This window comes from Papilio machaon, chromosome 19, assembly GCF_912999745.1.
Source record: "Papilio machaon chromosome 19, ilPapMach1.1, whole genome shotgun sequence".
Lineage (NCBI taxonomy): Eukaryota > Metazoa > Arthropoda > Insecta > Lepidoptera > Papilionidae > Papilio > Papilio machaon.
This window is the reverse complement of record NC_060004.1, coordinates 822809-954598: the sequence shown is the minus strand read 5'-3', so window position 1 is coordinate 954598 and position 131790 is coordinate 822809. Positions and strand designations below refer to the sequence as shown.

The window sequence follows — 131790 nt, the reverse complement described above, 5'->3', positions numbered from 1 at the left end:
TATAGACTAAATTCTTACTGTAATTGTAGCTTTTTTTAAGTATAGAAGTATTCAATAATACTGAATCGTCTGAGAATCGAATCTTTATTGTTAAAATACGCGTCTGACTTCTAACTACTGAGCCGTTGATTACTTGTTTATCGCGACGTGTTGATATTAGCAAGCGGTATTCCAAACGATATTCATCCGAATGAGTGCTAAGATGGAATGTATATGCATTACTAATAGGTTCGATTTCAATGCGCACAACGTCTACTGATGTCACATTCAAGCTCAGTTCATTTCAGTGACGCATTCTCTGTTATTCTCTGATAGTAATATTGTTGGAATTTGTCCAATCCTTTGTTGAAGATTACGTAATGTTAAAATAGTTCATTTAAAGTCTAGATATTGGCTGTAGATTTGTGTGCATTTTTGGAACGAAGTTCCTTATCGCGCGTTGTGAAAGGGGGCTAGACGGAAAAAATTCTTACGAAAAGTTGTCACGACACTTTTTGCTATAGTAACCATGGCAACGACGTGACAATATATAACGAAAATTCATAGGAACTTCGTTCCATCCGGGTGTCCCTTGACACCTCTCAAGTATTTTATTTTGCTATTTTTATACCTTGTTAAGAAAAAAAAATTAACTTAATTCCATGTGAGATATGGAATTACACTTTATGTTATATATCTTGGACATCATTTATTGTAATATAAAACATTTTTGGGTATATAAGAAGTCCTTTCTCTATGTAATAAGCCTTTTATTCCAGTTTCTTATTAAAGTACTAAGTTGTTAAAGAGTAACAAACAAACTTGTATTACAATTTTATATAGTTTTTTAACATTGTTATGATTTGTATTAGAAAACGATGTTTATGACGACGTCCGGTAAGTCGATGACGATACATGTTTGTCATTAAATGCGTAAGTAAGCTTTCATTTCACCTTCACGAATTTCCGAAATGAATCGACAATGAAGCCAAGGTCGTGGTTATTGCAAATTAGATCACTGGCTATGTGATGTTGGTCACATATTTTTGTTATAAAAAATGGAGTAATGAATATATCTATATGTGTATGTGTTTACTATGTTATATCATTAATTATTTATCATTAACTCGGATTTATAACATAGTAGCTGTCGCCCGCGGCTCTGTCCGCGCGAAATTAAATGTGTTCATCCAGACTATGATCTACATTCCGCCAAATTTCAACGAGATCCGTTGAGCCGTTCTGGAGATACCTTCTAACAAACATAACATGTATTAGTAAGATAAAACAAACACAAAAAAAATATACATATATCTACACTAGCTGTCGACCGCGAATCCGTCCGCGCGCGGGTAAAAAATACTTACTAGAGTAATAATAGGATATGAAAAATAGATAATTGCCGATTTACAGACTTACTGAATATTTCGGAGGAGTATGGACTAACATTGTGACAAGAGAATTTTATATACCTACATAAGATTAACGAGAAGCGAAAACGTACGTTTACATGTTACGTACTCCTTTTTAAGGAAGTGCGAAATAATGTACCTTTTAATTTTTACTAATATTATAAATGCGAATGTTTAGATGGATGGGGATGGATGTTTGTCTGGAAGAACACATAGGCTACTTATTACTTTTTTTTAATTCCGCGCGGACACAGGTGACAGCTAGTAAACAATAAATAACAGATAAATGTGAGTTAGTCACAGATGATGTAGAGAAATGAATGCTATAAATTTGATAATTTTGATCAAAATTCGACAAATGAATGACCACAAGTTTACACAAAACATTTTATACATATATACAAAGCCGGCCAAAAGTGTATACATATATATCATTAGCACCGTAAAACAATGAAGAGCTTTATTTCACAATATTAACCTAAAACACTTTTCTTTCCAGATGTTTATTCAAAAATAAATTCAAAACAAACCAGGATGCGGTTAAATTGAGAATATCCGGGATGTAATGCACCTGGCTCCGGCATTGCCTACAGAAATAAATTCATCGAATTAACAACAAAATAACATAAAACGACAGTAATGTGAGCAAATTAAATGTGCCAGTTATTTTTTATTGTTATGTTTCGCCATTTTTTTACTACACTATAATTATATGTATACTTTTTTATGAGCTGTTTTTACTTTCGATTAATAATTTTGTTTGGTGTAAAGAAAAATGTTAATGATGAGTTGACGAGTTGAAAATGATAACATTTTGTTTAAACCTTCATTATTTTTAGGTTAGGTTAGGCTTTTTTCTACCTTTATCTATAAATATATAAATCTATGATGTTGGATTTAACAGTGATAGATGCCAGCATAACATCTGTTGCATGAATGAGCTGGCTCGCCTGGTGCAATACCACGATTACGCAGAAGACATGCCTCAAATGGAAGCAATTCCGCACTTTGTCTGATGACTGTGGTGCCGGTAGATTAACTTAAGTTTTGTTTCCTTTCCCACACTTTTTTATTAAGGAAAGGATGGGATAGGATGGCTTTAACGATGGAGGGGAAGCATAAGAAGGACAAACATACATTTTCTGTGCGTATTCTCCTTCGTCGATTAAAGGTAAGCAACGTATGTGCAATGCGGATGTCTATGGGGAGGGGTCTCTTCGCTATTTTGACGAATCCATATGACCGCTTGCATTTTCCACCTATATTATAAAAAAGGATTGTGATCTCGTAATTATTAAATTTAGCTTGTCAATTTTTTTATGGATTATGTCATAATTTCTTACACCACACATTTTTCGTATCAAATAACAAAGTAAACAGTACTCTATTAGGTAAATGTAAAATATTTGCTTAATTAAAGACGGAGTTTCCTAACACCGATTATTTCAATAGCATAATTATATATTCGTAGTTGAAATTTGTGTATTTAGCAGGCGGTTGGTCTCACATATGTCAGCCCGAGCGTCCACATCCACATTTCCTTCATTTTAATTGAGGCAACTTTAGCACAAACTGAAAACAGTTTTTTTTTTCGTTTTAATAAAGTATAAATGATGGTTCGTTGTTTTTGTGCGTGTTATTCTGTCACGCCTACATGTGCAGTGACTTTCCTACTGACGTTAGCTCTGCTGCCGATGAGGATTTGTGGGAAGAGAGTATTTGTTAAAAATTGTTTCGAGTAATTGGTTAGTGGTGAGTGGCTATCATCAGTAAAAAATGCACCACGAAATCCCTCCTTAAAGCCAGCTACACACTTTCATTTTTTTTATTGGAACGAAGTTCCTTATCGCGCGTTGTGAAAGGGGGCTAGACGGAAAAAATTCTTACGAAAAGTTGTCACGACACTTTTTGCTATAGTATGTTAACGACGAATGAGCGCTACTTCACCATGGCAACGACGTGACAATATATAACGAAAATTCATAGAAATAAAATGTACTTCTTGTGAAGACTTAAGTTTTTTATTCATAGAATAAACATTGGTTCCTTCACTAATTAATTGAAAGGAACTTCGTTCCATCCGGGTGTCCCTTGACACCTCTCAAGTTTTTTTTAATTTTACACTCGAAATATATAGTTAAAACTGAATGTGTGTAGCGGGCTTAAAGTATCATCGTAATTCCGACGAGGCCAAAACCACGGCGTTGACACCGGCTCGCCTTGCGATGCGTCTGCATTTTTGTCTGCAGGCCTTGTTGTAAACGATGCTATTGATTTCCCATTATAAAAACCTAGAACATTTGAAACTTTTATCTTTATTTATACTGTGTATATATTTTTAATATTTTCTTTTAACACCAGATGGAGTTTTGTTTTATTCGATCAAATTACGAGTAAAACGCAACAGACGCGTATTTTACGAATAAAACTCGGATATTATCATATTTTTCTAAGACACTATAAAATCTGATGTTTGTTTGTTTTTTTGGCGTTCATTTTATATGGATTTATACATAGATATCTATATATATAAAAGAAAGTCGTGTTAGTTACACTATTTATATCTCAAGAACGGCTGAATCGATTTGACTGAAAATTGGTGGGCAGGTAGCTTAGAACCAGGAAACGGACATAGGATAATTTTTATCCCGTTTTCTATTTTTTTTCCGCGCGGACGGAGTCGCGGGAAAAAGCTTGTAATATATAAAAGAAAGTCGTGTTAGTTGCACTATTTATAACTCAAGATCGGTCGAACTGATTTCGCTGAAAATTGATGGGGAGGTAGCTTAGAACTAGGAGACGGACATAGGAACTTTTTTTTATCTTGTGTGCATTTTTTTGTTCCGCGCGGACGAAGTCGCGGGTAAAAGCTAGTTGTTTATAAAGGACAACATTATCTATCATTTTCCCAACCGGACATACAAACACGAAGCGAGATGACTATATCCAATTAGGTCCATTTATCTCAAGATGTGAGGAATAACGCATTGAGTTATGAAATTGCATATTTATGATAATTTAAAACAGTTTATATTGGCATATGAGAAATTACCTAGTATTATATCTAGACTAATGTACTAAAAAATATATATTTTTTCTTGACGTAATTTCTAATAATTCGGGATAAAGGTGTAGTAAAGATGTGTAAAGTAGCTTTAAAACAATTAAATGTTATCGTTTTGGTTCATCTTAGTAATATAATAAAGAAGAAAGATTTGATTGCTTGTTTGTTTGCATTGAATAGGTTCCGAAACTATTGGACCGATTTTAAAAATTCTTTCGTGGTTGGGAAGATACTATTCCCGGGTGATATAGGATATGTTTTTACTATATTTTTTTATTTCGCGCAGACAAAGTCTAGCATCTACTAGTTAATAATATACTAAAGTTTCATAGATATTTTTACTATCCATCCATACATTCATTCAGCCTCGTAACGCCCACTGCTGGACATAGGCCTCCCCCAAAGATCACCACATTGATCGGTCCTGTGCAACCCGCATCCAGGATACTCCCGCAACCTTGACCAGATCATCGGTCCATTTTGTGGGAGGCCTGCCTGTTTTTACTATATATAGCTTTAATTCTTGAATGAAGCTGTGCGTGCCAACAATCGAAACACTTGTTTAAAAAATATATAGCCATCTGTTTCGTATTCTTTGTAAAACATAGAGATAAACATGTGATTCCATACAGGTTGTTATGATAAATGGAAACCATACTGGCATAGCAACAACGCAACAATGTTTAGAAAATATGTTTTTACTAGCTGTAGCCCGCGATTCCGTCCTAATGGTAGACTATGTGTTCTTCCAGACTATGTTTTAAATCTGTGACAATTTTCAGCGAGATCCATTAAGCCGTTCTGGAAATAACTTCTAACAAACATCCATACATACATTTAAACATTCGCATTTATAATATTAAGTAAGATTAATTTAAAATTCGCAATCTGGTGACACAGGCTGTATTGTAATAAACTAATAAAGAACCAGTTTGATATGAAAACGTAACCTAACAAAATCATTTTGGGTCAGCAACATCTCGTTCTATTGCTTCAATAATTTATTCTTTATTTAAAGATTTCTTTTATTATACCTAAAAATAATCATTAATTAAGTAAAATTAGCAGTATATTTATCATGAGAGAAGTCAAAGGTCATCAACCTTTCTTACGCCGCCCCGGGGGGGGGGGGAACGATGTAGTGATGTGGGATTCTCTTCGGGATGGGAAGCATACCCACTAAACCACTCTGTTCCTCCTACGCTTGGTGGCGAGGACACAGGCACACTAGCGCTATCGTCCGCGAAAAGATCATCAACCTGACCTTATCCCTATGGAGGGTCGGCACAGTATGTACTCCTCCATACATCTCTATCAGCCGTCATATCCAAATTCACTCTCTCAAAAGAAATCACGAAAACATATTGATCTCCTTTTTTTTCAAAGAGAGTGAGCGGGATAACAAACGTACGTAATTAATCTTACTTATATTATAAATGCGAATCTTTGGATGGATGAATGTTTGTTCGATGCTATCTCTATAACGGCTGCATGGATCTTGCTGAAAGATATAGATGTAGAACACAGTTTGAAAGAACACATAGGCTATTAATTAAGTTTTTTTTTAATCTAAGGCGGTGTCTCTGGCGACCGCTATTATTAATAATTTCTATAATCTTATTGACGAATAGCATATCTAGTCCATCTTAAATACGAAATCAATTTATGAAATAGTTCACCTTAAATAACCTTTGCGACAGTATGATAGGTCGTGATTCAAACATTAGTAATACAACACCTTGACTTATTGCACAGATTAAAAAGTTATCGATGAGAAAGTAACAGTCTATACAGATTTAAAAGACCATAGACATAGACTAGTGACTCACATATAAATTGTCAATTTTTTATCCTAAAATGTTTTTGTCACAAAACCTTGCAAAATTCACGCAATTAAATAATTCACTAAACTTGTTTTGTATTGTAATTTAATGCAAAATTAAATAGTATTTGTTTTTTTTAAAGTAATTTAATAAAAATCATTTAGCAGCTAATTAACATTTTAAAAATATTTTTAGTCTGCACATGTAATCATTACACTACATTGAGTACTTCATTTTGTAAAACTGTTCTATAAAACGAGATCCCCACACCAAGAGAGTTATCATTTACAATGGTAATCTTACAATTTATATTGGCAGTTAACAATATTTTATTATAAAGTTTTTCAGACGTAATGGTAATAACAAACAATTTGACAGCTATTTCAAAATGGCGACTGAAATGAGTCACTGATTCGCTTTCGTTTACATAAATATACGCAACAACTCTACAAATATTAAACTTCCAAATTACACAATATTCTCTTATTTCATGACACATTATTTTTGAATCGCTACGTATTTTAATATGAAATGTTTGTTTTTGACATACTTTATAAATTGTCTGTTGTCTTTGACATATGAGGTGAGATGCAATGCAAAAAACAATCCTTTACTTATTAACTTACATATTTACAGATTTTTTTAAGCGATGTTTATGGCTGATTATTTATTAATAATTTATTAAATAAGATCAAGTGAGTAGAATTGATTAATTTTTAAAGTAAATAAGATATTTTTCTTTTAAAACGTATAAAAAATTGAAACACGCTGTATAATAACCGAAAAATACGTTTAACAAATGAATCATAAACCCTCCTTGAACCAGACATTATACGAGTACATATCTGTTTAAAAAAGATGGCGGACATTGATAACAACAAATATGATGGCGCCAAGAACGTGCGCTCCATTTAGGCAGATGTATCTGTGGGTAGAAGGTACCCTTTAACTGAATTGATTCGTCACATGACCTTTCGAAGCCGTAACGATATTCAAGTACTTTAAACTAACTTAATACTTCAGCTTTGTTCAAGTTAAATTGAACACTACTGACAAAAGTAAGAATTTCACTCCTAGGAACGTACGTAATAGATCCTTTATTGTAAACCAGCTTAAAGGTTTTGATCCATTTTAAAGTGCCTAATTTTTTTTTGTTGGGAATTTTCATATCGATGAAAATAATCAAGAATTTAAATTAACTATTTTTCTTGATTATAATTCAATTTTAAATTGGAAATTGGAAAATTTAAAAAAACACACGTAAGCCTGCGTTTATGTTTAAAATAAATGTATTTTTAAATGACAATAATAAATGTACAGACAGAAGATTAAGATATATTGAAATATGCAGTCATTTTGACGTACGACCCACTCTGCCGGGACCTTGGCATGCGTTAGGTAAATCATTCGGCCCAGTCTGAACGACCCAGTATTTTTCCTTTCCTTTGTCATCCAGTAATTTCCTTTGTCTTTTTATTACAATGATTTCGTATAAATTCTGAATCACAAATTCACTTTCCAGTTAAGATACTAGTCGCTTTTTATATCCATCATCATTAGCTAACTAATGTGCCCACTGCGGGGCTCGGAGCCTAACCTAAGTTAGAGGTGACTAGGCCATAGTCAACCACGCTGATCCAGTGCGGGTTGGCTGACTTCACAGATATGTGCAAGTTGTATCACGATGTTTTTCTTCACCGAAGTAAGAACGTCAGATAAATGTACATATGTAAATCGAAATTCGAACAATACATGGCAGGATTTGAACCTAGGATTGCAGATTACAAGTCAAGTACTTAGCTCTTGAGCCACTGATGCTCTATTTCTATTTGCTATTTCTAATTCGCAATTAAGAATTTCTACTAGCGCTTCGTGACGTCAGATCAGGGGAGAAAATTTCTTAGAAAGAAGGCAATAGTCCAGGATATGGTATCTGTGACGCGCAGTATCAAATTATCATATATCTTACTGTGCGTCTCCACACTCAAAAAACTTATACAGAAACATATTGTTTGACAACAATAGCAACTTGATTTGAAACAAGTTTCCACAGAACAACAGTAGTGGAAATTCACAGGAATAATATAGAATTAATCCCATGAATTCTTCTAGAACAGATCCGAAACAATTTAACCTTTACATGCAGCAAGCTATATGAGTTTTATCTTTACTAATATTATAAATGCGATTGTTTGGATGGATGTTTGTTAGAAGGTATCTCCGGAGCGGCTCAAGGGATCTGGATTAAATTTGGCATGGATATAGACCATAGTCTGGAAGAACACATAGGCATAGACATAGGATTAAGTTTTTTTTTTAAATCCGCGCGGATGGAGCCGCGGTTAACAGCGATTATTATTATATATGTTACTCATCACATTCTTGTATATGTACATTCTTAACATATATCAGATGTAGTTTTGTATCCGGGTCCTCATGTGAAGCTTCGGGAAATTACGTTTAATTGATTAATTAATGTTATTATCCGCATAGTTAATAAGGGCGCGGTTCTTTAGAAGGCAAAAAATCCTGGTGGAATTTATACAATTTATAGCTTTTACTCAGGACTTCGTCTGCACAGAAATTAAAAATAAAACATGTAAAGCATCTCATATGTTTCTCGATACTATATCTATGCCAAATTTCAGTAAGATGTGATGATATAATTGTTTCTTTTGTGTTGGACACACAAAGTTATTCCTGGATCATAGGTAGCCTAGCCTATATGTTCTTTGACTGTGACTGAGACTGTGTTTTACATCTATACTAAACTTCATCGTGATCCATGCAGCCGTTCTGGAGACATCTTGTCACAAAAATCCCTCCATTCATACATATAAACATTCGCATTTATATTATTATGTCAGGCTCAATTGCAATTATCGTTATAAAATTGTAGGTGGTGACACCTACAATAGTATCATTGTTGCATATAAAAAAGTCATACCTATCTTTCGTTTTTATATTAACAGAAAGGATTTTAGCCTTCATAGTACAGTTTATTTAATTTGATTACAACATCGGACCTGCTGATTTTTAATCTACATATTTTGTATATCCTTTAAACATTTGTCGAATTATGAGTAGAAAAAAGTTTCTATATAACACAATTACAAAACTCTTTATGTATTTTATTTTCCTATCTCTACTTTTTAAAATTAAAACAATGCCACGTGTGATGAGTGCAACACGTCTGATGAGTGTGGTACCGGAGGCCTAATTTTAGTCCTCTTTCCCTTCCAGCCCTTTTCTTGTTAGGAATGGATGGGAAGGGGAAGTGGATTTGGCGGAAGAGGGGACGCATAGGAAGGAAAAATATCCTCTTTCTGTGCGTCCCCTTCTCCGTTGATTAAAGATATGCAACACATCTGCATTTGCGGATGTCTATGGGCAACGGTCGCCTCGCTATTGCGGCGAATCCAGGTGGCCGTTTGCTCGTTTGCCACCTTATGATATAAAAAAAAAACGCGTCTGTAACTAATTTGCTTCTTTCGAATTTTTACAAGTAAGTAGATTTGAGAAACTTAGAAAACGTAAGATTAAGTAACCTCGTTTATCTTTTTAAAAATTCCCTATTTCTTAAATTATTAAATCTGATAGAGTATTTTAATAACTAAAATTGAAGGTTAGCCCATCCATAATTGATTAGGCTAATTATTTCACGCCTACATTTTAACATTTGTTCTGGCTTGTGATTCATATTTAAATACAAATGACACACAGACAGACAAGGTTGAAATATACCAAATGAAGGTCGAAAAGTGAAATTTTCCAAATAAAAATCACATTTCAGAGAAGCTTCTGTATATTCATAAATAACATACTACGACCCTGAGGATTCATAAAGTAGTGCGAAGTTATGCAATGTTTGATTTAATAATTATATTTTATACGAAATTTACTTTATATATTTGATATAACGGTGACATCAAACAGAAATAGACATATAAATGAATGAACTAATATAAGTTTAGTTGGAATGTCATTGACTTGAAAAAAAAACATTGAAACCCGTATTTATAAAGCACAAATGATGAAGTATTTTCGTTAAAATTATATATTTTCACCATTCTACCATCGGACGGACATACGGCTGGAATCCATCCTTATGTAGTAGACGTGCCACGCGTTCGAACGAAAAGGTTTGAATCATCGTTCCTTGTGCGTACTGCAAAGGATTGGAATAAGTTGCCGGCGTCAGTTTATCCGTACAAGTACGATGTGGGGGCCTTCAAGAGTAGAGTGAATAGGCATTTACAAAGCTAGCGCGTACCATCTTTAGACCACATCATCACTTCATCGGGTGAGATAGTGGTCAAGCGCTAGATTTTTCAATATATAAAAAAAATATCCCAATTTTTGCCCTCTTTATTCATTACTTTAGAGAATGAAAAAACATCTTTTTTCCTTAAATATTTATTGACAGCTTGTCCAAAACACCGATTATTTTTGCGAGTATTTTAGAGCAAGATTAGAATAAACTATTTGTTTTATTTTCACTATAAGTCTTTTTTATATCTTGGGAGCTCTTAAAATCTCGCAAATCGCTGGGAACACAAAAGTGTAGCGGGGCGTACCAGGATGTGGGGGAGTACATTTCTCAGCGCACACATGAGCTTAGTCCGCCAAGATATTAGCAAAGAATAATACCATAAAATCTTTAACAATGGTAGACGCCAGCAACAACAACATCTGTGGCACCAATAGGCCGGTTCGCCCAGTGCAATACCACGACCACACAGAATACAAGCGTGAAGTGGAAGTAAGCCGCCTGTTCTTTTGCCACCTTATAATATTAAAAAAACTATGTAAAATATAATTTATAGTTTCTTGACTTTAGTTTGATAAATATTTAGTTTGTCAAGCTATTAACTGTTAACTGTCTTATTATATATTAAGTGTCGGAAGTTGTTATACTCTTATTAAAATAGCAACACTGAATTAAAGCCCTTAGCCTAAGAAATTACATAAATTATATATCCTACAGATTGTAGCAATAACAATTAGTAATTATAAAGTAATTTAAGTAGTTATTAAGACGATTAAATGTTAAACAATGGCAGCGAATGGTACAGTTTCGTAATATATTCAATTGTAAGACTTCAAACATATACAATGTCATCCTGGTAAATGTCGTTACAATCATTAATGACTCACTGCAACTCACAGTTATGTCGTTATAAGGAACATCCTTAGTTTAGATTTAATACGTGATATGTTCACTAATTTATTCTAACACTAGCTGTCTTTAAAAAAAAAACCTAATAAGTAGCCTCGTTGTTCTTCCAGACTATGTTCTACATCTGTGCCTAATTTTATCAAGATCCGTTGAACTGTTCCGGAGATATATTTGCAATTAAATCTTTCCTCTTATTTTATTAATATTATAAATGCGAAATATAAATGGAAGGATGGATGGATGTTTGTTTGAAGATATCTCCGAAACAGCTCAACGGATATTCATGAAATTTAGCATAGAGGTAGAGCATAGTCTGGAAGAATAGACTACTAATAAAGTTTTTTTAACACCGCGCGGACGGAGTCGCGGGCGACAGCTATTATACTATAAAATCTCTATATCTACTAGATTTGTTTATTCCGGTTAGATCAAAAGATTAGAATGTAACTAAAGAGATTCAAATATATTAGCTATAGAGCGGACATTCGAAATGTTTCTTTACAAAAACTTTTATAATAATAATCAGGTATGTCATACTAAATTACCCAGAATTAACATGTTAATAACGTTAAATGTGTTTAGTAAACAATAGAAAGCCTACAAAATAGATTACGTAGGATGCGAAGTAATTCAATTTAATTTAGATGGAATAAAAGCATTTTCAAAACTCATTTAAGACTTCACCTTGAAAATGTACGTGAACTTTCGCATTGTATGAATCACAAGAACGCCTTAGATAACAATAATAAAGGTAACCACGCATTTTGAGTCATTAGCAATAACAGGAAAATGACGAGAAGTTAGAACGATTAGTTTTTTTATCGAGAGATAAAACTAGCTTTGGTTTTAATTTATATTAAATTTAAAGTCGAGAATTTAAAAAAAAAAAAAAAGTAGAAATATGATATTATTTCTTAAGACTAATTTCTACGAAATGTAAGCAAAGATCCATGCGGTAAAAACACACTTTTTCGGTTAATAACCGCAACCAGTTTTATTTTAATTGGCATATCATGTTTCTTAGTTGATAATAATAATTTATTCCAATCAGTTATAATAATGAAAAACTTGAGAGGTGTCATTAATTAGTGAATGAACCAATGTTTATTCTATGAATAAAAAACTTAACTCTTCACAAGAAGTACATTTTATTTCTATGAATTTTCGATATATATGTTCACGTCGTTGCCATGGTGAAGTAGCGCTCATTCGTCGTTAACATACTTACTATAGCAAAAAGTGTCGTGACAACTTTTCGTAAGAATTTTTTCCGTCTAGCCCCCTTACACAACGCGCGATAAGGAACTTCGTTCCAATAAGCATTAAAAGATGACATGTAAATGTCATTTTAACAGTGGTAGATGCCAGCATTGTACGAATGGGTCGGCTCGACCAATGAAATACCATGACCACACAGAAGACGCACAACTGGAAGCAAATTCGTGTTTCACCTGATGAATGTGCGTGCTGGAGGTCTAATTTTACTCATCATTCCCTTCCCAATCTTCTCTTACAAGGAAAGGAAAGGAAGGATTTTGACAGAGCAGTGGACGTCCTCCGTGTTAGTAATCATGGTAACTGCAAAATGTGTACAATCTCTAGTCATAAATTCAGAAATATTTGGATGTTGGATATAAATTTTAATGAAAAAAACACATCTTATTTTCACTAAGTTCAGAGATAAGTAAAATGTTGTGAAATAAAATAAATGCTCTTATAAAAGGATTAACTACGGTAACGGATTTAATTCAATAAAGTTTGCGTATTGCGTTATGATGAATTGAAAGCTTTCAAGCATTTCACAAGATTGTATTTTATCTGAACATATTTTTAAGTAGTCAGATTTGAGTTACTGTAAAAAGCGTAGGTAAAAGGTTAATGGAGGATAATACTTTATGAGAGGGTATAAAATATAGTCTGTTTTACATAAAAGAGATTGTAATATAGTATGTACTCATAATAATCTCTATAAATGAATAGGCAATTGCTTGGAAATGTCAGCTTTTGCTTCGTTCCGATTTAAACGTTCATGTTGATGTTACGTGATAATTAATTCTATCTATATTATTAGTTCGAATTCACAGCACCGCTACAAACCGCTACCATCAGCGCAAAAATGGCGGAAACCAAATAGGCATAAAACACTACGTCTTATAGCCAGTCCATTTATAGAGACCAGAGACTTATAGAGAGGATATAAGGCCTACTTTATTAAAGCACTTATCAACTTAATTAGTTTAAAAAAATATTAACAAATAGATGACTTATAATAGTATAATGTCTTAAAAATATTATGGGATCGGAAATACATTATTTGGATAGAATATAACTTTCTGTTAAGACGTTGATAACATCGATAATAATTATTTCTACATGTGGCTTGTTTATGTATAATAGATATTTGTATTTTATTTTACTTTATAACGCTATTTAAGAAAGTTAATTAAAGTTTTGTGTAATGTTTTATTAGATGTGAATCTTGAGAACAGTGGGCTTAGTACGAATTAATGTAACAATCGACGTTGTACCGTCCTAAATAGAATTTGTATTAAAATTTGTGCATCGCCCCCTATCGCGTGTAAAGTACACCAAAAATCTCATACTAATTTTGATCAAAATTGACGATAATACGAAGGAGATTGTAACAATTATTCGTGCTCCGACCACAGATAGAATCAGGACTGAGATAGAACCAGCGGAAAAGTTTAGGTCACGATGTGAGGTCTCTATATTTTTAAATGTCTTTGAAAATCAAACACCACATGATAAGATTTTAAAAATATTCGTCACTATACGTCCCCACTGAGGGGCTCGGAGCCTACACAAAGTTAGGGGTGACTAGACCATAGTCAACCATGCTGGCCCAGTGCGGGTTGACTTCACACATATCTTTTGAATTTCTTCTCAGATATGTGCAGGTTGCATCACGATGTTTTCCTTCACAGTAAGAACGTCGGATAAATGTACATATGAAAATCGAAAATTGCAAGTCAAGTGCTTAACCCCAGAGTCACCGACGCTCTAATATTAAAAATATTTATATGGTCTTAATTTAGACTACTGGAACAACAACACTTAGCTATGTAGCCGTTACAGATTTACTAAATAGCAGTTCTTGGACATAGAAAACCATAACGATTACTTTAAATTTTAAAAACAGATTTAGGTAACTAATATTTCAATGTTGTAACAAATCGCGTCTTAATGCATCATTAGTTCAAACCATCTACCAATCAATCTGTTGAAGCATTGGGTGTCATAAATCAAGTTACATTATGCGATGGCCTCATTACATTGTTTAATAATCTTAACTAACTGTGATCTCATCTCAAACATATGAATGGCTTACAATCGAACTCAATAATCGATCTTAAATTGTTTTTACTTATCTAAGGTATTTTAATTATATTTTACTAACTGTCGCCTGCAACTCCGTTCGCGCGGAATTAAAAAAAACTTAAGTAACCTATGTGTTCTTCCAGAATATGTTCTACCTTTATGCCTAAATTCATAGTGATCCATCCAACCCTTCCGGATATACCCTCAAACAAACATCCATCCATCCATCTATCTAAACATTCGCATTTATAATATTAGTACGAGTAGATTGTCTAAATAACCCTTCCGATAGGATTATTAGGTTGTGTTGTAAATCGACTCTAGCAAAAATTTAAACTCACAACTATCTAGATTATGTTATCTTTGTAATAGTTGTTATTATTTTGTTGTAATTAGTTGTAATTCATAATTACATTCAAACTTTTTAAATGTGTGTAAAACTTTACGGATGACCTTTAACAATTCAAGGTCAATTTAAATCTTTTAAATCCAGAGACAAAGTAGATGACAGTTTTATTGAATTAAACTGTTGAAAAATTATGTTTACTTCGCTACGTTAATTTGTCTTCATTTATCATTGTTTATCATTATTTATGAACGCTTATTATCAAACCGTCGTTATTTATTTAAAAGTGCATTCATTTGTAACTAGCTGTCGCCTGCCAATCCGTGCGCGATTTATTGAAAAAAAAAAGTTAGCGTTATTCCAGATTATGTTTTACGTCTATGTCAAATTTCATCAATATCCGTTGAGCCGTTCCGGTTCCCATCCCATGATTGGAGAAACATCCCATACATACAACTAAACATTCGCATTTATAATATTAGTAAGATTGATATTTTTATAGTTTTGTTTTTGTTCTGTGACTTTGTTTTATAAATATGCTAGATAGATGTCGCTAGCAACTTTTCCCAAAAAAAGCTTTCAAATGCTGCAATGATGGTTGATATTTTTTATAACAACTTTATAACATTGCGCTAAATCTTTGAATGTCAAATTAGTATTTAAAAATATCTATGGATGGTAACCTTATACGAATAAAATTTAACAGGAATTAATTACGAGTTCTTAAAACTAATTAAGTTATTTAATAAGAGTAGGGGAAAAAAATCTTTTATCTACATTTGTATGGTGTTTATCAAGTGTTCAGTCGTGCGTAAAATATTTCTTTTATTCGCAACAATTGAATAGAACACACATCTTTTTATATACGATAAATAGATAGAAAATTATATTTATTCAATAACATTCGTTATCCTATAAAAATAACTGGACAAAACACATTATAAATTGTAAACAAAAAAATTACAATCATTATACGTGTTAGTTTTACAAAAAGCCGGAACACGATTGAATTCTTTTTAATCATCGTTCATCTCAATTATCACTATTCGATTATTTTCCGAAAATTTGATTGTATGAATTTGAGATTAAGGTATATTAGATTTCTTTTTTCAATTAAAGAAATATGTGTAGTTACTAAGTAATGTTTGGTAACCGTTGTTGTGGTAAATAAACAGCAACTAACAAATTTCAACTTTTATTAAAGAACAGCTGATGTATTGGACAGACAGAAATTGGTAATAAAGCAGACAAGAAGAATATAAGTACTTAGATCGTTAATAAAAGACACTAATTTAGACAGAATACGCTGTCGGAAACCGCGAATAGCCAATTATTTTGCTATGAATACGTGAATTTGTCACAATTTTTTTACCCGCGAATTTGGAATCCGTGGACAACGGAATCGCGATTAAAGAATACACTAATCAGAAGTACTACATCGTTTTTGATTTTATCAATCAAAATTGGCGATGCTTAGAATTTGTGAATGTTATTTCTGTATCCGTGTACGATGAATTGCAACTTATATCAACAACTCCAATACCGAGTTCCAATTCAAAACAAAAATCCGTAGACAAAGTGCACATTACATTAAGATACGCAAAATTCCAAATGTTTCTTGTGAAACATGTTTTCTTAAATAACACTAGCGGTTGTCACTTCGTCAACGCAGAATATCCGCATGCATGAGCTACCTTCCTTATAAAGTTCCATCAAAAACGGCCCAGCAGTTTCGGCAATTAGCTGGAACAAACGCAGATTTGCGGACAGACGGACTTTAAAAACTATAATTGGTTATTCAGCAAACACGAAATATGTTTTTTCTTTTTCTATATAAAACAGTCTGTAACAGAACTGCAATTTTATCAATTGTATAGACAAGCTGTCGCTCGCGACTTCGTCCACATGGGTTAAACATCTGACTATATAATCTATCTCTGTTCCAAACTTCATCCAAATCTGTTCAACCGTTCTGAAGTTATATAGTCACAAACATACATCCATACATTCTGAGTTAAATACGAGTAAGAAGGAAAAATAGCTTATTTTACTCAGTTTAATACTTAGTATTTTTTTATTAAGTCGCAGGAAAAAGCTAGTATATGCGTGTAATCTTACTAATCTTATAAATGCGAAAGTTTGGATGGATGGATGAATGGATATTTGTTACAAGGTATCTCCAGGATGGCTGCATGGATCTCCCTGAAATTTGGCATATATCTAGAATACGACCTGGAAGAACACAGAAGCTACAAATTTTTTAATACCGCTTTTTTAATAAAATGTGGATGGAGTCGCATGCGACAGCTAGTATCAAATAAATAAAACAAAAACCTATAACTATATAGTTAAAATTTAATAAAAATTAACGATATTTACCGTTGTTTATGATGCGATAAAAATCGTTAATTGTCAATATGTTCTTTCTTTAAAATAATTTGCAATCAAATATGTAAACGGTATTTAAAAATAATTGAGTGATCGAATATAATGAATTTCTATATTTTATAGCTTAACTAGCTTTTACCCGCGACTCCGTCCGCGCGGAATAAAAAATAGAAAACGGGGTAAAAATTATCCTATGCCCGTTTCCTGGTTCTAAGCTACCTGCCCACCAATTTTCAGTCAAATCGATTCAGCCGTTCTTGAGTTATAAATAGTGTAACTAACACGACTTTTTGAAAATATCTCCAGAACGGCTGAACAGATCGCGATGAAATTTGGCATAGATGTAGATCATAGTCTGGAAGAACACATAAGTTACTTATTATGTTTTTTTTTAATTGAGCACAGACGGCGACGCAGGCGACAGCTAGTTATAAATAACCTATCGTATGTACATTGTAAAGGTTCAAACTAAATTATAACCTCACTCTGAGGTCGTTTCATAGGTGATACTACCGTACAAGACAAACATTATGTTAAACATACAATCAAATATCAACCATATTCCTTAACACAAAAGTTCAATATCAATTGACAGTTAACATGAACTTCAATTTAAAATCATGTATTTGATTTTCAACTCTACTTCAATAACTTGGTGTTGATTTTTGATTGGCAATATCTAAGATAGATTTAAGTCAATGAATCATGATGGAAATAACATATTAACGTTGGGATGTGATCGTTTTTACGCCGAAGTCAATGCGTGAAGGTTGGCACATATGATATGCGGAAATACATATAGAAGAAAAAAATATTTTCGTGTCGCGTTTAAACGCTATTTGTTATAATAATAGCAAAGAATGTTTAAATAAAAGACTGTTATTTTGTAAATTTAACGACAGCATAATCTGTATTTTCCTATACAGTATGTACTTTTTTATGGAGGAATTTTATGTGGCAAATTTTTTCAGTCTTGTCATTTACGTGTCAAAATCTACTACTTTTTTTATATGTTTATTTTTATTTCAAAGTTATTATTAAAGTTTAATAAACAGGGTATTCAGGAATGACGTGAAAATGGAATACCACAGATTCTTTGGTCAAAAATATGATTATAAAATATCTCGTAAAGTCTTTCGTCATCAGCTCACTATACGTCCTCACTGAGGGGCTCGGAGTCTACCCAAAGTTAGGGGTGACTAGGCCTTAAACAAATTCCGATACTCTGAAACATGATGAAAATAACTAAGACCGTAGACATTTAATTTGTTTTTGATAAATAGATGTATATTAACATTTTGACATATGTTTTAGTAATTTTTTTTTAATTTTGAAGTTGGTAAAATATTCCGTTAAATAAGTTCATATATGCGTCATGCTCACATATTTTTTATTCATTAAGTTTAGGAGCCAACGGCATAAGTACATTATAAAATAGAACACTCACAAAAAATAAATTAAGATTAAGACATTTTATAAATTTTTTCTCGATTAAGCTTCAAACTTGTATAGCAAATTCTACCAATAGATTACATATATTAGGTCCTTACATATGAAATTGGCGTTTTGTATGGGAGGAACAAAAAGTCGAATATTTTTTAATATAATATATTTAATTAATCAAAGTATGAACCATTATTTTCTATGCACTTTTGCCATCTCATAGGTAGTTCATCGATCCCTTTACTAAAAAACCAGTCGGACGGGAATCAATAAAATCTTTGAAGGCGATTTGGACTGCCCCATCGGAGTTGAATTTTTTCCCTTGCAAGAAGTTATCCAAATTTCGAAAAAAATGGTAATCTGTTGGAGCAAGGTCCGGGGAGTACGGAGGATGTCTTAGACTTTCCAATTGAAGCTCTTCTAATTTAGTAGCCGTCTGTTGCGCAGTGTGTGGTCTAGCGTTGTCGTGAAGCAGTAGTGGCGTGGAGCGATTGACCAGCCTAGGTTGTTTAGCCGCTAGCTTTTCCATCTTGGTTTGCAATTGCTGACAATAGACATCAGCCGTAATAGTCTGGCCAGATTTGAGAAAACTGTAATGAACAATACCGGCACTAATCCACCAAACGCTTACAAGTAACTTTTTTGGGGTTAATTTTCGCTTGGGGCAGGATTTGGCTGGCTAGCCAGGATCCAACCATTGCGCTGAGCGCTTCCGATTATCGTAAAGAACCCATTTTTCACCACAGGTAATGATTCGGTTTAAAATACCTTCATTATTGTGCCGGTTCAGTAATGTAACGCAACAGTCGACGCGCGTTTGCCGGTTTGCTTCAGTCAATTTGTGAGGTACCCACCTTTCAAGCTTTTTAATCTTCCCAATTTGCTTCAAGTGAATTAAAACAGTTTTATCACTAACATCGCAGCCTGCCGCTAACTCGGACGTGGTTTGCGATGGATCCGCTTCCACAATAGCCTTCAACTCTTCATTATCAACTTGAGTCTTAGGCCGTCCACGGGGCTTGTTCTGCAGATCGAAATTTCCAGAACGAAAACGTTGGAACCAAAAACGAACTGTGTTTTCTTTTGCAACACGACCGCCATACACATCATTCACCCTTCGAGTCGTTTCCGCAGCACTAGTACCACGGCGGAACACGTACTCGTAAATAATGCGATATTTTAAGTTTTCCATTTTGTAAAATGAGTGACGCAAACAGAAAAAAACAGAAGAAAAAAAACAAATGAATGACGCTCATCGAACCACAAATACATGAGTCTATAGCTGTACAAATTTGAATTTGGAATTCCTTACCAAAGAGGAGAAATTCGTGATTAAAGTGGCCAGTACGAAAAACGCCAATTTCATATGTAAGGACCTAATATATTGATTATAATGTATTACCTAGTATTACAGTACTCAAATTAATTACATGGCTCTTAGTCTATATTGTAATATATTTTGATTGATGTTTGATAGTTCAACTTTCTCAATCGCCCCTCCTATAAATCTATCTCGTAATACAATTATGTAAATTAAAAATTATTGATGTCTGTATGAACTAATTAATATAATGAGAAACATGATAGTGTTAATAAAATGAAATTTTAATATTAATTATGTGTTCATAGATGGCGTTAGTTGTTTCGATCTGATTAAAATATCTTGATTAATTTGTCCGTGTAATTGTAATTTCTTGAATGATGTCATACAAAAAATAACCAAATTAATAGTATTTTTTTACGATTGCCCAAACTTACGCATATTATATTTTTTAAATGTTTTCTAGTATTAAAAAACATCGTAAACTCAGTAGAATTTCATGACAAAATCTTGTATTACAAGTTTAAAAATTTCACTCGAAATGATCACATCGCGATGACATTCTGACGCCTCAAATATGGAGACGATGCTATCAAATGTTAATATAATAAATATCAAATATTCAACCATAAACCATCGACGTCCGTATTCGACCTGATTTCACACAACGATTATTTCACATTGATTTATGTTTCCTATTCGGATTGCATTGTCTCTTGCAAAATTTATTATTATATGAAAAAATATTCATAATATAATTTGGAATTTATGGTATAAAATTGATCATCCTTTTTTTAATATAAAATTTAACTAAACATTTAACAGCCTTTATGTTTTACTAAATATATTTTTTTCTTAATAATTCTGCCACTAACTTAAATGGAATAAAAAGAACTGTTTAATTATAAACCTTGTAAAACTGTCACCAGTGACTCCGTCCACGAGGAATTTAAAAAAAAACTTAATTAGTACCCAATGTATTCTTCCAGACTATTACATTAGTACCCACATCAGTAATCCCAACTTTTAAGATCAATTATTGTTATTATTATTATTTTTCATTCTAACTTAGGTATACTTAGGTAACAATAGAAGAAGACAGATTGAGAATTAGCAAAGCTTTAAGTTTGGGAACCCCTGCTCTACATCTATGCCAAATTTCATCAAGATCCAGTGAGCTGTTTTGGAGATACCTTTTAACAAACATCCATCCATCCATCTAAACATTCGCATTTATATTAGTAAGATTATTGATTCGCGTATCAAACATTTATTTACATACAATGCGCATTTATCTCGGACTAAAATGTTTTGTTCGCAACACCTTGAGCCTATGTTGAGGAATGCGAAAAGTTTCGATGACGAAATTATTTTATATAACCCTGAAAATTATAAAACTAGCGCCTTAGAATGTCATAAAACAAAATTATTGTTATAGCAATTGTTTGTTCGATCGACATCATCTCTCTATTGTTATCCCGCTCACGTAAGGTTGGCGCACCAGTTTTCGCCCTCCAGATTCTTCTTCATTACAGTCGTACCTCCCTTAATAATATTTAATGCAATCCATCCATTTCTTCGTAGGCCTACCTCTACCAGTGTACCCTTCTACAGTCATATTAAGGGTTATAAGACAATTGAAGATGAAAACATGAAATGAAATTAAAAAAATCCTTAAATTTAAATACGCTTTAACAGTCTAAATGAAACTGTTACCCTTTTAAGGTTATCGCTACAATAAAAGACAGATGCCACTAAATGCTTTCTCAATGTCAAATATTATCAAAAACCGTTTTATTGCACAATAAAAATTGCCCAATACATACCTTTGCCGTCCTTTACTTTGAACATTCGCTCTGACCTTTACCCTACTACTATCAAAATTGTAACTTTATAAGAATCTTTTTTTTTTCATCTTTATTTGGTTTTATACGATCTGTGAATACATACCTGGCATTTAATTCAACAATCTAATATATAAAATTCTCGTGTCACAGTTTTCGTTGCCATACTCCTCCGAAACGGCTTGACCGATTCTTATGAAATTTTGTGAGCATATTCAGTAGGTAGGTCTGAGAATCGGCCAACATCTATTTTTCATTTTTTTTTAACTGCGCGCGGACGGAGTCGCGGGCGACAGCTAGTTTATATATAATATATTTTTTCCCCATATTAAAATACCTAATATAATTCCGTTATACAATTAAACATACAAACTGACGTATCCCTGGAAACGAAATGATTATTTTTAACAAAGTAAAAAAAACAATAAAAACTATGACGTCATAACTAAAAGTTCAAATATTTAGGTAACCTTTGCAACAGCCACGACTTTAATAAAACTAAATTATATAATTACAAATTAAGAATAGCTATAAATCAAATCATATTCACGCAGAAACCTTTGATAGACTGTTAATGTTAATTAGAGATTTACAATTAACTAAGTAGGTTTTAAATTTACAATTAACTAACAAGTTACTTGCAAATCGAGTAAACTTCGAACGCATAGAGCCACATGAAACTTTGAACTTTTTTGTTAATAAACGTTTAAGCGTAAAGTTTTTTGTCAAGTCATTTACCGTGGGTTTCTGAGACCAAAATGTCTGTATGGAATGTTGTTGTGGAATGGTCTGTCCTTGGCGGTATTTCCAAACCAGTATGAGTTAGGGTCCTTCAAGAAGCGAGCATATATCTTTCTTAAAGGCCGGCAACGCATCTGCAATTCTCCTAGTGTTGCGGATGTCTATGGGCGTCGATGATTACTTTGGTGTTCCCGACGCTCGTTTGCCCCCTTCTCTTATAAAAAAAATATCGTCATCCTTGTCATTATCATTGACAAAACAGAGATAACAATATGTTTTTAAACGGAGATTGTGGTCTCAGAAATCCACGGTTAATAACTTTGACAACTTTATCTACAACTTGAATAATTCCACAGCAATGACTTGTATTAATACTGTTAGGACTGTTGAGGGTAGTCTCACAAAAGGTTTTATAAGGAGGTATGCGCTGCTGCTCGAGGCAGTCTCTTTCCATCCGTCATTGCGGAACGTCTGACATTTTTGTTACGTTCGGTTTAAGTTTAAACTACAGCGAAGATTATTATGAAGTAGAGTTAAATTCATTATTTCGCTGTTAGTTTAATTCTTTTAAAATACTTTTGCATCAAATATCTTATAATACATATTGTTCTCAGTTTTTTCATAAAGAACGTAAGGGATGGCAATATATAAAAGCAATTTTAATTAACTATTCAAAACTTAGAAACATTAAAATCTTAAATCGGAAACAAAATCAATAGCATATTTATTGTATAAAAAAAACAATAGTTTTGCCTCTCAATAGGACATGTCAATATTGACATTTACATATTCCCGGTACGAGTATAGTTCGGCTCGTCTCAGTTTGGCACCACCTTGACCTTTTACCTCTGGTAAACCTAACAGGTTTGCGTTCCTATAGACATCCGCATACATCGTTTTACTCTGCCCGTGACGGCTGGCTGACGTCGTGAAGGTCACACACAATAAGTAATCAATAAACTGATAGCAGCTATAGAAAGCTGATTAGAACAATCTGACAGGCAAATTTAAACTTGATTTTCATTGAGTTTTTTTTAAATAGGTATAGCCGAATACGATATGTAACAGCCAAAATAACTCTAGAAGTCTAAATAATCAAACCATGTTATATTATGTCAACTTAATATTGAAAAAATCCTTTTTCTGTACTTCCCTGTTCTGTTTATGAATGGCAGGCAACCCACTTGCAACTACTTTAGTGAAATAATGGCTCTTTGCTTTTATGCGACTTTTATCACAAAGAAAGTTTTATTTAGGTAGGAGAAGATACGAAAATTCTGTCTACCTTCATGTCCTAAAGCAAACCCCAGTTAGAGGTAAAATTCAATGACGTCACTATTATCAACATTATTCAATAAACACGAGAATGCGACCTTCAAGTAAACAATTTTATTAAGTCAAATAACGTAATGTTGATTTACATCGGATGCAGGCAGGCGCTTAAAAACATACTGTATATGGAAAAAGAAAATATTTTAACCGAAATGAAAATTCAAGTTTTTTTATTTACAGTAATTTAAGTGTTTAGGTTTTTTATATATCTAGCACTTTTTCTTAGTATATATATGCCTCTGGAGGCCTAATTTTAGTCCTCTTCCCTATCCCATTCTCTTCTTATAAAGAAGGGATGGGGAAATATCTTCTTTCTTTGCGTCACCTCCTCTGTTGATTATACATAGGCAACGAATCTGCAAATGTTTAAGGCAACTGGTATATTTTGGCAAATTTAAATGGCCGCTTGCATGTTAGCCACCTTTTTCTATATATAAAAAATCTTTTCTTAAAAAATTACGTATGTCAGTAATAGTTCTACTAATATCTTTGCTTTACTCAAAAACATGTTGCCGTTGTCTATGTTTTCTGTGTGGGATTAAAAAAATACAACGTTCATTTCGCAAAATTTATTGAAATTGCTCTCTTGTTTACATTCGTCTGAAAATTGTTACACAAATCACGTAGTGCTTGATAAAAACTACGATACATTATTTACCATTCAATACCTTGTTGTTGCGGTTTGGCGGATGTTTTGCGTCTTTGACATATATTTTTTGATACATTTTATTTTATATAGTTATCCTTGTTTCCTTGTACAGAACATGGGTAGATTTTAAAACCTTTTAAGTATACTGCGAAGCAGAAATTCGGATGTAAGGTAATGAAGTTGTTTTGGTCAAGGAGTGGCAAAGAGACTTTAATATAAAATAATATATATTCAAACCAAAAAATCGAACACTATATTTTTTCTAATTTATTTTGTCTATTGTTTAATTTTTGAAATATGTGAAAAAATGTAGTCTGAATTGGATCACAAGGACGAAATAAGTGTTTTATTTCAGTTATCCAACAAGTAACATAGCAAGATCGTAGTAACAAGTTAAAATTTACCCTTATCCTTTAGTTTACCTTTGATTTGAGAACGGTGTCAAATAAGACGTATTCTTCAGTCACAAGGCCACCGAAAAAGTTGTACAGATATATCAATTTTTTAGAAACAAAATGAATTGCAACAAGAGCCCTAGCGCTCTCCAGAGCACACTTTGACAAACGTTGTTCTAAAGAAATGTTTAATGCAGTCATAGACGTGCTAGCAAATAATTTTGAACTTGTAATTATTAGGAATATTCCGTATTCCTATGTACCTAGGTACTTCACACTTTTTTTTGGTTGTGTTTTTTGTCACTGACATGCCCAAAACATTGGTTCGTTATCTGTGGTCTACGATTTGCTTATAAAAACTAATTTTGATTAAAAACGAAAAAGAATATTAATAGCGCGAGATATAAAACTTACTAATCGTAACAGCGACATCTATCGAATGTCATCAATCAAATAGTTTAGTTTTAGCAACCTGCAGCTGATAATCTTTTCATACTAATGCAATAGACTTTTTTAAATACCATTACAATTGTGACATGTTTGTAGCGCGAACAGCCGGAGACAAAGGCTGTATAGATTTGCATGAGATTATCCTCGCGATGTCACGACCGGATCCACTTGAGCGGTATAGTTAGACAGTATTAGATCACAAGTACAACCGCAAAAAGAAAGAACTTATCCATTTTGTAGCAAGATACTTTTTTAATTTATTTTTAAGTAAAATATATTTAAAAAATAAAATGTGTAGATAAAATGAAGGCTTAAGATGCTAGATTTGAGAAAAATCCTTGAATGTACGATAAAAGAATTAAATGGCAGTTAGTTCAGTTCAGTTTCTTGATTATGGCTCTCCCTCAGCGGATTGGGCCAGTGTCGAGTGATTATAGTTTTATTCTTGTATTAAAGAGACTGGCAACACTCTACTTATGGTTAAGTCTCGTGAGCATAGAAGTGGTACAAACTCTAGAATTAAAATGGCAGTTAAACGTCATTAAATGAGATTTTAAGACTGTCTACTACTTGTAACAAGTGAAGTGAAAATATTTCTTTTGAGACCAAAGCTTCAACAATTTTAGGTGTGCATAAATAAATCTGTTTATACGCATAATATTAAAACAAGTCTATAGTATGCGTGGTCATAGCAAGCATTGTTATTAAATTCAAATTTAGTCCTTGGTGTTAAATGAAAAATATTAAACAACTACGTATGCCGCTTTAGTATTATTCTATCGCCGTCCGCTTATTTATTGCTTAATCACGACTTAATTACGCCTTGTCTCAATGAAAATATCGCATATTATAACAAATTAGTAATGGATCACTTGGAAAATGTCATAGTAATCAGAAATCCTTCATCACAAAACATGTAATATAACTAGGCTTACCATACGTCCCGGTTTGACCGGGATAGTCCCGGTTTGAGATCCCAGTCTCGGCGTCCCGGTCAAACTTGAACAGCACCGACACCAATCGTTCCCCCGCGCCGTTTTTTTTTCAATATATTTCCGCGTTTTCAATTCATAATAATTTTGATTGCATTTCAAATATTAAAAACACAAATTAAGCGAAAAGCAAAATGAAAATGAGCCTCTTTCTCTTCTGCGTCCCGGTTTGGCTCTTCGTAATTATGGTAAGCCTAACTATACCTCATGATTTTTTTTAATGTAATATAAAGTGGCATACAAGCTTAGTTAATAAAATTTTCAATTTTTATTCTCGTGCATCTTTTCATGATATTTCGGAAAGGAACCTGTTATTTCTTTTATATTATTACTTTTAAATACATTTAAATGTTAATCAATCGTATATAAGCAATAAAATAGAGAACATGATTTACATTAATTGTTGGTTTCTGAGACCAAAATTGTTGAAAAATAAACACAGATAACTATGTTTTTAAACAGGGATTTTGGACTCAAAAACCAACGATATGTCATCAAAGAAACATTTTTTAATCGTTTTCAAATTGATGTCTATTATGATAATGTCATTATTTTTTTATCTTTCATTATATCGTCTATTGAGCGTGTATAATTGAGCATTTGTCTAAATTTTGAGTAATGCATGAATAAAACAATTTAAATATTATATTTAGTTTTTTTTACCATAAAAATATAAAAACCGTTAGTTAATAAACGACTTAACATTACCCTTTTATTTAAATCTATCAGGGCTCTGTAGGGAGTCTGTTTTTATAATCTGTGTCTGGGAAATTGCGAGCTTCCATAAACTTTGGAAGACTCTGTATTAAGTACCTTGAGGTGCCACTTCAAATTAGAATAGCGATTGTTAACGAAGCTGCTAAGGAAACAAACCTACGCATGTAACAATGAAATAAATGCGATGCACTAGAGCTAGAGGTCACAGTTCTTGAGCATGTAACCGTGCCTTTACACTAAGGAATTATACTTACAAAAAATGATGTCATATATATTTTTTTTTTATGGAGAATAATAGATATGACTCGTTTTTGTTAATTTTTTGACCATTGGTAACTAAGAAAAAGATTATTTAAAACAAAATGCGCGCCAAACGGATTTAAGTAACTTTTGACAGCTGCAGCGGACATTTTGGGAAACCGACGACGTCATCCGGATATTGTTAACTAAACCATTTTATAGTATTCGATTGGATCTTTGATATGGATGTTTTAGACAATTTGAATAATGCCCTGAAAAGGTAAAGCAATTTACAATAATGAAACATTTTTTAGATTCTATACCTTACGTAATAAAATTAATTATTAAATATATGGATGTTTAAAGGAATTTAAATTTTTAATAGTGAAAATATGGTCTGTGGATAACACTCATGTATAAATACCATTTGCCATTTGTGCTCATCTCTCGTAAAAGGACATGGGAGCTTAACACCTTAGCTGCGGCAGGTAAAATCTTAAACCTTCGTCTGGTGCGGCGGCGGGCCAAAGTTTGCCCCCAATGATTTTTCCGCCAGTGCGTGGCAGGCCTTTCTCGACCCACCAGCATAAGGTTAGATTAAATCGCTATAATTTTGCGAAAACATAATATAGGTGTGTACTTTTTGGACTGTTAGAATAACTTTGAACCCACCTTCTTCAGAGTTGATTCGCCCCGGGATCTGCCAAACAGGAAATGAGAAATGAACCAGGGAAAGTGGCGGGTCGATATCGACCAGCACCGCACTAGAAAGTATTTTTAGTAGTGATGGTAAAGACAAAAATAAGGAGATATCGAAAATAAAATAGAATTGTAGAAAAGAAATGAAAAATAGTTTATTTAATTATTTATTTATGCTTGTCTTTAAAACATTTCGCACAAAGATTTTGTGTGCACATCCTATTTTTTTTTCTTGAAGGAAAATATCTATTTTTTTCTTGAAGGAAAATGTCTATTTTTTTTCTTGAAGGAAAATGTTTCCTCACTGCTGTCACTATCACTTTTATCTGCCTCGCGAATTAGTTTATTTTCCAAAATTTGTATTTTTCTTTTGTTTCCTGCCATCGTGCGTTGTTAATTTTACGAAAAGAAAAAACGCGATGCCGACATTCAGTGAGATGGCTCAACTCTAACTAGCAAAGCGGGGCGCTCCGTGCGGTATCGGGTCGCCAACGGCCTGTTGGGACGGCGGGCCGCGATAGACCCCTGCCGCACCGAGTTGATATTTTTCACTATTAGTGCGTGGTAGGCCGATAAAGGCCTGCCGTGATTTTTTATGAGATAATCGTACCGCACCTAGTGAGAGGGACATAGTTTTCTTCGTCCGCACCAGCTGAAATTCCGCGGCAGGTCGATCTGGGCCTGATCCGCAGTGAACGTGTTAATTTGATGTAAAATTCTAAAATTACATTTTCCTAAGTACAAGTTGTACTTCAAAATATTCCATGTCCCTTATAGGGGCCGGTTTCTGATAATGTCAAGTCCTAATTGACAATTCAGGCAGTCAATAAATTCATCCTAACCTCAAACTCAAAGCTGTCAAGTATAATATTGTTTATGTTTTACCTTATTAATTTACATAAACAAATTTAATCTTACTAATATTATAAAATAAACATTATTAACACATTAATTGCCACCGACTTCACACCAGACAAATTCATTTTACTACGTAAAAACTAAAGTAGCATTGACTGTGTTAACACGTATGATTTAAACTATTCAGGGTTGCAATATACATCCGTTTCGCTACCAATAATAAAAAAAAATCAGTATTGCCAGTGAGAAATTTATAAAATAACATATGATAATTGACCATAACTTTTGTTTTATATTTAAATTTTACGATATTCCAACGACTCGTAATATTTTCGAACGCTTCTTTCCTCTTGTTCGTATATGTGCGGGGAATATGTGATTAAGGTAGTTAATATATTACTTCAAATGTTTTATTACTAGGAAAATCCACATTTACGATAAAAATAGTTTCTCACCGGTGATATAAACATTTGAACCTGAATAATCGAATACTGGATAAGTGAGAAACTTGTATAAGCGAGAGTCATTGCCCGGTTCTAACGTACGACATCCATAAGCAAGAAACTCTTGTAAGAGATAACCTTTAGAGGTTAAGCGAGAAAAATATCGCGGTACCTTGGACTCTCCCTTATCTAGGTTCAACTGTACTAACAATAAAAGTGAAGAAAATTCAAAACTGTAAATACATATTAATTTAAAACTAATTCGAGTAAATAATGTTAAATCATCTTTTATTATAGTTTAAGATTCTAATTTGGATAAAACGTGAAAACGAAACACAGCAAAATAAAAAAGCTAGTTATAAATTTACCCTCCTATATCACCTCACTATATAGATAAAACTAATAGATGTCAATTGAAACTTTAGTTGAAAATATTAATTAAAATTCACACACAAATCACTCGGTGTGCCACATTCTTTACAAATTAAACATAAGTCATCGTTTATTTAACTTATTTGTTCCATTATGATTGTTTAAATCACTTACGTAAGAAGTACATCTCCCAAGAATTAAGATGACGTCATCTTCTAGACTTACAAAGACGCTACTTTCCATTCAAATACGATTTTATTTCAATCAGAAAAGAGTAATAAATGATCAAACAAATAATTGAACTGCCCTTCTAGACAAATAAAGATTCTAATAGCAATATAATAATCTGATCAAAAAGTCAAAAATATATGGAAATGACAGGCTCTGATGATTCTGGTCGCAGACGAAAACGCAAGCATGCCTAGGGTTGCCAGGTCGCCAAACCTACTAACAGGGCCAGCCAGTTTGGCCGGACATTTGGATAGAAAGGTCGGACACCCTATATTATTTAGGATTATGTCTCAGTATGAATAGGTACACTCTCGTTTGGGAAATGTAAAAAGCTTAACAAAAGCCGGAAAACCGTTTATTTTGGCCGGACACGCAATCAAAAACCTACCTATGTCCTGCTTTATCCGGACGCCTGGCAACGCTAAGCGTGCCTGTGGCCTCTCCACCACGCGTAGGAGGAACAGTGGGTATGCTCCCTATCTGGAAGAGAATCCTACATCACTACCGCGTCACCCCGGGGCGCGGAGTATACATAATGAATTCCTCTCTGAAAAAAAAAAACAAAAAATAGATTGTTGTGACTAAAAAAATACTAAATGTAAAACTGCACTTCAATGATAATTGTATTGACATATTGCTGTCTGTGTTTTGTTACTAACTTTTTTTTTAATAAACATATTTCTGTATTAGAAATAATTTACCATAATTCTCCATAATCATTTTAATACTTCACATAAATAAGCCTTTGTGCAACCGTTACAAAAAAGGATATTGTTGCCAAATGTTTGAGAGAACTAGAGCAGATGCATTTTGTCGAAATAGAAGTATCTTTAAATTACGAAAGATAATGTTGGCAACACCTTACGATCCGCTAAGCCTGGCAGTCGATCATTAGCCTTACTTATAAGTTAATGTACAACTAAGAGAGCACTTTAACGCAGTTTTATTATCAAAACTAAAAAATCTTATTTGTTGCTAACCAAAATTATATAAAAACATACTAAGTTTTCTATCTTTAAAAAGGACTTAATAAATAAGAATTTATATTACATAATGTTTTAAATTACGACCAGTATAAGTGGAAACAGGATGTGAGCGAAAGCTTTATCTTATTTTTAAGTTAAGTACATTTTTATGTAAATGTAAAGTGTGGGATAAACCGAACGGCTCTTCTGTATGTACAAAATAGTAACATAAAAAATTTAAATTTTTCACGAGAATATCACGTTTTAGTCTATCTTAATGACATAGAAGTGTTCCTATGTTAAATAGATATATTAAAAATCTTGTTACATAAATAAGATATTAAAATTTTCAATAATATGTTGTTTATCAGAATTTAAAAGCACAATAAATGTTTTTTTCTCAAAACATGAGTTATATCATTTTGCTTGACGTGCGGCGTAAGGCTACTTTTATAGCCAGATTGATTTATAAGCTATTGTAATGAATATAAAAAAGTCGTACATAAATATAAGTATCATCAGGCTTTGCTTGCGCAGTAAATTTATCTAGTTAACTAATTAAAATTATTGTTAAAAAAAACGGTTCATTACTTTTGAGTTTAACTGAAACAGACAAACAATCACTTACAATGGTAGACGCAACAACAATATTTGTTGGGTGCACGAATGTGCCACATCGACCGGTGCAATACCACGACCACACAGAAGACAGGCGTGAAGTGGAATTAATTCCACGTTTCGTCTGATAAGTGTGGTGCCGGAGTCCTAAATTTAGTCCTCTTTTCCTTCCCATCTTTTTCCTATTAAGATAGGATGGGAAGGGGAAGTGTATTTGGCGGAAAAAGGGATGCATAGGAAGGGGAAATATTCTCTTTTTGTGCGTCCCTTTTCCGTTAATTAAAGATAGGCAACGCATCTGCATTTGCGGATGTCTATGGACAACGCTCGCCTCGCTATTTCGGCGAATTCAGGTGGCCGTTTGCTTGTTTGCCACCTTATGATGTAAAAAAATCAAGACTTCTCTTTTTCGTTAAAAGTTATCTTGTATAAAACTGCCAAAACTTTCTAGATGATTTTATCATTTTCTAAAAACCAACAACAATCATTTGTGCAGAGCTACATTTTGTAATTTTTTATTTAAAAATATTCATAGAAAACGTTCAAAATAAGAAACTAGTTTTTAAATAAATATTATAATGAAAAAGATAGCTATCATATGAATTCTTAAACAGGTTTTAACGTAAAGTTTCAAGGTCATAAAAAACCCATCTTGCGGTCAAAATATCAAACTAAGTTCTATTTTATGTTATCTTAAAATTTCTTTATCTTTTACTTAACTGGCTTCACTTAACTCTATTATATAGACAGGCTATAATCAGTGGTGTTTTGTGCCTATTTGACTTTGGCACTGACGGTTGCTGGCGGATTCTAACTAGTTATATAGATAGAAATAACTGTCAGGACATCAAATTGTGTCAGAACGAAGCAAAACTGTAATTTTCAAGCAATGGCCTATCCATCTATAGATATCAGTAACTGGCTTACATAACAGCAAAGAGTTCACCGACCTCCTTTTTATGAATTTACAAATGTCAAAAACAATAAATCAGAGTTTTTGCATCTGTGGACACTTTGCATATTGGTTTTTTGCTTGCTTTTATTATGTTCTAGGCGTAATTCCAAAGAAATATAAATTACAGATTCTCCTGTTAGTATAAACTGTAGCAATAAGTAGCACCTTTAAGGCAGTCGTTAAATTAAAGATATCTTTTTATGACAGTCGTAAAGTAATTTTAAATTATAACTCAAAAAACTACTACATAAATACTTCAACAGTTTTTCATTTTAATTACGAACGAGTTATTGTTTATAAGACAATGTTTTTTTCTAAAAGTACTTTTCTTGCATTGTTAGAAATTCGTCATTTGTTCGTTGGATAATTTATCATACAAAAGATGATTTATGTATGACCAAACTAAAATATCTTCATCGCGTTGAAGAAGCTACTCTCAAATGTTGCGTAAAAGTGCGACATTGATCTGAATTGTGTGAATTTTTATGTAAATGTAGTTAATTAGACGGCCGCTTGCCTCACACAGTGACATCGCTTATCTCCGACACACGATACGACATTTTAACATTTCTTTACGTGTGAAGACAAAAAAACATCTACCGCGTACCGCCGCGTTCTGGAATGGTCTGTCCTCGGCGGTATTTCCAAACCGCTACGACTTAGGGGCCTTCAAGAAGCGAACGTATCACCATCTCAAAGGCCGGCAACGCATCTGCGGTTCCACAGGTATTGCAGATGTCCATGGGCGTCGATGAACACCTTGGTGTTCCCGCTGCTCGTTTGCCCCCTTCTCTTATAAAAAAAAAACATATGACCATTAAACACCAACTCACACTTAGGTCTTTCGTACACGAGACAACGTAGATTTGAAAACTTGCAATTTTTGTCACTAAGCAACGCAATACAATGTCATAGATATTTGTACACAGCGGGTGTCTTCGATATTCCTATCTCTCGTCGCTCGCAACCACGTCAAAGTCAAGATCGTCGTGAAAAAATTCGCTGCAATTTTCAACATGGTGAAGCATATCTATACAGTTGCCACGTAGTCACTATGACCGTAAACACCGAATAGAAGACTCGCGTCGACGATTCAACATTGTGTGTACGGAGCGGGCGCAACGCGATACTCGCGACACAACCACGCCATAACATTCGTTTCGTTGATTTACATTGTTTTGTGTACGAAATGCCTTGGAGTGTTCAAATACTTTAGCAGTTGCTTAGTGTAGGATTACCTTAAATATAGGCACTATCCGATCGTAGTCTTGATTAAGTTTTCGTAGTTAATCCATGTGTTAATAACTAAAATGAAAGAAAGAAAAAAACTAATGAGTGTATTGGATTTTCACACAATAACAAACACATTGAATAAAACCGTTTTCCACTGCTGAAAAATTTGTACAAAAACATATTCTATCTTTATCTTTTCGAAAAAAATGAAAAGGATGACACTAGCTTTTGTGTGAGTCTTTTGACGATGAAAACTCACATTAACGTTATGTCGAAAGATGTTTATCTTTGAATAACAAAGGCACAGACGTAGCGGACCGATTTCAGCAACACTTTAGCACCGCCATCGACCCACGCTCATTGTTATATAAAAGTAAAATTTAACAACACCATAAATGTTTGGTGCATAAATACCCAACCGATATAAATAAGGTCCGGGCCAAGTGTCAAAATTAACAAATTTATATTGTACCCGCCAAATATTAACTGTCATGGCCGACACATACGACAATGTGGCGAGGATTTATTGCAACTGATATATTTTAAAGCAATTGTTTGACCTCTACGTGACCTAGTGGTCGAAATTATTAACATGTCATGCCTTTCAAAAAGAACATTTCGTCTACTACGCGGAAAAAATCGTAGAAAAAAAAATTCTTGATCTAATAGTCCAAATACGATTGGTTGTTGTTTGCTACCCCGAAGCTCTAAAGAAGATGAACAAATCTGGATTAAATTTGGAACTGAATAAATTTTATATATATTTTTATTTTATAAGATAAGGGAGCAAATAAGCAGCGGGAACACTAAGGTGTTCATCGATGCCTATAGACATCTGCAATACCAGAGGAATTGCGGATGCGTTGCCGGCCTTTGAGATGGTGATACGCTCGCTTCTTGAAGGATACTAAGTCGTAGCGGTAGAATATTTGTAACGGAGATAGTTTACAGCCAGGATTTACGCACAGCCTGTGCAGCTTAGGCTGTTTTTTTTAATTCCTCGCTAGTGACAACTAGTAATTTTTGAGAGTTCTGTATAAAAGATTATTTTTAAATCGGACGTAAAAGATCGGGCAAAGGCATGGCTAGTCGATCGTATAATAAGAAAACTTGCGAAATAATTCCTAGAAAAAATCGACAAAAACATATCGTAACGAATTCAGTGTTACAAAATATTAATTAAGTATTAGAAATACGATTTAATATATTCGTTCCAATTAACGGGGTTGGCAGCCGTCATCGACGAAGCAAACGCAAAAAGGTCAGAGTTTAATTTGTACAAAATAAGAAAAAGTTTTTGTAATATCATAATAATTTTTAAATATCAACTTTTACGTTTTCCGGAAGTATTATTAATGTCTATGTCAAAATATTAAATTATAATCTATTAAAAAAATATGCTTAAAATAATCATATTGTTTTGAATGACTTGTATTTAATAAAGACTCATTTAATTCTGTAAAATTAATTCGATTACATATCTTAGTTTTGGTAATAATTTTACTACAAATTAAAAAAATTATTTAAATTTTGCAACACTATAGATTCGGATTGACATTATATAAAGTAGGCAAAGACATTTTAGATAAACATCTCACGATTAGTTCTTAAATGAAGGACTATAACATTCATTGTATTGACATATTTTTTGCATAACTTTAGGCAATTAGTACAATAATCAGGAAGTATTTAACATAAACAGAGGAAGAATATTAATAGCGGTCAATTTTATTCATGAACGTACTTCAGCTGTCAAACGATGGCGGGAAAAATACAATTTGTTACACAATTTACTTTATTGTGTCGTAAATAATTAATATATAGGTAATAACTCAATTAAAAACAATTATTTCTTTACATTGCCTTGATGAATTATTACGTTGTAAGATGAATCGAAAGAAAATTTTTATTGCCTTATTTAAATCCAAGCCAAAATCAAAATATTTTCCACCATAGACATTTCTTATATTATAAGGTTGCAAACGAGAAAGCGGCCACATGAATACCTGAATAGCGAAGCGACCGTTGCCCAGATATCTGCAATTGCAGATGCTTTGCTTACCTTTAATCGACAGATGAGGGGACTCACAAGAAGATATTTCACCTTCGTATGCGTCCCTTTGATTGTCATAATCCACTTCCCTTTCCCATCCCTTCTTTGTAAGAAAAGGGTGAGAAGGAAAAGAGGACGAAAATAAGCCTCCGGAAAACTGCGCAATTTATGTTAAAACTCGTAAATTAAAAAATAATTACAGTCAAACCCTTTTTTAAATAATATTAGTTACCCATGTCGAAAAATCAAAAAAAAAAAAAATTAAACAACGTAATGGCCGTCGTGTATGAAATTGGAGGTTAATTGTTTACTAAATTCAGGTGTTGAATTGAATTGAAATGAATATATTATATAATCTACAAGATAAAAAAGTTCCTATGTCCGTCTCCTAGTTCTAAGCTATCTCCCCATCAATTTTCAGGTAAATCAGTTCGACCTATCTTGAGTTATAAATAGTGTAACTAACACGACTTTCTTTTATATATATAATTTAGTTACCCATTTTATTCAACATCACTTTACTACATTCACAATTTTTTATAAAATATGTAAAACAAATTAACACAATGGCCGTCGTGTATAAAATTGAGGTTCATTTTTTACTAAATTCAGGTGTTGAATTGAAATGAATTATGTATAATCTATTAAAAAATAACAAATGAAAAACGCAGTGTTGTTTAAAAAAAAAGTATATTTATCTTATTCTATACAACTTTATAATATTCTAAAAATTAATACAAAACCCAATAATACAATATAGTACAAAATTCAGGCACTTTATTAAAAACTAAAAAGATACATTTCTGATATGTTGATATAAAAACCATAGAAAATGTAATAAAAGATCTAATAAAAAGATTACATTCTCTGCTTACCTTGAAAAAATAAAAGGTACAAAACAAAATAATGAATTTAGAAATTTAAAATATTTAAAAATCCATGTAAAAAAATCATTACATTTTATGTTACTTTATTTATAAAGGACTCATAAAAAAACGGCATCAAATTTAAATTTAAAAGATCTTTAACAAGATATTTTTATTATTTTTTTATAAGTACACTGCTTGTGTTTTATTTTTGCGAGTTTACACTAACGAAACTTGTATAAAAACATGGAAGATATGTTTTTGTATATGTTTTTCGTCAATGGGAACATAACGGTCATTTAATAACACAAATAATTTGGAATGAAATTAAGGAAAATTCTTACAAAAAAAAAAGATATTTATAATAAATAGTTATACTAAAATGGCAATATATTTATACATACAGTCTTATAATATTTGAAGGCACTTATTGTAGATTTCTGAGACTATAATTCCCATTTATAATATATTGTTATCTTAGTTTTGAAAAAGATAATGAAAACGATGAATATAATTTTTGTACAGAGATTTTGCTCTCAGAAACCAACGGAATATAAATTATATTTAATTTTATATTAAAAATGGCGATCGAAAAAAGAAATTCATATAAAATGAATTAAAAGATTTACAAATTCATTATATTACAGATTTATTATTAAAATTAAAACAGCAAATTATATAATATGCTACTTTATTTGTTTTTATGTTGGAATCATTTTTATTTATATGTATTGAAAACATATAATATACTTTATTTATATTTCTCTTCAATATTTATGGAATGTAAAAAATAATTACCTACTTCATTAGAAACATGTTTCTATCTAGTTTATATTAAAAACATGTTTGTAATAAAACTATCGATGCATAATCAAATATAGGGTTTATCTTCAAAATTAATTACTAAAGATAACAATAATCTAATATTTATATAATTTAGATATGTACAAAAAAAAACTGGGATTTATTTCAGTCTAATCCCGATACTTAAATGAGATAAGTTCCCTCTATTTTAAAGTATAATATTTTTAAACACTGAGATATTAAAAAAAAAACAAATATCAATGGGAATTAAAAAAAAACTACATAGCTGTTTGGAATTAAATTAAATCATTTTTTTTCTTCAAAAAAAATTTTTTTTTTCGAATTTTGTTTTGTGGGATTCGAATATGGTATCTTTAACTACTACTTTAACCACTAAGCTATGGAGTTATCTGTCATGTTTAATATTTACTATATTTTTATCCTTTTATTATCTTACCTTTTTTAAAAATATTTTGATAACCTGAACTTTGATAAGCGAGAACTGGATAAATTAGAAACTTCTACAAGCGAGAGTCATTCATCGGTCCAACAGACGATCTCCATAGGCGAGAAACCTCCATCAGCGAGAAACCTCCATCAGCGAGAAACCTCTAGCAGCGAGAAACCTCCATCAGCGAGAAACCTCCATCAGCGAGAAACCTCCATCAGCGAGAAACCTCTAGCAGCGAGAAACCTCCATCAGCGAGAAACCTCCATCAGCGAGAAACCTCCATCAGCGAGAAACCTCCATCAGCGAGAAACCTCTAGCAGCGAGAAACCTCCATCAGCGAGAAACCTCCATCAGCGAGAAACCTCCATCAGCGAGAAACCTCCATCAGCGAGAAACCTCCATCAGCGAGAAACCTCTAGCAGCGAGAAACCTCCATCAGCGAGAAACCTCCATCAGCGAGAAACCTCCATCAGCGAGAAACCTCCATCAGCGAGAAACCTCTAGCAGCGAGAAACCTCCATCAGCGAGAAACCTCCATCAGCGAGAAACCTCCATCAGCGAGAAACCTCCATCAGCGAGAAACCTCCATCAGCGAGAAACCTCCATCAGCGAGAAACCTCCATCAGCGAGAAACCTCCATCAGCGAGAAACCTCCATCAGCGAGAAACCTCTAGCAGCGAGAAACCTCCATCAGCGAGAAACCTCCATCAGCGAGAAACCTCCATCAGCGAGAAACCTCTAGCAGCGAGAAACCTCCATCAGCGAGAAACCTCCATCAGCGAGAAACCTCCATCAGCGAGAAACCTCCATCAGCGAGAAACCTCTAGCAGCGAGAAACCTCCATCAGCGAGAAACCTCCATCAGCGAGAAACCTCCATCAGCGAGAAACCTCTAGCAGCGAGAAACCTCCATCAGCGAGAAACCTCCATCAGCGAGAAACCTCCATCAGCGAGAAACCTCCATCAGCGAGAAACCTCCATCAGCGAGAAACCTCTATCAGCGAGAAAAATATTGCGGTATTTAAGTTCTTTACATTTTCCCATATATTTGTTTTTTTTTTCACAAGGTTTCCTTTTTTCTAGATTATTTACCTTTTTATATTATAGGAAGCCTATACAACTTTTACTTAATTTCGAACGCTATTTTAAATATTTTTAGTTCCACTAAGTGTCAATTATATCACTGAATTCACTAAGTCACTAATTCTCTTAGTTTTGTTTTTAACATTTTCACTTTTTTATTAACTGCACTTTTATAATTGTTTTTAGAATCAGTTATTCTGTGTTCAGATTTATTTCTACTAGTTAGTCGTTGTTGAAACAATTCGTAGAAGTTAGGTAGTGGGGTATCCACAAGCTGTGCCTCCTGTGGGGTGAGCAGAGGTGATGTGTTTGTCTGCGGCGTGCCGTCGGCTAACCGCGGATAGCACGCGGCCATGTTCTGTATAAAATGATTGAACATCGCCGTCTCTGAGAACCATTCGAGGAAATATTGGTTCTGTTTAGAAGATGCATTCTTCACGAATGATTCTTTCTGTAAAAAAATTGAACAAAAATTTATCTTTATTATATTACTAGCTGTCGCCTGCGACTCCGTCCGTGCGCAGTTTCATGTCACAAAATTTCATGAGAATCGGTCAAGCCGTTTCGGAGGAGTACGGTGACGAAAACTGTGACACGAGAATTTTATATATTAGATATTATTTATATATAAAAATCTTTCAGTCAAATTTCACATGTACCCTTATTTTGGTCTAACTTACTGGATATGATAATTATCATCTCAATTATTCACTTATGTCGTGAATATAAACGAATAAAATGTTTCAATTGTTTCCTAAGCAAGTGTTTATTTACTATTTAGTTTTATGAAGTTCTCATAGATGGCGGTGTACATTCATCGATGAGATTCTTCAATAGTTTAACATCTAGGTTGCAAATACATCCAATAGATGGCGCTGTATTCTATTTCTTAGAATTCTATTACTTTATTTATTTATTAAGTTTTTTTTTTTTAAATCAGAGCAGACGGAGTTGAGGGCGACAGTTAGTTATATTATAATTTTCAGGAAATAATTATTAGGTTATGAATTTTACATAGGAAATGAGTTATGAGTGCTGAAAATGTATACTTACGTCGAATACAACACCATTCTTGCCCATTTCCCCTTCCTTTAGGTCTCTAACAATGAAGAACTTCCAAAAATCACCCAAAATATCTACGAAAAACCTCAAAAAGGCTTCCGATATCATTACATTTCTTGTTTTAGTGTCTTCTTGTTTGTCTTTCTGTTTGATTGACTCCATTTGTAGTGAAGTTTTGAGAGTTTTGTAGCTGGAAGTTGGTAGAATAGTCGACTCATCTCCTTGATAGAATAACACCTTGTTTGGATGTGTTAGATCTATTAGCATGCCCTGGAAAATGGAGAGAAATTTAGTAACATCTTACTAATATTATAAATGCGAAAGTTTACATGGATGGATGGAGGGATGGATGACCAATGGATCTTGATGAAATTTAGCACAGATGTAGAAACATAGTCTACAATAAGGATTCCCAAAGTGGTCGATATTGAACTTAAAGCATTGCTAATTCTAACTCTGTCTTCTATTGACCTAAGTCAGAATGAATAATAATAATTAATCTTAAAAGTAGATAATTTGACCATGTGGGGGTCTGAGGTAACAGATCATTTTGGAAAAGGGGGTCACTTGTCCAAAATAGTTTGGGGATCCCTGGTCTAGAAGAACACATAAGCTGCATTTAAGTTTTTTTAATTCCACGCAGACGGAGTCGTGGGCGAGAGCTAGTATTAGTAATATATATAAAATCAGATATAAAGTCATCTTCGGTAATTTATGCTTACGCATATATTTATGTATAGAGCGTAAGATGGCTCAGGGATTAAGAAATTGACTTGTAATATGCAGGTCCTCAGTTCGAATCCCACCTTGTACTAATGTTTTTCGATTTACATATGTACATTTATCTGACGTTCTTAATGTGAAGGAAAACATCATGATGCTGCACATATCTGACAAGAAATTCAATGATATGTATGAAGTCAACCCGCACTGTGTCAGTGTGGTTGACTATGACCTAGTCACCCCTAACTTGGGGTAGACTCTGAGCCCCTCAGTGGGAACGTATAGTAAGCTGATGATTCATGTAAGTGGATGGAACCTCGACTGAACCAATATAGATAAATTAGGTGTCATTCTCATCATTTTCTTCTCTTGAGTGTCATAGATAGTTAATCCGGATATATAAAAAATATACAGTTAAACCTGGATAAGCGAGAAACCTCTGCAAGCGAGAAAAAAATCACGATTCCTTTGATTCTCGCTTTACCTAGTTCGACTGTAATAAATGTTTCTGTTAAAATGTTTCAGAAGTGTAGACACAGACGTACCTCTTCAAACAGTATATTGTCAGTAAGTTGAGTGTCGCCGGCGCTGAGCATGCCCGCCAGTATTGGCAGCGGCGCCTCCAGCACCTCGCGCTGGATGTCTGCTGGAATGCTGGCGATGAGCGGCTGCTGCCACACCAGCGGGTACAGCGCCGCCTGCAGACCCTCCATGCACGATGACACCACGCTGACGTACACATAAGTTGATCATTTATTTTGACTAACTGACGCATTTAGGTTTAATAGATGAATTAAGAATAACCCTAAGTGTAGTTTTCTAATACTAAATCGACAATAATTAAGACAACTAATGTAGTAATTTAAAAAGAAAAAATAATCCGGCTCGAAGGATCAATTTGTGCACAATTTTTTTAACAAACACCTTAATTAACCCTAAGTGTAGATTTCTAATACTAAATCAACAGCTTGAGATACCACTAAAGTAATAATTTAAAAAGAAAAAATAATCCGACTCGAAGGATCAATTTGTGCACAATTTTTTTTTGAACAATCACGTTAAATTACTCTAAGAATAGATTTCTAATACTAAATCAACAATTATGGAGACAATGTTAATAATGTAATAATTTAAAAAGAAAAAATAATCCGACTTGAAGGATCACTTTGTTCACTTCTTTTTTTTTTTGGACAAACACGTTAAATGTGAACAAACACACAAAAAACACAAACTCCTGCATATTCTGTACACAAAAAAACTTATTTGTGTATACATCCACTAAGGTTACCTGAGCTGGTTTCCCATGATGACGACCTTTCTCTCCAGGAGTAAGGAGCTGAACACCTTTATGACCAGCCCGGCGCCGAAGGAGTCCAGCAACACGGAGAAGTTGTCCTCATCCACACGTGGCTCTATGGGCCTTTTAATGATCTTCGTTCTAGAAGATAACAGGATATTAACATTAAAAAAAATCTGATATTCAGACATAAATTTCAAGTATATAACAAGTTAAAATAATAATAATAATACACTTCTTTATTGTCATCATAAGGAATACAATATTTCAGGCATTAATAATAGAAAAAGGAGCCAAAAATAAGGAGCCAACTGAAAACCAGCGCAGGGACTGCTTTAGGCCGTCTCTGCATACGCTGAGTTGGCCCCTTTTACCACATTTCACTAAATTATTTTCATAAATATGTGCTGTGAATTTTTTTTTCTCTTGTACTTGTGTGGTAATAAACGAGTTTCTTTCTTTAAAAAAAAAAATATATGACAACAATGGGCTGCAGGCTCAGCGTGTACCGTAAGGCATAGCCTTGTGGAGCTGGTTTTCAGCCTGTCCCGGTGGGCCATGCGCCCGTTTAGAGGTGCCAAAGTGGAGGTTAGCATGAATAATTGTGACAATCGTCTTCGTATCATCAATTATGTAGAAATTTACACTTTTGAAGTACTTTATACCCGATAGGGGGCGCTGTAAAGATTTTAATTCAAATGTTGATGACAATACGATGGTGATTGTAACAAATAATCGTGTTAAGGCCACAGACTTGAAATATTAGAAATCTTATTAATATTATAAATGCGAGTGTTAAGATGGATGTTTGTTTTTTTATATTACAAGATGGCAAACAAGCAAGCGGCCACATGAATTCTCCGAAATGGCGAAGCGACCGCTGCCCATAGACATTCGCAATTACAGCCTTGCCTATCCTCAATCGACGAAGGAGATGCACAAAAAGAGAATATTTAACCTTCCTATACATCTCCTTCAACGAATTCACCTCCCCTTCCCATCCCTTCCTTATAAGAAAAGGGTGGGAAGGGAAAGAGGACTAAAATTAGGTCTCCGGTACCACACTCATCAGACGAAACGCGGTAGTTTGAAGGTATCTCCGGAACAGCTCAACGGATCTTGATAAAATTTGTCACAGATGTAGAACATTGGAAGAACGTATAGGCTACTCATTAAGTTTTTTTTAATACCACACAGACGGAGTTGCGGGTAAAAGCTAGTACTCATTAAAATCTAAAGGAATAATTGAAGTTTGGTTGTCTAAGTTAAGTTAACAAAAAGTTATAATCGAACCTTGGTCCTCCTAGATCCAGCAAAACCCTTTTCGGACTATTATTGTTATGCAGATCGTAAAACTCTGGCATATCCTTTACATTGTCCAGCATACTGTCCACTTTGAGCAACTTCCTCTGTCTGGTCTCGGTGGAGACCACGTCAGGTCCGGTCTTGGCAAAGATCTCACCAAGGTTGACCGAGTTCCGAGCACTCGCGGTCTGGTCGTGGTCTCTCGTGTATGTGATGGTAATGTCTTCCCCAGGATTGGGGAAGTCGCTTTCAAACAGCTGCTGCAGTAGTAAATTTGTCTCTACTTCCGAGTTGCCGTGTTTAGATTCGATTTCTTGCAGTACCTAGAAATTTAATTCAAAAAGGTAGAAATAACAAACCCAACTTATACATCTGTTTTTGACAGTGGAAATCTACGGTAAGCAAACAGCAACAAAGAAGGTTACGTAAGCCTTATTACTATAAGCATAAGGTCTACTTTTCTCAGTTAAGTTTTCAAAGACATTTAAACATAATTATTAGACTAAAATACTTGTACAATGAATGCTGAATTACCTTATAATAAAATCCTGGCGCTCGATATTTCCCTATGAGACAGTAGCAGAGCGGCAGACAAGTGGTGGCGCCCTCTGGCAACACTCGCCGGCAGTACCTGGTATAAAAAAATTAATAACTCCCATAGTCAACATATTTAATCCAATAACATACAAATCCATACGAAAAAACACTTCAAAATAATGAAGAAAGAAAGAAAGAAAGAAGAAGAAAGAAGAAAGTTTATTAACACAAAAAAGATTAAACCAAAAAACAATAACCTTATACTAACATAAAATTACACATAATTAATCTGGAATATTAAGTTACCATTTATGGTATTTAGGGTAATCTTGTGATGCCCACACTAGGCATAGCCTGTATCGTGGGCACCGATATTCAATAAAGAAATACAATATTCAGAACACAAAATAACAAAAACCCTCATTCACGGCATTTTAGCATTTAACAATTATAAGTTACTCCAGTATACAATTGAAAAATAAATAAATAAATTTAAGTAAATGGAAAAATAACAAAATAAAATTAATATAGATACTATAAATATGTATGTATGGTACGGATTTATAAATAGATAAGATATAAATATATTAAAGGATCTAGGATTGTATCTTCAAAAGGTACTCAGTATCTTTATAATCTAAGGTAAGCAGCCACTTCAGTAAGATGGATTTGGCTTGTGGCAACGATTTCTTTAATAAATCGCAACGCTTTACTACCGAGTTATAAATATGAAATTTCATAAAGGAGCCCGTGCGTTGTGCAAAGTAGCATTTAACTGATGGCACGGGTAAAAGGTAGACTCTGCGAGACAGCCTACTTTTGTGTTCAGCGGATCCAAGCACACTTTTATGCACCATCATCACAGTTTTGTATATGTATAATTGCCTTACGGTAAGAGTGCCAGAATCTCTGTATAGATCCGTCGTGGGGTACCGATAAGGTTTTTGCATCATGACTTTTAAGACGGAACGTTGAGCTCTTTCAATTCGAATCATAGTGGTGGCACTCGCAGCGCCCCAGCAAGATATGCAATAGGTCAGAAGAGATTGGCACAACGCAAAGTATATGCTTTTTAAAATATCTAAGCTGGTCACATCTCGTAATTTTCTCATGATACCAATTACTCTTTGCACCCGAGAGGTAAGCGATTCAATGTGGTCTTTAAAAGTCAATTTTTCGTCTATGAGGACTCCCAGATATTTTACTACACTTGTTCTTCTCAAGGATTCGCAGTCGCAGACGACGGTGTTACAAAGAGAATGATGTAATTTAATAACAGTACTTTGATCGGGTGCAGAAGCTGCTGTTTTGTGGAAGCAGATATAGTTGGTCTTTTTTACATTAAGGGTCAAGAGGTTATTTTGGAGCCAGACACTAACCCGAGACATACCTAGCTGAGAATTTTGAAGAGCTTCTTGCCAAGTTAAACCATCAAATATGATTGCAGTATCATCCGCGTAGCATATAATATCTGCATTACCTATTGATAAATCATGGATATTATTTATGTAAATGGTGAACAGCGTAGGACCTATAATACTGCCCTGCGGGACCCCAAAACTGATGGACTGCGGGCTGCTCATGACTTGGCCAATCCTAACACATTGCTTGCGGTCTGAAAGGTAGCTTCTGAACCAGTCAAGGGCAATGCCTCTTACACCAATATTAAATAGTTTTTGTAAAAGGATAGGAGCAGACACTGTGTCGAAAGCCTTGGCCAAGTCTAAAAAGACAGCAACACAACATTTTTTGTCACCAAGTTTTGAAGAAACGGTGGAAATTAGAAGGGAAACTGCATCTTCAGTGCTCCTACCCTTTTGAAAACCAAATTGTCTCGGAGCAATAACATTTTGGGATCTCAGATAGTTAGCCAAACGGTTGTTAACAAGTTTTTCAAGCAATTTCGAAAAAGAACTTAGCAAGGAGATTGGCCTGTAATTCTCAATCTGTGTCTTGGGACCACTTTTATAAACAGGGATTACAGCAGCTAGTTTCCAGAGAGAGGGGAAAGTGCCACTTGTCATGCTCAAATTAAGGATAAAAGTTAATGGCATTAAGATAGCATCCTTAACGTGTTTTATTAAGAGGTTTGACCAGCCATCAATGCCTGTAGCTTTTCCACTTTGAAGAGACAAGATTAATGAGTTCACTTCTTCGCAATCTGTAGGGTACATGTAAAATGAATTTGGCGGTGTTGTTTTGGGTTGGACTTTTTTAGCAAGATCCGCTTCCGTCATATTGATATCTGATAAAATCTGATTTGCAAGACGATGACCAAGGGTGGAGAAGTAAACATTGTGTTGGTCGAGGCGCATACGGGTGGTATTTGTGTTGTCTGCTAACAATTCAGTGGGATCGTGCCTTTTGTGAGTGATGCCGCACATTGTTTTAATTGACCGCCATAGCTTCTTCGGATTATGTTTGTTTTCATTAATTTCATTCCTTTCATGTTGTAATCGTATTTTACGCAAGAGACTAACAAGAAAATTGTGGTACCTTTTATAAGAGATTTGCAGGATCATATTGTCTGGTTCTAGCTTTGCACGATGATGAAGGCGGTCTCGATGTCTCATGCAACGCATGAGTCCTGAAGTAATCCAGGGCTTGAGGTTATATTGCGTTCTACTCAAACGGACTTCACACGTATGCCTTTTTAAAGTAGCAACTAAAACATCCGAGAACTTTTTAACAGCTTCATTTACGTTAGTATTAGTTGTGACATCACTCCAGTCTCTCTCTGAAAGGTCATTTCGTATGCCAGTAAAGTCTCTTTTAAGCACAGTCCGGTTTGGTCGCCTAAGGTTATATTTATTAAGGCTCAACCCAATCATAACAGGGAAATGATCAGTAATATCAGATTGGCAGACAATACCTACTGGGGTTAGGTTACGATGAAAGTTAGTGAAGTATATGTGGTCGAGACACGATGACCCTCTGGTAGATTTGGTAATGGCTGGAGTAAATCCGTGCTCAGCTAGGAAGCATTGATATTCTAGGACTCGAGAACTAGTTTTATCCAATATATCTATGTTTAGGTCGCCAGCTAGGATCAAAGGTATACCACTGTTATTTTTAACATAACTCTCAATGGAAGATAGAAAATTATCAATGTTATGACATGACGGAGAGCGGTAAATGGCGAATATGGTGGCTATATTTTGTATATTAACAGCTAGACAATTAGCATCGTTGATGGATGGCTCTATAATTGACGGGTTCCAGACATCACTAACGTAGACTACAACTCCACTGTTTTGATTAATATTACGTTCTGTTTTGAAAGAAGTGTATCCTGGTATTTGTGGGACAATCACAGTCTCGTTTAGCCAGCATTCTGTCAGGATGAGTACATCGAAACTTAAATCCGAACGTGTTAGTGCAATGAGAAACGTATCAAAGTTTTTTTGTATGCTTCTAATGTTAAGGGCAAGTAGTTTGAAATTATGGCTTGATGTAAAACATTCTTTACATGATTCAATTTCATGAACAACACGGCAGTCAACCTTTAATGAGTCCAAATTATCTACCAATTCTTCTAGGATTTGATTGAATTTAATACTAAAATTATCCACAACTGTGTATTAAAAGAAACATACGTTGTTGTTTTGAGAAAGCTGCGCAAATTAATTGTAGGTGAATGTTTTAAATAGTACTTACAAGTGAAATATAAATAGGTTTGATAATGAAGATCCTGAAATATAATAGTTAAAGTTGTAATATATACTAGCCAATTACTTGTAACAAATATTAAATGATTTAATACTATTAATTTATTAGACGACATGATTATATAGTCTATTGTACGTGAATATGGAGTATAGATGTGATAAACATAATAAAATATGGAACAGCATAACATTTTGACACGAAGCATAATAAGACACAGACTCTTACAGCTAGCAATTAAAAATGCTACAGGTTGAAAACAAACCTTTCTACATAGTAAGTGATATTTGAATTTACCATAATAATTTGTCTTTACATAACAATGTATTAACCCAGGTCTAGGAGAATCCAAATAAACACTTATAACCGTAAGAACAATGAATAGAATGTAAATTACGACATATATAATTATATTACTCCGCCGTTGAGGCCGCAGGCCGGAAGATTTGATCCAGGTCCTTGGAACTACGTATACGTACAGCAGGCTTTTTTTCCTTCTCTCTGACATAAATTGCGCCATTGTTACACCAACAAAATGCGTAGCCTCCTTTTTTAGATCTCGTCCTGGCTTCGCGAAATAATTGCCGATTTTCCTTGGTAAGCCTTTCATTAAGATATATCTTACGTGCGACACCGGGTATCTGTAGGTCGGTGGTACTCAGGTTGCGACGCGACTTCGAGGCCTGAACTAGTTCATCTCGCTTATACCGCCGCAGCAGACGTACGACCACAGGGCGACACATCCCTTGCGCTTCGTCGGGCCTTTCGGTGACGGGAGCAGGGCGACGAGGCCCTGCACGCATGATATAGTCCACGTCATCATCCTTCAGTTCCACGCCGAGTTTTTGAGCAACGATCTTTACGGAATGCTGTAAGGTTACATTCTGGGCTTCAGGTATTCCGATAATTTCTATTTCGTTATTCGCGAAAGTCTGTCTTTGATTATGTAAATCATCCTCCAAACGAGCGACGGTAGCCTTGAGATTGGTTAATTCATAATCTCGTTGTTCTAATACTTTTAACCGTTTGTCAGTGGTTTTAAGTGAGGCGACAATTTCGTCCAGGCGAGAATGGCAGAAACAAATAGACTTGGTCACATCCTCTAGTTGTAATTTAAGAGAGGATATTTCCTTTGTCAGATTTCGTAGCTCATTTGTAAACTCAGCTATCTCGGAGCCGGTTTTTGGTAGCACGCTGCAATCGGGGCATTTCCAAGTTTTTTTCTTCTCAGCTGAATTAGCCAGCGGAACACACAAAGTGCAAAAACATTTTTCACAAGTAATCGAAGTACATTTTGTAATGTTAGCTTCTTTCGTAGTTTTCAAACATCCCGCGCACTTCATAGTGTTTAGTATTTCAGGCGAGCACTTTTGTAAGTACGAGTTAACGTAAGCAAAAAATCTTTGTATTTATTGCAAACGGACTACAACCAATTAACACTGAGTCACAGTCACGGCATATAGTTCGGAATACCAGTGGATGCGAATTTCACGGTTATGCAGTGGACGGAACCGCGAGAGTTGCTTGCGCGCGCGCTTAGCAATGCCCACGCGTCGATCGGTGAATTTTTAACAATTAGTTTTTAACTTATTAAAAAGATATTCACTATTTATTTATAGCACAATGTGTTACGCGAACTATGCACCACAATTTGTTGAAACTTTGAAACTATAATATCGACATAATACAATACTTTATAATTAAATACGCGGAGCGACATGAACTTCGATTACGCGCCGGAGGGTAGAATTGATATCATAATGTTAATTTTATCTTACTAATATTATAAATGCGAATGTTTGGATAGATGGATGGATGGATGTTTGTTTGAAGGTATCTCCAGAACGACTCAACGGATCGCTGAAATTTGGCATAAATGTAGAACATGCCTATTAAGTTGTTTTTTTTTTTACTCCGAAAGGACGGAATCGTATTTTATAATCTAAAAATATATTTTCATTAATCAATAAGTCGCAGCTGTCACTATAAAATCACGCCTTACTAGTAGTTTAGTGGAAAAAAGGTTTAAAGCACTGACCCGTAGCTGCGCTCACCGCGCTCGTCAGTCAGCACCAGAGAGTACTGCTGCGCTGCGCGTGCGTCTGCCGCCTCGGCCTGCGCACCGCACAGTGTCTCAGGGAACACTAGGTTCTCTATGTGCGCAGGCGCAACCACCTGTACAAAGTGTACTTACAGTCGTTAGACGATAAATAGTTTGTTAGGGTACATCTGCCATACTAACATAGGATAATATTTTTATTTCTCATTTTTTGGATTCGTTCAGACAGAGCAAAACGGAAAGTAAAGGAGATTTTTAGTTTTATAAAATTGAACTTTATATGATTGTAATAAGGTTGATTTTAATATGCATATCTTTTTTATAAAGAGCAAGCTTAAAAAAAGACGTGAGAAGTAAATTAAATATTTTTCAAATGGTATAAAGCTCAATTTTATTAGCGATAAAAAATCTTCTCGGCTCTTCTCGGTCTGTGTGAACGGACTCTTAGACTTCTTTAATAAATAAAATTACAATCCAATAAACTAACCTGACTTGGAAACACACTTTTCACATACGCCTGTCCCGTCATATAATTCATACCGACTAACAGACATATATTGAACAAGCCCCTCTCTCTTGGCTCAAAAGGTAGTCCAATATCCACACATCCAGTTTTCTCGTCTATGCTCTGATTGTCTATGCTATCATCACTGGCTGTCAAATCATCCTTCATAGATAACACATTCCCGCTCGAATCCGTCAAATTGAATTTGGAATCTGTCATGTCCGCCATCTTGTCTTTTGCGAGATTCGATTGAGACGCTCGGAAACTCTTCCAAGAACGAAATGTTGAATATGGATTGTCTATTATTTCTGATTTGTACGAACAGATGGACGTTTGATGGCGGAAGCGTAGGCTTTTGACATTCTTCGGGTCAAGATATGCCACCCTGGATGACACCCGTCTAACGTAGTTCTTTCTTTTTTCGGTTAGACTTCTAGTTAGCCTTACGGATTCTGAAAATAATATTGCAAACATTTTAATAAGGAGACTCAGATCTTTTTTTTTTTTCAATTTCTTAATAAAATTCTAATAGGAATCATATCAAATGGTAACCTACTAAAATAATTAGTGACTGCGTTAAACGGTCGTTTAATAAATAATAAAAAAAATTAACTATTAACACTTTGAAAAAGCATTTTCTATGCCCTTGTATGAAGTCTCTATCCAATTAAATACGCTCTATTTTATTTTCGTGAAAAATTTATAGCAAAACCAAGTGTCAAAGATCGAAATGACCTCTTTCTAAACCAGGAAAAACAATGTTTATAGTCTGTGATAAAGTTAATTATATTAGATAAGGGATGATGCAATTACACGAAAAGTTGCATATATTTGATAATGTCGAATTTAAGATTATTTTTAACCTAAACAAGTTTAATATGAGCTTTGGCGTAAAATACATATTAGCCCGATGGACCTGATTTAAATAAAACACTTTCTCGATGTAAACGTCTTCAACTATTGTAACGTTTTAACAAATCTAAATTTTTTTGTTGAAAATTGTATAGCCTAGTAACAAACATTATACCTGGCATAGACTATAACATATTTTTAACTAATAAAATTCGTAAGGCAACGACATTTTTCTCTTACAGCCAACAGACGTCAGCTGCTGGTTAAAGTCTTCTGCATTTGACCACCCGAAAGAAGATTAAAAAAGGCAAAAGTACCTTCGCTGGTGCTGCCATCAGAGAGCTCTGTTGGGAAGCAACCAGGCTTGTTGTCGTCCATGTTGCACGCCGCAGACACCGTCTCGTAGATCTCCGTCATCAGACGGTTGAGCTGTAACCAAACAAACTAATATTGAGAGTGTCAATTTCTATTAATGCTGGGCTTTTTTCACTTCAACTCTTGTACTGAAATATCTTATCAACCCTCTCATACATTAAAAATAAATAAATTCAAAGTGAATAAAAGACAATAATCCGAATGCATAGATGCACTAGCGCCACAGACACACACTTGAACCTGCATAGAAACTTCTATAAGTATTGTCCGGTTTTAACGTGCGACCTCCACAAGCGAAAAACCTCTATAAGCGAGGAAAAAATTTCGCTCTCCCTTGGAGTCTCTCTTATTTCTGTACTTTTCTGAAAACCCTACACTCTACATTCCAAAAGGGTTCATTTAACCTCTCACTTACTGATATTATCACTTCAACATAAATCACAAACAAAACAATAATATTAATTATTGTAATTGCAATGTACAGAGTTATGACACAATAGACAATGACAAATAGATAATGGTACAAATTCTCCACGCGAATTTATGATAAACTGTTTGGGACAATTCCTAACACTACGTTTCTTTGTAACATTATCCTAAAGCTTTATAGTTTTCGGTTAAATTTTTGCCTCGCACTGCCTGGATTATTTCTAAGCCAAATAGAGCATAAGAACTTTTGTCAATGTATACATTATAGAGTAGAGATATCACTCCCTAGTGTGCGGAAAACATCGAAAAAATGGCAATTAGTAGATCAAAGAAAAATGCAACGAATTTAATTTATTCGAATTAGAAAATAATTCGAATATAAACAATACAAATCTATCTGACCTTCAACGCGACAAAACATTGAAAACACCTGCGAGTCTGATAAACGAAAAAAATAAAAATATTTTTTTTTTAAGAATTAAATGTTTTGATAACCTTAAAGTGCATAAAGATTGTGACAAATTAGAAATAACAAAGAAATGTACTACATTTTAAAGTACGTCAATTGAAAGAAAAAAACACAATAGGATGACTGTAAAATTTAACATTTTTTATATCACAGGGTGGCAAATGTGCAAATGGTCACTTGAATTAGCCGAAATACCAAGGCGACTGTTGCCCATAGACATCCATAAATCAATAAGCGTTGCCTACCTTTAAAATCAACGGAGGAGGTTTTTCACCTTCCTATGTATCCCCTCATCCGCTAAATCCACGTCCCCTTCTCATCCTTTCCTAATAAGAAAAGGGTGGGAAGGGAAATAGAACTAAAATGAGGCATTCAACATTCATTTTTTCCCTCTCATACCAAGTAATTTAAATAATTTTTGGCTCGATCTTTAGGATTGATTATTCAGTTCTGTAGTAAATGAAAGTCAAAACAAAAGCTATGATTTCTTTTCACTATCAGCAATGAACGCGAAACAAATTCGCATGATTACAAAGACGTTCAAATTAGGCGTTGACTCACAAAATTATCAAGCAATAAATTAGGACTGACTAACTGTAGGGTCGAGTCCTGCAACTTATATTTATAATTTATAATTGCTACACAAGACAAGTGGAAATATTTCGACATATTCAACTGATATATTTAACTAGCTATTGCCCGCGATTCCGTCTGCGCACAGTTAAAAAACACTTCATGTGGGCACGAAAAATAAATAGTAGCCGATTCTCAGACCTAAATACGCGTATAAAATTTATTTATCAGTATAACTAATACTGTGATATATGACAGAATAACATTTTTAAATTGTATTTTTATAATCAACATATTTTCTTATCATTTCAATTATGTAATAAGCTAATAAGTATATAACAGACTCTTCTAATAGATTCTAGAATAGACTAAAAACATCGTGAATTTTTTTCATGTAACAACCGAGTCACATAATTCATATGACAAAAATAACTGCTATTGAGTCACACTCAGAGTATTTAATAGACTAAGAACACTGGTCTATCAAAATAAAGCTACTCCAAGAGCCAGCTGAATCGTAGAGTGACTAGTAAATGTCCAAATGCTGAGCATTATTTCCTAACTTATCTGATATTACATCTAAATTATTAAACAATCTTACAAATATTATACACTAGCTTTTAGCCGCGACTCCGTCCGCGCGGAATAAAAAAAAAAGAAAAAAAAACTGGGTAAAAATTATCCTATGTCCTATTCCTGGTTCTAAGCTACATGCCCACCAATTTTCAGTCAATTCGATTCAGCCGATCTTGAGTTATAAATAGTGTAACTAACACGACTTTCTTTTATATATATAGATTATAATCTTATTACTTACTAATATTATAAATACGAATGTTTACATGGATGGGTGGATGTTTGTTTGAAGTTATATCCGGAACGGCTTAGCGAACTTTGATGAAAATTCGAATGAAGGTTCAGATGTAGAACATAGTCTGGAAGAACATATACTTATTACGTATTTTTTTAATTCCGCGCGAATGGATTCATTGGCTACGGTTAGTTAAAACGTAGTAAACAAACAAGAATGTTTTTAAACATTGATACTGGCCAGAAGGAAGTTATTGATAAGTGTATTGTCATAAGTGTATAAATAAAATTGATTTGATTGTCCAGTACATAGCCAATAGAGCGTGAAATTCCCCTACTACATCATTTTAAAAAGAAAGTCGTGTTAGTTACACTATTTATAACTCAAGATCGGTCGAACTGATTTAGCTGAAAATTGATGGGGAGGTAGTTTAGAACTAGGAGACGGACATAGGAATTTTTTATCTTGTTTGCATTTTTTTATTCCGCGCGGACGGAGTCGCCGGTAAAAGCTAGTTTTTAATAAAAACTTATGAATTCTTATCAAATAACTTAATTCGAGTATAATATCAAAAATCATGATCGTAAAAGCTTGTCTTATCATACTAAGTCATTCAGAAATCATGACACTCTGTTACGTATTTAAAAGTATAAATGAAAAACAGTTGATTGATTAGTTTGTTTATACTTGTGTGGTATCACTTATCACTTCTTATCATAAATTTAACGTCGCAACGTAGAAACAGCCTTGACAATCATACGTTGAAAAAGTATCGTCTTTATACTAGAACATTAAACGTTTAACGAAAAGAGCTCTGACAATCTAAATTACATCAAAGATTTTTTTTCAATTCAAGATATTTTATTGATTAAGATCAACAAGACGGTTTTTGAAGTCCCGGTGAGATGCATTAGAGATCAAGGAACCCTCGCAGTAGCACTTGAGGTTGGTAACCGAGAAGGTTTTAGTCAGGAATCTCACATAACAAAATCTTACGAAGATTTCCCCCTATACTAAAAAGACTGTCTACCAAACAGGTTAATATTAAACACAAAGCAGGACTAAAAGTTCAAAGAATCAATCATTACTTCGAAGCATGTAAAAAGCTTAGTAAAACTTCCAACATAAAAAAGAAACTTACAGAAAATCCTGGCACACAAAAAATTGAAATTTACCTTAATACATCATAAAACAAAAATAAACACACACACAAGGATCACAAATCACACAGAACAAGATGATAAAAATCAGGTAACCTTTTAATTCCATTTTGGTACACAATTATAACTGGACGATTCAAAACGAGCATTGGTTTTAAAAAAATAACAGAGTCTCTGAGCACGTGTGTCGGTAGGCAGTGATCTAATTTGTATAATTACGAAACATAAAGTGTCTCGATAACAAATTTATTACTGTAGAATAATGTTATGCAACGGGGCGCAAGAAAATGTGAAAAGTCTTATAAATTATATGACATTCCAGTCCGTTACAGATTACTTGGAAGCCGATTTAAGAGCCATTTAAAATGCCAGCAGTTAACAACGACGTCATTTAAGAAGTTAGAGATGCCAAAAGAGCAATAAAAGAAAAAATTCCTAGTGAAATGTTGCGGTCAATGACTGCCCTTAAACAAAATGTTAAAATGAGCTTTGGCATGTCCGTGCAAATGTTTGCATTTCTTGGCTCCCTCTCGCATAACGCGGGCCGCACATATACACAAGAACGAGGCTAGGTCACTTCTCAACATTGTTTGTGACGTATTATTGTAAAGATAATGATGCAATTAGTGGTGTTAATTAGGGTTATCGATATATCGATAAATATAACACCATCCACACATAATTAAAGATAAGTAATCTAAAAAGCATTGCCGTGTCCACGAATTTGATGCATTGTTGGGCAAATCTTTGTCTTTTGTCTTATATTTATGTAAACATCGAAGTATTAACATAAACGCATTGTGCGCAGCAGTTACCATTCTTCTAAACAAGGGATTTTCTAATTTCCTTTTCTTTCAAGTAGCATTAACTTTATCCAGGTTTAATTGTTTATTATAGAACACCAACTTTCACAATTTTAGAGAGCATACTATCCTATAATGATTAAAATTTTGTAGTCCGTTGTGTGGTACTAACAAAAAACTATTTATCCCGCGGGAACTGCACACCTTTATCGCGATCGACGCGTTAATTAGTTCAACCAAAAGTTAAACAAGCGATTAAAATCTAGCTAAGTAATAGTGCTTTAAATAAATCTTTATTATAAACATTGACGAAAATTCTAGATACTATCGATATCGAAGATTAACATATCAATATTAGTAACATCACTGGCCAACTAATTATTGCCAGATAAGGTATCGGAGGGGTCCAAAACATCTCATCGATCAGACAGTCGGTCGCCGGCGACTGACAAGAATTGGGTCCGTTTTTATCTACGCGCGAACTGGATCAAAGGAAATACGGCGAAGATCAAAGACGGCATCTCTTTACATTTGATCCGAATTTTTTAACTTGACCCCAGTTAACATGGTGTCAACGAATTAGTGATACGTGTCTGTTTATTTGAAATTTTTAAATCTCAGTACGAATGCACTGACAGATTTTAAGACTTTTGTTTGGGTCAGCATATTGTAAGTCCTGTCATTCTTATAATATTTTACAGTGGTAGAGTCCACAGAAGCTTTAACTGCTGCACAAATGGCTCATTCAACCGGTAAAATACCACGACTACACAGAAAACAGTCATAACAGAAACTCAACGTTTTGTCTGATGAGTGTGCGTGCCGATGATCAAATTTTGGTCTTCCCTTCCCCACCCTTTTCTAATAAAAGGATAGGAAGAGGCAGTGGAATTGGTGATGGAGAGGGCATATAGAAAGGGGAAATGTCTTATGTCGATTATTAGGAACGCGTCTGCAATTGCTGCAATGTCTGACGGCAGCTGTCAATTCGTTAACAGACAGGTCGTTTGCTAGTTTGCCATCGAATACTAAAAAAAAAAATAGTTTAAAGAAAGCGTTTTCGCTTGACTGCAGCTGTTTACTAGGTCTGAATGCGGGCTTGGAGGCTAAATACAAGGTCCTATTGTATTGTAAGAATGCAATGTTAACAAGTTTTTGAAAGCACAAATATAATTTCGGGAGTTTAACTGAACTGTAATTTTCCATATTTCTGCTTACATGGATTTATTTAACTAGTAAAGATTGTTGATTCTTTTAATTATGTCAACAAAATTTAAAGCCCAAAAGTATTATTACTTATTTCTTCACTTAGTACTTAGCATAAAAGGTCTTGGTAAAAAGATTTAGTTTTCTTAGTAGGTTAGAATTTTAATGAAATGAGTGACTGATCTAAATTAATATTATAAAGAGAAAAGATTTGATTGTTTTTTTATTTACAATTAACTCCTTAACTACTGAATCGTTTTGTAAAATTCTTTCGCTGTTCTGACGCTACACTATCCACAAGTGCCAGACTATATTCATCACTAGATTTTTTTAATTACTCACGCCTGCACCGCGAGGTACACATAGGTGACAAAATTCTATTTATCATTTTCAAGTCACGTTTAACCTCATTAGGTTTTACTTCAGTGCTAACATTGTTAGAAAAGGTTAATGAATTTTTTTTATAAGATAACGCTACGAAACATTATGGAATTTCCCTTGAGATTGAACATGTCCTAGGATATGACGTAACATGATTTATTGATACCGTTCTAAGTAGAGCAACGGACGAATCCCATAATGAATCTCATCAATTTTAACTTATCTAAGACTAGCTGTTGCCAGCGACTACGTCCGCGCGAAATTAAAAAAAAATTAAAAAGCAGCCTATGTGTTCTTCCAGACTATGTTCTACATCTGTGCCAAATTTCATCAACAGCCGTTGAGTCTTTACGAAGATATTTCTAACAAACATCCATCCATCCATCTAAACTTTCGCATTCATAATAAGCTTCCATTTTTAATTAATTTATTTCAAACTTAAACGATCCAAGGATTGTAGCAATTGAGAAACAAAAAATTTTTTCTAGGAAAAGGTATAATCGCGGACTAACCGCTGGTTTCTGAGAATCTCCGTTCAAATAGTATTGTTACCTCTGTTTTGTAAAAGATAATGACAGGGATGAGTAATGAGATTTGGTCTCAGAAACCAATGGTTAAATACTTGTATACCTTTTATATGGCAGCGTGCTTTAACCTTCGTAATCCCATAAGTAATAAATAGTCTGTGCTGAATATAAATCAGCCTTACAATTGTGAACGTCATAATAACAAGGTTTTATTAGTACTTGTACCTATGCATATTTTATGATTTGTTTTTTTAAGCACTGGCGATTAACACTTTAATCCATTTAAAATTTTTATCTTTTGAATATATATCAAGATTGGGTAGTTTTTATCAATCTGTCTTGTTAATTCTTTATCTTGTTGTCCTTTCTATAAACAAAGACATGGTATTTACATCTAACCGTTAGTTTCTGAGAATCTCTGTAATAGATAGAGATAACAGTACGTTTTAAACGAAGATTTTAATCTCAGAAACCCACGGCTGTTTAATCCCTTAATTCATCTATAATGGTTTCCTTATGTCAAGTATTCAACAAAGACCTAAAAAGATAATTTCCTTGTAAATAACGTTAGATTTTATCTAAGGAGCACAGATCAGAAGAACATTGTATAATTTATATTTTTACATTATTAAAATCTAAATACTAGACATGCCTAGATTTTACTAATATTATAAATGTAAATGTTTAGATGGATGGATGTTTGTTTGAAGATATCTCCGGAACGGCTCAACGGACCTTGATGAAATTTGGCACAGACGTAGAACATTATTTGGAAGACCACATAGGCTACTTATTAAGTTTTTTTATTTAACTCCGTGCGTACGCAGTCGCTGGCCACAACTAGTAAAGACATAAAGCTATGTCTCAATTTAAAATAGTTATACCATAGGAAGTTACGTCACAAAGTAATTAAAAACACATTTAGTCCGTTGTTACAAACAATGGCCGATCATACGAAGATGTTTATCTCCTGCGTGCATCTTATCTTACAGTTTTGTAACGAACAGTTAATACAAAAATTTAAAAAAGGTGTTATTTACAGTAATAAAAAATGATTATTCTGAAGCTTTGGAAGTTGTAGATCTAAGTAGTCGAAGCCAGGAATAAAAAAACGGATCGTTCATCAATTGTTCAACGGACAATCAATGGAACCAATGGGATTCTTTGATTCTGCGGATAGGTGTTCCGATCAGACCAATAGTAATTACCCGATTCGAAAACGGTTCTTAGTTTTGACCAATAGAACACTGTAACTGGGTATCAAACAGAACTAGCCCAAATATTTCTAAATTTGAAGGAAATAATTTTTTTTTTTAATTGTGGTTCTATTCGAGTTCATCTAATTAAATATAAGTGTAAGTGTTTATCACGAATGTAAACCCTAACCTCTCTATATAGTAACCAATTTGAAGTTCCCATCAATGACGATATGTTCCACCTACACTGTTGATTCAATGACTATACTCCGATGATCTAATTGCTTACTATTGAAGTACGCACTTTAATTAACATCATTATCAGTAGCGTATTATTTCAAAGTACAACATTTACTGCATCGACAAAGGCAAAGACAACGTATTCTGCATCAGTTTCCATAAACAAAACGTGAACACAAAATATATTATCTTGCTTCAAAGACATTGAGAAGGGTGATAATATATAATTATTGTCAAACAAAGATATCTGGACCGGTGAGAGAAGCGCTGCTATCGCGGTAGGTTCTGTTAGATTACATATAAACCCAAATAAGACAGAAAATGACAAAAGAAAAAATTATAAAACAGCTACCGTACAAATAGGATCTTGTGACATGTGACGTTGACAGAGGGGGCGCTAGTGTGCTGGCATAATTTAGTTTGGACTTATGCCCACCGGTTCATGTACTATTTAATACGGTTACCAAAAAACAACCTAACCTTTAAAAAACCTGCTGCAGCTTTAAAGCATTATATAGCGCCATCGCAAAAGCGATCGATTTCAAATTGCATGCTACGATTAAGTTAGGCGCCACCCTGTCTATGCCGCACCTTACTTTCTACTAGCTGAAACCGCGTCACCGTCCGCACTGTATTAAAAAAAATTAATAAGTAGCCTATGTGTTCTTACATTCTACGTTCTACAACCGTGCCAAATTTCATCAAGATCCGTTGAGCTGTTCCGGAGATACCTTCAAACAAACATCCATCTAAACATTCGCATTTATAATATTAGTAACATTTCTATAATACATACTTAAAGAAGTAGTAAGAAGTAATTTGATAATCAACTATAATGATATGCATGCTTATTCCTGCAGCAGTAAGCAAAGGCAAATCTATGCATGCACGCATTCCATGTCTAATATACGTAGTAGTAAGTAGGTTTAGTTACATCAGGGATGGCGAACCTATGGCACACGAACAATATTTAAGACATAAAATTCATTATACACTATAAAAATAAATGCGAATTGTGGTATTGAGGAACAAACACTAGTGAAACCACTTCTGAATGTTCCCAATAATCACAAAGTCGAAATAACTTAATGGTAAGTCTATGATCTCTTAAACGGAAAGGTTCGTCTCCCCTGGATTATATGCTACATAGTGAATTTCTTCAGAGACCTTCTTGGTACTAAAATCTTTGAATTAATTTGATAATGTTAACATTATGTTGAAGCTTTAATAACCTAAATAAGGGTTATATAAAAATGCGTTTTTGTAAGCGTTGTTAAATAAAAAAAAAAAACAATAAAGATCAAGGGTATGTAACATATTCACCGTTATCGTGCGATTCCATTTATTATCTGTGCACCGAAAATATGCAGAAAACAATGACCCAATTAACAATATAATCACTACACTACAAAGCAAAAAAACCGTCACCAAACAAACAAAAGAAAAATACTAAAAATGGCGCAATACAAAATGTCATACCCAAAATCACTTAAATATTTTCAATAAAAGATTTGCACAATTTTTACACAAGCCTTCACATTCACACGAAACACAAACTCACAAACAATTGTGTACAAAATTGTTTGTGCAAAATTATCGAGGCCAAACATTTGCACAAGCACAGCCCCTCATCGTAGTTAGATGGCGACTAGCGCCGCGTTTGTGGAAACCTTCGCTACAGATAAAGGTCGGTTCACATACAACGTAAACGTGTAACAAAAAATAAGCGTGGTCATACTCTGTTTACTATTTGTGACATAAACTTTGTGTAACGAGTTTAACAAGTGAGAGAAATGTACAAAAAAAAAGTACAAGTGGCACGAAGTTATAAAATATCTTGTAGAAAACGTGTTAATATTAATAAAAAAAAGTACTCTTCTTTAACCGAGTATGTCTGTCTGTCTGAATGCAATAAACTGAAAAACTAATTTTAATGTCGCTGGTATAAAAAAAGTTTCCTATACTGTCACTTTTCATATCATTCAAAAAAAAAATGATGATGAATGTTTGGTTGTATGTATGGATAGATGAATGGATTATTGTTATGAGGTCTCTCCAGAACGGTTCAACTGATCTCGATGAAATTTGGCATACATGTAGATCATAGTCTGGAAGAACACATAGGCATATTAAGATTTTTTTAATTCTCGCGGACGAAGTCACGGACGACAGCTAATATTTAATAAAAATACGACTGTTTTCACATAAAAAATACCGTAACTTATAATTTCACTGCAAAAATTCACACTAACGGTAAAATAAAAGCGATAAACATTGAAAATTATTAAACACTTTTTAATTAACACGATAAAAGTTAAATAAATCTTTTTATATAATCTTTTTTAAGGCAATAATTATTATTATTTATAGATTTCAAAGTTAATTTCTAAGTAAATATTAAGAAATTATTATCATTAATTGTTTATACACATGAAGACATTATTGCAAAGAAAGTGTGAAGCACGCAACGGTTTTGAATAATTGTATGAAAATCGTTTAATTTAATGTAAACAAATTATTATTATTATTAATATTTAATTTAATGTAAACGTCACTACAAGTCCTCAATTTCGAAAACTGTACCAATTAAAAGGGATATCTGAGGTAACAAAGGGAAAAAAATACATCCCGACGAATTTTGAACCTCCTTTCAAGTCGATTGAGTTACTCTTTTAAACTGAACTTCTAGCTCTTTAAAGACTGCTAAAGGCTGCCGGCCTTTAAGCAAATGATACTCGCTTCTTGAAGGTTCCTAAGTTTATCGAATTTTACTTTGTCTAGTCACACACTTCGACAAAGTTATAACTGAACGTGTGATCGGGATTAAAGCGAAACTTATCCTCATAGTAATAATTTTTATACAAACCTGTATAACCTGGAAAATTTTATAAAAATAATAAAATAGATCAGCTCCATAGAAGCATGCCCTTACATTTCGTGACTTTTTCCGTCGGCAACGTGACTCATTGAAGATAATAACCGTTACTGTACATCCCTACACACCACACGCCGGCTACCATAAACACTACAAACTATTATAGCACTTGTTACGTACCACTAAGGACTATAATATGATATAGTTAATACAAATATAGAGAAACCATTAATGATTAGAGTGTACACAATGATTGTGTTCGTTAGAGCTGAGGCGCTCTGTAACAAAATCTGTTTTTAAGTCTGTCGAGTGTTCTTAAAAATGAAGCTTGCAATTTGTATAAGTGAGATTTATAAAGTACCAAATAATTTCGTATCGTTTGAATATTTTACATTTATATTACATAATTAATTCAATTACTTATTGTCATCTTCGGTACTTTATTTTAGAGTGTTTTTTTCGTTATAAAAACGACAAATAGATGTCGCTGCGAACGTTACAATAAAATAACCAGAAACATATGTCATTGAACGTGTTAAAATTGTACTTTAAGTAAATTTACTCGATTTTTTTTTTAAAGCGAATCGTAAAAAGCTACAAAAATTCAATTTTAAGTACATTTATTTCTCAACAATAAAATAAATGCAATACTAGTATTCTTTCATGATTTTATACGTAATTATAACAATATCTCGGTCATGGTCGTTACAGAAATGTATACAAAAGATGATGTGATTCACATGTAATTACATAAGTGAACAATTAACCTGAATTTAAGCTTAACTTAATTGTTCAACTTAGCGCCTTTAGTGAAAGGCAATAACTACACTTGTCTTGCTACAATCAGAATAGACAAAATTACACTATTATATCTCTTAACAGTGGTAGAGCCAGAAACATCTGTTGAACTAATGGGCCAGCTCGTCCGGTGAAATACCACGAGCAAGACGACAGGCGTAAAGTGCGAAGTAATTCCACATTTCGTTTGATAAGTGTACGTGCTAATTTTAGTCCTCTTCCCTTCCCATCCTTTTCTTTTAAAGAAAGAATAATGAACGTGGATTTGACAGAGGAGGGGAAAATATCCTCTTTCTGAGCCTCCCTTCCTCTGCCTATAAAGGTAGGTAATTCATCTGCAAATACGGATGGCTATGGGCAGAGGTCGCTTCTTTATCTCGACGAATTAAGGTGGCCGCTTGCTTGCTTGCAACTTAATACAGTAAAAAAGATATATATTGAAAAATCTTTTCTAACTGACGTATTAAATAAACATTAGAGGACTCTGATTATGTCAGTTAGTAATTAGATATAGCAATAAAAAAGTAGCCATAACATTTTAAATTAAAATAAACGACATTGTTGTCGGCAACGCGTCCCTGTTTTGCTTTGGATTATCAACAAATAAAAAAATATAACAATTACTTTCATGACATCTATATCTATATATATATAAGAAAGTCGTGTTAGTTACACTATTTATAACTCAAGAACGGCTGAATCGATTTGACTGAAAATTGGTGGGCAGGTAGCTTAGAACCAAGAAACGGACATAGGATAATTTTTACCCCGTTTTCTATTTTTTTTTTCCGCGCGGACGAAGTCGCGGGTAAAAGCTAGTTATTTCTAAACGCAAAATGAACATTACCGTCAACTTTTCACTTAGTTCCGTAACTTGCTACGAGATGGCGTTATATGCTACAAAGGCTACAATGAACTTTATCAAGACATTTAAATAATAAAAATAATAATAGTCGTATTATGCTAACATTCCGCATATTTCTAATTTATATGATTTTTTTTTAAACTTTTATTAAAGCCAATTGTAGTATATTAACAATTTCGTTTTATATTTTCACATGATATCTATATATATAAAAGAAAGTCGTGTTAGTTACACTATTTATAACTCAAGAACGGCTAAATCGATTTGACTTAAAATTGGTGGGCAGGTAGCTTAGAACTAGGAAACGGACATAGGATAATTTTTACCCCGTTTTCTATGTCTTTATTCCGCGCGGACGGAGTCGCGAGTAAAAGCTAGTTAGAAATATAATCCTTTCGCTTGAAAGTATTTCTGTAGGAAACTACATAAGACAATTTTATGTCAGAAATAGTTAGTGTGTGATTAAAAATCTGACGTTAAAGAAGCCACGAGTTCAATGAACTTTACAAATTAAGGTTGTTTGTAGGAACAAAAGTAGTCTTTTCCTTTCGAAGAAAACAGCAATCAACTTAATAAAAACAGTTTTCACCGAACACAATCCATCTCTTTCTTACGCACAATCGTAACCTATTTAAATACTGTTATATAGTACAGAGCTAATTTAAACTTAATCTTTAGTACATAAGATTTAATTTCCCTTATCACTTAATTATCTGTCAGTGAGTAATTGTCATAAGTCAGCATTGGGAAGCTTCCCAGCAGATGTGCCGAAGACAATGGTTTTGATTCATACGAAATCGTCTTCACTCGATAAGTACAATACCTTAATAAAGACCGTGTACTCGACTTAAAGTGATTTATAGAGTTAAAGTTACCGTTATGTAATTCCTACTGTTATTATATAAAAGAATGCTATATAATCTTAAAAATTGCAATATGTAACAGTGCTGCATTTGTAGAGCTCGCAAAACTAATGTTGCTCAGCCAACTCGACCGATGAAAAACCACCGCTCAGAAGACTGGAGGATTTTGCATTTTGTTTGACCAGTAGTCACTTAACAAAGAGGCTAAGCAAAAATGAAGGTACTTCAGTATGATGAGTTAAATAAGAAGCTTTGATGGACTATAAACTAGAAACGAATTAAAGAAAACATGGCTAAATGTACTTTTAAAAATGTAGTTACAAAAAAAAAGCGCATTTGGAAATGCCGATTCGGGTTATTCAGGCATTAAAATAACTAAAAAAAATCAAGGCTTCTTTTGACTAGTTTCTGGTGAGATTGAGGACAAGAAAGAAAGAAAGAAAGATCGAGGACAAGCGCTAGTTTGTTCGTTATTAAAAAACCATACTTACATTTTCTCTATCAACATCCAGTTGTGTGTTATCCTTCTTCGCTAGTGACAATCTTGTAACAGATTTAATCTCACCCTTCTCGAACTTTCTATATCTTCTTGTGTCTGTATTGAACTGTTTTTCGATCGTCTTCTTAGCCGTTTTGAATTCCTCGCAAACATTATCCGTTGATTTGGAAACTTTCTTTGTTAGCAAAGGTTCTTTTGCTATACAATTCTTATCATTATCAAATTTCTTTTTAGCTTCGTTAATGCAACCTCTTCCTTGATAAAGGGAATCTTTAGACATTCTTTTGTTTACTTCTGTTTCCGTATCACTGAAGCCAACTTCGAAATTCTGTCTCAGTTTTCTAAAATCAATCTTAGTTGATTTTTTAAAGTCCGGTGTGTTGGGTCTTGATATTTCGCACGGTATGTCGTAAATTTTCTTATCCTGAAACAAAAAGAACGACTTATGGTTAGCTTTTACTTTTATCATTGCATAATTAAACAGTTTTATTATTTGAAGTACGATCCAAGACCTTTTTCGATGTTTTTGATATGATAAAGATTAGAGAAGAATAGTAAGTCTCGATCCTGCTCGAAGGACCAATGATAAGAATCATAGCAATAGCATAAATATCATAAAAGGGACTGATAAAATCCAAAACAAACGGAGACGTAATTAATGCTTAAGCAACATGACTTGGACATATGCTTTGTTTGGGCTGCGTCACTGGAGAAGAGCAAAAAGAAAGTGGTCACAACAACAGATTGCGGGACATCTGTTAGCCCATGACTCATCATATTGCATTTTCTACGCAAATAGATTTTAGAGAATTTGAAACGCACTTGTAATGTTTGCTTCTATATTTGAAGATGGGGCCCAGAATCAATATGGCTGACTATTTTTAACCAGTAAAGTAAAAAAAAAGTTACATGTACGTCGACGAAACTGATTAATAAGATAATAAAAGACATGTAAGAGATTAACCATTGGTTTCTGAGACCAAGATCTCTATATAAAACATATCGTCATCCCGGTCATTATCATTGATAAAACAGACAAAAAAATATGTTTTAAATGGATATCTTGGTCTCCAGAAAACCACGGAAAGTTGAGAAATAACTTAGTTATTGATAAGAGAAACACGTAATAACATATTATAATAACAACTATTGTATTTAATTGTTAACAGGATAAAATATATGTGATTCAGAGTTTAGTTTATACTCATAGTTAGATCGCATCGCGAGTGCGAACCTTTGCCTACAGTTAATTTCCACTAACAGACGAGAGCTGTGATTACCTACCGCATCAACATTAATATATTACCATCCCTTTCATTATCTTTGACAAAACAGAGATAACAATATGTATTAATACAAGTATCACTGCAGTGAAAACACTAAAAATGAAATAAAATAACATTTAATCCTTCGCACCATTACAACGCAATCAAAAACTAACATATTACAAAATAATTAAAACTACACTACTACTATCTTCTTTTTAGCCACGTAACACCCATTACTGGGCATTGGCTTGCCCCAAAGATCGCCACGATGATCGGCCCTGTACAACCCACATCCAAGATAATCCTGCAACCTTGAACAAATCATCGGTCCATCTTGCGGGAGGCCTACGCACGCTGCGTCGACCTAGAGTAAGTTGTCGTGTCTACTTGTACGTTTTTACTATAATTAGTCTATCGCAGATTTACCAGTTTGCAAAACCATTGCTAGTCTCTCTTATAATTTATCTGTACCACGATCATCACCGTTACATTATAAAAAAGTAAACAAACATATCAACTATAATTACTTTTAATTGTTTTCCGCATTGTATTTGTGACTCCAATTCAAATCAATTGACAAAACATCACATCAACATTACAGGGGCAATGAATTTAATAGAAACCTCAATACATCGAGAATTTTCTTGAATCAACAAACTATTTAATGTTTAAGGACATTTTTATTAGTGTCTTATTCGACAAATAACACGAAACGAAAAATAATTTAAGTTATAACAGACCTATTTTTTTAAGAGAAGGGGACAAACAAGCAGCAGGAACACCGCAGATGTGTTGCCAGCCTTTTAGAAAGAGATTAGCAACATAATGGTAACAAGTGAGACAAGACATAATCAAGACGTAAGAATCCCATGTATGGAATTTGAGATTACTTAAACATTGGATTAAAATCAAGTATACTTGAAAATAGAGATTACGTATGTAATATTTTATAGCAGTCGCATACCAGTTTCGGGTCAGTTAACAGCCTGAGAACATAGACGATCCAGAGTGTAACCCGAGCGGAGTCAGACCGGGTAGTGAACCGCACATCGTTAAGACATGTCATCGTGTCGTTGACATGCGCCTACGCATTGCATAGGATTACGTCGTCGAATTGTACGATTGCAATTTGTTTTAGTGCTTTTATAAAAAAAAATACTAGCAAAAATTGGTTAATATTGGTCACAAATTTCCACTGTTAAAACTCTTATACAAGTTGTCATACAGTTGAAAAACAAACAAACACGTCCTTCCGTCATGGTTTGAAGAAACAAAGATAATGGGCATTGCGACAAAAAACTTAGACAGTGTTTTCAAATACATTTTAGCTTAAACATACATGAACCCTTTTATACCGTGATTCTAGCGCCCGGAGGGGATTTTTTACATATCATGGTTATTGAAACATTATTACGCGGAAGCTTACGAAAAGCGATCTTCACTAATAAATAATCAAGTACTTACGAAAGCATTGTGGTGATACATATTTATATAGATGACGTCAATAATATCTATCAGCGGCTGTCAAAAGGTTAAACACGTATTTAACTAAACTGTGTCTATTTTTTGACACATAAACTACTAAATTCACATCAAAGTCACTTTAAAAAATTAGATCAATAAAAACCTACTTATTTAATTATTTTGTTCTCAACAGTTTTCTAAACAAATAATCTACTTTTACATAAGAAGTTGTGATCAATATCTTATGTAATATATAATACATTAATATGAACGAAGCGAAAGTCGGAGACTGGAGACTGAAATGAATGAACGATACCGACATATTCGTACACTTCAAAGAGCCGACCGAATTAATTTAATTAACATAATTATACAACAAAACCCTCTCCTATAAACAGAGGGCAGACGAGCAAGAAATACTAATGGGCTAAGGCAATTTAACGACGAAACTTTGCGTTGTATTTTGCTTTGAAACGTGAGTGTTTTAAAATATTTCTAGTAAAACACTATTTCGACCGAAACAAACTCAAATCTCAATCTTACTATTATAAATGTGAATGTTTGGATATATCGCTGGATGGATGGATGGTAGAAGGTATCTCCAGAACATCTCAAAAGATCTCGAAGAAATTTGGCATAGATATAGATCATCGTCTGGGAGAACACATAGGCTACTAATATTTGTTATTAGTTCCACGCGGACGGACTCGCGAGCGACATCTTATATTCAGATATTTGTAAGTCATTACCCAGGCGCCGCCAGCAATTTCGACACATTAGGTATGCTAGACGGCCAACCAGTATTCTGACAGGAAACAGTTAATTGTCTCGCATACAAATGTCAGTTCCGGCACTTTACAACTCCGATTCAATAGGTACACTTTCACGTACAAAATAATAAAATCTTCTCTCTCCTTTTTTTTTTACTACTTTTGTACAATCAGAGAAAGTGGTGATGAATAGTTTATGTAGTTTAGTTTTTAATTCAAAAATATATTACCTTTATAAGGTGTTGTATTCTATTTATTAATCCAGTATCTATACAGTACTTTTTATCTATACATTATGTTGATAAGTCGTTGACAGCAATTAGGTTCTAAAAACAGTTGATCGCAGTGAATCTTGATTTACATATTGCTATGTCTTTTCTGTCTGAGAAAATGAAAAGGATGACGATGTATATACAAGTGTCACGGCAGTGGAAACCCAGAGTAACTGTGGGTTAAAATTGTTGTATTATTGACATTGACTTGATCGGCCATAATTGGCATCTTTCAGGGTAAACTGGAATTGATTCATAACTCAAAAGGTAAAGGAAAAGTTCTTTTATATATTTATTTGGTATAGTATTTTTCAAATATCTTATCGGATTAAGGTCATTTGCACTCTGCACAGTGCCTTCCCCTCGCATCCCTGTACTACTCGCTACACCTAACATTGTGTTCTGTAAAGAGATTTTTAAGAAGGTCTAAGCCGCCAAGATATATTTGAAAAATACTATAATACCCTGAGTAATGGACACCAAGTCTTGAGACCTGATATCAATGATACTCGTAAACAAGTTCAGTGTCACCGACTTGCCCGGTGAGTTCATTTTCGTACAAAAACATTGAAGTGGCACAGAACGAGTTCAATTTTAAAAATGTAACGACTTTTGTTTGCTTAACTAGATTGTTTAATACTTGATAAAAAAAATAACTAAAATAGCATGACTGCCACAAGACACCGCCAGATAGGACAAGTTTTTGAAAAAAAAAATGGTGACAACATAATAATCAAAGATCTTCACCGATTTCTAATGCCAAAACATTGTACGATAATATTGCTCCTTCCTGTTCCTCTTATTCTTCATGAAAAAGAAAAGAAAGAAAAGATAAAATATGACTATAAGTGTTTCGGCATTTGAAACTGGTATTATCGTACACGTCACAGACCTGCGCTGACCAGGTCAGATACACATCTGGCACAAACCGTGAGCTATTGCTAAACTATTGTTATAATACGCTATGATAGTGCTGTGACGTAATATCGATAACTATATTATTTGATGTGAGCTTTTTCTAAACCAACTTAAATTTATTTATCGACAATTTGTACATGTTTAAAATGGAGTTTGAATATATTTTAATGTATTTTATTATCTACATTAACTTAAAAGAAGAAATAAATCTGTATATTTCCGTCCATTTCCTAATCTTTGATATTAAAACGTTTTTTCTAATTTATTTATTGAAATACACTTTTCGTGTTGATTAAACAAAATTATAATAAAATTAGAGATTACATCATCTATCGTTAGGTAATTAAAAAATCTTATCCTTTTTGATAATAGGATTACAGTTTAAGATACGAAAAATATTTATTTCCTAGTAATTTAACAACCTAGGTTATTTACGGTATCATTTTTTATGACAAAATGTACGTATAGTATTAAATATAAATCTTAAAACGAAAAACTTTTAACAAACTAGAATACTACTCGAATGTTTAGCTATACCTAATTTTAAGAGCAATATGTGGTGAACATTGTGAATAGCACATTTACTTAACACTTTCCTTTGTATATTTTATATTGCTTATTTTCTACTTTTTTGTGCTATTGTTAGTTTACCTCAAAAAATGAAAAAAAAATATTATAGAGATAATATTAATTTATATTATCGATATTCTTTTTCTGTGATGAGGACAACACTATTTCAGTAGTGACACAAAAGTTGTACAGATGAATAAATGTAGTAATTTCGCACGGCCCAGCACAACGCACTAGTTCGAGCAATTAACAAAATAAACAATGCATAAATGTGAACTCATATTGCTCAAGATAAGCTAAGAGCTAACCCATTGAAATAAAAGATATAAATTATGTACCTTTTTAAAATTTTCGTCGTTTCTTCTTTCTACAAGAAACCAAGAGGATAGTGTCCCATTTGCAACCCTTTTAGAAAAAAAAATTAAAAATAATTTTCTTTAATATAATTACAATATCTGCCAGGCTTTTTATATTTTTCTAATATTACCTATATAAATGTGAATGTTTTGATGAATGTTTGTTAGAGGGTATATCCAGAAAGGTTCAACGAATTCACTGAAATTTGGCATAGGTGTAGAACATAGTCTGCTACTAACTATCTATATATATAAAAGAAAGTCGTTTTAGTTACACTTTTTATAACTGAAGATCGGTCGAACTGATTTAGCTGAAAATTGATGGGGAGGTAGCTAAGAACTAGGAGACGAACATAGGAACTTTTTTTTTTTTTTATCTTGTGTGCATTTTTTTTAATTTCGCACAGCGGAGTCGCGGGTAAAAGCTAGTATTTTAATACCGCGCGTACGAAGTCGCGGGCGACAACTAGTTTTCTATAAACGTGTTTAACTAAACAGCGACATTTAAAACATAAATATTATCAGTAAAGTAGCTTTGGATCACGATTTGTATTTAACATTTATTTTTACTAGTGGTTATTCATTGGTCGTAATCCGACCATCATTCATAGTTTTTTTTAAATAAGATTTTAAACGGCAATTTTTTTTAAATAGCTTTGTGCACTTTCCATATTAACTTTAACTTGTCAAACATATTCATCCGTTCGAGCAGTTTCTTTGAAAAAGGATACAAAGATTTGATAATGACAAATCCGAAATAATCACAATTGACGAATATTTTTAGTGTAGGTTTCCACTGCAAAACATTCGTTCAAAAACATATCAGCTTGCAATTTTTAAATCAAAAGACATGTCGACATATTACATCCGTGTTCACAATAAACCGTAATGATGTGATGTTACGTAAAGTTCTTTGACTATCAGACGGTCACATACACCCATCGAACATTATAATTTAAAAGGTACGTCTGCATATGCACGTGCAATTAGATAAACTTAACATGTGTAGAGATAAAAGGCAAACAATTGCCGCACTCTGAGTTAAGATCACTAAGAGAATCACTTACTGTATATTTAGTATAATAAATCTACACTAAGTGACTGTCACGATAACCAGTATCAAAATGTACACATAAGAACAGAAATATGCAAAGTGAGTTTTTGAGAAGATTCTTTATTGCTTTAACTTCGCGTATCAAAACCAAGGTTATTTATTAATTTGTACCTTGAATTTTTTATAAATCTTCCAACTTGAATATATAAATATGTATTATTGTAATAAACAACATTCATATAATAAACGGGCAAACTAAAATCTTCTAAGTTAGTAAAGAATCTATATTAAGGGCTCTCTTAGCGGTCAATTAACAGCTGACTGTATTAAGTAAATTAAGAAAAAATTGGACGCAAATGAAATCTATAGAAAATCTGTTATAGCGTCTAAATGCGACAGACAAACAACTAATATGAAACTATAATTTTGCTAAAGTGAATATACAAAAGGAGTGTCGGTGGCTCAGGGGTTAAGCACTTGACTTGTAATCTGCAGGTCCAGGGTTCGAAACCCAGCATGTACCAATGTGTTTTTCGATTTCCGAATTACAAGTGTACATTCAACCGCGACGTTCTTACCGTAAAGGAAAACATCAAGGAACATGCTCATATCGGCAAAAAAAATCAAAGATATGCGTGAAGTCAACCATTGTATATAAATGTAATGACATACAAAGCTTTGCCTTTTTATCAAAACTTTATTTTTTCAAACGTTATACAAGTAAAGTAATCTGTGGTTCATCCCTCTCCACGCGATGGGGCGCGTCGTCTCCCTCAGGGTGCGTAACAATAAAGGATATCCGCTTCCCGGAAGTACTTGAGAATTATTTTTTGTTAAGACAAAAAAGTCTTCACAGTCTAATGATTGTGTTCGGGCTAGACAACGTTAATACATTTTTTTCATCTTATATATAAAAAATTCTCGTGTCACGGGGTTCGAACTTGAACTCCTCCGAAACAGCTTGACCGATTCTCATGAAATTTTGTGAGCATATTCAGTAGGTCTGAGAATCGGCCATCATCTATTTTTCATAACCCGCACCCCATTTAGTTTTTTTTTAAATGCGCGCGGACGGAGTCGCGGGCGACAGCTAGTAATTCTAATATAATTTTCTAGTTAAGGACCCACCTAATACTTTGTTTTATAGGTTTTTATCTCAGTAAAGTTGATCTCAATTATTTTGTTTTACAACATATATCATAATCATCAGCTCACTATATATCCTCACTGAGTGGTTCGGAGCCTACCCTAAGTCAGGAGTGACTAGGCCATAGTCAACCACGCTAGCCAAGTGCGGGTTGACTTTACACATATCTTTGTAATTCTCAGATATGAATACAACTATATTCTGAAAGATCTTGACACGTTTCTTATTCCACATGCTTATTGTTTTGTGTTTGTATTTAATGCTTCAACAACAATGCGTCAAACGCAAATAAATCCAAGTTCTTAGTAAATATTTAGTATTAATATTGATAATTAATATTTATAATCAATTAGTACTAAATTCTAATCTTAGTCGGTCTCAGGTCCCTGAACTGTAGTCTCTTATCAAACGGTGACATTGCCGACATCTTGAGGTTTATAAATACGTTTTACGACTTAGTCAATGTTAAGCTGATATTAAGGTTTAAGTATCCCTACGATTGATGCCCTACTTTCATCATGGTTATATGACTGAATAGGAATTCCAAAAAAAAAACTTATAACAACTTATTTCATTTACTTAATGTGAATCTAATATATAAAATTCTCGTGTCACAGTTTTCGTTCCCGTACTCCTCCGAAACGGCTTGACCGATTCTCATGAAATTTTGTGAGCATATTCAGTAGGTCTGACTGTGCCGACCCTCCATAGGGATAAGGGCAGGTTGATGATGATGATGATGATATTCAGTAGGTCTGAGAATCGGCCAACATCTATTTTTCATACCCCCCCCCCCCCCCTATTTTTTAACTGCGCGCGGACGGAGTCGCGGGCGACAGCTAGTAATATTATAAATGCGAAAGTTTAGATGGATGGATGGATGTTTGTTAGAAGGTCTCTCCAGAAAGGCTCAATGGATCTCGATGAAATTTGGCATAGATGTAGAACATAGACTTAAAGAACACATAGGCTACTAATAAGTTTTTTCTTAATTTAACGCGGACGGAGTCGCGGGCAACATCTAGTATTTAATAGCTATGACGTTGCAGTACAATGTCTTGCAATTGGAGCGTAGAAAATGAAGGAAGTGATCTATAATTAGTCGAGCATTGCACATATGGCCGACATGTAGGAACGCGTAATGGAAGTCCCCCTTTGTTTCAAATCACTTATCGAGTGGAAGGAAAAAGCTTTTTGAAGTTAAAACATGCTAAATATATCATGAGAGCTTAGCTTTTTTTCCAAATATAGGACGAAAAAATTTTTTTTGGTACTATCATCACATTATATTAGGTTTGGATAATTTGTAAGAATGAAATAAAATGGCTTATATCATTTTGAAGTTTGAGGCAATCTGTTAAGTAGCAAATAGCTCAACATAGGTTTTCCACTGCTATAAAATTCATATAAAAACATATTATCATCAATGTCATCTATATATATAAAAGAAAGTCGTGTTAGTTACACCATTTATAACTCAAGAACGGCTGAATCGATTTGACTGAAAACTGGTGGGCAGGTAGCTTAGAACCAGGAAAAGGACATAGGATAATTTTAACCCCGTTTTCTATTTTTTATTCCGCGCGGACGGAGTCGCGGGTAAAAGCTAGTACTAGATACATTCAGACATGTAATCAGTATAATTAATCGTACTCTTACATCGGACCGATATAAAAAAATATTTCCGCTCTCCACTTCACTCATTAACAGAACGCAATGTTACATCGCTTTTCACTTTCCTACCTGATTAGCGATAATAGCGTGATACAACAATCGAACGTAACACTTTCGCTTAACCATAATATGCAAGTTATAAATATTCTTTGTCCCTTATGGATGAGAAAGTTGTACTGTAGACACAGTATAATACTTCACAGTTATACCAACTTACTTATCTTACTAATATTATAAACTAGCTTTTACCCGCGACTCCGACCGCGCGGAATAAAAAAATGCACACAAGATAAAAAAAGTTCCTATGTCCGTCTCCTAGTTCTAAGCTACCTCCCCATCAGTTTTCAGCTAAATCAGTTCGACCGATCTTGAGTTATAAATAGTGTAACTAACACGACTTTCTTTTATATATATAGATGAGAATGTTTAGATGGATGGATGTTTAAAGGTATCTCCAGAACGGCTTAACGGATCTGGATGAAATTTGGCACAAACGTAGAACATAGTCTGGGAAAACAAAAAACTACTTATTATGTTTTTTTTTTAAATTTCGCGCGGACTGAGTTGCAAGCAACAGCTATAATGTATTATTTTAAACATTTCTATATGCTATTGAAGACAATTTTCTGAGTCTGCGATAATATATCGCGAACATGATGTATTTGCGTTGCTTAAAAATGAAAACCAATTTTTAAAATGCTTGTCTATTTGCCTGTCCGCAAATCTGCGTTTGTTCCGAGTAATCTCCGAATCGACTGGACAAATTTAGTTGGGACTTTACTGGAAGATAGCTGACATGTACAGGAGTAACTTAGGTCATTTTTTAAATTCCGCGAAGACGATTTCTTGGGCAAGTGCTAGTCTTCGTCAAACACACTGAATACGACAGTTAGTGTGTCAGGAAACTCATCTTTAAGCGATACCCGATTATTTCTAAACTTCACGATCATTCACATTGAACCCACGTACATGTTATTGTTAAGTGCCGTAACATTATGGTATAACTTTCGCTTTCGACGATGAACGTATTTGCATATGACGAAGCGGTACAAAACGTGCCAATAGTTAGAGGTAAAACTGCGTTCACACTGTACTGAATTTATATCAGCTAACATAAGAAGAAAAAATTTTAAAAGCACGTTACATATTAGTTTAATAATTACTAGTTTTTACCCGCGACTCCGTCCGCGCGGAATAAAAAATAGAAAACGGGGTAAAAACTCCTAATGATAAACTCCTAATGGTAAAAAATCCTATGTCCGTTTCCCGGTTCTAAGCTACCTGCCCACCAATTTTCAGTCAAATCGATTCAGCCGTTCTTGAGTTATAAATAGTGTAACTAACACGACTTTCTTTTATATATATACATGAATAAATGTATGGCAACACAATTATTATATTTTATATATAAAATTTATCATAGGGCTCCAATAAAAAAAAACAATAATGAAAGATATGCTTGTAAAGAGACATTCTATTTTAGCTTCTTAATTTCGTAAAAGTGATGAAATAAAGTATAACATTTGATAATTGCTAGTGAAAACACACCTTAACTACCGTGACGCCCACGCCATGAAACAATTCGCTATGGCAATTGCACTTCAGCAATTATTTCTTAACCGCTACTGTTGCAAAATGTCGGTTTACATTACAATCAGATTACATTAAAAAAAAAACAATAGCTAGAGATTGAACGGTCTCTATTTTAAAATGTTAAATAGGTAAAATGATTCAATTCTGGCCCAGCGTGGTTGACTAAGGCCTAGTCACACTTAACTTGGGTAGGCTTCGAGTTTCTCATTGGGTACATTATGACAACATAAACGTAAAATCTACTAGTCTTCTAGTTATTTTAAAAAATAATAAAAAAAATTGGACCCATCTGCAAGCACTACCTTTCGATTAAAATATTTTTTATCAAAATCGGAGCACCAGGGGCGGAGCTTTGCGGTAACATACATAAAAAAATTACAGTCGAATTGATAACCTCCTTCTTTTTGAAGTCGACTAAAAATGATTTATACGTTAATCGCCTTTTAGCGAGATTAAGAAGAACTAAATAGACTGAAGTAAATACTTAATTACAAGCATAAATACTACTTTTATCAAGAGCTAAACAAAAAAAGAGTACAACGACAATAAATTTCTCAAAAAATAAATTCAAAAACAACACAAATTTTAGTCAAGCACTCCAACAATATCCCACACACCTACATCTACAAATATGTCTAAAATACGTGGGTTTGACTTTCCAAAAGCAACCAAACTAATGAAGCACACCAAAAGAAATTACCGTATCTTTAACAAATAAGTCAAGTCTTCGTTTACAATGCAGGCGTGAATAGAATTTCCAAAAATGGCCTGTTTATACAACAAGCACTTCAATAGGAGAATTATTCAATGTCTATGTAAGTTTTTAAATATCCAAACATACAGATAAATAAAATTGGAGAGTGTTTGCAAGTCTGGGTTTGTTCCGAGTGATCTTCGAAACTGTTGGACCGATTTTGACAGAACTTTTAATGGAAAATAGGATAAACATAGCATTGTATTTTAATTCCACGATGACATTGCAGTCAATATCTAGTTTAATAAGAATTCTTTATTTTTTGTTAAGAACATATTCGTATTACAACCGTAGAAAATCGAAAAATTCGTGACTACTAAAAAATACAATTTTAGTGATATATTAAATCTCATTCAAAGTTTATTCTGAATAACTTTTTATCTAAAAATTTTAACCTTGTTTTAAACATATTTTTATTTCTATTTTGTAAAGGATAATTACTGGGATTTTAATCTTAGAAACCCACGGTAAGTGAATTAATGAATGGACATTTCATACACATACCAAAGCTTTCATATCCTCAACATAGTATATTATAGTGAACATCGATCAATTTGGCAGCAGTGTCGATTGGTACAGATAGTGGATTAGCATATAATGTTGTTAGACCGGTTCGTCGTGATCCGGTCGGGTGTTGCCAGTTGTATTTCCCACGACTATATCACCAATGACTTAAAATAACATTTTTAATTAAAATGGTAACACGTAACAAGCAATTACTTTAATAAAACCAATGAACTTCACTACATATACGTTAATGAAAAATATACTATGTCAATATGTTACTATATGGTCTCTCCTAATGGAACGGTCACTATTCTTTTCTTACCCATTTCTATATAGGGTAGGCACAACAGTTATTGTTCCCTATCCTTTGTATTGTTGTTTAAAGCCACCAATGTTGTCTGACCCAAAAAGGATTAAGCCAATCTAATTTTAAACCTAACGAGTTAATCACTTTCCTATTTCTTACAAAGAATATCGTCTAATTATTGCATTTTACTGGCTCTTAATACTTATCAATAATCATCATGCGCAGGAGTCGAGCCGAGGGTTAACAACCGTGCACGGCACAGGATATGAAACTTGATCTCAAGGCAATATATAGTAGCACCTTTATTACAAACATTCAAACTTTATAGCTGCTCGCAATTTCAAACCAGAATTTTAGGTACCGGCGGGACGTATCGTGTGGACGGCATACCCCAGCGTGGGCTCACTGGCAGTTAACTACGAGCCGCCATAAAGTTTGAATCTTGCGGTACTAAATAATATTGAATGTTGTCTCGAAAAGATAATTACAATAACCACCTAACTGGTATACGTAAAGGAAATCATCAGTATATATGTTACTAGCTGTCGCCCGCGACTCCGTCCGCGCGCAGTTAAAAAAAACTTAATAGCGGTATGAAAAATAGATGTTGGCCGATTCTCAGACCTACTCAATATGCTCACAAAATTTCATGAGAATCGGTCAAGCCGTTTCGGAGGAGTACGGTGACGAAAACTGTGACACGAGAATTTTATATATTAGATTTTTCTAATTACAAATTTACAATTATGTTTAAAATTCTAGCAAATACTCTTCTTGATTTTACTTTACGTTAAAACATAGTTTTTATACAAGAAGATTATTCACCTTTCTTGCCTGTTTGGTACCTACGTAATTGGGTAACATAAATTTTACGAGTCAGCGGTACCATAGAATTTGAATCATGAAAATCTATATTTTTTTTGCACTAATAAATTCTAAAATTCCATCTAATTAGATATCTGTAAAAGTATTTATAGACAGTTCATATGTGAAAGTTGATTGATCACTTGATACATATATACTATAAGAAACTTAAATGTAGATAAAAAATGCTCTAAAATTTCATTCTTTTAAATTTCAACACGTTCAGTGTCACTGTCTCGCTTGACGATTTCAATTTCATTTAAAAACATCTTATTGATATAGACCAGTGATTGTCAAACTTATTTCTTTCACCGCCCCCTTTGAAAATCAATTATATTTCAGAACCCCTAATTTTAATTCAGCCCTAAAACTTAAAAACCACAATTTCATTACTATAATTAATTTCAATGCCCCCAATTTTTGGGCCCCTTATCGCCCCCTAATAGGTTTCAAACGTCCCCAAGGGGGCGTCGTTTCCACTTTGGGAAACACTGATATAGAACAACCAAACATTTTAACCTCGTACTGCATTATAATTGATACTGTAAATTCCTAAGCGTATCTCGACACCGTACATAACAGTTACAAATAACTGTTTAACAAACAGCTATGTAAACTGTATGAGTTACTACATAATTACATAATAGCCGACACTACCTATCATAACTTTAAGTAGTAATCTTTTGTCTCTAATTGTTGTAAGCGTCAGTTTCCACTGCCCAAACAAATAAAAATTAAAACTAAAAGTACTGTAATCTTACAAAACACCGACAATGTAAGTAGATGGAATCGCGTGCCGTTAACTCAACGTTACAGTAGGTTTCTACTGGCGAAACATACAAAAGTATAGACATACCTCTCATTTAAAAAATAAACAGTGACAATATATTTTAATGGGGTTTTATGACAGTGACACCAAACCATAATAAAGTACAAAATACGATAGGCATAAATCTTACTAATATTAATGTTTATATGTGTGTACTGTGTATGGATGGATAGATGTTTCTTAGAAGGCATAGATGTAGATCATAGTCTGGAAGAACACATAGGTTACTTATTGTATATTTTTAATTCCGCGCGGATGGAGTCGCGGGCGACAGCTAGTATAACCATAAATATAAGTCTAACCATTTAAACTGGACATTTGAGCTAAACTGACTTAATTAGGACGCTGGAATTAGTAGCGGTCGGAACTATAATGACTAGTGGTCTTGTTAATTACTAATGATAGTGCTGAATAGATGTATCTTTATTACTTTAAGCTTGAAGATGGAAGGTCTAAATCATCATAAGCCTGTGTCAGTCTACTGCTAAACAGAACTTCCACAGTAAGTGGTCCTTAACTTTCCCCATGCAGCAACTTCCTACCAACCTCATGAGATCATCGGTTCAGCTTAAAATAATATGGATTTACTAAATTCTCTGTCATTTACTATTAGCTTTTGTATGACTTAATGAAAATTAAACACATCTTACTAATATTATAAATGCGAATGTTTAGATGGATGTTTGTTTGAAGGTATCTACGGAACGACTCAACAGATCTTGATGAAATTTAGCACAAATGTAGAACATAATTTGGAAGAATACATAGGCTACTTATTATGTTTTTTTAATTCCTCGTGGATGGAGTCACGGGCGACTATTAGTTCGCAATAAAGTGTAATTATTACTACCATAGTATAACGATTTTTCGCAAGTGCTTAACGGTATACACTTGCGAACCGTTCAATTTCTGTATTTTTAGCCGACTTCAAAAAGAAGGAGGTTATCAATTCGACTGTATTTTTTTTTTTTTTTTTTTTATGTGTGTTACCGCGAAACTCGGCCCCTGGTGGTCCGATTTTGATAAAAAATATTTTAATCGAAAGGAAGTGCTTGCAGGTGGGTCCCATTTTTTTGTTTTTTTTTTTAAATAACTAGAAGACTAGTAGATTTTGAATATAGCTTCAAAATTTGTTGCGGAAATTAGGGACATTTTTGCTTTCAGCGCTTACGTAGGCTAAACTATAGGACCTACATAAAAATGATGTATGGCGAATTGTAGCTCTTTAAATGTGCTAAATAAAAGTCCGCGATAGCATATATCTATCTTTTATAGTTTTCTCACAATAACCATTTTTTTCTTTAGAAACATTAATTAAATTCATGCCCTATTTCCGACGCTATTATTCAAGTTCAGTATTAACCGTTATGTAAATAAATATGTTCATTATCAAGAGAATTAAATGTAGATTATATTTGCAATTGAAACTATATCATTCTGTCTAATAGTTTAGGAGATATCGTAAGAATAAAATTACGCGGAAACGAAAAATGCTACATCGCGTTACAATGAATAGCACAAATTTGCTTTCTGGGCTTACGTAGGTCAAACTATATGACCTACATTAAAATGATGTATCGAGTAATTATAGATCCTTAAATTTGCTAAATAAAAGTCTCAGGTGGCATATATCTATCATCTATGGATGTCTCACAAAAACCATGTTATTATGAACAAACTTCGATTAAATTGCACACGAAAAACAGCGTCGTAAGCTTACGGCGCTATTATATTATATTCGATATGAATCCTTATCCAAATAAATATGTTTGATGGCTAGAGTATTAAAAGCAGATTACATTAGCCTTTAAACTATGTAATTCTGATCAATAGTTTGGAAGATATTAAATTATTAAAAACTACGCGCATTCGAAAAATGCTACTGCGGCGCGCGGCTGGACAAAATTAAAGGCACGCTACTATGTATTAGTTCGTTAATTTTCAATTTGTATACCGATTTTGATAATTATTTCATTGTTTAAAGGATAAGTGGTTATCTGGTGTATTCTAAATTAGTTTTTGAATTGAAGTACACACATATTAAATAGGAAAGTCCTTTTCTTTATTTGTCTTATTTATGTCCTTATACGTATTAAGGAAATTTGTAATTAAACTTCAAATTCACTAAAAATTGAGAAATAAAACAAACATTTTAAGAAAAAAAAATAGCCGACTTCAAAACAAAAAAAACTATCTCAAACAAAATGCGCTCAAAAGTAACTTAAAAAAAAACAATTTCAAACAAAATGCACTCAAAAGTAACGTAAAAAAACAATTTCAAACAAAATTCACTCAAAAGTAACATAAAAAAACAATTTCAAACAAAATGCATTCAAAAGTACCATAAAAAACAATCTCAAACAAAATACACTAAAAAGAAACAAAATAATGTCATGAAAACTTCTTTCTTTCTTTCTTCTCTCTTTCAAAAACCCTCTAAACTCTAAAGAAAGTTCTCTTCTTTCTTGTAACATGTCTATATTGTATAATTATTGTTATTTTGGAGTCGGTTTCGGCCTAAGTAGGGACATAAACGTAAGTATGTCTAATACATCTCAAATATAAAATGTCACCTATTTACTTCGGCCGACACCGACTGCGAAATAACAATAATTATACAATATAGACATGTTACAAGAAAGAAGAGAACTTTCTTTAGAGTTTAGAGGGTTTTTGAAAGAGAGAAGAAAGAAAGAAAGAAGTTTTCATGACATTATTTTGTTTCTTTTTAGTGTATTTTGTTTGAGATTGTTTTTGTAGTCTGTACTATATCTTCCGCGTACAAATATAATCTTTATTCCAATCCAAGAAGTCTACATTTTCTTTGTACAACTTGTGCAAATCATTAACCAAATAAATAGCATTTTAATCACATAGAATTATTTACCTTACAACACAAGTGTTTAAGATTATATTTGTTTGTACTGTTACGTGCATTACTCAGATAAGCCGTTATTACAATGACCTTGTGCTTGTTAATGCAAAATAGACCTCAACCGTATTGCTTTAAGATATAATTTCTATCAATTATTATGCACAGATAGGAAGATAAGCTAAATACGACTGCAACTGTTTGACTTATAGCTCATATTCGTTTGCTGCATGCTCACAATTCAGTCTAAGGTTGTATTGTAGTGTTTAAGTACTAACTGGTATTCATTCCTGGATCTAGGACATCTAAAAGCGGTTGTCATGGTCAGTAATGGTTGTGCCATTTACTAACTAACTACTGTGAGTGTTGAATATTGTTTGTTTGAACTTAAAGTATCAAATATGGTGTTTGTACTTGAATAATATTTTTTTTATTAACATTTTTTCTGTAATACCAGTGCTTTAATATTGTTTTCAGTCTCACTGACTTATCATATGGCAGAAAGCAATAATCGCTCTTTAATATCAACCCGAAGCTTGTTCCAATTACTTACGATTAAAAACAAATGAATTAAAAATGTAAATTAAAAATAATAAAAAATTTCCAGATCGAACATTGGACTCGGTTGTTCCTGACTGCATTTCCACTGTACTAAAAATTCGGTCAGACGGCTATGATACATACATTTTAATACAAAAGATAAGTACGTCAGGTCTTTGGCCGACTATCGGTCACATCAACCAAGAACTGTTACATCATACTAATATTATAAATGCGAATGTTTAAATGGATGGATGGATGGATATTTATTTGAAGGTATCACGAGTACGACCCAGCAGATTTCAATGAATGGATATAGAACATAGTCTGGAATTACATAAGCAACTAATTAAGTTTTTTTTTAATTCCGCACGGACGGAGTCGCGGGTGACAGCTAGTAGACAATAAATGATATTGTCAGCCAGTGAAATGTGTGAATATAATTTCTTATTTCTATTTAATTCGACCATACTTGACTTCTATAATTATATCGTGCTATTTACCCTTTATAAAGAGGGTTCATCACAGTAGCAGAGTACGGGGGCAATAACACATGAGTCAGTCTCTAAAAGTAACTCATGCAATGCCCTGGAATTCATACTCTTTGTACATACTAGGCCAATCGATTCTTAACGTGGGTGTACACTGTCTAAACACATGCCAATATGTTCTCATCCCTCTAATTCACATTGAAAAATACATAAGCATCTTAATTTTTATTACTTCTTTTTAAATACCACATAACACTTTTCCTAATAATGATTTCATTTCCTTAATATGATTGTATAATAGTTATATAACTTCTAAAAAAAATGATAACATTATAAAATTTATATTTTGATTACGCTCATTATATAATATCGAGTCATAACATAACAATAGTAATGAGTCACAGAGTAGAATAATTTGAGGCATTTCCTTTGTTCTCAGAATGAATTCATGTTGTACATTTGTGATTTATAGACTGTGGCTGTGTCGTTTCTAAACTACGGATAGAAATTCAGTGGTAATTTGGAAGGAGATTAAAATAAAAAAATAATTGTATTTTTTTTCCCATATGAGCATGGGACTTGGGTCCATACTAAGGTAACCTTAGTTACCACCAACTGCATTAAAAAAACCAAAAAGTTTTTTTTTAAATAACATTACTCCTTTATTTCCTAACAATGATTTCATAACAAAGTATAAATATTTTTTGGAGAAAAAAAAATCTGATAAAAAAAATAGGTAAAAGTCGTTAGCATTTCATATTACAGCAAACAGGTGCATTGGAATTAAAGCACAAATATTTTAAAACAACAGCTGTTACAGTACGTAAGTATATACATGAAAAAAAAAAAACAATCGGACTATGTTTTTTCCAAACAGGATTATTTTATGGTGTAAAGTTTTAACTAAAACTGAATCATGATGTTATCCCACCCAGTTAACGTGGATTGAGATTCTGAGACCAAAATCCTAGTTTAAAACATGTTATTTTGTAGAGATTTTCGTTTAAGAAATCCTCGATTGGTCATTTTTACACTTAACCATGGCTTCAACTGCAGATAAACTAAGACGTATTCAAGTATTTTCAAAAATGGAAGTGATGCTATGCTTTATAGATGTGTTTGGGCAACTCAACACACTTGAGGTGAGTGTGTTGAGTTAACGACATAACGATTGCTATCTCTATCTAACAAGATCTCTGAGATATATCTATCTCTGTCTAGGTCACGAGTCGTGGGAATTAATTTAGAATTATTGACTCATTGAAAATGACATAAAAGAATTCGCAATTGAAAAGAGATTAAATTTCACCTGTACAATTTAATTACAATCGAAGTGAGAACGAATCTACAAAAAACGCTAAGAGATTACTACAACCACTGTACAATACAATGAATAAAGTAGTCAATAAGTAAAAGTTGATCACTGCAAAAAGCTTTGAAACTGGATTTTATAAATATCAGTTTCAATGTCATAAAACATTACGACTGTAACAAAATGGCAGCAGAGTACTACAAAGAACTTGAGTTACTTCGACTTGCGGATGTTCTTGGACCTTATACACTTATGATTTTTCTTATTGTATAAGAGGACAAAAGAGCATCGGATAACCTAACATTAATTGATCCGACACCTATGGACATTCGTAACATCAGAGGAACCGCAGACACATTGCCTTTAATGAAATTTTATACTCTTTTCTTGAAGGCTCCTAAGTCACAACTCTTTAGAAATACCGTTAAGGACAGTTACCAGTATTACCATGACTTGACAGCTGTTATAAACCAGTAACCAAATCTATTAATAACCAGTCACTTCTAGTCAAACAGTCGTCGTAAAATAATAGTCATTACCTTTTAATAAGGGTAATATTTGGCGAAGGACGCATATGTAGAAGAAATATCCTCGTACTGTGCTAATCCTCCCATGTTAATTAAAGGTATTCTGCATCTGCAATTACAGACGTCTATGGGCAGCGTTCACCTATTGCTCGTTTGCAAAATTATAACAAAAAAAACTACAAGCATGATGTACTCGTACTTGTATACATGAACCGTTATTACACCTGTTTAGACATCAGTGTGCCATCGATTTAGCGTTGCATTAGAAATCGTTGCGCCAGTGAAAGCCGCGGCCTGACATGACAGTAACTTTAACGACCTTCGTATCTAGTCTGAGTGTAGCATGTCAAAAAACGCTTCATAGAATTTAATTTAAAAAGACTTTAATTTTTTGATCCTAGTGAGATAGAAAAATAATAAGTAAAGATTATTTAACGCAATAATAATTAACTTACCGATTTACTATAACAGGTATATAATAAAAATACGCCAAATAATAATTATACCATGTAACTTCGCCTGTAACCCTCAAGTACCTACTTAAAATAAGCGCTTAATAGTATCCTCAAGTGATAATTATAACATTACAAGAAGCATCTTCATAACGTGAACTTACAAGCGCATATTACGCTAGTTATGATACAAAATAGAGGTCATTCACATGAAAACACGTACAAACATAGCCTACATAATGTATATAAAATTTCTATATCTTTCTCGCGGATTACAACTATCACAGTTTAAAAGGCATAAAAAAATTTATATAGATTTATATTTACATTTTAATTTCTACTTCACGTCATTCTTATTTGTATCGAGACTCTATCATTACTGCGGCCCGTGTGGCATATCCCGAAATTTTCCAAGAACATATTTCATTCATAAAATAGTGCCCTCAGTTTGAAAACTCCATTGCATCGTTGGTTCAAGCGATTTAACTCTACTTGTCAAATTTATATTATGTTTATAAAGTTGAAATTCTTTTGTCCTGTAATTCAATCCCTCGTTTATGTCGCATCAGGATCGTCGGAGCGTTTCGTAAGGCCACGGCCAAGTCACGCCTCGACGCGTGGGAAAGGAGTCCTACGAGGGTACGACATTTAATACGTCATTCTGTTATTTCCCTTGACTTTATGGACTACAGCAAGGGAACTTCAATGACTTATCTTTTATAGGGTAAACGTAATAATCGTTAAACATTATCCACCCATATTGAGTGAATTTTCGTTAATTTTAATTTGAAAATAAAACAATTACCAGCACAAACCGATTGTAAGAACGCACCGTTACGTTCGTTCAATCGTATACAGAATATTGTATACTAAGCTATTAATTTAAACAGGTTACTAATACGATGTTTCACATAACGTCTATATGTTAAACCAAAACAATCAGGTAAACAAGCCGGATAACTGATAGAAAACTTCCCGCCATTGTGCCTGCTTAACGTAGCGGAAAACTTACACGTTTGTATATCAATAATAACGCAAAATAAAACACCTTTTTAAAAATTATTGCACAATGTTATTTGTTTTTTTTATTTTTAAAGCCTAATTATTTCAAACCAGTATCATTTCGTTGCACTCGTAACAGACGACGACAGCAAAAACGTCCAGAAACAGACTGGTAAAACGTTCGAAAGATTTTGTCACACCTTGGTGATAGTAGCAGCCAGAAAAATAACAACATTGCCTATCTCATCATTCAAAGGAATTATTAACAAGTTCTCACAAGGAAAAATATGTCAGGAAATTGATAATATATATCTACAAAAAGTTAAGACTCAACTAAATGAGAAGGGAATTACAAATAAATCTGTGTTTGTTTATCCTAGGGCCCAGAAAAATAAAATAAAAGAATCTATGGTTCCATCAAATACTCTTCTTCCCTAAAGATTTCCATAGGCAAAATAGTTTGAGAACCGCTGGTGTACAGTATTATATCTAACTTTACTAGTTAATACATTATATCTTTGTTTAAATTATTTTAATTCACATAAAAATTATAACTGTAGGTTAGGACTGTAGTTGCACTTGTACATATTGTCATCTCGTACTCTCTCTTTGACAAAACAGTGACAGAGTATACAAGTGTCACTGAACTCAAAACCCAGAGTAATATAAATGTTTGTATTAACTCACCTCTGTCTTATCAGCAATCCTCAAATCCTCCAAACTCTTACTGCAGTTCTCCTTAAATCTCCAACTACTCAAAGTTCCATATTCACTCTTTTTAACATACTGCACATCACTATCTCCAACATATGGCTCATCATAAATAGGCTCTTCATCGACTGAATAAGCCAATTTATGTCTATAATCGGATTTAAGATAACTTGTAAAATTACATTGATTTTCTTTTTCTTCAATGTGATCCTTACATTTGCAACTTAAATAACATTTAAAACCATCACTGGAATGACATTTACTGCACTCATTCGATGTTTTATCATCAATAAAAGTACTAAGACGAGGTTTACAGTCAGTGCAGTTAGCACTATCAGTGCAAAAGTGTGCTGAATCACAGTTTATTGTACCGGTACTCAATCTTGTATATGGCAAGCTTAATGTAGAATGATTATTTACTATGGCACAGTTTAAGGATGTGAAACAATTTGTTAAAGGATTAAGAATATTTTGATTGGCCATTAGTGACCTTTGTGCAATATCCAGCACTTCTGTACATAAATAATGCATTTCTTTAGGCTTTGTTTTACTCATATCTGCCTCTACCACATCATAAATATGTTTATTTGATTGATTTTGTGCTTCCTTTCTTTGTAAAGCCTTCTCAAGTTTTTCTATCATCTTTTTAGTATCTTTCCTCTTTTTATCTGGAGATTCTGGTTGAGGTACAGCAGTAGCTTCTGGGATAGGAGCAGCAAAAACACGAGGTGGTTTCTTAGGTGGAGGACCTGAAGGTAGGGGCTGTTTCAGAGCCTTTTTAAGGGTGTCTGTTAAAACTAGGTGAGGATTTTTACGTTCCAGCTTCATTGTCTCACTGGATGCACACAGATCATTCATAGATTCCAAATTAGTTTTATCTTCAACATCACTATGCACATTTTCAATTTCTTTAACATTATCTTTTATTTCTGTGGTATTTTGAGTGACATCAGGTTTTTCATAGTGAGACACGAGTTGTTTAATTTTACTACACTTTTCCTCCTCCAAATTTTCAGTTTCAGAACTAACACCGCTATCCGTCATAGCATCCTGTTTGTTATCTGCATCTTTCTTTTTCACAACTTTAGCATACTGATCCAATATATGCTTTGGGACGTGGGAATCCGGTATAGAGTTGCCATCAGTTCTAAGCATTTTGATTTCACTAACGAATACTTCACTGTTGCTTACTTTGAAATTTTCTTTTTTCATTTGATCCTCCAACAAGTTACCAAGACGTCTCAGTCTATCTTTACTAAGTTTCTTTTCCCCCATTTTTAATGTGAAGTCACCAGACTCCGACCTACCATTACAACTCCCATGCCTTTTAGGTGTGTCATTGATTTTCTGGCTCCGGTCACAACGGAATGCGTGACTTCTGTGCAGTTTCTTACCAGGATCACTAGTTTGGCGAGATAGTAATTTCTTTGTATCACCAGCGGTCCTCTTCACTTCACTGTACAAATAGCTGTGGTTAGGTTTAGGCGATATATCTTCGCTAGAGTCTGAATCAGCGCTATTGCTTTTCTCCTTAAACGATATTTCATTTCGCTCGGTTATGTTTCCTTTACCTTTATAAATATTTTCACTGCCTACCTCGCTGACCTTAGTTTGTATACACAGCTGCTTCGGAGTGATTCGTTTACGAACAACCGGCACGTTTTCGACGTTCAAATTCTCAAATTTACTTTTTATCGCTTGCACTCTGTTGGACGATATCATTATTTTGGAGCAACGAACATGTTTAAGCACTAAATTTCACTTCGCGTTCAACACAAGATACACGCGAATCGTGTCAATCCTTATCACAATATTGTACAGTATTACTCGATGACTTACACAAAGACACCTCAACAAGTAAACATGTTAATATTTCGGTAAGAAAATTAATTTCACTGCCGTTTATTTCAAAAATTAACTAAAACATGCGCTGATAAAAAAAACAGTTCGACTATGACCGCATTATACACCTGTTCAACGTTTCATTTTTTTATTTATACACGATATAAAAACAGACAAAAGTTTGATTTCTGAAGAATTTAAAACAATCGACTGGATAAGTTAATCGTGCAAAAGTTGCAACACCTGCGTCCGTACCACGGCGGATTGTTATTTTCTCGGCTGCGATATTTTGAAACACGAACACGATTCACTTGACAGAAAGTTTACATAAACAAAAGTTCCCTAGTTCCCCGCTCGACACATGTCAAGCTCGTGATAGACAAAGAGAGCATTTTGGTGATACCATACTAAAATCACAATTTCTACCGTCTTAATTAAAAAACACAATGGTAACTTTTAAAATTAAAAGAATCAAAGTAGGTCGAATAAAGTAAATCCATTTCATCACAAATGACTTTAATGATAGAATTCATTTAATAGTTCTTAAAAGCTTTCATCCAGCCTGTTTCCATGCGTCATTCAGTTTAATATTTCAGCTGTGACCTCCAAAATCAAAAAAGAAATAAAACAGCCATGATAGGAAATAATTTATTAGAATTAACAAATCCGTGACATTTTTCAAATGCACTAAACATTCAACTTAAAATTATTATTCGAATAAGGCATATACTATTGGACTATTTATTACATTTACACGATTATTGATAATAATTATTACATGTCTTCGGGTTGTTACAATATGTAATTACTTTTAAAAAGAAAAAGCTTTAAGACCAGAGTATTAATAAAGTCATGGGTGTAATTAATATCCAGAAATGATCATGCCCTTTTCAACTTGATCAGCCTTTTCCTTCCCGGTTAACATTTCGATCAGTTTCAATCCAAACCAGTAAGCAGTACCAGGACCCTGAATAAAAAGAAAGAATAATTACAGATTATTAAAATTCAAAATGTTTTGATGTTTGTCTGTGGTTAAATTATTTTTTACAACTAGCAACACTTACTCTGCTGGTGACAATGTTGTCATCCACAACAACCCTTTCACCCTCAACATAAGTATAATCTCCAGTGATTTTGTCTTTAGTTGTTGGGTATGATGTTAATTTCTTTCCTTTAGCAATCCCATGGGCTACAAATGCTGTTGGAGCTGTGAAAAAAATAAGTGGTTAACTATCCCTTAAAGAAAAGAAAGAAAAAAGATTTATCGCCACACAAAGAACATAAAACACACGCAAGGCACAAACTTATTACAATAGTGTGGCAAAAGTAAGCCAGCTTAGAAGCAGACATACTAAACTGTCCCTGCGCTTGTTCTCAGCTGGTCCTTTACAAAAATAAAAAATAAAATAAGAATAAAAAAGATAGAATTAGATTAACAGCAAACTATTATTCATAATATTAAAATAGACCAAGCCTACTTAAGAGTATTTAAAATTATAGATAGACCCAGTTCAAGTATCTGTAAGGAAAGTTTGTGAGTTTTAATACAGCCATATATTGTACTAATGGCTTCCAATCTTGTAGGAGTGTTTAGACTATCATTATTGACTATGAATGATTTCACTCACAGAAATATCTTATTAACAATGACATAAATAAAGTTTATCTTTTATTTATCACAGTTACATTATGTTATATACTTACCAGCACAAATTGCAGCTACAATTCTACCATTTTTCTCATGGTCCTTCAAAAGAGTGCCAACAATACTCGACTTAGAAAGACGATCAGAGCCTTCTAAACCGCCTGGCAGTATCACCTAAAATTATTTTTTTTAGTTGCATTATATAATAAGCCTCAATTAAAATCAACAATATATACCAATTAGCCATGTTCCGAGTGACAAAAATCTTACAGCATCAAACTGTGGGTTCTCAGCCAATGCATCAGTTAAAGACTTGTCTGGCACAAGAGTCACCTGACGGGAACACAAGACAGGAGCATTACTGTCCAGGCCTGCCAATGTTACCGTTACCTGAAAATGTCATAAAATGTATTAAAGTAAAGTTGCAAAATGAATTAGTGGGTTTGTACATATTGATAGACTTTTGCTACATATCAATGTACATTAAATTATTACATCATATTCAAAAAGAAGAAAGAAGATTATTCTTAAAGTGTAATAAAATAATTGAAGCGCTAGGCTGTGAAATCATCATTTTTATAAAATGTAGGAATAAATAAATGTAAAAAATTGGATAACCACCCCTCCTCTACGAAGCATATCAACGGTAATGACAGTCTCCATCTCTTCAGCGCCCTGGGCTAGGATTACGAGAGCAGATTTTGACATGGTTCCAGTTGTATGAAGAGATCTGTGCAAATTGATTGTTAACCAATTTAAAGAAAGACTTATAACTCCTTACTTATTTTAAATGGTTATTTTTATCTATTTATATGTAAATTTATTCCTATATCACTGGTTACTTGACGTCTTGAACTACGATTATGCCGGGTTATCTAAAGACGTGCAAATTATGCAAAACAAATACATACAATTATAAGCTGTTGTTTAAATTTACCTGATATTTCCGATGGGTAGCTTTCTGATCTGATAGCTGCTAGTTTTAATCTCAAATTGAGTGTTTAATAATCTCGAAGAAGTTAATGTGAATGTGGATGTTTTAAAAATGGAAAACATTGAAATTGACAGGAAAATTGATATAAAGGTCACCCTGTCACTGTCACTGTCCCTCTTGACCCCATAATTAAAATCAAAGAGTAATACTAAAACCAAAAACAAATCGAAATCGAGAAGTTTTTTCACTTTATAAGTCTTACTATTTGTTTTGATATAATGAATTTAGCTAATTGAACTTCCTTTCAAGAAAGAATTGATTTTCTCCTGAAACTACTAGTTTCAATAATCAAAACCTAAACGGAAAGTACAACTATTAACTGGTAAAAAAAATTTATATGACAAGTATCATAAGATATACTAAACAAGCATAAAATCAATAAAACTTATCCTAAACAAATTAATACCCTATTTTTAAAAACACGTTGCTGTGATGAAAAGGAAATGCGTATGTAATTTTTCTCTGCTTAAAAAACCATCAACGACAGACCATGCAACAGACAAGCGACAGATGTTCGTTGACGGCTTTTCTGGCTTTTCTGCTTTGTCTATGAACAGCTTCCTTTACATACATAACGTCAGTAGAACAAAAAAAACTGTTCTTTTTGTTTTATTAATTTTATGATTAAACTTGACCTTTTGGTCGTGAATCATGTAATTTTATAGTTTCTAGTCTAGCCGTAGTTTTTTCTTGCATTTCATGTGATACTTTTGTGTTAGTTTAGTGTGTAAATACTGCAGTGAGGTTAGAAGCTGGTCATTTTTTATCACTAACTGATTTTTTTTTTTGAGTTAATACAGAGAATAACATGGATTTTGTTAAAAGAGAAGATCCAAATGTCATCGATGAAGAAAGTTATAAAGTTTACATAGATAGTGTAAGTACTTTATAAAGTTTTGTTAGAAATCTTAAAAGTTTTTTGTTTTCTGTATTTAATATTATGATTTTTTAATTTAAGAGTTATTTCTGATAGAGTAATAAGAATTAAGGAATATAATAGATGCTAAAAATACTTTTTAATCATATAATGTTGGCATTTTTTCTAAAACAATTTAAAAAAAATGAAATAAAGCTTTCATTTTAGTTAAAAAAAAAACTATTTACTTATGAGTTAAGTATAACCTGGAAAATTGTAAGTTTCTCAATATTTTAAATAAAAAAACTGTTAAATGTAAAAAACTGAAAAAAAATAAGGTTAAGGTTCAATAATAATAATAAAACCAAATACATTTACACCTTGATAAGAAAAAACTTTTGGTGAAATCTTAAAGTTATTTCTGAAAAGAAATTAAGGTTATAGTTAAAAAAATAAATGTGTAAATCATGAAAAAATTACAATTATTATACAACTAGCTGTTGCCCGCGACTCCGTCTGCGAAATTAAAAAAAAAACGTAATAAGTAGCCTTTGTGTTCTTCCAGGTTCTACATCTTTGCCAAATTTCATCAAGATCCGTTTAACTGTGCTGCAGATATCTCGAAACAAACATCCATCCATCCAACTAAAAATTCGTATTTATAATATTTTTTAGATATATATTACGTAATAATTGACAAAACAAAATTTATCTTATGAAAAAGATTAGCATGTTTGCTCATTAAATAAAATACAATTTTTAAACAAATTATAATTTACAAATAGTTCTTTTTTTAATATCAATACTAATCTATAATAAGATTTAAATCTTTACTTTACTAAATGAAAAAAAAAACGAGTTTCTCTAAAATAAATAATACTGTTAATGCAAAATTTCAACACAATTACTAGAACCATTTCTGAGTAACAAGTATCACAAGAAATACATATTCTATGTAAGAAAATATAAACGTGTGATCATTACAGTTTCAGAAAACGCATCAGATGGACATGTCTGATTACCACACACCAATATCTATAGAGCAGCTGCATCAAGCTATGCAATCGTCACTCAATGCAAGCTCCATCGTCCACAACTTTCAACTATCACCGAGGCAAATGTCCACACTCATGTTAAAATCCAATCATTTAAACAGAAGCTTGAACTTCACCGATCTACCTTCCCATTTACCGCGTAATCTTACCTCTGAAATGGACCTCGTGCATAATTTGACCAACGATTTGCCACAAAACCATCGTCATGACGACCTACTCTTAAATGGTAACCTAGTACGCAATCTTGAAATGAGAAGTCTGAATGATTTAGAATTACATGCCAATTTAACTCAAACATTGGTTCAAAACTTAAACGAACAAGAACTAGCTAGAAATATGAGTGTAGAGATGGGTCGAATAAATGATGTTTTACCACAAAATATTGGCAGAAGTGATCCCAATTTGCCACATGACTTAGGACACGAAATAGATCTGTCACATCACTTGAATAGACAAAACATTGAACAAGATGTAATGATGAGTCAGGAGGGTAGAAGAACACCTTTGATTCAATCTGTACAAGATGGTCATATACTTGAACAAAATTTAGTACAAAGGTTGGAACAAAATTTAACCCAAAGGTTGGATCAAAGATTGGACCAAAGGTTGGATCAAACGTTGGGACACAGAATTGAACATAAAATGGAGTTGAATTTACACGAAACCAACCAACGCCACACAGAACAAGGGGAACATTTGATACCAATGCCGTTTCATATAAAATCTGAACAAGAAGACGATGGTTATTTTTACGAAAGCTTAAGCCATGGGATCAATGATAATGCAATAAATGGTAAGTTGAATCAAATTTAATAGAAATCGAATATTTTTATTCATTATACGATATGAATAAATAAAATACAGTTAATAAAATTGGAATGTCTATATGTAGCATCGAAAAAAAAAAACATTTCCTGTATGTGATTGTTTACTTTTCTAGTGAAAAGTATTTTTTTAATACTCTTCTGTCTACATATATACTAGCTTTTACACGCGACTCCGTCCGCGCGGGATAAAAAATAGAAAACGGGATAAAAATTATCCTACGTCCGTTTCCTGGTTCTAAGCTACCTGCCCACCAATTTTCAGTCAAATCGATTCAGCTGTTCTTGAGTTATAAATAGTGTAACTAACACGACTTTCTTTTATATATATATAGATTTGTTTTGCCAAGTTTATTTCGGATAATCTCCGAAACGGCTGGACCGATTTTACATGACTTTCATTGGAAGATAGGATGTCGGCACATTATAGATAATTTTTTTTGTTTTTATTTTAATTCCACACTGACAAAGTCACAGGCGACTCCTAGTTTGATATAAACTTTACATCCGCGTCGATTCTGTGCATAACATTGTAATTAGTGATTATCTTAATGTCCCATAAATAATTCCTAAAAAATGCATTATATGACCGTGTTCTACCTGTGTCAGTCCCATGAATATGTATGTGATACCGGTGAGAAAGGTCAGTAGCGGACTGGTTTCTAATATCACTTGATTCACATATTATCAAACTGTTCTATAATGTTACTGCATCTTTTCACACTTTTTTTTTTTTTTTCAATGGTTCAAATTAATACGAAAAACCAGTCGAAGAAATGTCATTGACGATGACACTTTGCCCAAATATTCGTATGCACTTCTAAATGTCATCAGATATATTCAAATTTATTTGATTTCTATTGCATCTGTAAATATAGCTAGCAAATTGACTGTTTAACCTTCAACTGACCAGAAGTTTCTTCGTTTTTTTTATATTCTAATTCGTTAATTATTTATTTATATCATTCTATTTAAATAAATCTAATTTAAAATGTTGCTCATCTTTTTTAGGCATTTTTAGCAAATTCGGTAATCTAAAATTGCTCGTAACACGCTTTAAGTTGAAGTGATTATAATTTATTTACAGGGCATATATCTCTGCATCAAGATCACACAGCGAACGCAGCACCGATCTCCCAAGACCAATTACACTATTACAACAATCATATACCCATTTCTACTTTAAATTCAATAGACCATTTATATTCTCGTCCTCAAAATTATCTACAGAATTATGGCACATCTAACATTAGTCGAGATAATCCACAAAATCTAGTCGTTCACAGACAATTTAATAATAGCCCTTATCCTGAAGAATTTAAAAAACCAATCGAAGATGGCGATGTTGGCGGGAAAATTGACAGCTCCAAAAACGAGGAACCTAAAGAAAATCTAAAACCAACTGATCAAAATAAGATGTTTTATACAGAGTACAATCAGAATACCTACACGAACAATACAGACAAGAACGATAACGAAACGAGCACTAACAATAAATTATTTGACGAAGTTTCCTTGAATATAAAAGGAGAATATGCTTGTTTCAAATGCAACGAAGTGTTCCCGTGTAAGCGCGGTTTGAGACAACACGTGAAAACATGCGTCGAGATTGGAGAAATGAATGATTTAGTCGAAAAACTGGGTAAATTTTGTTGCACGCAATGCTCTTACCGCTGTCAATCGCCCGCCATCTTAAAAATACACGAGCGAACGCACACGGGCGAGAAACCGTACTCGTGTACGTTTTGTGATTACAAATCTGGTCAAAAGAATAACGTAGCAAAACATATTCTAGTTCATATGAAAGAGAAACCATTTAGATGTCAATACTGTGATTATAGATGTGCTCAGAAGAATAATTTGGTTGTACATGAGCGTACACACACTGGTTATAAACCGTTCGCTTGCCCGTACTGCGACTATAGAACGGTTCAGAAACCTAATTTAGTGAAACATATGTACTTACATACAGATCAGAAACCATTCAGTTGTGATATGTGCAGTTATAGATGTGTACAGAAAACTAACCTAACTAAACACAAGCAGAGACATATGAACGATAAGGAAGGTGATAAAGTGGAGATCAAAGGCCAAGTGAAGCCGTACAGACCACGACAGAAGTCTGTCAAGTGTCCCCACTGTGCGTACAGATGTGTACAAAAGTCTAGTTTAGAGAAACATTTACAGTTCAAACATAACGAACTTAGTATTGAATTTGTTCCGGAGTACAAGCAAGGTGTTAATCTAAAGTGTGACAATATCTGTGATGATACGATACAAAATTTGAGTGTTAAAAAAGATGACCCCGTGTACGTTGAGAATGTGTGCCAGGACAAAGCAATGGAGCCATTGAAAGTTCAGTCATAGTGTTAAGTGTTGTTTTCATTTTTAAGTGGGATAATGTACATAATAGGTAAGTTTATTTCATATGCATGTGAGTCAATGATTTCTCAATTTGTATAGTTTATATGCCTATAGTTAAAAAATGTAGAATAAGTTTAAATATAGGGGCATGTCATTTAGCTCGTAATAGTTTCTGTGGATTTTAACCGCAGTCAAAATTAACAGAAACTTTCTCTGTCTTTCCAATGAGAATGTAAGGGGCAATATGTATACAAGCACTAAAAAAAGGTGACGTCATATTTAAAATAACAGCCTTCAGTTTTTGCTGAAACATTAGAAAGAAAACATATCATGTTATGTGTTGGTTTATCGAAATAAATATTACATACAAGTATGTATTTATTTTTAATGCAATAAACAATTTTAAAACAAATTGTGAATTTAAAATAAAAAATAAACGAGTAACCAGTGTTGCCATAAATATATATGGTGTTTCTACCATTTGGTAGCGCTGGCGCTACGAAAAGATTATAAAAAATCTTACATCTTTGTAAACTAATATGTAAGAAAAAGAAAGCAATAAAAGGTAGACTGATATTCTGTTATCTTATAAATTGAATTCTTTTAAAATATATACACAACATTTTATGTATATTGATGTCAAAATGGCATAGACAAGTTTGTATTTTTTTTTTAACTACCAATGTTGCCACATATAAAAACATCGAAAATGTTGCCTTATTGATGACATGCCAAATTATTTTTATTGTGATATATTAGGTTATGTTATGTGCTCTCTTGATTCCTATGAATTGTATGTGATTTTTAACAGCATATATTTAGCTGTACATAATATATGTAAGTTTCGTAGTTATCTGTTTGTGTTGAGGGCGCTAGTATCTAAGTTTGTACTCCTAGGAAAAACCAGATTTGAGCGATTTTTTTTTAAATAATAATTATTGTAAATTTGAAATTTTCAAAATCGTATTTGTTTTTTTATAAGAAATGTAATATCAAATACGAAAAAAAATGTTTGAAGCAATTCTTAATGTGGTTAAATTCCTTATATTTTTTTTTATTTAATACTTAAGAATACTGAAACCCATTTAATTAAATTCAATGATATTTTCTACACATAAAATAAGTTACAAAAATAAGGAACTTGTTCACACTAGCAGAATATTAGGAATTTTTGAAACTGTCAAAGTACTTAATTTACTATCCACTATGTAAGAGCTATAAATTAGTACATGTGTATTATATTGGAGCTAAATGGGTAGGAAATAAACATCCCTGACTGTGTACTTTTTTAGAAAATTTTTATTCGCCACATCTGGTTTTTCTAATGAGTTAAATGAAATTGTGTTGTGAAATATTTTAAGTCAAGAAGGATTGGTAAAGTTTTAAAACAAATTTGTTTTTAAGATTTTTTTTGTACGTCTTATATTTCTTGCTTTTTGACATATTTTTGTTTTATTTTTCAAGAAATGACAACAACAGGATAACAATTTTTTTCCCCTTTTCAATTTTTTTTTATTTTTCTACAAGGAATAAATTCTTTTGAAACATACAAAAATAACACTTTTTTATGCAAAAAACCCAATAATTTATTTGAGGTCGCGCCAAGTTAAGTCCGCCATTTTGTTTATTTATTTATCTATTGTTGTCATTTAGTGAAAATATAAAACATATGCTTTGTGTAAAATAAACAATAAAATGTGGAATTTGTAAAGAAAAATGCGCAAAAAAAATTATTTAGAATTGAAATGTTTGCATTCCTATTAAATAAGTTGACAAATTCTGGTTTTTTCCTAATAAAGGTCAATGCATAATTTATTAAATTCCATTTTTTATGTTTGAGAATTTGTTACCAAGAGATTTGAGTGTACCTTTGCTTTTATTTTAAATCACAATATTATTGTAATATCAAATATTGCGTTTAAGATTTTTTCTAGTGATATTTTTTAAGTTAATCAAGTTTTTTGTATGTTCATTTTGTAATTAAATGCCGCTTACCAAAGTGCTTAAAGAGTTTTATTCAATGTGTTAAATTGGAAGATATTTTGACAAATATATCTATTGATCAATAGATGGCGCTGAATCATAGTAAAGAAAAGGATAATGTAAGTAGACACCAAGAGTGTGTTCATGTATTTTTCGGATGTTATAAATGTATGAAAAAAATAATACTAGATAAAAAAAACATAAAGAACTTTTTTGACAAATCATAGTTCGTATCATTTAATTTCGATTTATATAAAGGACCATTAAATTTTGAACAGACGCTTTTTCTATTCGGCAATAGATGGCGCTGCACTTTCAGTTAAACGGGTTAAACTCAAAATAAGCCAACTGTGTTTCTTGGGTGTAAGTTATGTATGTAACTTTAATTTAAACATAATTTTTAATATAATAAATACATATATGGAATCCGTACTTTTTAACATTAATCGGAGGTAGGTTGAAACACAATTTTTTTTTTTTACTTTCTAGGTAGGTTTTTATATCTACCCTACCATTTACAAATACAAGAAATAAATATTACAATAGATTAAGATCTTTGGGATCGTTGCATCTGGAATCAACGCAGCCAACATTTAAAATTATCAACCAATATTATCAATGTCCGTTACTTCAAAATATTTGGTAACAAAGTATTAATACAGTTACATACATAGTTAACTAAATAAAAGATCAAATACTGTTATTTCGAACCTGTCACGTCATAGATTATAAACGGGAACAAAAAAACCCCGCGAAGTTCGGAAGCGGCGGGAAGCGTTCGCTAACAGAAACAATTACCAGCGGCCGGCCTCGGCTGCGGACTGATTGACGTGGCTCCCGGCAAATAACAACACCATGCTTTGTGGATAAACCAGGACAAACCTGCTTGATTAGAAAATTAATTTGCTTATATACCCAATTTTCTTGAAAGGAAAACAAGTAGTTCACGTAATAGTTACATGAGTAATTGCATGAATTACTACTAAATCCTTACTAATCAAAATTACGGGTTTAAACAAATTGATGTAGGACTAAGGACGGTAACAAGTAATAATAAGCCTTTTATAATTCCAACGTAATGTAAACAATTTTCTTTTTGTCCTGTAAATGTCCCAACGATGTGGCAACACTAGGATCGCCTCGAGCGCGGTCAGGAACACTCAGTCCTAATTTGAATTACCGGCGAATTTGATTTGTTCGCTACTGGCAGCACTGGATTGACGTTCGGATATTTTGTTTTGTTAGTTGTAGTTTTGATTTTTGACTGTTTACTTGATAAGTAGCGTTTACATGGTTGTCGCTATCATGTGCATAAATATTAAATTTATTATAAAAAAAATAAGAAAATAAATGACAACATTAAGAATACAGATTATATTTGAACGATTGTTAAATGTCTTGAAATCTTTTTAAAAACAGATGAAAGGGGAAAAGATAAGATAACGTGGGGCGTGCCGTTGACGTCAGCCCGCACAATAAAGGAATGTCCCGCGCCCCCTAGCGGCCTGTTTTTGAATATATCTGCGGATCCGGAGATTCGTTTGACAAATTGAATGAGTTCGGTATCTGTGCTATATCGCATCGGGATATCAGTTTAATGATATGAAAACTTTTATAAAGTTAAAATTTGAATGCTGAATGCGATTTTGAATTGCTCATTAACCGATATTTTATTATGAAAAATGAAATTATATTTCCTTTTTTTTATCTTTCCGAATAAAAGTTTTTACTTGCAATTTGCATCTTCTACACTTTTTACATCTGTACTAATCTAGTTTTTAAATAAATAAATCAACAATTAATTGAGAAATTTTCTAGCTCATTAATAAATGTTTTTCCAGAATAGAAGTAGATCTCAAAACAAATATGATATGTGTATTTTTTTGTTGTGTTTTTTTACTTCTATAATCAGCTACACAGTGATTTGCCTGAAAGATCTTATTACTTTACCATTTTGAAAAAGCATCTTTTCTACAAATATTGTTGCAAAATTTGTATTTAGTTACTTTACATAACTTACAGTTACATTGAACTAAACAGTTTAATTTGTCCGTACATACACTGCACTGACCCCTGTCTCTGCTTGTGTTTGCTAAACCACTTTGTCCGGTATAAAGTTACTGATGGATTGTGTTGCGAAATTCAATAGAATAATGTTCAAGACAGAGTAGAGTGCATATTGTGCGGTGTTTTTTTTTTTCTTTTTATATAACTTATGCAATATAATATGTACGGTAGCGTTATAAATATAACAATATCGGTTTTTAGTTATTACAACTAATTGCCCATCATTTCGCTTCAACAGAGGTAGAGTTCGCAATTAACTGCTGTGCAAATGTTCGAATTGATCATTGCAATGCCACGACCTGTTTGAAAACAGTCGTAAAATGGTAGTAATTCCTTGTTTCGTCACATTTAAATTTTAGTCGTCTTCCATTCCTTTCTTTTTCATATAAGGAAAGGTGTATTTATCTGATGAGGGGATACAAAAGAAAGGAAAATATCAACGTCCTGTGCGTCTTCTTCACCGATTAAAGATAGGCAAGGTATGCAATTCTGGTTGTTTATGAACAGCGGTCGCTATTACGGCGAATCCAACCTGTAGTGTATCACCTCTTTCATAATTAAGTTACTGGCCGGTAAGCCAGTGAGATCATAACCAATAATGTGTCAACTATGTCAATTATGTCATTAATAAAAATAATGTAAATATAGACAACAATGCATTTTATTTCTTTATGTATATTTAATATTGGCGACGAGTTTTAAACCCACGATCACATGGAAAAAGTAAAAAAACAGCGGAGTACCCAAAGAGGGTTACTCATTAGAATAGAAAAATATGTAACATCGAGGGCGTCGATGTCTGACGAGGACATCGATGCTCGCTCTGAGAGCCTTAATACAGCAATAAAGTCTCTGCGAGAGCTTCAGCGAACGATCGAAGACCACACCGTCGACCAGCATGACGAGACCGCTTACGAGCAAGAACAGGAGTACAGGTACGATTTCGAAGAGCTGTACACAACACAACCGTTTGTTAGTTTGCCACCTTATATGAACTTTCTTAATTTAAATGAATCTCGATACTTGCTGATTACGGTTGCTAAATATTTGTGTAATGTGTACTTTATTAAACCAAATCTGTAATAAATTACAAAATAAAGTAACTTATTAAATGAATAAAACGTAAGAAATATTTCAAATGTAACGGAATCATTCTCAGTCGAGGGAATTGTATCAAATGTTCACAAATTGCTTGTCGACACACGATACTATATGTGGATTTAGAGGATAGGTACAGGGCTGTATCCTCGTGTCATTTAAATTATTATATTCTAGCAATTTTCTTTTATACTATTATTATGTGAATTTTTTAATTGTTTCTAAATACCTGATATGGCCCGCGACTCCGTCTGCGCGGAATTAAATTAAATGAGTATGGCAACAAACATTGTGACATAGAAATTTTATATATAAGATATTGACAAGATCATTTTATTTACACTTAAATTATTTTCTTTACTTCCCTAACACTAGATAGTATTTTAGCACATACTTTAATTATTAAAGTTTGAAATAATTATAAGGTATTTCCGATTATTCGTAGTACAACCCTGTATTGGATAGTGTAGCCCCATGTTTACACGTCTGACTACACAAACTACATGCCGCCTGTCGCCGCGCTATTGATGACAACCATACAACTACGCAAAACGGATACGGCAACTATTCTATGAAAAACTTCACTAGTATAATAACTTCCGTATTAAGACGTTAAGTGCCACTCTTAGTGTAGAATTGGTATGAGAGTATTTTAACTGTCTCTCTTAGTATTCGATTAATGATTCTCAGGATGAGCTGAGACTATTAGTAAACATTAATAGATAAATAAAACGTATTTTTTTTATTTAACGTACTTTTTGTAAATATGGAATGGTTTGTCTTCGGCGGTATTTCCAAACCGCTACGATTTAGGCTCCTTCAAGAAGCGAGTGTATCACCATCTCAAAGGCCGGCAACATATCTGCGATTCCTCTGGTATTGCAGATGTCCATGGGCGTCGATGAACACCTTGGTGTTCCCGCTGCTCGTTTGACCCCTTCTCTTATAAAATTAGAAAGAAAAGACATGAACGAATAACGCAAATGTAAATGTTTGTTAAGAAAACATTTAGGTGACTATTTACTTGGCTAGTAATTTAATTAAATCTAATATATAAAATTCTCGTGTCACAGTTTTCGTTCCCGTACTCCTCCGAAACGGCTTGACCGATTCTCATGAAATTTTGTGAGCATATTGAGTAGGTCTGAGAATCGGCCAAAATCTATTTTTCATTTTTTTTTTAACTGCGCGCGGACGGAGTCGCTGGCGACAGCTAGTTATTTATAAATATAACTTTTATAAAATAACCTAAGCAGACAGATTATATTAAAAAAAAAACAACCTGCCACACGAAAAGAACGTTTAAAACTAATTCTCACGATAACACGTGAAAATTTGCGACAATTGCAACAGAAATCTCATTTGAAAACGTTCGGTAACATTCCATTTAGGATTATTACCAACAAAAAAGTCTTAATCCAAAAGGCCAACATGAATAGGCCACACGCAACGTACCTACCTACCTAAATATCTACTAAAAACTATAAAAACCCGGCCCCATATAAACATTGCTCTCGTCACCCCTTCATATTAAAAAAAATTTGACAACTTTGCTTCGATTATGGGTTCCGTATGTTATTTAAAACTAAACTGACTATTAATATGTTTAGGATATTGGCACAATATTTACTGTTTTTGGATTGTTATTGGAAAACATTTTATGCACGACTTTTAGCTTTTGTTGTTATCTTTTTGTTCACATTAACACTATAAATGCGAAATTTATATGGATAGATGGATGTTTGTTTGAAGGTATCTCCGGAACGGCTCAACGGATCTTTATAAAATTTGACACAGATGTAGAACATAGTCTCGAAGAACACATAGGCTTCTTATTAAGATTTTATTAAATCCGCACGGACGGAGTCGCGGGCGACAGCTAGTTTAGAGTAAATTCCAAATACCTATATCATGATCTTTCAACTAGTAATGCATTGATGGTTTTTGTTGTATAAAAACGTGACCCTAAATAACAAATGAACGCGCGAACGCATCCAAAAAAGGAACAATGGAGGTTTGACAATCGTTGAAATGGCGGCCTAATTTGACATTAAAAAACGCGCCAATTCAATTGTCGGATAATTTATCGATGTTTTGATAACAAAAAGGAGACGTTTTATTAATGATGTTTTATAAAAATTCATTCTTTCGCATTTGCAGACCATAAATAATACTAGCTTTAGATGTTTTCACGCTACAGTTGATTTTAAAGCGGTTAATGTTTACAAATTGTCCATCTCAGCAACGATGTGAAACCGGTTCCACTGACGTCTTAATTAAAAATCATTCCAGTACATAAAGTTCTTGGGAGCGACGTTTTTAAATAAATTAATGTTGCATTTACATACCTACGAGTATATATGCATATTGTCAACAGTTTAGCGTAGTAATAGATTTTTTTTTTTTTTAACTCTGCGCGGACGGATTCGTGAGCTGGAGACGCTAGCTAGTAAACTGACGAAAACTTCATTCTGTAAGTCAAAACAAAGTTGAAACTTATCAGAACATTTCTGAAATTATTGCTTTTCTTTATCTATCGAATATTTTTTTTGTTTTTTTAAACAGTGAAACAGAACGTTTCTGTTATCTTTAACTATTATAAGAAGCCATACCCTCAAAGAATATTAGATTTATATCAAAGAAACAATTAGATCGTGTTACTTACTTACTCCACTGGCGCAGCGACCCAAAGTGGGTCTTGGCCTCCGACACAAGAGATCATCAGGGCGCTGGCCCTCACGGCGTATGGGGTGCGTCCTCTGGGTGGAGGTTGGGGGGTAGTCGGTAGTACAGCTTAGCTACGCTATCCGGTTAATCCCGATGGGCTCGCTGACTAAAGTAGGGTGTGGTCCTCCAGCAGTATGGAAGTTGTGCGGCGGGCTGACAACGCACCCACGGAAAAAACCTATTGTTACGAAACCGATAAAAAGAGAAGAGATTAGATCGTGTTGCCTTCTATAATAACTACATCAAAATACACCATTTTATGTCTGTTCCCTGTGTCTGTTGATAAGTCTAGAACCTAGAAAAAATCCTATGACTCAAAGATAATGTAATAAAAATCTTAATACAGAAATGAGGGTTGATACTTTACGACCGTTTAATACTGCCATATGTGGGGTCGTAACTAACTCGCAGAATGGAAACGCGACAAATAAATCCAATATCTATTTAATAAATATATCTAAGCATTTCACGGATCATTAGGCGATGCATTGATTTATTGCATATTTTGCTAACCCTATATATAGAAATAATGGGCTATTCTTAAACGATTTTACACCCTTTACTTTATTTTTTATCTACTTGTAGTTATGCAAACATAGACAGGTTTGCTTTAGGTATAGCTTAAATCTTTATAACGCTGTGAAATTATAAGTAGGTAATAATACAAAGAAAAATAAAAAAACTCCATCCCACGGCAGCCGTACATATTCCCGAGATAAAAGATAGCCTGTGCAATATTTTAGAATATAATATTTAAATCGGTGCCAAATGTTGCCAAGATTATTATTACTAATAAAAAAATATACACTATATTTTTTACAACACCTTTTTTATACAACGAAAAAACCTAGTTAATAGTTTCGGCGTACCAAAATAAGAACGCGTCGAATACTGGCCGAAACGAAATTTCTGAACGCCGTTAGCCGCTGTCAGTTCCCCGCGAACGCTTTGATTGACTTTCCCGCCTATTTCAGAATTTTTGGAATAAAACCGGCTCCGTACTACAACGTCAAAAATTTATAATTGTCAGTCCACTGCTGAAAGTCGTGTTCAAAAACACATTGTTACCTTCTTATTTAACAAGGAAGTGTAACAAATTCTTTATTTGACAATAAGTGAAGTTTAAACACGATAAAAGTCTGTCTTCAACTATTTTCATCTTTTAAAATAGACAGCGTCTTCCCGCTTCAAAGTATCTATCGTAATAATAATACTATCCATTTTAATCTAAGTCATTTTTAATAAATAAAAGAATATAATCCCCACAATTATAAATCGCCACATATAAACAAAAACACTTTCCATCACTTTTTAGCACATAGCTCCTTCTCACTCTAAGAACATATGTCGTTACGCCGCGTGCACGTCACGTGACCACTTGCGAGGATTTTCTATGCATTTGTGCGTTTATTTTATTTGTTTGGCTATAATGCGTTTGATGTGGGGGCATCTCATTGTACATGCTGTTTTTTTTTAATTTCATGACCTAACGAGTTGGCCCAACATTTTTGAAATGAGATCATCCTCTGACTATGACAGTGCATGCTTTAGAAATCTATGCATTATAAGATCTGTCCGTTCAATCTTTAATCTTTTAAATTTCCGTTAGCAATAAAAAAGTTTTAGTCACATAAAGAGAGTTATAAGAAACACCAAAGGTCATTTTTTAAACCAAAGCTGTAAGTCATAAGTTTGCGGAACATTACTGTACCTTCGTCTTAGTCCGGTGCACTCGGTGTATAAATCCAAAACCAATAAACGTGAATTATCCTTACGCAGTAATAAAATCCCCGAAGAAGGAATAACATTTGTTTATTTAATTTAATAGCTGCGAGTGAAGGAGTCGTAAGTGAGAGCTTGTTCAGTAAGCGGCTCGAGGCTCGGGGGGCAATTTGTAGCCGCGTGCTCGTGACGTCAGCCGCGTGGGCGACACGCGCGCCACGTGCACGTGTCGTCTGCGCTCGATCGACCGACATGTTGACGTTTGATGTTTTCGCGCCATATTTTATACGTCAAATTAACTTGCTGCAGATTATAAAGTAAAGACGTTGTGGAAAATGAAAATATTTTTTTCGAAAAATGAATCCATGATTTTGATTTTGTTCGATGTAAAATTACCTGCATTATTTGACTTTATTACAACTCCATACGAAGTACGTTGTATATGTTTCTAACCATGGGTTTCCGAGACCAAAATATTCGTTTAAAACATATTGTTATCTTTGTTTTGTCAAAGGTAATGACGGGGATGACTATATGTTTTATATAGAGGTTTTGATCTCAGAAACCCACAGTAATTTTTCTAAACTAGCTTTTACCCGCGACTCCGTCCGCGCGGAATAAAAAAATAATAGAAAACGCGGTAAAAATTATCCTATGTCCGTTTCCTGGTTCTAAGCTACCTGCCCACCAATTTTCAGTCAAATCGATTCAGCCGTTCTTGAGTTATAAATGGTGTAACTAACACGACTTTCTTTTATATATATAGATAAGATTTAAGGTACGGTACTTTTAAGGTACATGTTCAACAACTTTTTGTAACTAATTTGTTGTCTCATAACAGCAATACTTACGGAATAAAAAAGTAAATTCTTTTGAATGTCGTTATTTCACTTTTTTCTGTTTGTTTTTTTTATCATGATTCATAGGTCCTGGGATCAAAGGACAACAAATCAAGTCCACACGTGGGGCGTAAGGTGGAGGCGCTAAAAATGTTATAAATAAAGTGTACTGCGTGTGACGGAACGTTACTGTGACCATTGTTTACATCATAATTCAAGACATTTTTTCCCCTTATTTAATCGGTTGTTTTTTTTTAACTTCGTCCCTTTATTTTCGTCCAATCTAGTAATTCAAATTATACCCAATTTCTGTTGACAGATTAATCTAAAAGGATCACAACTTTAGTTCTGAAGACAGTCCAATATAATATTAAATTAGTATTAAAAACCCGCTTGATGTTTAAAATTTTTATGAATGAATTTAATTAAGATCATTTATCGCGGGTTTCTGAGACCGTAAACGGGATTTTGGTCTCATAAACCCTCGGTTAGATTACCAAATTACTTAATTAGAATTTAAATATTTTTAAATATTTAAATTTGATTTAAATTAGTATTTAGTAATTTTTCTGTATAATTTGTATTAGCAATAAGAGTTAATAAATAAATAAAATAAAATAAAATAAAGTAAAATAAAATAAATAAATAAATATTATGTTTATCCTTTTGTAAGAGTGGTGTTTTTGTAATAAAATGCATTTAACGGTTTTGCTTTCCATTTATTTCCACATAAAATTTATGACACAATATTTAGGAAGTATTGAAGTCTTAATCGAGTTTATTTATTTAATTTATGTAGCAATATTTACAAATAGGTTATATACAGATTAATTTTAGATTAACATAATATTTATTACAACGTGTGGTGACATTAGTTTTGATACTTAGTATTTAGTTCTAACTTGTTTATTTAGTAAATCTCTTGATACAAAAATGAAAATATCAAAAAGGTTATTTAAAAAAAGAACAAATAATTATTTGGATTTAAAAATAATCATTTTAAAATTGTTATTATTTAGTATTTAGAGCACTTTAGGGAATAGTTTCTATTGCTTTTCTTTGTAATAAAGATTTTATCGTAACAAAGTAGTTCGCTGTCCATTTTTTTAATCTGTTTTTAAGTGGAAATTATTTCTAAATGGCCATGATTTATTAATCATATTAAAATTAATTTCCTATACAATTATTTTTATGTACAATTTATTACTTATGTATTCAGTAATTGTTATAAAAGTTACTTTAATAGAATTGTGAGAATATGAAAGGTAAATCGTAAAATAATGGGACAAAGGGACGGATATACGAATATATAATGTAAAAAGACGTCTGTTATATATTTCTGACAAACATAACATTATTTAATTTTTGGTTTGTAAGGATTTTTAAATTAATAAAGTTCACAAACTTATATTAAAAGTTCCAAAACACAGTTACAGATTTATTTCGCTTATATTTTAACACAATTCTTCTGCACTAATTTATGATTAATATTAATTGATTGCGAAGCGAAATATTATTTTTATTTTACAATAGGTTACAGATTATTACATAACTTACACTGAAAATAATTTACATTCATAATAAATCTTAATTTCATCTAAAACAGGTCAAGTTACATTTATTTCTTCGTCGGAGGCGCTCGCGTCGCTGTCAAAATCTTCACCGTCCTCCATGTTTGAATAATTTTCGCGGGAAAACATTGAACCGGTCGCCATTTTGTCCTCATAACGGTAACTGTCATTTTGACTGGACGACGCGGCGAACATTGTGTTCTTTTCACCACACTGCTCTTCGTTTATAGGTGAAAGTGGAGACATTTTGGATTTATCAGCCTCCGCATCGGATAGATCTGGATGTGGGTTGTTCTTGTTGGGTAAAGTCTGTTCTCTCGAGCCGCCCGAAGCCAAGAGCTCGCGCTCTTTAGAGTTGCGCCACTTCATGCGACGATTTTGGAACCAAATTTTTACCTGAGAATAAGAAATATTGTTTACTATTTATAGCTAAATATTTGGTTGGCCTTATCGTGTCAATTTAATATTATTAATTTAACATTTTCTAGTTTTGACCAGAAGGAAAAAAAGAACTTTAGGTCTAGACCTTTTTTAATTACACACTTAACATTTGAAATAATCTGATTTAAGTGTAGAAACTTTATTGATAGGATAAAAACGTTAGTTTTTTGGCAAACTAAAGTCATAACATTACGGAGACCATGTAACTGTACAAACAATGAATCGATGGCGATAATAATAAAAAAAACAAGTCATTATCGTTAGAATTAACATTAAAAAGGGCGCGAAAACCATTTATATTTTTTTTACTTCATCGATTCCTCGTTTTGGCCAATTTTTTTTGGGTAAAATCCTAATATTTTTTCGGCATAAACCGTACCCGCGTATTGTGTTGCTGCCAGAGCGTTTTATTGATGGTAGAAGGCGTGGCTGTACGCGGGTGTTCCTGTGCCTTGCAAGCGAAAAAAAATGCTGGCTTATTTTTGCTTTTGATTAACAATCTCTAATGTCAGGAGCGAAATAGAATTTCATAGTGAAATGTCATCGGTTTTTTTAATCGTGAAATTAACACAGCATTCCTACTACGTACAGTTTTATAGCATGACAGAAACAATCTATATCGCACTAACGAAAAAACAAATTTTTCCAAAATTTTGTCTATCTGTCCGCCAGGCCGAGTTTCTGAGTAAAGGTCTTTGATACTCAATAATGTATTTGAGTCGAGAATTTCAAATAAAGGCACTGAAATAAAAGTTGATTTTTAATACTAGACACGTCAGTCGCGTGATTAGGTAACCTAAAAACGTATGCAAATGCATTTCGTGCAATTTAACGATACATAACTAATTGAGATGTCCATTAAAGACTGTTACTTATTGCCATATTAGTAATTTCCATCACACTATGTCTGTCTGTATCTTTTTGTACTTCTAACAGCAAAGCAAAACGGGCGTGATGTCAAGTATGAATCAATGACACACGTCAACGTCGCCCACAAATGAATGGCCGAATATGATAAATCGTTCAATATATTTTTGTCATTGTCACCAGGTTCATTTATTGCGTGACATTTTCATTTTGTGTTATGAAATTTTATTTTGTTATCTTGAACTCAACATATAGATATAAAAAAAGTAAATGTTAAAATGTTCATATTGCTCTTTAAAGCTAATTGATAGTACAACCCAACACAGCTAATTTAAAGATGCTGTGTAATATTATTAATGCGAATATTTAGATGGATGGATGGATGTTTGTTTGAAGGTATCTCCAGAAGAGGAGGTCTGGAAGAATTCATAGGCTACTAATTAAGTTTTTTTTTAATTTCGCGCGGACGGATTCCTTGGGCAAGTCAATTATAATTTTCACACATAATCGTATCTAACGTCAAGTTTCTTTTTAAAAATACTAAACAGTCTCTCAATGCGTATAAAAATTTAAAAAGAATATCCGAAACGGAAATGACAAATCGTATGGCGCGATGCGCCGGAACCAATCGGTTACCGAGCGATTCGCGCCTTCGTGCCGCGCGCGTCATTTGTCAAACTTTTAAATATCGAACGATCGATTTCTTTTATTGAATCTTTGTTGAAGAATTGAATCGTTATAATTGCGTAATCGTGATACGTCAAAAATTAAAATAGACGATTGATAATGATGTCGTCAGAAAGGCAGATGTTAATGTATTGTAGAAAAAAGCAATACGAATTAAGATGTTTTAACTAAAGATATTAACAGATTATAATGTAGGGTGCATAGTATGAAGCTATAAGACGGATTTTGGCAAATTATTTTACAAGAATTCAATGTTTGCAAATAATTTTGAAACCGCTTAAAACCTTCGACTATGACTCATCACCTTAAGTACTAGTTTTTAACTCATTAAGAATTAACAGTACGAATTGAATTGCCTAGGTTATAGTTAATATTCTGTCCTAGTTATATGTCAATTCTTTACTACTCTACCATCACGATTCAGGCAAAGCTAGAAAAACATGTGCGAAAGAGATAGATATAATGAAAACAGTTAAACAATTATTTCAACAAAACAAACTAGGATTGCGGTGGATCCGTAATTTATCAGCGATATAAAACAAGAGCGCCGTCTTGACCGCGGAGGCAGGGACGACACGTTGCGCTGAAGGGCCGCGACAATACGCCGAAGGCAGCTGACGCCAGCCCCTTCTACTTGCTAGTGTTGTGTTTTCGTATCGATAAAACAGTCGAAAATATTTCATAAATTAATTATTATCGTAAGGTGGGAAAGAGTGTCTATGTCCAGCAGTGGATACAGAAACGATGATTATAATGAAATTAAACCTCAACTAATCCTAAATATAGTAATCATTAGTACCGTATCTTAGAAATATCATTTTTAAGACCGTTCATTATTCTTCACTAAATATAGTCGGAGTGATTTGATTTTTAAAGCCACAAAATTTGGTACAATAATACAAAATGATAGAAGAAAATTGGGGACATTTATTACTAGTGCTATAAGTAGGTACAAGTATCGATAATTTTACAAAAGGATATCGATGTATTTACATAGCATCACTATCAAGAGACGAGGGTTTGCCTGAGAATTAATTACTTTTTGACATATTCACTTTTATTACAATTTATACGGAATAAGTGATACTGAGCGGATGATTGGGGTGCGGGGCCCGGGCGGGAAGTAGCAACAGTCCGCGATGACACATCTCATGTGTTGCCATTTGTTTTCTATTTATGGGAATAAAAAACACTAACATTATTTTAGAATGTGGCATAAAATGAATATTGTAACTGTTAAACTTTAATAATATTTAAGAATGCCCTATACTAAATTAATTATGTTAAAGAAAAAAACATGATAATAAAACATGAGTGTTTTTAAAAAATTATATCAAGTATTTAAAAACGTTTTAATTGAGACTGTCGTTTCCTTGCGGTTGCTGGCGTAAGTTCGAAAAAAAATTAATTTAAAATGTAATTTACATTTAGCACAATATGCAAACATTGCAGATGTCACAGGCACATCATTTGTGATAGGTATATTTTAAATATTACAATAAAACGATAGGGTTGTAAACATGCATTGAAATATTAAAATTAAAAGTTGTATTCAAATTAATTTTATTTTAATTCCCGTACCGTTGTACAAATAGAATATTGACATATCGCAGATAAAAAACAAACATGCAATGTAGTGCTGTCAATCATGGTGGCTGGCCGAAAACCGCGCCAACAAAAAGTACGCATTCAAAATAAATAAATGCTAATATTTGAAATTGGAACGCCGTGAATGTAAACACGGGCCCCGTTTGAATATTCATTCTAATATGAATATTTCAAATTTCGAATGCGAGTCCGAAAATCAGATTCATGGGACGCGAACTCGTAGACGGTTAATAAAGAATTGTGTGGTATTTACATTAAAATTAAATAAGATATTAACTAAATAGTGTAAGTTACGAAATAGAATATCAATATTATTACATATTCTTTTGTCAATTGAGAAGGAAAACAAAATAATCCTAAGTATTGCTGTCTCTCTTTATACCAATTGGGTTACGAAAGGAAGACTTTATTATCTCAACTAAACCGAGTTATCAAATTACAAACAACGTAATCCATAAAAATATATTCGAAATGTCAAACAGTAGACCTAATACAAAAACATTCAATAAAAGCTAAACCTGCTCACAAGTATGCTATAAAAATCAGATATCGTACAAAAAAAAACGTTTCCGAACGCAAATAAAAAAGGTTAAAAGCCCAACGACCAATGCGGGCCCGAGCAACACTTTTATTCAATACAAACCGTCCAATAGAAGGGTAGGGTAAGACGCGCACCTACGTTATGCCCGTCTCTTTCGTGCCCACCCATCCCCAACCTCCCCGTACGGGATTCAGTCGTCTTGAGACACAAAATGATATTTTGTATATTTATGGCGTCATTACGTTGTATTTTCTTTTTGTTTCGCGCGCCATTTTTGCGGCCGTTACGTTTTATTGGTTTCAGAACGATAGGTCGAATGTTTTTGGCGGGCAATTTTCTGCGCGCCACATTTTCATACGTTTTATTTTCTTTGTAATATACCCCGTTTGTTGTGCTTATTGACATGTGAAAAGGGATATGAAGTTATTTACGAAAGTTTATTATTATAAAAGTGTTTTTTGTATGTAACTATATTTTTTGCGATATTTTAAATATTCACACGCTCATCTTATACATCATGATAAAATTATTTTTTAAATACAGATTAATTAAACATAACATTTGTTTGTCTAATTTAATATTAATTGACACTGGCAATAAAGTTTAAAAACACATAATGGTTGATTTAATCTGTGATTAGGGGTATAGTTTGATTTGTAATCGTAGGCGGGGAGGCCGGGCCGGGACAAAGAGGGCAGATAATTAGCGTGGCTTATCGTACTCATGAGATATGCCGTCTAACAAAACCATAGTTAATTCCCGGGTTAAATTTGTTTTGTCTTATACTAGTACTAATGTTAAAACTTGCTTTTAAATACTGTTATATTGATGACTGAAAAAGAGACAGGAAAAATATACCTACATCTATTAATGTTACCAGTTAATTTTCAGATTTATTTATTATGAAGATTATTAGAACGCCTAATGTATACTTAACTACATCAAAATATTAATTACAAATCGAACAGCCAATTTAAAAATAATAACAAGCTTAAAAGTGATTAAAAAATTAAATGAACACCACATCAAATTAACTTTAAGCAAAATTTTCACCCGTGTTAAAAAACAAACAAAAACTGTCAAAAATGGCTCCACAGTCGCGTGGAAAAGGCGCCACCCTTTCAGCCAACAAAAAGACCTAATCGAACTCTATGGTTGCACGCACAGATTCAAAATGCAAATATCGAGTTCAGGAGCCGGTAATTGTTTTAAAGCGTCCTTTCCCGGGCGCTAGGGGCGGAAACATTCCACCCCTAGCCGCCTGCGTCTGACAGACCCCTCCCTTCTATTATACCCTTGGGGTAACAATTTTTTGTAACACCCCAGTTACTACTTCCCCTAGAGGCGAACGTTTACGCGCGCGTTTCAGTTCCGTCAACTTTTCCTTGCGGGTTAAGATTGCGTTTTATGCTCTGTTTATACCTAGGTATTTTTTTTTAAATTAATTACTATTTTATTTAGTTATATTTTTCTTCTATGACTACACAGACTAGAAAAGATAAAATTGTCGTTTAGGTAGTAAAAGTCATAAAATTTTGTTTTTTTATTTTTTAGCCGTTGGTTTTTAGTATAGGTACATATTATTGCATAAAATTTTATAAAAAAAAATCATGAATTAATCAGAAACATACCTGGCTGTCCTTCAAGCCTAATTTCTCCGCTAACTTCTTCCGATCAGGCTTAGAGATATACTTCTGGACCTGGAAACGTTTCTCCAGACCTTTCCGTTGCAAGTCTGAGAAGACAGCACGTCGCATCATACCACGTCTTGGTTTACCTTAAAAATATATGACATTTGACATAACTGTCACATGGTACAAGTTTAAAAAAAAGGTTTCCTTATTTTTTTTTCATTTATTGCTGGAATCCGACGGCCTCGGAACACTTATAAAACTGAAGAAAGCCTTTTAAAGTTGCTCTTAACTTTATGACTTAAACATTTGTTACTACGGCAGGATGTGCCTGCTTTATTTTCCTTGATAGTTATGCGATGCGGAAGGTTTCCAGTGAGATACTATAAATATTACTAGATAATAGATTAATCGTTGGTTTCTAAGACCAAAAACCCTGTATAAAACATATTGTTATGTCGGTTTTGTCATAGATTTGTTTGATTTTGGACGAGGATTTGTTTTATACAGTGATTTTAGTCTTAGAAACCAAGGTTAAGGCATGTACTTAGCAACCGCCAGTTAACTCCTATTCTTCCAATTTCTAAAGCCTTTCTAATATCCTACCTATATCTATACAATTAATAAAATTGAAATGTCCGTATGTATTACGAAAAATTGCACATTTCGTGCACATGATGTGTTTGCATTGCTTATCAATTTTTTATTTAATTTCTGTCTGTCCGCAAAACCGTGTTTGTTTCGGATAAACTCTGAAACGGCTGGACCGATATTCCCGGGACTTTTAGATACTTTTCACCGACGAAGTCGCCAGCAACAGCTAGTTGTTAATAAAATGAACATTCCAACTCACCTCTCGAACTATGCGCCCAGGGGAATCCTCCGGGGAGAGGAAAGACTTGAGTATGCGCTTGCGCCGGTCGTACTGTGAACAATAATCCATCTGATTATTAATGTAATAAAAATCTAACCTGTTAGATAAAGTTTGTTAAATAATCAAGTATCAAATAGCATCTATTTCACTGTAAAACAATCATTTCGAATCATAACGTGATTATTTGTTACTAATTATAGGCTAGGCTGTTTAATATTAAGTAACTTCAGCATTATGTACTTTCACAGGTATATTTATTTTCTTATAAATATAAAACAATTGTTTTAAAGAAATAAAAAAATGTCTTAAAATAAAATAAATAAATATTGTAACTACATCCAATATAATTTCATGATGACACTAAGCCTCAGTTATAATCTCAATTGTAACGTTATGTTATCGCGTAACATTTATTTATACTTCTAATATTATAAATAGGAAAGATTTTATTATTTGTTTGTTGGTATTGAATAAGCTCCGAAACTACTGAACCGATTTAAAATAAAAATATAATAGATAAAAATACTTTCACTGTTGAAAACACGAGCACGACATTAGCTATAGTTATTAGTAGATTTTTTAACTGTTCGTAACTGCTATAACAGTTTCGTGGTTATAAAATAACAACGGATCTAGTGAAGCCTGCACGCTTGATTTGAGAGGCAAATAAAATAAAAGCACGCTCGACGTTCGAGCTTAGCTCACAAAATAAACAGTTGAAGCGAGCGTCAATCTTACAATCTTACTAATATTATAAATGAGAAAGTTTGGATGTTTGATTTGTTGAATGGATCTCGCTGAAATTTGGCATAGATGTAGTACATAGTCTGGAAGAACACATTGGCTACTAATTAATGTTTTTTTTTTAATTTTGCGCGGTCGGAGTCGCGACCACAACTAGTGATGGATAAAGCTGGTTTGTTAAAAACATCTATTTTATATTATAATTATCAGTTTTAAATATCACCATTTTTTCTATTTTCTTCTATATAAAATAACTTTAAAAAAACTTTATGAACGAAGATAACTGTTAATAGTATTCCTAGAGTTGGTAAATAGTCCTCTTATGTTGATAGAAGTAATCGAAATCTCTGTCGGAAATGTCAATTATTTTTTTTTTATCTAAATAAAGTTTAAAGATAAGCTGGTTGCGTTTAAAGCTTCTATTCATATTTTTTCTAATTCGCACAATATCCATCATCGAATGAAATCGAGCGAAAAACGTTTTTGGCGCATTAGCAATTGGTAAATTTGAGGTTATGATATTTCTGAATAGTTCCTTTGTTCGTATTGTTCGTTTTTTAAAATAAATATTGAAGATTGAGGCAAAGGTAACCATCTTTATGCCACTCATGTCTTTTATTATCTACAATCAAAATTTAGAATAGAAAATGTTCCCGTAAACGTTCATCGCATATTAAACCAGCAGAGGATTTTTACGGATTTTTATGGATTTCTTATTGACACTATAGTCACAGCTCAGGGTTTCTTTTGCTCAGGGTTACTATATAAATAAATCAGAGATTACTAATTAATTATTGCTACCTTTATTTAGTAAATAAGTTACTTATCTAGACGGTTTGACTTTGATTGTAGTCCCAAGTTTTTTGGGCTTGGCGAGTTCCTTTAAAGCGAAGAAATCACAGCACAGAATGTGTTAATAATTGGTAACACTCACCAGCTAGATAAGGATGGTGACAATGCGCGAGGAGATGCTGCAAATGCTGATGCTGCACTGGAATCGGTCTGCTGGCGATTGGCTTCGCGATCGGCCACGGGTTGCCCATCATCGGTTGTCTGTAGTCTGAAAAAAATAATTTCGAATTAGACTTATCTATTAAAAAAATCAATATTATAAATGTGAAAGTTTGGATGTATGGATGGATGTTTTTAGAATGTATCTCCAGAACGGCTCAACAAATCTTGATGCAAATTGGCACAGATGTAGAACATAATCTTGAAGAACACATAGGCTACTTATTAAGTTTTTTTTAATGATGCGCAGACGGTGTCTGGCGACAGCTAGTTTACAATATAGCGAAGAAATTACCAAATACAACTTATTCTAACTCTCCTAAGATGTATACAGATTAATGCTTGTTAATATCATGTATTCAACATATGTACTATATGTTTAGTTAAATCGGCCCTGAATAAAAAATTAAACAATGAATACGCTAATATTACAACACATATAATGAATTTTATGTATTTTAGAATGCAGTTAAAACATCTGAAAGGAATTAATCAAATCAGAATTAAAACATAAGGTGGAAAGATGTATCGTGCTGAAAGACATGAGTGACTTTCAAGTCTCTGATGAAGATGTCGAGAATCAAGAAAAGTGGATGAAACTAACAACAAAAGCTGGTCCAACCCCACTACCATATGGGATACGAACTAGGCAGAGAGATAGAGAAAAAAATATAAAATAAGGGAGGTATAAAAATGATTGAAATTATCATCTTAATAGACGAATCAGTTTTATTGTATGTTGTAATTAAGTCAACTCGTGTAGACTCGATTAACTAAAGACGCCTCAGCTCGTCATAAAACCGTGCAGTTCTACGCTAAACACCCTAATCGTATTACAACGCCATTACAAACAGTACCGGAGCCTGTTCTCGATTGTTTGTCTTGGTACAAGACATAAGCGGTAGCGATTTCTACATATATCTTACGATGATTCTCCACTTATAGACGAGACATTATTGGGAAGGGTACTAGTGTATGACAGATAGAAATAAAAAGTTTTGCCAATCCCAGGTTACTAGTATTTCCTAAAACTGATGATGGTCTTATTAATATAGTTTCTCAAAGTAACAATAAAACACGTACTAAAAATAATTATGATTAGAGTATCGTATCGCTTTTAACTTGGACCACAGGCTATACACCCCTGCGATTTCTTACCACCCCGACTGTCAAAGCCACACCCGCCCTAATATATTGTATAGCCTTTGTAATGCCATTAATCACGTTCAAAGCATTTTGTTTTTGACTCTCCGGTATTAATTTAAACTACCTATGCTGATACGGCAGTGGTGCGGCAGGCGCGAGAAGCTGACTACACCTTGCTTTATAATAGCAATATGCTTATAATGTTTTATTATATTTGATTTATTTACACCCGAACCCAATAATTAATCCTTAATCGAAAATAGCATTAAAAACAAGAGGATTTTCATTACATTGTATGGAAGGGGACACAAAAATGGATTGCTTAGGTTTTTCTATTTCTTTTGCGATCCTTAAATGGAATTAATTTGAAGGTAAATGGATTTAAAATGCTACGTAACATATGCTACAACCATCCATCCATCCAATCATTCGTATTTATAGTATTACTCTAGCGACTCCGTCCGCGTGGAATCAAAAAAACAACGTAATAAGTAGCCTATGTTCTTCCGGACTAAGTTCTACATCTGTGCTAAATTTTATCAAGATCCGTTGAGCCGTTCCGGAGATACCTTCAAACAAACTTCCATCCAATCATCAAAACATTCGCATTTATAATATTAATAAGAAGTCAGAGCAAGATTGATATCTTACCGCCTTATCCTTCTGCAGTGTCACAGAGGTAGAGTCGGGTCAATCGAGCTTATTGATTTCTTTAGTATAATATATAATTCTTTTAGTTATTATTATAATTATATTCTATGTATATATCAGTTCAAACTATGTATATATATAATACTTCTATGAATTAGCGGCGGGAACAAAATCTTTAGTTATTAAATATTGAAAACGATTTTTTAATAATCGTTCTGACTGTACCGATTAACATGGGAAAAAAATTAAGTCCTCTCCTAATACGAAATAATATTATAATGAAAAGGGAAAACCCGAGAGCCCTCCGAAGATATTAAGGGCTAAGGGAGGCGTCGCGGCGGAAAAGTTCGCCCTCGAGCGCCCACAGCGCCCTCTACGTAAGCCGACGGTGATTTTAATTATTTTATTAATTGGAGAAAAGTACCGCCGAAGGCGAATGTCTTTATTCGATTATTGGTTACTTACTCCTCATATATAAATATATTTAGCGTAATTAATAGTCGTAAGTAAATTTTAAAAATTGTACTTAAACCCGTTACTTATAACCAACTCAACAGTATTCATTGTTCTTGTAAAATATCCGGCTCGAAGGTCCAAAATGTATATGATAAACTCATTTAAAATTTGAGAAACATGAATAGAAAAGACAATCAAAAATACAATGATTTTAAGAATATGTTCTTTTTTCAAAATTTTAAATTTTTCTTTTTTCTTAATGCCATTACACCAAAAATATGTAAAATCTCCTTGAACATTAACCAATCGCAATACTTCAAGTTCTTGGGTTAAAATAATTGTTTTTAAGCAGTGTAATGAAACGAACATATTAAAAAAAAATAGTAGCACAAATGAAATATAGGATATACTAATTTCTTGTAAAAAGTAGCTACGTGTACATTTAGATCCTTAGATTACTTAGTAGTATGTATTTACAATTTGTAACCATTGACTTAAACCCTGAAACCAGTAAACGAGCAAAATAAATTAAACAATAGAAGATGTTCTCAAAATTTTTACAACGACCTTTATTACGCTTAATCAAATTTTTAAAAGTAACGAATTGAGCATCACAAAGTAAAAAAACAAGAACGCACACTTGAGACAACAACGGTACGCATAAAAAAACCTTAAATCCCTTCTCGCATCATTTCCACAATGCGATCGCAATAAAATACTCACCATAATGCCAACCTAACAATAACTAAATCTTTACCAAGATAAACAGGGGTAAAAACGAAGACCCATACAATAGATGGAATCTTTTTTATCCTACACTGACTTACCCCAATTTGTTAGGGATTTGTATTAAAATAATATTAGCTATGAATGCATTGTTTGGACATGTTTTTTAATAACTGTTTATTGTTGGGATTTCGTTGTGATAGTTAATTTTATACTGGCAACTTTTGTGTCACGCCCACGGACGATTATTCGATAAACTATAAATTTGTTTTACTGGATTACGCAATAAATACTTTTTACGACATAGTGATCACCTATAAAATCTATAAAAAAATGCTTTCAGCAAAAATAGATGAAAAAAAACAAGGAACATATATTTATTATTTCGTAATATAGTTTAGTTATTATTTATTTTAGTTGCAATTTGATATAATGGTTGACATTATGAACATGGCGGTTGGTTTGGTAATTACGGCTCCCACCTGCGGCAAGCCGACAGATAAAACATAATATTGTCATGCACACGACACGCGGCTGCCGCAACACCGTGTTACATTACGTTTAATTGTTACACTACGCGTAAGATACTTTTATTTAACGGCTTTGAACCGGCTTTTGATCAATAGTTAAGTTTAAAATATTTTTTTAGTACATACATTTGTTTAATTTGAAAAGATTTAAAAAAAATATTCTTAAATTGTTTAAACTTTCGTGAGACATCATAATTAATTAATTAAGAAACGGCTTAACTCACGTTTTGATCGTCCGGTGGCGGCACCGACTAGTTTCGGACCCATCGGGGGTCCATCTTCAGGGCGAGTGTTTAATCCGAAGACTTCGCGGACTTGAGTGCGAGACGCGACGCGACCGCGTAGTCGGTGCCGCCACCGGAAGATCAAAACGTGAGTTAAGCCGTTTCTTAATTAATTAAAAATATTCTTTCAGGGTACGCTGAAACTATTCTTTATAGCGTTTAAAAACCTCAAATAAAACAAATAAATGTACTCTTAGCTAGTTAAGTATGAAATATTTGTCCGTCTACAATTATTTATAATAATAATTTGATTATGGTTTTTAATTGATGAATTATAAAAATTATTAAAAATAACATTTATGGCAGTGTTGTATTACATTAATTAAAAATAAAATTTATAGCTGCTATCTTTATGCAATAAAAAGTAGATTTACCGTTAAATAATAACTCAATAATATAAACAGCGAAATAATCAACGGCGAAAGCAATAACAGCGCTATTTAATTAACTGCTATTCGCGGAACGATCGACTGGGCCTTTGCTCGGCGGGCGGCGGGCGGCGGCTGTCACGGCGATTCGGCGCCAATTTTTACGCGGGAAAGTGTGAAAATAATTGATTTCGGAGGGGACCCGTTCGGTTTATTGAAATCTGTTTTCGGCCTCGCAAATTGCATGAGGAACTCTCGTGGATCCGATTGGTAATATTTAAGTGATGTTGTGCTTTTAATATCACACGAGTTGATTTCAAATTTGTATATGATATTAATAAATCAAGCTTTATTAAATCTTTAGTATTATTATTTTAAACTTTATTTAAATGATATAATTTGTCTGTTTAAGGATGATTAGTTTGAAAACTAACGACTATGAAGTACCGATTTAATTCTATATTAGGGATCATAGCAATCTATACTAAATGCAAACTAAGGGTCTTTTCTTTAATGTAATCGTAAACTTAATCGAAATTTATTAGAACAAGAAACGACAAGAAATCGTCAATAACAGGTATAATAGTTTCTCATGATGTTAAAAAAAAATCACGTTTTGTCATTTTCGATTTTAAAAATACAGATAAACTTGCACACGTTAAATTGTGAAACCGCAGGCGCTCTGGGCTATAGCTCGTTGTTATTCCCATCTCGTCTGCGGTCGAGTTAGCGCGGAGTGTATCAGTTTGGGAGTGCCCCTACATTTGTTTAGTAAGTGCCTACTTGAAAGCTAAGTACAGTTTCATCCACTCAAAGCACTCATATTAATTATTGTAACGGTATTAATCTAATTGAAAAATATCTAATATATAAAATTCTCGTGTCACAGTTTTCGTTGCCATACTCCTCCGAAACGGCTTAACTGATTCTCATGAAATTTTGTGAGCATATTGAGTAGGTATGAGAATCGGCTAACATCTATTTTTCATACCCCCCCCCATTTTTTACCTGCGCGCGGATGGAGTCGCGGGCGACAACTAATTACTTTATAAAAATAACGTTACATGGAATTAAAGTTGGTCCTTCGATGGTTGGATGATTTTACTTTGCAATAAGAGGCATTTATTAAAAGGATTTTGTTAAATTTATAAGCTTTCAATTCTTTAAAAAAATTAGTAAAAATAAATTATCAAGTTCAACGCTGTGTTAAAATTTGATATTAAAAACTTTTTTGTGTATTCAAAAAAAAAATATTATTAACTACCAATCAATTCATAACATATATCCACGGCAAGTCTTTAATAACGCTTTGAATTCCAAAAATAAATGCAAACAGTCTTCATCAAAATCATCTAACCCTGAATAACAATAACGATAAAGTCCACCTGGGTAACAATCAGCCTGTCGGTCCGGACTCCGTAATAATTCGCCTAAATTCCGCCCATTGGATAATCGAATCGAAGTTTCTCGAAACGATTTATCGCATCTAACATCTCCGCTTACACTTTATAGCATTCGCGTAAAAAAGTACTCACTTCGAGTTATATAAACTTGTGCAAACTTATTGATACACTCGAACAAGATACAATGACTCTTACGTCAACTGTTTAAAGTCTATTTTAGCTAAGATATCGTTTTCCAAGTGCACTATGTTGTTGTACGGATCGGAATCGCGAGAGAATTCGAATTTGGAATATTACGGCAATATGGCGTCCGATGACATGTTAATATGGGCCTTCGGGACCGAAATGCATAATATTATATCGCGCTGTGTGAATATTTGTAATATCGGTTTGAAATGTATCGCTTTGATATTCTAAGTTTGCATAACAATATAGTGGTAGTATGTCATTTGCAACGAAGTTTTTTTTTACCTGGATTATTAGAATACGCAAGAAAAAACGTTGTTAAAAAATCTTTTTCTCTTAGCCTTCGTACCTATAAGTTAAAGAATTCAATATATCTCTGTTTTTTTTTTTAGTAGTTTTTAAATTAAACTGGAAGAAACAAACAATCTATTTTTATTTGAGAATAGTCTCTCTTATTATATGTTCATTCTTGAAGCTTGTGATTACATAAAAGTGATTCGTAACATTTTTATGACAAGGGTCAACAACAAAAACAAATTCTTAAAAATCAATTTAAACTAAAAAATCCTTTGAATAGATTATTTTTTATTAAAATACGATCAAGCTTAACGAATTAAACTTTTCAGACGAATGAAGTCGACATTTAATTAAAGAAAATAATGTAATAACAGTTTGCGTTAACGTGCTATTAATGTAATTTTCTATGAGCAATAACAATTTTCTCTATCCGATGCTACATCTTAATTCACTAGCAGAAAGTCACAATATGGCCGCCGACTTTTTCAATAAAACTGGCAACATCTGGTGGGACACTTAAGCGCGGGGGCGGGAGAGAGACGGCATCATACAGTTCGCAATTTGTAAGAAAGTGACAAAACGTTTGGGGGGGTCCGAGAACGAAATTAATATGTCCTTTTCTTAACGCTTTCTTGGACGAAAGTTGCTTTATTATTTTATTATTGATGTCGGCTCTATTTCTCTATTAATATATTTTTTTCATTGTCTCTTTAGCGAGCCATTAGGGGCATATTGTGAGCACAGATAATAAAAATATTGTAATAAAGGACATACGCGTCTATCTTTAACTGCCATTTTGGAGATACAAAAGCAGAAATAGGTAATAACTGAGGCACGTAAGTAGTAAAATTGTCTTTATTGTTTTACTAGTGTTTATGTTGTTACTTTAGCTGAATCTAGCTTTAAATAATATATTGTTTTTATTGAAAAATACGTTACATAACTAGTGGGTATCACACAGTTGTCATCATTTTTTGACATAAGTGACATATCAACTGACAACGCAGCGAAGTCGTGAGGGCCAATAAATAGCAGGTAAAATTTCATAAACAGATAAATCTTACTAATATTATAAATCTGAATGTTTAGATGGATGGATGTTTGTTTGTATGAAGGTATCTCCAGAACGGCACAACGGATCTTGATGAAATTTGGCACTGTTGTAGAACATAGTGTGGAAGAACACATTGGCTACATATAACGTTTTTTTTAATGGCGCGCGAATAGAGTCGCGGGCAAAGGCTAGTTATATTATAACTAGTATTAGAGGTATTATACATATACTAAGTCAATACTTTTACTTAAAAATAAATTCAAATTTGTTAATAACGATAAATTGCGGTTTTTTTTTATCATAAGGTGGCAACGGAGCAAGCGTCCACTTGATTTCCTTGAAATAGCGAAGCGAGCGTTGCACATGACATCTACATTTGCAGATGCGTTGCCTACCCTTCCTATGTGTCTTTAACTCCACCAATTTCACTCTCTTTCCTATCCTTTCCTTATAAGAAAAGCATGGTAAAGGAGAGAAGACTGAAATTAGGCATTTGGGAACAATCCTCAGATGAAAAGCGGAATTACTTCCACTTCACGCCTGTCTTCTGTGTAGTCGTAGTATTGCACCGGGCGAGTCGGCACATACGTGCAACAGATGTTGCTGGCGTCTACCACTGTTAAAATCTGGTTGCCTATACTCGTAGTTGCTTTTGCATACTACGTAAAATATCATAGTAAGTTTTGAACTGTTGCGTTAAATACATGACCAATGGACCACTATAACTGGCAGTTTAGAACCATAATCATTGTCTTGAAACAGAAAATACTAAGTCTTTGAACAGATTAATAAAAATGTGTTACAATACTATAGTCTTGTTTTTGTGAAAATTTATTACATTTTGTAAATGGGGAAAAAGTTTAATGTTAAATTATAATTTTTCCAACAACATTCATTGGATTATTTTTACTGTAATTAAAAATATGAGTGTTGATTCTAAGTTCCCGACGGACTACAAATGTCAATAAATTTTAACTGATAATAATCGAAGTTTGCGTGACACAAGCAGTCGTAATATCTTCGTCATGTTTCTAGACGTAAATAGTTTAAAGTGACTTCTTCACTTGAAAATGATACGTTATAAAAGAAAAAGATTCCAAAAATCTTTTCTTTGAACTTTTATTCCTGAAAGATATGGTAAATTTTCGTGAGATGATTCAGCATTTCCCTTTGGAAGTTGATCATAAAAAACATTTTATCTATCGTCTAGACATCACTAATTTAATATTTTAAAAGTTTACAAATTATAGACACATCAATTTAGTCGTTTTTCTAATCAAATCAGGAGACCGTAAAAAGATTTGGCGTTTAATATGTCTATAACAAAAAAGCGTACATCTTTACGTACGTTTATACAAAATTTTCTTCATAACTTCCATCTCATGATAATTTTAAATTCAGACGAGTTAATAGGTGTTGCAAATCTAACCGTTATTGTTAATTTGTGGTTATTAGAAAATTGCCCTAAGATTTTAGATGGCGAAAAAAATTTTACCGCTTAGTTAAAATCACATAAAGTCAATTAAATTCATATTAAGGGATAAACGGACTATTAACTATTAAGCAATATAGTCTTCTTACCATTTATACTGCTATTCCTCGACGTGTCCTCTCTATCGCCCAGGATAGCACTCACACTGAACTTGAGTGGAGGTTTCTTCTGTTCAGTGTAGTCCTCACAGCTCCTGACTATTTCCTCGGTGTACGACTTCTCCTTTCCTCCTTCACCCTCATCACCTGAAGTCTCCTGGTAGCCGTGCAGGTTGAATCGCTTCTCCAGCTCCTCCAGGCGACGAATCCCCGACTTCTTACAGGTGTAAGGAGGACAATCGAAAGCTCCACACGTCTGACAACGACGCGACAGATTCGGTATATTTAGTACCTCTTTCTCCGCACATCTGGCATCATTTCTAGCATAGTATTCGTTATTGTAGTACACTGCTTCATTCTTCAAATAACCTTCTTCTTCGTCTCTGCTTTTTGAATCTTCATCGTTCTCTGTTTTGGAATCATCTATAGACTCCCGACGATCATCTTCTTCGTTTATTTTCTGTTCATCCATCTCTGGAGAATTTTCTCTGGAGCGGTCGTAGTCCTGCCTCTGAAGTACGTAGTTCTCCAGCTGATGGTTTAAATACTGGTTGTGGAAGTTAGCGGTCTTCTGTTGATGCAATATGTTGTCCACCAGAAAAGGTGATGACATATTAAAAGGGTTCGCATTCGTTTTGTTGTATAGATTCTGTATCGTTTTTAGCATAATGTTGTGATCTAAGTTCTTCTGCGTCATGAACGGGTTCAGCTTTAGGGGCCCATGTTTTAAATTATCCGTTGGGTACATCATACGCTAATAGTTATAAATAGTTAAAATTAAGCTATTTTAACGTTAAGTTAAAAGAAACATAACTATTAATTGTCACTTCACCAAAAAATATAACCGTACCTAAATGTTAAAATTGTAAAAAAAAAATTATGAAACACAATTAGTTCATATATCAATTATGTCATGTAGAATTCGTTTGCACATGCGTCACTGTTGGAGGTTGAACGCAGACTGACTTGAAGGGAGTGGTTCTTCAGAAAGGGGCGGGTTTCCGGGCGCACGGGGTGGCTTTTTAGCCACGCTTTTGTGAGTTGGCGACCAACAAACACTGACCTGTACCGTATTCTTCCCGCAAATGCTATAAAAGTGATTTTTGAATCACCTAGAGGTCTTGTAAACTGGTCGTTAAACATTTAGCAAAGATATATTGTGCAGTTGTAGTTAATCGAATCTGATTCTTGTTGTAGGTAAAGTAAAGGTGTGTCTCGTTCATTGAATTTTTTTCTATAATTTTGTAAGACCCGTATTAGTACATCGAGAAGTTTATATGGGTGTCTTTATTCATAGGTCAAGAGACAAAAGGGTTCATGGACGTTAATAGATTTTTTCTACAAAGCTGTTCTTGATACTTTGATGTTTTTTTTTTTAAAGTTTAATCTAAAGTTGAGATTTTTAATATTCTACAAATGTATACCAGTTTTATAATAAACGAATAGAATTTACTGAAATTAAAATTTATAACTAGTTATCGCCCGCGACTCTCTTCGCGAGGAATTAAAAAAAATAAGTAGGTTGTGTACTCTTCTAGACTATGTTCTACATTCATGCCAAATTTCATCACAATCCGCTGAGAAGTTCTGGAGATACCTTCTAACAAACATCCATACATCCATCTAAACTTTCGCATTTATAATATTAGTAAGATATAGTAAGTATTGCTCTATTCAAACTATATTTATAATTTGGAAAAATGTAATATAATGTATGTTTATTAATATCGTTAGCAAAATTAATTGGAAAAAACTTAAAAGCTTTGTAACTTCCCTCGTAGCTCCGTAACCACTTATGCCGTAGAGCTACGCCGTAGCGCGCTACGGTTCTATTGAATAATGTAACGAGTCCATGAATTTTTCACAACAATTTTTGCATAAAAATAATCTTTTAGGTTAAATAGATGTTTTTGTTCTATTCTATGAGTTTGACCGAATTAATACAAATTCACTGTATGGTATTTTTAATACTAGTTATCACCCGCGACTCCGCCCGCACGGAATTTAAAAAAAACTTAATAAGTAACGTATGAGTTCTACCAGACTATGTTCAACGTTTGTGTCAAATTTCATCAAGATCCGTTGATCCGTTCCGGTGGTACCTTAAACAAACATCCATCCATCTAATCTCGCATTTATAATATTAGTAAGATGTTATACGAAATAAAGTAGGAAAACAATAGGAACAGGTGCGAAAAAATTTAATTCTTATGTAATATATAATTTAAAATTAAATAACCTAACAGTATCTTTCGTTATCAAAGGTTTATAAATGTTTTTTTATACATTTTATTTTATGAAAAGTGTTCGTTCACAAATTATTCATTTTACTCAAATGCCGGTCGTCGTTTTCTTCACAATGGAGGGAAAAATCCATTCTTCTTACCTTTATTGTCTTTCTGTTACATATCTTTTTCAAACAAATAAACATAATTTGGACTTTACCTATATGGTAATAAGATTTATTTTTCTTTAACATATGTGTCGGTATATCTTACATTTATAGCTGAAGTTATCGACCAATAACGAATAAGGGGTGTGTCTAATTTGAAAATCGAATTGTTTTTTCTTTTTATTTTACATTCAACCGCTACACGACGGTGAAATGTATGAATGTAGGTCGTGTAGATGTATGTAGTTGTATGGTCAATATACAACGATAAAAAAAATGATAACCAAATATTAAGAAGATTATCTTACTAATATTATAAATGCGAATGTTTAAATGGATGGATGTTTCTTAGAAAGTATCTCCGTAACGGCTCAACGGATCTTAATGAAATTTGGCACAGATGTAGAACATAGTCCGGAAGAACACATAGGACACTTACTACGTTTTTTTTTTATTTCCGCGCGACCTTTAATCACGGGATACAGCTTGTCTATGCATAATAGTAAAGTTATAAGAAAACATATAGTACAGTGGTTCGTGATCTTAAGCTCGTTACGTAAGGTTAATTTTAATTCAACAGTCGTACAGTTAAAACTGTAAGTGTGTAGTGCTCTTCTATTTGCTATGACGTTTCCATTCAAAAACAAATTAATAAATTAGCCGTATCTTGGTAATAAGGTAAATAAGTTGTTTATTTTCTATTTAATTTATAAGTAGCTGTCGTCCGCGGCTCCGTCCGCGCGTAATATAAAAAAAAACTTATTTTTAATATTATTAATTAGTTCTTCGTCGTTCTTCGATGTCGTTAGAGGGCGTTCATGTTATTTTATAAATATTCATCATTGCATGTCAAACATCAATAATAATAATTTTTGTCTGTTTCTTTTGTCGATTTCTGTAAAAACATTAACTTATTGAAAATCTTTTAAAAATTTAACATATATTCATATTCCTAATATTGTAATAAGATAAAACATTTTTTAGAAAAAAACACACTGCTTTTAAGTATATAATACCTATGGTAGGTTCCTGCGTTCTTCGGTAAAATACTTTTAATAGATTCTACAATTTTAACTTATTCATTGTAATTAATATAGCTCTGATTTTTAATACTTTTTGTTAATACAAAACTAGGATTGTATTTTCTAAACAAATTATAATAGCTGTGCATAAATGGTCAAATTAACGACAATTAGGGTCCCGCGGGAGCGTCGCAGCGGGACCTATATTTATGCAATTACGAGCATTCGTCACGCGCAGTTGCCAAAGGGTTCTATGTCAAAATAACGCTAAATATAAATAAATATCCCTTTCTGCTTTCACAAGCGATCAGATCCAGTTTCACATGAATGGTTTTTATTTTGCAATATAATAGAAATTAATTTGTAAAATTTCAATTTAGAAAAATCAATCATTTGTTACAAAGTATCGATGATGAGCAAAATTAGTGTTGTATGCATGTCCAGTTTTCGCTTGATAATGAATAAACTTTTTTATAAGAGAAGGGAGCAAATGAACGTTGGGAATACCGTGGTGAACTACGTCCGTGGACATCCGCAACACCAGAAAAACTGCAGATACGTTGGCGGCCTTTAAATTTGCTTTATTGATTTACACTTAGTCTTTGAAGGCTTCAAAATGCAGTGGCAGAGGCAGGTACTTAGTGTAACTGACCAATATAGTGGTCTTGGTGTGGTCCAGCATTTTTTGACTTGTTTTCATTATGTGTTAAAATAATTAAGATTATTTTTTTTTTAATTACTGAAGTCGAAATACGAGAATAATTTCGTTATAAAATATTTAATATCTAATCTAAATGAATTCTATTGTTACAAAGATTCAGATTAAAAAAGTGACGTTAAGCAATAATTTAAAAACTTTTTAACGAGCGCATGCGGTCGACAGTTGACACATATTTTGGCGCGCACTGCTCGCACGTGACGCCATCTTTTATTTAATTCGTTTCGCTTTCCATTCATTTATTTGTTACGCTGATTTTGTTTTGTCATAATTATATTTATAGTGTCATTTTGTTTAGGGGTAGATCATTGTTGCAGTAATAGCCGATTTTATGCTTTGGTTTAAATTTATTCAAATGTGACATGGTTGCTTACAGCAATATATTTTAAAACAGATTTAATCTAACTTGAGTCATTAAAAATTTCATTTAAGAAAAGAAATGAGATTTCTCAATTTTAAAAATATAGTCCTATTGCCATCTATCGTTCAGTAGAAATGAAAGTCAAAAATGTTTTTATCGCCATCTATTGTTGAGAGGCGCAAGTAATCTTATTACCTTTGAGTTAAACTACTACACGACGTCGTCTTGAGAAACATAAAAAACATTTGGATCAATTTAATCAACTAGCAAAATATCGGGCTTTAGGGGAATTGCGAAGCTTTTTAACTTGTAAAATATAATCAAAAATTAAGTCTTGTTAAAGTATTGATTTTTATTATGCAATTTGCAAAACTTAATCGTTTTGTAATTATCGTAACAGATGACGTAAGTGGCTATAAATTGTAAATTAAAAATACTTTTTGACTACAAAATACGATTATGATACATATCTAGAAATAATTTGAAATTACTGTACCAAAGCCGAATTCGGAAAGAAAAATGTTTTCTTAGTAAACTGTACCACAAAACTGAAAACATTGTGGCATAGTAAGTAGTTTTTAATCGCTCCTTATAAAAAAAATTAAAAGGGTTAAAAAAAGTTAAATGAAAACACCAATGTATCGAAACAAGCATTTATTAATTCAATATCCATATAATAGCTAATATACAAAACATTTTATTCACATGTCTTCTACAACATACGCTCACTTTGGTCAAATCTGCATCAACAAAACAAGAAGAAAACCAAAAGAAAAAAAACTTAATTTTTTTTATCAATTACAATTTACATTTGAGTTAAAATTTAATACATTTTGATTCTTAACACACAGAAATATTGAAAACTAAATACAAAATGATTTCTATAATGATTTTTTATACTATTCCAACATACTAAATCTAGTTGACTAATAGTTGGTTTTTGAGACCAAAATCTCTTTATAAAACACATCGTCACCATGTCATTATTTTTAACAAAACTG

At 33.3% G+C, this 131790-nt stretch overlaps 4 protein-coding genes across 4 annotated transcripts; 1 reads left to right on the top strand and 3 right to left on the bottom strand.

Moving 5' to 3' along the window:
* Positions 1–39187: 39187 nt before the first annotated feature.
* On the bottom strand, positions 39188–89776 carry LOC106708341. Its single transcript, XM_045682582.1, has 11 exons — positions 87591–89776; positions 65353–65784; positions 51608–51719; positions 50421–50890; positions 49913–50049; positions 44206–44302; positions 43660–43994; positions 42358–42507; positions 41615–41798; positions 40338–40616; positions 39188–39735 (listed from the first exon to the last, which is right to left on the bottom strand). Exons 1-11 carry the CDS (start codon positions 89334–89336, stop codon positions 39394–39396), a joined length of 4284 nt encoding a protein of 1427 aa, XP_045538538.1. The 5' UTR covers positions 89337–89776; the 3' UTR covers positions 39188–39393.
* Positions 89777–90090: 314 nt separating this feature from the next.
* LOC106708309 (protein dj-1beta) lies at positions 90091–92211 on the bottom strand. The gene is made up of 6 exons (XM_014499793.2): positions 92039–92211; positions 91723–91831; positions 91372–91491; positions 91161–91275; positions 90521–90663; positions 90091–90423 (listed from the first exon to the last, which is right to left on the bottom strand). Exons 1-6 carry the CDS (start codon positions 92155–92157, stop codon positions 90319–90321), a joined length of 711 nt encoding a protein of 236 aa, XP_014355279.2. The 5' UTR covers positions 92158–92211; the 3' UTR covers positions 90091–90318.
* Positions 92212–92692: 481 nt separating this feature from the next.
* Positions 92693–97427, top strand: LOC106708294 (zinc finger protein 334). Its single transcript, XM_014499776.2, has 3 exons — positions 92693–92972; positions 93938–94799; positions 95918–97427. Exons 1-3 carry the CDS (start codon positions 92904–92906, stop codon positions 97195–97197), a joined length of 2211 nt encoding a protein of 736 aa, XP_014355262.2. The 5' UTR covers positions 92693–92903; the 3' UTR covers positions 97198–97427.
* An 11810-nt stretch (positions 97428–109237) lies between these two features.
* Positions 109238–127044, bottom strand: LOC106708281. The gene is made up of 5 exons (XM_045682700.1): positions 126288–127044; positions 117529–117654; positions 115830–115901; positions 114977–115122; positions 109238–109597 (listed from the first exon to the last, which is right to left on the bottom strand). The coding sequence occupies exons 1-5, from the start codon at positions 127042–127044 to the stop codon at positions 109238–109240; spliced, it is 1461 nt and encodes a 486-aa protein (XP_045538656.1).
* Positions 127045–131790: the final 4746 nt, after the last annotated feature.

Excerpts from the sequence above, each read along its gene's own strand:
- LOC106708341 (XM_045682582.1), bottom strand. The coding sequence starts at position 89,336 with ATGATATCGTCCAACAGAGTGCAAGCGATAAAAAGTAAATTTGAGAAT. Across the intron at positions 65,785-87,590 it reads GGATTGCTGATAAGACAGAG|GATAAGAAAATTTACGACAT; the intron begins GTGAGTTAATAC and ends TTTTTGTTTCAG. Across the intron at positions 42,508-43,659 it reads CTGGATCTAGGAGGACCAAG|AACGAAGATCATTAAAAGGC; the intron begins GTTCGATTATAA and ends GTTATCTTCTAG.
- LOC106708281 (XM_045682700.1), bottom strand. The coding sequence starts at position 127,044 with ATGTACCCAACGGATAATTTAAAACATGGGCCCCTAAAGCTGAACCCG. Across the intron at positions 117,655-126,287 it reads GAGGAATAGCAGTATAAATG|ACTACAGACAACCGATGATG; the intron begins GTAAGAAGACTA and ends TATTTTTTTCAG. Across the intron at positions 115,123-115,829 it reads CTGGGCGCATAGTTCGAGAG|GTAAACCAAGACGTGGTATG; the intron begins GTGAGTTGGAAT and ends TATATTTTTAAG.
- LOC106708309 (XM_014499793.2), bottom strand. The coding sequence starts at position 92,157 with ATGTTTTCCATTTTTAAAACATCCACATTCACATTAACTTCTTCGAGA. Across the intron at positions 91,276-91,371 it reads AGAACCCACAGTTTGATGCT|GTGATACTGCCAGGCGGTTT; the intron begins GTAAGATTTTTG and ends AAATAATTTTAG. Across the intron at positions 90,664-91,160 it reads TGTAGCTGCAATTTGTGCTG|CTCCAACAGCATTTGTAGCC; the intron begins GTAAGTATATAA and ends TTTTTTTCACAG.
- LOC106708294 (XM_014499776.2), top strand. The coding sequence starts at position 92,904 with ATGGATTTTGTTAAAAGAGAAGATCCAAATGTCATCGATGAAGAAAGT. Across the intron at positions 92,973-93,937 it reads ATAAAGTTTACATAGATAGT|TTTCAGAAAACGCATCAGAT; the intron begins GTAAGTACTTTA and ends TGATCATTACAG. Across the intron at positions 94,800-95,917 it reads CAATGATAATGCAATAAATG|GGCATATATCTCTGCATCAA; the intron begins GTAAGTTGAATC and ends ATTTATTTACAG.